Genomic DNA, 134,077 nt, shown 5'->3' with positions numbered 1-134,077 from the left:
CCTGTCACGTCCAGGTTTCCCACAGCCCCCAGTGTGATGCCTCGCGTGGAACAGGCAGGGAGTCAAGGTGGAGAAGGATGGGGTAAAGACAGGACCTGGGACACCAATAGCCCAAGAGGTGGAGGCATAACGGCAACTTGTGGGCTGGAGGCCAAGGTCTGGGGGGCTGGTGGGCTAGCAGGGTTGGGGGGGCTGGCAGGGTCTGGGGGGGGCAGTGGGCTAGCAGGGTCTGGGGGGACAGTGGGCCAGCAGGGCTGGAGGGGGGCTGGCAGGGTCTGGGGGGGGGGCAGTGGGGTAGCAGGGTCGGGGGAGCAGTGGGCTAGCAGGGTCGGGGGGACTGGCAGGGTCTGGGGGTGGCTGGCAGGGTCTGGGGGGGCGGTGGGCTAGCAGGGTCGGGGGGCTGGCAGGGTCGGCGGGGCTGGCAGGGTCTGGGGGGGCAGTGGGCTAGCAGGGTCGGGGGGCTGGCAGGGTCGGCGGGGCTGGCAGGGTCTGGGGAGGCAGTGGGCTAGCAGGGTCGGGGGACTGGCAGGGTCTGGGGGGGCTAGCAGGGTCTGGGGGTGGCTGGCAGGGTCTGGGGGTGGCTGGCAGGGTCGGGGGGCTGGCAGGGTCTGGGGGGCTGGCAGGGTCTGGGGGTGGCTGGCAGGGTCAGGGGGCTGGCAGGGTCTGGGGGGCTGGCAGGGTCTGGGGGGCTGGCAGGGTCTGGGGGTGGCTGGCAGGGTCAGGGGGCTGGCAGGGTCTGGGGTGGCTGGCAGGGTCTGGGGGGGCAGTGGGCTAGCAGGGTCTGGGCTAGCAGGGTCAGGGGGCTGGCAGGGTCTGGGGGGCTGGCAGGGTCTGGGGGGGCTAGCAGGGTCAGGGGGCTGGCAGGGTCGGGGGGCTAGCAGGGTCTGGGGGTGGCTAATAGGGTATGGGGGGCTAGCACGGTCTCAGGGGGCTGGCAGGGTCTGGGGGGGGCTGGCAGGGGCTGGGGGTGGCTGGCAGGGTCGAGAGGCTGACAGAGTCTGGGGGGCTGGCAGGGTCTGGGGGGGCAGTGGGCTAGCAGGGTCGGGGGGCCGGCAGGGTCGGCGGGGCTGGCAGGGTCTGGGGGGTGGCTGGCAGGGTCGGGGGGCTGGCAGGGTCTGGGGGGCTAGCAGGGTCAGGGGGCTGGCAGGGTCTGGGGGGCTGGCAGGGTCTGGGGGGCTGGCAGGGTCGAGGGGCTGACAGGGTCTGGGGGGGCTGGCAGGGTCTGGGGGTGGCTGGCAGGGTCGAGGGGCTGACAGGGTCTGGGGGGGCTGGCAGGGTCGGGGGGGGCTAGCAGGGGGAAGGACAGATAAGAGGCCCAGTCAAGGTCAAGGAGGAGGAGGAGGCTCACCATAGATGACGTCCTGCTGTTTCATCACCTCCTTCTTCTGCTGCTGCAAGAAGCTGCTGTCCACGGCTAGGCTCCAGGAGTCGGCCGCAAAGTCCCTCTCGTCCGTCTCAAAATCACTCATCAGCTCACTGTAGATCACCTCTGCCCCTGGATGCCAGCGGGGCCCGCGACTCAGAGCCTGACGCTCCTCGCCGGGTCCGGGCCCGAGACCCTTCCCGCCCGGCCACCCGCAGGCCTCCCGGGCCAAGCGCTCGCTCACCTTCATCGATGAGGGACTCCACGGACAGGGCTCTGTTCCGCATGTTGAGGGAGTCTGTGGACTGGGACAGGATTCGGCGCAGCCCCAGGGGGGACTCGTCACTGAAGTGTCTGACGGAAGAGGGTCTGTGTCACCTAGACTCGGGCAAGAGAGCCCTCCCCAGGTGGGGAACTGAGGCTGGGGTCTGAGGGGCACTCACCCTGAGTCCTCCTCCTTCCCTGTCCATCTACAGTTCCGAACCCAGGGCGGGAAGGGCCCCGCAGGCTTCCTGCTCCCCACTGCCACTCTCTGCCCGCCTGGCTGTCCCCTCCCCGAGCAGAGGCTCACCCAGCGATGTTGGTGGTGGAGACGCTCTTGGCTAAAGACAGGGAGGAGCGGCCGCGGCGAGAGCCGAGCAGAGACTGCCGGAAGCTGTCGGAGGGGTAGATGGCGGAGCTCGGCCGCTCCCGGGGGGCGGCTGGAGGGGAGACCGAGCAGGTGTCAAAGCTGCAGCTTCCCCGGGCCCAGGCCTCCCAGGCTCCTCTCCCACCCTCAGCCCTGCCCCCAGTCAAGGAAGGATCACAGTGCTTACACGTGTGCAGTAACATCTGTCTTGTCTCATTTCTTCCCCCAAACAAGCCTATGAGCAAACTGAAGCTCAGAAAGGTGAACAGACTTGTCCAGGGCGACTCGGCTGGTGGCCGAGTGGGGACTCAGACTCTGGTGTTTCTGACTAAGCACCTGCTCCTTCTGTTACACCAGAGCCGTCCGAACCGGCTCGTGACAGCTGCCTTCGACACCCCCAGGGCAGCGTCCATGCTCGAGAGACCAGCCAACCCGGGGCCCTCACCCCCATCTAAATTCTGCCCCGACAGCCCCAGCATCCACTTCCAATCAAGGGGGCAGCAGAGCCGGGGTACTCTGGGGAGGGGCCGCCTGCGTGCCCTCACGACTCACTCTTACTGCGCAGTGAAACAGACTGGAGGGCAGTGCTGTTCTTTAGTAAGGCAGCTTTCTGTTGCTGTGGGACAGAGCAAAAGAGAGACACCGAGGACAGCCGTCACCAAGGGTCACCCCCGCAGGCACGGGCAGGCGCTGGGCGGCTGGCCCCCTGGGAGAAGGCCGGCAGCACGGTCAAGGGCACAGGGCGGCTGAGCCCAGCACTAGGGGACCGTGCCCAGAGCAGGAGGCTGGCCGCACGGGGCCCGAGGCCTGGGGCTCACGGTGTGGACTGCCCCACGGCGAGGAGAGGGGTGGAGGAACACAGGGTAAGGAATGAAGGAAGAGGCACACTCACTACCCTCTCCCCCAGCCCGCTGCCCTCCCGGCCGTCTCACCTTCTGCTTGACCTTGGTGCAGTTGGCGAGGGTGTCTTTACAGCGGTTGTGGATAGTCACATTGCAGGCTGGGGGGGTGGGGTGGGGTAGAGAGGGTGAAGGGAGGGCCGGGTGGTACGGGAGGGGACGCACCCACACGCAGACACCCGTCTCCCCCTGGCCACGCACTCTGAGACTCCCCTCGTCCCCGACCTCTCAGCCACTACCGCACCCGTCCCTCCTCTCCCCTCCCCTCCGCCTCCCCCTTCCTTCCAGCAGGAAATCGGGTGAGGGGGCGGAGGGGGCCACCACAACTAAGCAATCCCAACTCAAAGGTGATCTGAGGGGTGGACCAGAGGGAAGGAGGGGTCATGGCTGCCAGAGCTGAGCTCAAGGAGCACAGGGGTGGTTGAGAGTGGCAGATGGCAGAGGACGCCCACGGGACAGGAGAAGGCACGGAGCAGCTGGGTGGGGGCCAGGGGCAGGGGGGTGGCCAGCGTCCCCGGAGCGCCCAGCATGTGGTCCGCATTTACTTGATCCTAACAACCCTTTGGGGCAGATTCAATTATCCTCATTTTATAGACGAGGAGCCTGCCTCCCGCAGAGGTCAAATCGCCTGCCAGAGGTCAGCCCCCCAGTGGCAGAGCCGGGATTGAAACCCTGGTCGTGTTCTTTCCGTTGAACCACATGTTCACCCACCAACTGTAGCCAGGCCTAAGCACTTCGCAGGCGAGTAGAGCCGGTGCTGGACCGGGGACAGGCCCTGCCCGGTCCCTCTCCAAAGCCCATCGGCCCTCCCCACCGCTCGGCTCTGACTCCTGCCTGCCCCTTCCAGGCCCAGGGCCTGCCCCCACCCAGGGCAGACCCACAGCCCCCACACTCCACCTGCTCCTCTCCCATCACCCACCCTGCCATGGGGTAAAAGAGGAGGAAAGGAAAGGAAGAGTGGCCAGGCCTTGGCAGTGAGGCTGTCCCTGTCCCCAACACGCCTCAGCCCTCTGCCCTCTCCCGCTTCCCCCGCCTCCTCGTCCAACACAGGAAACTCTGCCGACTCCTTCAGACAATACCCAGCCCCAGGCTCACTTCCACAAATACAAGGCCAGCAGGGTGGGGTGGAAGGGAGGGCGGGAGGGGGCTGGGGCTGCCCCACTCCCCCGTAGCTCCCTTCTTCTACCCCCAGCACCCAGTGTCTCTGGATCAAACCTCCGCTTTCCACCTGCTCTCAAAATAGCACTTGCTGCCTGCCTCCCCGGTTCCCCTGGCAACAAGCTTCCCGATGGGGACCTCTGTCAGGCCTCTGCGGGGTCTAGACTGGGGTTCCCTCCTCGCCCTCCTCACTCTAAGTCGGGGACGGAGGAAGCGAGGAGGCCTCACTGGTTCTTCCAGGGGCTCCTGCCCCCATTCCACGGGGGCTGAGAGGCTAGAGCCCCGGTCCTGCCGTGGCAGCAGGCGAAGATCTCAGAGGCGCTGCAGCCAGAGGCCGCTCTGCTATACACTGGGGGGAGCAGGAGCCTTCTGGGCGGGTGCGCAGGCGTGCGGGGAAGGACAGCACCCGCCTTATACCTCCTGCTTGCAGGGCAACCCTCAGATGCAGGCGAAGGTCAGGAGTTCCGACCTCTACCCCCCCACACACGTCCCTGCTCTTCTCCCTCTTTCTATCAGTCACACTAGAAATTTGAGACGGATGGTCCTGATCCTGTCCTCTGCTTCAAACTGCAGAGGCTAAAAAATTTCAGGCTCCACCCAGTCGATAGAAAGGGAGGAGCAAAAAGGGACCCTGACGCCCCGAATGTCCAGTCCTGCCCAGGAAGACCGGCAGGACCAGGTGCAAGGCCCAGCCGGCCACCCGGCTCCCCTCACCGCCCCCCGCCCCCAGGACATTCCTGATCCTTCTCCAAGTAGTCCCTCTAACCCTCAGCAGCTGCTTGGGGAGCCAGGGGACACCCAGCGGACAACAGCTGCAAGGGGAGCCACCGGCCCCCCCCCCCCCCCCCCCCCCCCCCCCCCCCCCCCCCCCCCCCCCCCCCCCCCCCCCCCCCCCCCCGTGCCCCCAGCCACCATCCCTCGCAGGGAGGGAAGGGAAGCAAGGGAAGCGCTGGGCCCGGCTGGGACTCCGGGAGAGTGACCCTGTGCATCCGGGGCAGAAAGGACGGAGGGCAAGGCTGGGGTCAGAGCGACATCCAGGGTGCAAACGACTCACTTGGACAGATGAGGGCTTCCTTGGCCGTGATGCTTTTGTTGCAGGCATAGCACATGGTCATGCCCGACACGGAGATGGTGGTGAAGAGGTGCCCGTTGGTGTAGCGGGCGTCCTTGACTTCCTTCATCTTCTCCTTCTCGCGGGTCTGCGGAAGGGGCGAGAGACGGGAAGTGAGGCCGGGAGACAGCCGGCACCCGAGGCGTCCAGAGACAGGCAGGTCGAGGGAGCAGAGCCCGCGTGGGGCTGCCGGAGACATAGCGCTTCCCACGGGGAGGGTCCGCCGCGGGGTCAGCGGCAGCCGTCGGGAGCGACCGGCCTCGACCTCGCCGGCCCCCCGGCCTACCTGGCCCCTGCGGCTGGGCTGCCTCCGGTGGCCGCTCATCTGGCCGCTCATCTCCCCGGCTCCAGCCCCTGCGTCCTCAGCGCACCTCCCAGCCCTGCTGCACTCGCCCCCAGGCTGCTGTGCGCTCTCCTGCGAGCGGGGAAGATGCGCAGAGGAGGGAGAGCAGGCGAAGCAGAGGGTGCCAGCTCACCAGCGCGTTCCAATCCATGGGAGTTAGCTGCTCTGATAACCATGACAACGGGTGTCGCGGGCTAGGCAGTCACGGTGGGGGGCAGGAGAGCCCCTTCTCAGATTGGCTGGAGGGCAGAATGCCTCCACTGTCGCCCCCACCCAGAGGTCAGGACCCCACTCGAGGGTCCCCGTGGGAGGCCAGAGCCTGGCCACTCCTCCTCCCTGGGCTCTTTGAGGAAGGAAACTCAGCCCATGGGTCTCCTTCCTCCCGGCAGGAAGCCGGACTTTTATTCCTCATGCTGCCCTCCAAAACCTAGGCTAGTGCCCGCGGCCACCGCCCACTCCCATCCCGAGCCCCTTCTGGCTCTACCCTCCACCCTCCGGCCGCGACACCGGTCTTCCGGCTCCGGCAACACGGGGCACAGAGTACCTTCCTTGGGGTCCCGGAGGCTGGCATCCCTGTCCCGGCCTTCCCTCCTCCTGCAGCCCCAACCTCTGCAGGTCAAGTCTCCTCTCCTCTGCCCCTCAAGTCCCTAAGCTTCCCCAAGAGCCCGAGACGGTGGGAAAATGGGCTGCCTTTCTTCCTGCCTATTCCAGGACCTTCCTCAGTGGTCACCTCAGACCCCTGGAGTCCCTCTACAGAGAGGGTAGCACACAGGACAGGGGCTGGCCGAGACCCGCCCCACCCGCCCCCGCCAGATTTCCAAGCTCTCAGGAACCAGAGTGGGGCTCAGATTGCTGAAGCTGAGGGCAGGCGACCTAAAGTGGAGGACACTGCCCAGGGCCTTGGGACAGAGGATGTAAAGCCAGGGGACAGCCCTTGGCCTGGGCCCTCTCGGCCCCTGCACACAGCAGCTGGGAGGCTGAGGGGAACCACACTGCGCTGGTGCGGGGCTGGTGCTCCGGGCTCGGGACAGAAAAGGGAAGTATGTAGGAGCTGAGTCAACAGCACAGTGGCCACAGTGCCTAAGGCCTCTGGGGTCCAGGGTCCTCCCCTCACCCCCGACTCAGAAGCTCCAGGTCTGTCAGCCAACAAGCACAGCCTGGGGGTCTCAGGGTCTGTTCCCCACTTCCGATCACCCACTTTCCCCCCTCCTCCTCCTCTTCCCATTTCCTCGTCTCCTCCCTCCTCCGGGTCATCTCCCCACCCCCAGCCTTCCCCTTCTCACCCGCTCCCCCCCACCCGCCCTGCTCCCAGTCCTGGTTAGGGAAGCTGACTCCTGTGGTCCTGGCCTCCAGTGTTCCAGGCCTCCAATTTTCTACGCTGGTACCTACCCATCTGGACCTCTAGAAAATTCTCCCTTTGGGCTAACTTCACCTGTCTTGCCCCAAATTATAGCTCCTTAGAAGATCAAATCCTCCTCGGAATCACAACCTTGTAGGACCTCGAAGACCAAGCGCCTGTATCTCTCCCCTTGCCGCACACCCTCTCTCCCCTGCACTCCTGGCCTCCTCTAGGACACCGATGAGAAGTCTGAACACTCACTGGGCTTGAACTGAAAGCAGCAAACCAGCAAACATGAAAATCACACGGGAAAAACCACATCTGGAAGGGGTAGCGGTGCGGGTCCACCCCGTGCAAGTCCCCTCCCCACCCCCTGCGCCCTCCGCCACCTGGAGGCTCCCCCTGTACAGAGGCAGGGGAGGGAGGGCGAGGACGCGCAGCCAGAGCACAGGGCTTCTGGGCCCTTCCCTGCCTGCCATCGACGCCCCACAGAGGACCCAGCCCCTCCGCTCCCCACACTCACCCTCTCTCCGAGGGGCCCCCTCTGTAGGTGAGCCAGCAGCGGGCAGCAGCCACAGCAGCACATCCCACCTCGGGCAGCTAGCGGCCCTGGCACCGCCTAGTGCTATTGTCCTGTGGCAGCCTGTGCCCGCCCCAGGGCTCGGCCAGGGGGACGGAAGGACCCAGGACCCACCACTGGGGGGAGGCTGTCCCTGAGACACAGTGAGTGGTGCCCGCCTCTCCATCCTACTCTTTTCCAGGTATTCTGAGGACGGTCCCGCTCGGCTCCGACCCACCCGCAGGACAGCCTGTGGGGCGAGCACTGGGCCACGACCCCTGATCTACACTGGCCGTGCCGAACGTGCAGAAGCCCCTGCTTCGGGGCTCAGTCCTCCGACTGGTCAGCCCTGCTCATCCGCCCCACGGAAGCCTGGCGTCGGGAGGCAGGGAGGAAGGCGCACTGGGTCGGTCCCCTGGCTCGGCGGCCTGTCCAACAGGCACTGGGTGCACATTTGCAAGGGAAGGGAGGACGACTGTGAGGAGGGACGGCGGACACTGAGGCCCGGGGTCCAGCAGCACCCTCGCCCCGCTCCGGGGACCCCTCAGTCCTCACTGGAGCACCCCCCCTTCTTTCCACTCCACTTCCTTTGAGCCTAGACCCTGAGGGTTTCCTCTGGGGGCCCGGAGAGGCCGACCCAAAGCTCCCCTCCGTTGTCCCTCCAGATCGTGGTCACTTGGGGGCAAGAAAGGCGAGGGGACGAGGGCAGTGTCCCCGTCTTCCCCCTTCTCCGCACTTGTGCCTCCCTCGGCGGCAAAATGAGCAAAATGGTGCTGTGTGTGAGGAAGGCACTGCCAGAGCTGGGCTCCCTGGTGGGCAGCAGTGGGTGGCAGAGCCCCCCAGGCAGGTGGGCGCCTCTCCCAGCAAGGCCCCGGTGCTCATTCTTCCACCGGGCGTCCACGCCACGACCTCCGGGGCAGTCATGTGGTGCTCAGAGCCACAGCCCCTTCCTCAAGATGGTGAGGCCCCTGCAGGGTGACCAGAAGGCACCCGAGGGTCCCGCTGGGATCCAAGTCACCTGCGGCTCAGCGCCTGACCAGCCGGGGCGCAGAGTCATAGGCTGTGGAGTGCACGGGGTCGTGGGGATGGGGGCTTAGGGCTGGGAAAGGAGCAGACAGAGGGTTCCTGGCCACAGGACTGAGAGGAAGGCCAGGCTCTGCTCCTTTGTGAGCTTCCCGGCGACAAGATAAAGGCAGCAGCCCGAGGAGAAGGTGGCCAAAGCCGGAAACGTAACACAGAAAGACATCACCGGACACACAAAGGCACTTAATAAATGCTTGCTCGATGAATGAGAATGACACGCCAGACAACGGGGGCGGAGGGGGCACACTGGTGGAGCAGCAGAGGGGCGCTAAGGGCCATGGGGAATAAAATCAGGCCGGGGACCCTGAAACTCAGGCCTCCTGGACCCCAGCCTGCCCCCTGCCCGGCCACACCTGTCGGGTCAGGAGACAGACAGCAGAGGGGAGGGCGGGGGGGGGGGGGAGAGGCAAACAGACGGGCATTTGTGCAGGCGAACAATAGCCGTGCCAGGACTCCCTGCCCTCCTGGCACAGGGCAGGCCGGCTGGGCTGGGAGGGGGCAGCTGCTGCCTGCACCCCCTCCCCCAAGACACACAAACAAACCCAGGAGGGTCCAGCCAGCTTCCCTCAGCCGTATCTCTCACCAGCGCCAGGAGCCCTGGCCAATCTGCTCACTCGGGCTACTAGACGGCCCTCAAACCAGAGACGGAAGCTAAAAATGGAACTACTTCCAGAAAGCTCAAGCCCCCTAATCTGGTGACCGCGGCTCAAGACAGTAACCCAAAGCATCTGGGGACAGACAGCCACACACACACACACACACACACACACACACACACACTCGACACAGGTCACACGCTTGCATGGGATTCACACATTCAGATCTGTCCCCTCCAGGATCCAAGGTCGGTTCCAGGGAAGCCAGGACTGAGCTCAGGCCCCTCTCTCTGTCCTTTGCTGAGCCCAGCCGGCCCTTCCCCAAGGCACCAGCAACCCCTGCAGCAGTGACTTCCCTTCCTCGGCTCGGTCCTGAACCTCCATGACCCTAGAACCTCTTCCTGTGCCCCTAAAAGCTTCAACCTCCCCGGGACCCTCAGTTCCTGCAAAACTTCCTTACAAAACTGCCAGCCAGCCGGGTCAGCCCCTCCCTGCTCACCCAGCCCTCCTCCCCGGGCCCAGCTCCTCTCCCAGTCCATCCTGCACACAAAGCCAGCCACCTCTCCTTACCCAGAACAAAGAAATCGCCTCTCCCTCTCTCCCACTCCACCTGCCCCACACACGCCAATGCTGGGGGCCTGGAGACTCCAAGGGGACCCCAGCCTCCAGGGCCGTCCTGGAGGCCCCTGCTGGCCCCTAGACAGGAAAGGACCCTTTGTTCTGACACGCGAAGGTTAGGATTTGGGTGGGGGAAGAGCAGGGGGCCAGAGGGAAAGGGGCCTGTGGGGTCTGGAGCCAGGGAAGGTAGGAAGCAGAAAGAATGGGGAGTGGAGAGAAAGGGGTGCCGGGAACAGACACGTGGGGAGGGGCTGCAGTCAGCCTCTGTGAAGCTGGGAAGAACGGGGTATTCTCCCTCACAGTTTCTCCTTCTCTGAGAAGTCCTGGGTGTCAGGCAGGGAAGCGGGCAGGGGTGTGGGCTCAGGGCTTGGTCTGACCCATCCCTCCAAATAGGTAGCAGGGGAGACCATCTTCCTCAAATAATCTCATTTCCAGCAGGGCCCCTCTACTTCCCACCACAGTATAAAAAGAAAGGAGACAGCTGGTGCGCTGGGGGAGGGGGAAGAGGGGATCCAGGGTTTGTTGGCCAAGCACCAACTCCCCCCTTCTGTAACCACAGCTTTCCGGAGGCGGCCCTCCCCTTCCGACCAACCCAAACCGACAACCACCCTCCTCCTGCGGCGCTCTGCCCTCAGATCCACCCACTCAGTCCCCCCCCAAGCCCCCACTCCCCAAACCACAGCAGGCCCCAGGACAGAAGGCGCCCCAGTCCCCCCGCTACTAGAAAGACCAAGGCATGAGGACCCAGGTATCTGGCCCCCCAGCTCTTTCCGATGAAGAAGGACCCCAGTATCTACCCTCCCAGAGGCCCTGTCTACACCCCTCTCCAGGTCTGCCCCCCACGGCTCCCTCTTGGCTTTCCTTTTTAGGGTGGAACCAAATTTCCGTGGTTTCAAAAAAACCTCTCCGCCCCCCTTTGGCTCTACTCCAGGGTCTCAGCTCAAACGGTTGAAAAATAAACAGACTCTCAGGGCTGGGGCCTGGCCGGGCCGGGGTTGAGCAGAGCCCGTCTGCCACCCCACGGCTCCAGCACACTTCCTGTCTTAGGCTCTGCTCAAATCCCCAGTTGCCTTCCTGTTGGCAGAATCTCATCCCGGCCCCCGAAGGGAAAGTTCCAGGATGGAACCTCTCCCAACTTAGCCTGGAGACAGGTAGCCAGGCTAGGAGTTAGGAGGAGTGTGGGAGGGCTTTCCACCATTTTCCAGGGCTCCCAGAGGGCACTGCCCCCTTGCTGCAAGCACCGTGGGGGTGATGGGCACTGGGGCAGAGGGAAGGGCACTGGGGGCAGGGCACTGGCGGCAGAGGGAAGCCAGAGATTAAACCAGCTATTGGTGGGGTCCTGGCCCTCCTGATAATGGGTACAGTGCGGGCGACCTGGCTGCTGGGAGGCGCTGTCTGCATGCCACCGGCTGCCAGCTCTAACGGACACCTCATTTCCCGGGGTCTGGGGTGTGCAGAGGTCATGGCCTTGAAGAGTGGGCCTGGCTACAAAGACAGGGATAAAGGATACTTGGGAAGGAGGAGGGCCAAGGATAATTATACCCCAGACTCTGGAAATGGAAGGTGAATGGGTCCCAGGATGAAGAGTGAAGGAAGGGCTAGGGAGAGGAGGGAGGAGGGGCGACAGGGGCACAGAGCCGGCCAGCGGGTCACCCTCGGGGTTTCACGCAGGGAGAACAGGGGGCTTGGAAGCTGGCGGGTCACACAGGGACGGCGACCCGAGGCCCTGTGTTCCAGAAACAGGTGTGCCCAGGGCCCCGGAGGACGGAGGAAAGGATCCCAACTACACAAAGACCTCTGCTCCCGGCGCCTGAGGGTGATGGCTCCTGGGGGGAAGTACGCCGTCCCGACCCCAGCCACCCGCCTACCAGAGGGGAGAAGTGAATCACAGCTGGAAAGTCCATCTGCGGGGGGAGGAGGGGCTGACTTTTGTCTGGGGGGTGGGGGGCGGCGGCGGCGGTGCCGGCGGGAGGAACCGGGAAACCACCCCTCCAGGCCCCTGCGCCGGATGGCGGGGACAAAGGGGGATGAGCACGCCGGCGACCGCGGGGCGCAGGGGCCCCCGGGCCGAGGGGAGCCCCGCCGACACGCGCACCTCCCTCCTCCCGCGCGGTCCCTTCCCGGAGCAACTTTCTTCCGGGCGGCCGGGCCGGGAGGGGGTGGGGGTGGGGGGCGGCGCGGGACGCCCCCCGGGGGCCCGGCGCTCCCTCCCGGCCCCGCCGCCCCGCGCCCCCAGAGCCCACCTTGCTCGCCAGCTCCCGGCTCCGCTCGGTCCGCGCGCGCGTGAGCGACTCGATCCGAGACATGGTCGGGGCGGCGGCGGCGGCGGCGGCGGCGGGCGGTCCCGGGACAGGAAGGCGGCTCGCGCGCGCGGCCCCGCGCAGTTCCTCAAACGCGAGCCTCCCCGCGGGCCGGGGGCGGGGGCCGCCGGGCCGGGCCCGGGGCGCTGGCCGCCGCTCGCCCCGCCGGCCCTGCGCGCCCTGCCCGCGCCCTGCCCGCGCCGACCTCTACCCGGGAGCCCCGCGGCCCCCCGCCCCGCGCGCTCTGCAGGGAGCCCCGCCGCCCGCGCCGCCAGGCCCCGCGCGCCGCTGGGGGCAGGGCAGGGGGAGGGCGGGGGAAGCGAGGGGAAGCGAGAGGCCGGTCTTTACCGGGCGTGGAGGCGAGGGTGCGCGCCCGAGGACTCTCCCGCGAGCCCCCCGCCCCGCCCCGAGCGGCGGCCGCCCCCGGCCCCGCCCCCGGCCGAGCCCCGCCCCCGGCCCGCCCCCGGCCCGGGCGCGGGCTCCGCCCCCTCTCGGGAGGCCGGGGAAGTCCTTCCTGGTGTCTAACCCCGCTTCCCTCCGTTGGCTGTTAGGCCGGAGCCGAAAGACTGGACACCGGCCCGCCCCCGCTCCGGGGGGCACTCAGGGCCTGGCCGGTCTCCCCACAAGCGGCGGCGTGCAGTGGGGCATTGTTTCGGGGCCCTCTGCCGCAGCCTGAGCCACCCTCCACCTTTGCCGAGTTTCCTGCTGCTGCAAACTTCCTCCCCCAATCTAACTATAATCCTTCACACTGCAGTTCATTTCTGCCTCTCAGGCTCTCGCATTTCTCTGCAGAGCCTTGGGGCAGAGCATCCTGGGTCTGCACGGTCCTGCCTGACTCTGGTCCCAAAAAGTGTAGGGGAAGGAGGGAGAGGAGGCCCAACCCGGATGCCGCAACTCCCGGCGCCCGGCTCAGAGGCAGCTCCAGCCAGTGTTTCCAGCCCAGCTCAGCACTCCCCTTAGGTGCCAATTTTAGCCTCTGCCACTATTTTGGGCTTCGCTGCCTCACCACTGGCTGAGCCCGTTGGGCTCCTCACCCCCAGCACCACCTCCACACTGCTCCCCTAGCCTCCCTCCTAACAACTCTTTCATCACCTCCTTCCTCACCCATTCCACTGTTTAAGAATCCATGTACCGCAAAGACCAGAAAACAGGAGAGGGGATAAGCCCGTTTCAGGCCGGATGGAAATTAGAAAGCAAAAAGGACTTTCCCAGGGCCAGGAGGCAGGCTGGTTCCCCCAGGCTTGCACCTGCGGGGAAGACCTTATGGGAAGGCCCTAGGAACTCCCCCAAACCAGAGATCCTGGCCCAGAACCCCAGACTTGACCTCCCCGCAGTGAGCAGGCAGGGCTGAGGAATGTACTAAATTTAAAAACGGAACAGACAACCAGAAGCCAGAATCTTGGCCTGGTGGATCCACCCACTGGGGGCCCAGAGACCAGGGGTGGGCCAGGACCCGAACTTTTCTCCCAGGCCTAGGGTGGGACAGTGCCACAAGCTAAGGATGGAATCTTAAAGGGCCACATTGTAGTGTGGGCACCCAGTGGGTGGAGCCATGAGGCCAGGACCTGAATCGCAGGGTTTGAGGGAACTCTCAGGCGGGCCTCAGACTCCGGTCTCTGTGAAGGAAGCAGACCTCAGGCTCCAACCCTTTTCTGCCTCCACCCCCATCTTCAGTGAGCTCTGTGTCCCAGCCTGGCCCTCGCTCAATGCCCACCTCTTCCGCTTAGGAGATGAGTGGCCAGGAAGGGGGTTTGGGAGTGGGTAGAGGAAACCCGTCTACCTTGAGGAACAGCTGGGCTTTTAGAGAGCTAAGCCTGCTGCCTGACTTAATTTTCATCTTATGCATCCCGGGAACACTTCCAAAACCAAACCCTTGCGTCGTCATCTCGCTATCCCCGCCCCACTCCTATCCACTGATACTTCCCGTTATTTTCAGAAATTATTTTTTCGATGCCCCATAACAAAAGGCAACCCGAATTTCTGCCAGAACCTAAAAGTAGCCACCACCAGAGCCCGAAACTCTTGACCTCGGGATCGTGAGTTCAAGCCCCACATTTGGCTTAAAATAAGAATCGTCAGGGGTGGCTCAGTCGGTTAAGCATCCAACTTCGGCTCAGGTCACGACCTCACAGTTCGTGGGTTCCGGCCCCGTGTCAGGCTCTGTGCCGACAGCTCAGAGCCTGGAGCCTGCTTTGGATTCTGTGTCTCCCTCTCTCTCTGCCCCTCCCCCACTCACACTCTGTCTCTTCTGTCGCTCTCAACATTAAAAAACAATTTTTTAATAAAATAAAAGAGAATGAAAATCTTTTTACAAAGCAACAACAAGAAAGCTTTGGGTCTGCAATACCGCCCTGCCTCCTGGTAACTGTAGGATCTCAGGCAAGTAATGGAGCCGCTGCGTTCGTTGTCTTGTCTACCAAATGGAGATTAAAATACTTATCTCTGTCAGAGTGTTATGAAAATGAAATGGATGGCCTCTGGAAAAGTGTTTTGTCCACCTCGATGCCTCTAGTCAAATAGGAAGGAATAAGCCACTTCCTCTCTCCAGCCCCGCCCCCTGATGTTGACCTGCCAGGCGCAGTCGCGAGCTGGGAGGAGGGGAAGGGGTTTAGTGAGGCAGGCACACGCACTCGTGAGTGTGGAATGAACGGCACTGGGCCGGAGACCCTGGTGGGGAAGGGCGAGTCTGGCCAGACGCTGACTGGCTCGGGCTCTTTCCCGCTGCCTATCCGGGTCCCACGCTGCCCACACCCCCCTTCACCTGGTTACTTTACTTCTCACCGAACTTGGGCCAAGGGTGGGCAAACGCAGAAGAGCCCTGGGGATCGGGATGCCCCCCACCCCGGGCAGCACAGACGCCCCCTGCGGGGAAAGAAGGCAGCTCCCCTGGCACACTCTCCTACCCTGAGCTAAGAGAGCTCCTGAGGACGCTGGCCGGAGACCCCAGGTCCCTGGAGAGCTGAGTCCCCCGTGGGAGAAAAGAAGCCTCACTGCCCCACTGCTCTCCCCACCCCCGGCTTTAAGATTCCAGCCGCTCCTGCTCAGACTGGCTGGTCCCCTGCCTCAACCCGCCCCCCCCCACCCCCTCCGGCCTGTGGTGAGAAGGTGCTAACCAGCGGGTTTCTCCTCTGCCTGTGCTAACCAGCGGGTTTCTCCTCTGCCTGACCCGGAGGAAGGCCAAAAGGCCGGCGGGGGGAGCAAGCCCGGCCCGGCCCCGGGGGCGAGGGGTGAGAATCCCGGGGCTCTTCCAGGTGAATATGGAGGTTTTCTCTGCAGTCCTTCTCCACGCTCAGCAGCCGCCCCAGGTTGGAAGGTGCATGCACACTTGGGGAGGCCCCGGGAGGAAAAGGGGGGTGCTCATTCTGCCAGGAAATGGAGAACGTGGAAAGGCATTGGAGCAGCAGCCAGAGCTCCTGGTCTCGCAGCGCCGGGGTCGGTAATAAGGGACCCGGGAGGATAGTCTCACCTTCCCGGGGTCAGAACTGGACGTGGCCCTACACGCGTGGCTGTGCGCGCGTTTCCACAACGTCGCACTTTCCTGGTTCCCACGCTGCCTGGGGTCTAATTGCAACTCCGGCAGCTGCTGCACCCACCCATACAGTTCCGAGCGGAAAGGCACTTTGCAAACCCTTATAGACGCTCCGAAGAAGTAAAAAGTAGTGCCGTAATTATGATCATTATCCTTCTTCCCCAATGGCTCCGATCTCTGCTGCCCACCTCTTAGCCACGTGAGGCCAGAAGAGAGGTAGGGCTCAGCCACCCTTCCCCTCTCCCAGCTGTCCACAGCTGGCTGCGGAGCTGGAGGCAGGGGGGCGCACAGGAAAGGTGACCCTCCCCCCATGCAGGGAGGGAGTCTGGGAGAAATACCACGTGCTTCCTCCAAGCCTGAACCATTGCCCTGGGTGTCTGTCTCCCGGGGAAGCTGGGGACAGAGCAGAAGGTGGGGTGCAGAGGAAGGGAACTGAGGAGGGCAGGGGGGCCAGGCCTCCTGCTTCCCCGCTGACTCCTACCTTGGCCTTTCCGGTCATGCCCAGGAGGAAACTGAGGGTCCGGCGCAGGGGGGAGTCCGCCCAGGTACCTGAGCCCCCTTCCAGTTGGCTACAGCTGCAGAGAGAAAAAGAAGAGGTGAAGGGCTGGAGGCTGAGCTGGAAAAGAAAAGCGAGATGTTCCCGGAGAGATGGTGGACGAAGGCGCCATGCCCGGAGGGGAGAAAGGAGGTCGGAGAAAGGACTGAGAAAGCCCCTCGCCCCACCCCCACCTCCCGGATGTGCACGGCTGCTGCCCAGGCACCTCAGTGTGTGAGGAAAACTCCAGGCTCCTCCCAGATAAGTGCAGACCCTCCCCCTTCCTACCTAACTCAGGCCCGGCCTCTGCCGGCACTGCTTCCCGACCAAAGATGCGGGGTGAGGGCCCCCCAGTGGGGCATGTTCCCCTCAAAACACAAGAGCCCTGTGTACGACCCTCTCTGCTGTGTGGAAAGGGCCTCTGGGCCCAAAGCCAATAAGGAGTGGATTTCCTGGGATTTCATCAGCCCCATCCCATGAGCTAATCCCAAACCCAGAGCCAGGAGGATGTGTCAGCTAGAGATTTTCAGGGTCACAAATCAGAGCTTGGCATCTTAAAGGGCCCTGGCTAGCTCATCCAGCCGCACTGTCTGGGAGGGCCCGGCCGCTCTAACCAGGCTTCAGCTGCAGGGGCCAAATAAACAGGTGCCGATTTTGTGTGCTGAGTTTTCTGGGCACCGAAATCTCCCAGGCTCCCGCAGCTCCAGGGCTGGGCCTCAGCCCCTGCCCTCCCACCCTGGGCTCCACAGCCCCTGCCCAGCTCTCCATTGAGCCACTCCCCTTTGGTTATGATCTGAACCTCCAAGTCCGATGCATGGGGTCCTTAGTCACCGTGTCTCCTTAAGACTGTCCAGTAGCTGATCTGCCCACCCCCCTTCCTGGCCTTGACAACTCCCTCTCTCCTCTTCATCTGACCGCTGGGGTCTGGATACTACTTTCCTTTCCCTAATTGCTTCACTCTCCCATGAGGCTACGGGGAGCCCTGTAACCCTCCCTGGCCACTGAATGAGGAGAGGGTGAATTCTGTAAAGCTCGGGGACAGGGCCTTTTGGAGGCCTAGGATCGGAAATGTCAAAGGGAGCGATGTTTCAGGAAGCAGAGACCCTTGGTGCTGCAGGATCCGTGGACCAGTCCCACTGCCCCTCTTCCATCCGGGCCTCTGAAGGGCTCTGGGTCTCCCAGACTCACCTTCGGCTGAGGTCAGTGGCGGAGGGCTGGCATAAATTCCCTGCCAACACAAAAGGAGACGAGAAGTGTCCAGCTAAAGCCAGACAAAGACGCCCGGGGCTGCCTCCCCCACCCCCTCCACCTGGATCAGGTTCCCATGCTGCAGGTGCATGTGACTGGCACTGGAGTGTGTGTGTGGGGCGGGGGGGGGGGGGGGGGGGGGGTCTGAGCGGCGCAGAGCTGAAGAACTGAGAGGCCAGGGAGCAGAGCACGGGACCCTGTAGAGCAGGGGGTGGGCGCCTGAGTCTCAGCTCCGTCTCTGCAGAACCGAAGGGAGACAGCAGAGGTCTCGCACTGAGCCTCCAGTGCCTCATCTTGAGGACAAGGTACCTGGCAGGAAACTGTCCTTCATCTCCTGTGACGGGGAGGGGGGGCAGGGGAGGGGGACTGGAGAGCCACACTCTGTCCTATGTCCTCCTTCATTGGAAGGAGAGTTCTGAATTCAGACCTCTCGTTTGAATAGAGGCATGTTGGTGTTTCCAAGGGTGTGTGGTTAAGCAGAACCCAGGACACCCAGACTCTAAACAGCTGGCGGTGGGCGGTGAGGGACGGTGGTGAGATAGACAGGGGAAGGGGCCACCACTGCCTTGCCTCCCACCTCCACTCACCAGCCGGGTCGGAACAGCCCAAGAGGCAACTGATGCCACTCATGGACACAGACTTGGAAAGCGTGCCAGTGGCCGAGCGGTCCAAAGGGCCAACGGACGGATGACAGCAGCTCTGACCCTAGAATCACATCAAGAACCCTCACTCGAAGTCAGGCCTCACCCCTCCTGCTCCCTGTGCTCTTCGTCCCCGTCCTCCACACCTGCCACATTCCACCTGAAATCCTTGGGAAGTTAATCCCACTGTTTGGCGTTCAGCACTCTGCTGCAATTCGAGCCCAAAGCAGGAAACATCTTAGAAAAAATTTACACTGAAGGGTTTCCAGAGATGACAGACTCAAACTACGGAGGCCAGGCAGGTAATAAAAACAAACAAACAAAATGAAATGAGACAACAGAGACAGTCTGGATTTAAGACAAAAGGGAGTAGGAACATTCATGAACCACACACCCAACCATTAGGAAATAAATATTTTTCTCAAGCCTACACGAAGCACTTCAAAAACTGGCCACATATCAGGCCAGAAGGCAAATTAGTTTTTATTTTTTTAATGTTTATTTATTTTTGAGAGAGAAAGAAACAGAGCGTGTGTGGGGGAGGGGCAGAGAGAGAGGGAGACCCAAAATCCGAAACAGGCTCCAGGCTCTGAGTTGTCAGCACAGAGCCTGACGCGGGGCCCGAACCCATGAACCCTGAGATCACGACCTGAGCCAAAGTCGGACACTTAACTGGCTGAGCCACCCAGGCGCCCCAGAAGGCAAGTTTTAACACATTTCAAATAATCTGTATCATAGAGATCATAGGAAACAAGCCAGAAATCCCCTTCCAGTGGATCGGATGAGGGATCTGAGATGTATTCACATATCAAAATACTAACCAAAAGTGAAAATGGGGGCGCCTGGGTGGCACAGTCAGTTGAGCGTCCGGCTTCGGCTCAGGTCATGGTCTCGCAGTTCCTGAGTTCGAGCCCCACGTTGGGCTCTGTGCTAACAAAGAGCTCAGAGCCTGGAGCCTGCTTCAGATTCTGTGTCTCTCTCTCTCTCCCCCTCCCCTGCTCATGCTCTGCCTCTCTCTGTCTCTCAAAAATAAATGAATGTTAAAAAAAAATTTTTAATAAATAAAATTAAAAAAAAATGAAAATGAACAAACCACAGCCCACCTTACAATATGGATGAATCTCACAAACATAATATTGAGTGAAAGAATCAAGAACACAAAATGTATATGCTGTATGGTTATACTCATAAAGTTTAAAATAAGCAAAACTAATTAATATTGTTTAGACTTGCATATAAACGGGGTAAATCTATTAGGAAAATTGAGCTTAAAAGTAAAGTGGGGTGCCTGGCTGGCTCATTTGGTGGAGTGTGGGACTGTTGATCTTGAGGTCATGAGTTCGAGCCCCACGTTGGGTGCAGAGATTACTTAAACATAAAATCTTAAAAAAAAGAGTCAAGAAAGTGGTCATCTCTGACGGGAAAAAGAGGGGTATGGATGCAGAGGGACACAAGGACCATGTAGGTTTTAGTGACACTCTAGTGTTTCTTGTGTAAGCTGGGTGGTTACGTGGCTATTTGCTTCCTAATGGTTCATTACATTCTACGGGTAAGTTTTATTTTTTATTTTTGCTATATATTTGTTCTGTCTCAAAAATGTTTTCAGTTTTAAAAAGTCTCTATAGATTTACAAAATTTAAAACACTTCTTCTAAATAGACTTACTGGACAAACAAGAAAGAGATCATAATGGAAATTTAAAGATAGTTTATGACATGCTATATTTAATGAAAATACTATAGAACTACAGCACAAAACTTGTGGGAGATGGCCAAGGTGGTATTTCAAGGATAATTTATAGCCTTATTTGAAAAAAAGTTGTAAAATAAATGAACTATGCCCACTTTAAAAAAAAAATTTTTTTTTTAACGTTTATTTATTTTTGAGACAGAGAGAGACAGAGCATGAACGGGGGAGGGGCAGAGAGAGAGGGAGACACAGAATCGGAAGCAGGCTCCAGGCTCTGAGCCATCGGCCCAGAGCCCAACGCGGGGCTCGAACCCACGGACCGCGAGATCGTGACCTGAGCTGAAGTCGGACGCTTAACCGACCGAGCCACCCAGGCGCCCCAAACTATGCCCACTTTAAAATTGGAAAAGGAACAACAGAACAAACTCAAAGAAAACAGGAAAGATATGATAAAGATAAAACAGACATCAGGGCCCCTGGCTGACCTAGTCAGTAGAGCATATGACTCAGGATCTTGGGGTGGTAAGTTTGAGCCTCAGGCGGGATGGACAGATTAGTTTAAAAATTTAAAAATTAAGGGGCACCTGGGTGGTTCAGTTGGTTAAGCGTCTGACTTCAGCTCAGGTCACGATCTCACGGTTGGTGGGTTTGAGCCCCATGTCGGGCTCTGTGTTGACAGCTCAGAGCCTGGAGCCTGCTTGGGATTCTGTGTTTCCCTCTCTCTGTGCCTCTTCCTTGCTAGTCCTCTGTTTCTCTCTCTCAAAAATAAATAAGAACATTAAAGTAAATAAATAACTAATTAATTAAAAAATAAAAATAAAAATCAGAAATCACTGGAGCACTAAACATAAAATAGGATCAATAAAAGCCAAGAGTTGTTTTTAGGAACAGGTAAATAAAACAGACAAGGCTGCAGAAGAGTGATGGACAGAGGGCAGGCATGAATTGAGGGAGAACAGGAGGTGGACCTAGCGATGGCAGTGTGGTGACTGGAAAGGCAGAAGACTGCCCACGACTCGCTGGCAGCAATTTGGAAAATGCAAGCAAGACGGGAGAATTCCTTTTAAAAAAATGTGTGTGTTTGTATCTATATCTATATCCATATAACTCACCAAAACTGAATCTAGAAGAAATAGAAAGTCTGAATAGTCCTATTAAAGAAATGGAACTGGTAGTCAATCTTTCTCTAAGCAAAACACACTGAGCCAAACAGTTTTATAGGCAAGGGACGGGTGTCTCAAGGAATAGGTCACTGAAATCTTATGCAATCTTCCAAAGAATAGAAATGAAAACCCTCCAACTCTTTCTCTAATGCAAATATAACCTTAATTCTTAAACTGCACACAGGCAGTCTGACAAAGGAAGATTTGGGGCCAATCTCTCTTATCAACATAAGTACAAAAATCCCAAACAAAATATTAGCAAACTGAAGTCGATTTTAAATGGGTACAAATTGTGGGGTACCTGGGTGGCTCAGTTGGTTAAGCGTCCAACTTCAGTTCAAGTCATGATCTCACAGTTCATGGGTTCGAGCCCCACATGGGGCTCTGCATTGACAGCTTGGAGCCTGGAGACTTCTTTGGATTCTGCGTCTCCCTCTCTCTCTGCCCCTCCCCTCCTCATGTTCTGTCTCTCTCTCAAAAAAAATAAACATTAAAATAAATAAATAAATAAATAAATAAATAAATATACAAACAAACAAATAAACAAACATTTTTTAAAAAGGAATAGGAGGGGTGCCTGGGTGGCTTAGTCAGTTAATCATGCAACTCTTGATTTCAGCTCAGCATGATCTCACTGTTCATGAATTTGAGCCCCACATCAGACTCTGTGCTGACAGCTTGGAGCCTGGAGCTTTGGATTCTGTGTCTCCCTCTCTTTTTGCCCCTCCCCTGCTCACACTCTTTCTCTCTCTCTCAAAAATAAATAAAACATTAAAAAATATTTTTAAAGAATGAGATACCTCTAAGAGACCCACCAGAATGACTAAAATTTGAAACTTGAAAAAAGAAGTATAATATACCTAAGAATAAACCTATATCCACAAGATCTACACAGAAAAAAATGATATTGCAGAGGTGTACTATTTTCATGGATAGGAAGAAGCAATTTTGTACAGATGTCAACTTTTCCTACTCTCTAGATTCATTGCAACTCCAATTAAAATCTTAAACACTTTTTTAAATGTTCATTTATTTTTGAGAGAGAGAGAGAGAGAGAGAGAAAGAGCATGAGCAAGGGAAGGTCAGAGAGAGAGAGGGAGACAGAGGATCCGAAATGGGTTCTACTCTGAGAGTGGAAAGCCTGATGTGGGGTTCCAACTCATGAACCGTGAGATCATGACCTGAGCTGTAGTCAGAAGCTTAACCAAGTGAGCCACCCAGGCACCCATTAAACATGTTTTAATGCATGTTTTGCATACATGTTATGCTTCAATAATTTTTTTTTTTTTTAATTAAGAAATTTGGGGCAGGGGCACCTGGATGGTTCAGTTGATTAAGTGTCTGACTCTTGATTTCAGCTCAGGTCATGATCCCACAGTTCATGAGTTTGAGCCCTGCATTGGGCTCTACTCTGACAGTGTGGAGCCTGCTTGGGATTCTCTCTCTCTCTCTCTCTCTCTCTCTCTCTCTGCCCCTCTCTGCCTCTCTCTCTTTCAAAATAAATAAATAAACTTTTTAAAAAATTTAAAAAGCAAACACAAGAAATTCAGGAGTGCCTGGCTGTCTCTTTCTGTGGAATGTGTGACTCTTGATCTCAGGCCTGTAAGTTCGAGCCCCATGTTGCGTATGGAGATTACTTAAAAATACAGTCTTTAAAAAATGAATAAATAAAAAATAAAAATTAAGAAATTCTGTTTATGTAAAGTCACCATGGGAGAAGGAAAAGACAAACCACTTTTCTCCATTTTGTGAAAAGTTCATTGTAACACATATCACCACAAAGGATAGACAAAAGACAGGGGAGGAATTTGGGCAAAAGACAGGAAGAGGAATTTCACAGAAGAGGAAAGACAACAGTCATGCATACATATGAAAAGATGCTCAATCGCATTTGTAATAAAGATAATTCAAATGAATACCTCAATGAGATTTGTAACCACTAGACTGGCAAAATTGAGAAGTCTGATGACTCCGAATGTTGGAAGTGATTTGGTTCAACAGGAACTCTCCTTTACTGCTGATGGAGGTGGTAACGGTCTGCTAGGACCTCGTAAGAATGGACAGGCACTCTGTGACCTAACAACTCCACTCCAAGGTCTATACCCTGGAGAAGCTCTTACAAATGTGCACCGAAGAGAGATAAAAGGATGTTCATAGCGACACTCTTCATGGTAGCAAAGAATGGACATGATCTGAACGTTCATCAACAGAAGAATGGGATGGCAGAGCTCTAACCATCCGCAGCACATACGTAAAAATTAGAAACAGAATGTTGCATGAACGTGCAAGTTATAGGCAACTGTGTACAATATGACATCATTGTTTTTAAACTCAGTCACAAAAGACATATTATCTAGGTAATGTATATATTTGTATTAAAACTGTAAAAATGTAAATGAGTGACAAAAGTCAAGACAGTGATTATCTCTGGGGGTGGGGCAGGCAAGGGAGTAATAGGAGAGGAGAGAACTACACGGTGGTGAAGACACCCCGGGCTTTGGTGGTGTAATAAGCTAGGTCGTGAGATGGGTAGCTGATTTATTGGGCATTCAATTTCACACATCATATTTAAAAGGCCAAGGCGGAGGGGGGGCGCCTGGCTGGCTCACTTAGTGGAGATACAGCCCTTGATCTCAGGGTTGCAAGTTCAAGTACCACACTGAGCATGGAGTGCATTAAAAAAAAAAAAAAATCCGGATCTTAAACTGTTGGCTCTGTGATGGCCAAACAGAGTAAGTTCCGGAGCTGGACTGGGCTCACACGCCATCGGTCTACACCCTGAGGGCCGGCCTGATGAGTCTCAGGCCTTTTTTGGCTGTGGACCTTGGTGGAGTTTATACTCACTTGTTCTGGAGGGAGAAACAGGCCAACGTGTAGACAGGGAGAGATTTAGGAGAGTGCTTAAAGATGAGGAGAGAGAGGAAGCAGAGCAGGAAGGAAGGAAGGAGAAAACACAGCAGAGAAAGGGGGGAGGGAACGCCTCACGGGAAGGGGCAGGAGCAGGAGAGAAGCAGGGGCAGGGAGGGAGAGGAAGGGAAAGAAACCATGGTCTCCAGTGCTCAGCCAGTGTGCCAGCACAGTCCTGGGCACCTTAACAGCATTTTTCCCCCGAAATAATCACAACTTTAAAAGACAGGTTTTAGGGGCACCTGGTGGCCCGGTCGGTTAAGCGTCTGACTCTTGATTCCTACTCAGGTCATGATCTCATGGTCTGTGAGTTCGAGCCCCGCTTCGGGCTCCACACTGACAGTGCAGAGTCTGCTTAAGATTCTTTCTTTCCCTCCCCTCGCCTCTCAAAATAAATAAACATTAGAAACATAGTTTTTATTATCCTGATTTTCAGAGAGATGAAATAAATCGCTCGCTCGGCCAGTAAATGAAGGATCTGGGAGTCGGTCTGATTCCCCAGTCCCGGTCTTCCTGTGGCATCACCGTGCTGGGATGGTGGGGGGCGGGGGGAGGGGGCAGCAGGGATGCTGGTGGGAGGGGCTGGCGGGATGAGATGGGCCCAGCCTGGCTGCTGCCTGCAGGCCACAGCAGCCGGCTTCCCTCAACCTCTCTTCCAAACCGCAGGCTGGGCCGAGGAGGCCGGTGTCGGTGGCCCCGGCCAGTTAGAGGATCAGTTGCCCAGTGCGACGTAGCAGACCCAGGGGTACCTCTAAAGCCCCTGTGTACCCTCCAGGTCCCTAGGTCCTGGCTGGAGACCCCCCACACATGCTCCCTTAAGCCAGAAGGCCGGGCACACTCTATACACTTTCTCGTTCCATAATTCTATGATTATCTTGTGAGAGAACCGCTGTCTTCGTTTCTTCCCACAAATTATAAGTTCGGCTCCCAAACTGAGAAATGTGGGGTCCACAGAAAGAAGCAGTTATCACAGTTAGGGGAACAGGGGCCTTTTGATGAGAGGAACAGAGATGCCCACATCAACGCAGAGCTCAGACACAGAAAGGGGAGACAGAGAGTCTTAGAGAAAGAGGCAGGACACCGAGCGTGGGGGACAGGGCACACAGACACAGAGGCAAACTGAGGGCGTACAGCCCACAGACACAGCCTCGGTCAGACGGAGTCAGAGCGACGCCTGGGCGGACAGACCCAGCAGCTGGCAGGACAGAAGAGGCACAGAGTGGGGCAGCACAGCGGGAGGGAGGAGCTGGCCTCCGGGGGGACTCTTGTCCATACCACGCGGGAGGGCCGGCCACCTTGGTGCTGCCATTCCAGGAAGGCATCCAGCTCCTCTCGGCTCCGCAGTAAGGGGGGCTCCTGAGGGCACGTGCATCCCGATGTCTGCAGTTTGCTCCTGAAACACACGTAGCCACCACTGCCCTCTGTGGCTGGTGGCCAGTGACGGGCACCAGGGAGGAACCCGGCCCCAGTCCTTCCTGTAGGCACACCTGCAGCCCAGACCCAAACGACCCGCCTTCGGGAGCCGTGCTTTGGCAGAGCAGCGGACAAGGGCGGCCCCTGCCGGCCACTGGGCGGTCCTGTCCCCCGGAAGGAAGCCAGCACTCGGGAGAGGCCAAGGGCGAGTGGCAAGCTCACCCCTTGCCTGGTTCCCGAGGCCAAGCTCTGCCCCTCCTCAGCCCAGGGCTGCCAAGGGGCAGAGCTAGTGCCTGATGGTGAGAGGCGACCCCTCGGAGACTCTGAGGTGAAGCCGGCACCACGCGAGGGGCGCCCAGGGCGTCTCTGCCTCCAACTGGGTGCTCTTGGGAAGGTGGCAGGAGCCCCGCGGGCAGGGCTTCCCACCGGAGTTGCCACCCAAGCCGGGCCAGGGACGCAGCACAGCGTCCTCTCCTTTCAGCCAGCTCAGCCAGCTGTGCCCAGGAGCTAGAGATGGGCCCGCTCACCGAGCCGAGGGAACCTGTCCGTGGGGACCGCTGCCAGAGCAGTGCCCTTCCGTGGCTGGCAGGTTCCCACGATGACCACTCCAGCCTGATGACCACGATGAGCTCTCCAGCCTGACCCCTGGGCCTTCTCTTTTGACCTCCTGTCCTTGGGGACTTTCCAGGGGACGGGGAGAGACAGGTCCCCGACTTCCCACAAGCACAGACTTCTGAGCAGGAGCGGCTACCCGCCCCCCCCCCCACCTCCCCCGCAGGGCGGTGCTGTGATGTCCAAATACCTGGGTCCGCATCAGCCCGGAGCCAGCAGGTGGGCATTGCCCACCCCCCAGAACACTTCCCGAGGAACCTGGGCCACAGGATCCCCAAGTCCCTTCCAGCTCTGACATCCTTGCGTGAAACCCAAAGCAGGAGGTGTTGGCAGTACGGGTCCCTGCTCTGTGCCTCCCCCTCCCGCCTCCCCCCAGCCCCTGAGACTAGCTGGGGAGGAGCCGGGACCACTAGGAAGAAAGGCAGGGTCCCTCCTCCCCAAAGGCCTGAGGGAGGCTGGGTTCGGACTCTCCAGGGAATGCCCAGGACGCAGGTGTCCTGGGCCCCCGTCATCCTCCCCAACTACTCTCTCCTAGGTCTAGCTAGGACTTGAGGGAAGGAGGGGCAGGAGGTCCCCTGGGGGTTACCTGCTCAGTGGGTCCTGGAGGTCCCTGTCTGGCCCCCAACTATGTCTTTTGAAGGGGTGGTGGCTGTGGGCACGGAAAGCCCCCGACCTTCGGAGGGGCACAGCGTGGAAGCCATCTCCCTCCTTCTTTTTCCCCTCCTGCTCCTGCTCCTCCTCCTCCTCCTCCTCCTCCTCCTCCTCCTCCTCCTCCTCCAGCTGGGCTCTGGACTCGTCCACAGACAGGCAGCGGCGACTGTGGCCTCGCGGCACCAGGTCTCCACCTGCGAGGAACTCCTTCGGGAAGTCTCCGCTCATGGGAGGCACGCGCAGGCCGGTCTGCGTCAAGAAGACAGCAGGGTGAGCAGAGTTCTAGAATCCTGGAACCTCGGAGCTGGGAGGGCATCACAGTCAGCCGGGCCCCCCTCCCTTCACGGGGGCGCGGAAGTGCGGAGCGGCCGGCTTGGGACGACCAGGAATGACTGCAGGACCACATCCGGGACCCGGGCCTTCTGACTGTCATCTGGTCCTCTCTCTGGGGGATAGGACACCCTCGCTCACTTGTGATTACACCATTTCCCGAGCACCAGTATGGCAGAAAACCCAGCCAAGCAGAGAGAAACAGATACCTGTCCTTCGAGGGACTCACAGCGTGTGTGCGTGTGTGTGCACAGACAGAAGCCCAGATCACAAACGACTCAGTGGCCAGAGTGCCGAACGCCATGGAGAAGACGCAGCGAAACGCTTTGTAGCTGCTTGGAAAGCTCGGTGAAGAGAGGAAGTGGGTGGGCCTTGAGGGGGTCTGCAGGGGTGAGGAGTTAGGGTCTGGCCAAGTTGGGGAGGGAGGAGTCTAGGCAGGTAGAGCAGCAGGGAGGAAAGTTCATAAGAAAGTATTCTGGGGGCGCCTGGGGGGCCTGAGTGTCAGACTTCAGCTTGGGTCATGATCTCGTGGTTCGTGAGTTTGAGCCCCACATCGGGCCCTGTGCTGACAGCTCAGAGCCTGGAGCCTGTTTTGGACTCTGTGTCTCCCTCTCTCTCTGCCCCTCCCCTGCTCACACTCTGTCTGTCTGTCTGTCTCTCTCAAATAAATAAACATTAAAAAAAGAAAGTATTCTGCTTTGTCCTTCCAAGGCCGGTCAATGGGAAGTCACAGAGCCCTATGACGTCTCCCCAGTGACAGAGGGAGAGGCACCCACACCAGCCGCGTGGCGTGGAAACCCCTTCGCCCCCCCTATGTGAGCATCGTTCCTGCCCCACGTGTCTTGGGGTTAGGAACACCGTCGAGCTCCAGAGCTGAGCCCCAGCCCGGGAGGAAGTACCAGGACGGGCTGCGACCTTCCCTTCACTGCAGGCCCTGCCTCCGCACGAGTCTCCGAGGCTCCCCTTCTCCCGGGGCCACCCCCAGCCACGATGTGTTGAGAGGACCCGGGAGGACCAGGAAGCCATGAGCCAGAGTCCTCCCCCTCCTCCCCAGGTTATCTCACTCTCCCGTGCACACACCAAAAGTCCAGGTTGTTGGAAAGTTGTTCCTTCAAGCTACTGTTCCTCTGTCACCGCACCCCGTCCACAGCCCCTGCTCCACCCAGGCCCGCTGCCTGAGGCCTGTCCCCGCAGGGAAGGAAGGGGTGAGCGCGGGGCCAACGCAGAGGGCACCCTGCGGCCCCGCCAGTGGCTCCGAGGACAGAAAAGGAGAGGCCTGGAGACTGATCCCTGCTCATCACACCCGGAAGCCAGGACAGGCCCTCTCTCTCTCTCAAGCGCGGCCCTGCGCCCCGTGCCCTCCTCTGCGCTGCCTAGAAGTGGGAGGGGCAGCCCCACAGGGAGCGCGACTCAGTCCAAGCTGCCTGCCAACCAGTGGTCTCCCAAGCTGGGCTTCGGGGGCAGGGAGGGGGCGTTGTGAGCCGGGTGGGAGGAAGAGAAGGAGTCGGGGCGCCCGGGGTGCTCGCTAACAAGACAGGCCAGAGACCTCACCAAAGAGGCCGGCGTTGTGGAGTTACCCGCCTCCAGCTTCTAGCTTCCTGCCCCAGCTGGGCCCGTGCGGCTGGGCCCGTGGGGCTGGGTGAGATGCGTGAACGGGAGCCTCTCCCTCTTCTCCATCCCCGGGGACGCCACCGGCCGGAGACAGTACTTGCTGCCCTGGCCTGGTAGACAGACATCTCTGATCCCCAAACCTCACCCTTCTGTCTCCAGCTCAGACCAACTAGCACCTGGCCTCTTCTGGGACGCCTACCCTTTCCTAGCGCCTCTGTCGTCCATCCCGGCCTCCGCCCTCTGTGCAGACCCCGCCCATGGGGCTCCTTCTCCCCTCATGGCTTCATCCACCTGTCTCCACTTTTCCTGTTTCCTAACCCCACCCCTCCGTGCTGCAGGGCCGCTAATTTCTATTATGTCCTTGGAAGAGAGGAGGCTTCCTCAGCTCCTCCCAGACTCGCCCGCCCGCCATCCTGACGTACAGGCTGGCCCCACGGTCGTGTCCACCCCCTGGCTTCTCCTCCGCCGGCTCCCGTCGGGGCCCCCCCGTCTCCCCCAGCCTCCTGAGCTCAGGAAACGGCGCAGGGCAGGGGTCAGGGCTGGCTCTCACACAATGGGTTTATTTAGCCCCCAAATGAGATTCAATCATGTCACATCAGTGCTTCCGCTGAGCAGAGATCGGAGATTCTGAAACAGGTCTGGGGTCAGAGGCCCGAGCTGAACGCACGGGAGGAAAGCAGAAAGGGGCTCTAAGGAGTCATTTTATCTGGACCGCATGGTTTTCCCACCAACACACACCATCGGCGTCTCCTGCCCCTGCGCTGGTCATCGGTGATGCGCTAGGCACGCCTGGGTACCGAGGCGGGAGCACTACTTGTCCGGGACAGAGGGACACCTGCTATTCAAAAGTCTGAGACCACGGTTTCCTCCGGGTGCGACGCTGGCCCTGAAGCCGGTCCTACCTGCGAGCTCCAGCCCTCTGGCCGCATGACCCTGGGAGCTGGCTCCCCGGTTCTGAGCTTCAGAGCCATCTGTGCAGTGGGGACCTTGCAGCCCTCCCTTTCAGGGCTGCTGAGAGACAGGGTGACAACGTCGTACATCACGTGCCCAACACTGTGCTCGGCACGGCCGAGGTACTTAACAACTGCTGTTTTAATTTAGAGGCAGAGTGGAGGCCAGGCCTGCAGGATCGGAGAGCTGGGGACAGGAAGGCCCGGGACAAGAGCAGAAATAGACATTGTGTGGCGGCTGCCCCACGCCTCTCTCTCAGGAAAAGGACAGCAGGAAGAACACAACTGCGATGGCACTCGTGGCTGCGAACAAGCTCCAGTGGGGACGACAGCAACATAGCAAAGCACGAAGGGCCCGAACCCGTCGTCCTGAAGAGAAGAGGGGGGCACTGGTCGTTTAAGGCGGCCCAAATCTGTCCTGCTATCGTTTATAAATGGTTGGGGGGCGGGAATCAAAAGAAGAACACTACTGGGGCGCCTGGGTGGTTCAGTCAGTTGAGCGCACGACTTCGGCTCAGGTCATGATCTCATGGTCCGTGGGTTCAAGCCCTGCGTCGGGCTCTGTGCTGACCGCTCAGAGCCTGCAACCTGCTTTGGATTCTGGGTCTCCCTCTCTCCCTGCCTCTCCCCTGCTTGTGCTCTGTCTCTGTCTCTCTCCCTCCCTCCCTCAAAAATAAATTTTTCAAAAAAACATAAAAAAAAAGAACACTACTTTGTGACACAGAAAAATCATATGAAATTCAAATTTCAGTGTTCATAAATAAAGGTTATTTTGGAACCCGGCCATGCCTGTTCACTTACACATGGTCTGTGGCTGTTTCTGCATTACGTCAGCAAAGTTGTAACTGCGACAGAGACCATATGGCCCACAGAGCCTAAAATATTTATTATCTGGGTCTTTGCAGAAAAAGTTTGCAGATTCCTGATTTAGAGCAACCGGGTCTCAAAATCTGAGGAAGGATGAAAAAGAGACCAAAGAGAGATGTTAAGTCTCAGTGCATTACCAGGCAGGCGTTCACAACCAGCCTGGGGTCGGGGTGCTGAGATCCCAACATGCCAATTTCATAAGCAGCATCTGGAGCCCACAGGGGAAGAGTTAGCCCATAATGAGTGCCTACGCTATCTTTTTTTAAACGTTTTTATTTATTTTGAGAGAGCACAGGGCAGGGGCAGAGAGACAGACGGAGAGAGAACCCCGCGATGAGAGCGCAGAGCCTGATGCACGGCTTGATTCCACGACCTGTGAGATAATGACCTGAGCCAAAATCGAGAGTCGGACCCTCAGACAACCGAGCCACGCAGGCGCCCCAAGGGCCTACGTTATGTAGTGGGATCCTCACAGCCATCTCGAGAAACGCATTATCCCCATTTTACACATGAAGAAACAGGCAGCACAGAGAGGTGAGGTCACTTGCTCAAGGTCACAGGGCTGTAGGAAGGCCGAGCTGAGTTTTCGTAGCAGACCCAGCACACTGCAGAGACCAGTTCTCCTCTCCCCTGGAAAACAAGCTCCCAAAGAGAGCGAGTGGCCGGCTTTGAGAGAAATCAGGCGATACTGCCATTCACCACCCCCAGGTCTGTCCCTTCACCAACCCAGCCAAAGAAAGGGAGCAGTTAGATGGGAGTCCCAGAGAAGTCGCATTCGCCCTTTCTACTCGTCCCTCCGGCTGTGCTCTTAGAGATCTGAGTGAGGGGTGGGGGCAGGCGGGGCCCTGCTAATGTGCTAAGGCAAGCACAGGGGGAGGACCCGCTGAGGGTAACCACCCCACCAGGGATAGCGACCCTACGCGATGCTGGCGGGCCCCGTCACAGCCCGGGGGCGCTTCCTGGGCCTGGCTCTGGGGTCCAAACTCTCCCGAAGGGGGGCATTCGCGAGGAAGATCCTAAAAGAACCAGACGATAAAGAATGGGAAGGAAGGGAGAGCCAGATGTCACTGTCTGGGGGCTCCTCCCAGCCCTGCGGGGACAGGGTCACGGAAAACCCTTTGATGGTTCAAAATTTAATCTGCCCGCTTCTTCTCCACTAGAGAGTAAACCATTAATCCAACGGTTGTCCTGCAGATAGGGCTAGAGTGGGGCTTCTGTTAGCCTGGGATCGAGAAGGCCCTCGTCACACCCCGCCTCCGGCAGGCCGTGCCCCGCCCCCCCCCCCCCCCACTCCGACTCTTCTGTGGCTGCTTGGTTCCTCAGTGTGAGGCACGCGAGACTTCGCCCCGTGCTGAACACCCGTGTCCTGAAACTCACTGTCCTCCCCTGACTTTCCCGTCGACTGCCGGGGAGGAGGGTCACGATCCAGAGAAAAGCCAAGGGTACACACAGAGGGTTTTCATTCGTTCAGCAGACATCGCTTTAGCAGCCACCGGGTGCCAGGCACGGAGAAGAGGACCCAGAAGGCTCTACGCACACATACAATGACAGGATGCGGCCACCCCTTAGTGGGCCAGGGGCCTGCACGGACGAAAGCCACCTATGTGCCCACATCAGCTTCCAGGTTGACTTCTGAGAGGCACCCACCAGCCTACAGGAGTCACAGGGCAGCATTATCGATTTTACTGTTCGCGCTTCATTCCGGAAGTCCAAAGCCAGCCAGGCTTCCCACCCCCCCCCCCCCCCCCCCCCGGCTTCTAATGTAACCACCACACCTCCTTCTACTTAAGACAGTGGTCAGGCGTCCATCTCCAACCCCCACCCTAAGTCGCCCCCTCCTCTTCGCTAGGCCGGGCTCACAAATCAGTCAGGAATTGTGCTAGGCTCCCGCGTGTGCCGACTTTTTTTGTTTCACTGGTTTGCGGACTGAAGCTAGGGGCAGCTCCCTCTTCCTTCCCACTGGGCCCCGGGGAAGCTCATCCCGCCAGGGGCTGGTCTGGCTCCAGCGTCCGCGGGACAGCGCCCAGCAGCCCTCTTCCGCCTCCTGCCCGGCTGCTTGTTGGCCTCCATTCAGGGGTTCAGGGCGCCTGCCAGCGGGCGGGGCAGGAGAGGGTCTGAGGTTCAGAGGGACACACCTGAGAAGACTTTGGCCACTCAAAGCGTCCCGGGGAATTAACCCATCAAGTCTCAGGGACGGCCGAGCGTGGTAGGTAGAACAGGGAAGCCTTCGGCTGGCGGATGGAGTGGTCTGGAATCTGGGCGTCCCTCGCTCTCAGCCGTGAACTGGTGGCCCCTTAAATCTCACAAGTACTTCCCAAGGACAAAGGGAACCGGGTGAGGCCCTAGAGGAAGGAGGCTCTAAATGAATGGGGGTCTCAAGGTTTTAGACTCACAGAGCCATCCTGCCTCCCATACCTCCTGAGTAGGAACAAGATAACACGATGACGTAATGGACTTTGGGGTCAGATGGACTGGAGTCTGAACCCCCTGCGCTACAATTTACTTAATTGTCTGGGGTTAGTTATTTAACTTCTCCGAACCTCATCCTTAACATAGGGATTATGGTATGTCAACCCCATACGATCGTAAGGATTAGGAACGTATATAGAGGGTTTAGTATCCTCTGTCCCACGAGTGGGGTAAATTACTCTTGGCCGCGCTTGTGATTCCCAATTTACACGCTGGCACCCTCCCCGAATGCTCTCCAATTAAAAACGGGAGCTGGCTGCAGCAGGCTGGTGGGGAAGCTGCGAAGGGTTCTGCGCCTTCCTGGGTGAGGACGGTTCTCGAGGAGCTCTGCTTCCAGGGGGACGCCCACTCGTGGGGGTGAGGACCCCGGGGAGGGAGGGGGGAACTCACCAGACCTGGGAGATTTCCCAAAGACCGGGCCCTGCTCCTGCTCCCGGCTGGTGACTTCAGTACAGGGAAGAGCCCCTCCTCAGGGAGCCCCTCTAAGAACCCAGTCTAGCACCTCAGTGGGGGCGCCTCTCTTGGTCCTTTTAAGGGCACTGCTCATGGTCCAGAAGTTTGCATAGGAGACAGGGGGCCCTCCAGTCCAGTCCAGACCAGCCGCCTCTTCAACTGCCCCAGCCCTTCCCTTCCCCGCCCTACTTCAAACACCCTAGACCTTGCTGTGCCCAGACCTGTTTAACCCCTTGGGTGCCATCGTGGGTCTGGGGGTCCTCAGCACTTCCAGAACAAAGCACGGTCGCTGGACTGGGGCTCGGGTGGAAACGGGTACAAGGGGCCGAGTTGGGGTCCCCCTGAAGGGGCACTACGTGGGAGCCCCAGGTCCCGGGAACCTTCACCCTCTCTCAGATGGGGCAGGGTGTGAGAGGGTGTGAGCTGAGGAGGGGAGAACGAGGGCATCCCAGGGAAGTCGGCTGGAAACCTGCTTGACAGTGGGGGCCTCCTGAGGTCAGGGAGGTCCTTTGCCCTCTCTGGAATTTGGCTTCCAAACTGCTGCTGCCGCTGCTGGTGCCTTTAAGAGGCAGGTTACAGCGGGGGAGGGGCGATTACTAGGGCCCGGAGGGCGGGCTTCCCGGGCTACCCGCTGGGCTCCACTCCCCTTCCCCATCCCGGCTTCCCCAGGGCAGGGGACACGCCGAGCTGATGGCCCTCCGGCCCTCCTCCTCGGGGCCCTGTGGCCTGGTGGAAAAGTCTCACCATCGGAGCCTCAGAGCCACCTGTCGGCCTGGAGTCCTCATCTGTACAGTGGGGACCTCAGATGCGCTAGAGGCCTCCTGCGTGGGGCCCGCACTCCGCGTCCCTCCCTGATCTATGAAATGAGGGGATTACTTAGGGGATCCAGTCAGTGGGTCCCAGCTCTAAATTCCTCTAGGTGAGAGGGCGGCCTGTCCTCCGGGCTGGGCCCCAAACCCCGAGAACACAGGGGGACAGGACACTGCCTCATTTTACCGCGTGGGGTCCTCGCAGGTCCTCTAAGTAAACAATCTCGTGACATCCGGAGGACACAGGCTGTCACACAGTAAGTCCCAGAGGGCACGGGGCTGCCGCCTGGCTCCCAGGGGGCGGGGGCGAGGACTCGACCCATCCTGTCGGGGAACAGCTGTTACTCCCAGCTTCTTGGCCATTCTTACACCTGCTCCCCGCGGACTTTCTTCAGCCGGAGTCCCGAGGCCTAGTGTGTAACGTGGGTGGAAATCTGGGCACCTGGCTCCTCCTGGCACCAGGGCGGGGTGTGCGGGTGGGCCTGGGCCAGCCGGAAGTCTGCAGGACGTGGGCGGACAGAGGGCGGGTCTCAGCGGGGTGGAGAGGATCTGGAACACGCTGACAGCTGGGTCACTATCTGTGTTGCCTTTTCGGGAGGAGCCCCTCCGGCTGGTACCCAGTCTTCAGGAAAGACGTGCTTCCTCTCCCTCCCCCTTGCAAGTGCCTGCACTGACTGGGTCGGTCCGTCGGGTCGGGGTCACGCCTCCCCGGGGTGGTCTCCATGGGGTGGAGAAGGGCTGTCTGCTACTCATCTCCCTGTACATTTCCTCAAGCTCAGAGGGCTCAACCCCAAAGCCAGCAGGTCCAGCTAAGTCTCTGTAGGTTTCAGAGGCTCTCGTTTTCTCCAACATTCCACCACTTACAGGAGGCTCACATTCCATCCCGACTCCAGGGAACCTGATCTCTCCAGATGAAGTGTCTGGCTTTGGCCTTCGTTCGAGGTGCCTGTGACACTAACTGCCCTCACAACGCTGCTCTTGTCATCTGCATCAGACCTGGGTCCCCTACCCAGCTCCTCCGTAAGGAGGGCCAAGGGCCCGGGACAGTTCCGCAGAAGAGGGCCCCAGCCTCTGGGAAGGCAGTACCTCCAGGAGTTGGGAGTCCCCTCCTCTGACCCAGAACCGCTCCCCCTACAGGTGGGCTCCTCACTGCCTTCAGCAGAGACCACAGGACAGAAAGCAGTGCTCCCTCCTCAGACTTAACAGTTTGCAGCCCCAGGGAGCAAGACGATGCCTGGCCACCCAGCCCCACTCCCTTCCTACCTGTGTTCTCACCCCAAGCTTCTCCCCTCTCTCCTGAGCAAGTCCCAGGTCTCCCCCGGGGGGACACAAAGAACAAAAGCAAATATAGCCTCCTCGCCCTCTGACCTGGCCAGTCCCGGGGTGTCCGAGCCGCAGCCCCTGCAGGAGGGAGGGGAGCTGCCGGAGGGCTACCCCATCTGGAGCCTCCCGTTGTCTCCACGTCCTTTTCATCCTTCCTGGGGCCCAGAGGCCCCGCACGCACAGGCCTGGGAAAGGTTAAATCGGTTGGGCAGTCCCCCTGCTCCCCACCCTGCAACCCCCAGCAGAATCTAAACTGGGAAACTTCGTGGCGGGAACAAAGCGGGTGTTTGTTGGGTTTCCCTCCTGCCTGGGAGGCTGTTCTCGGACCACGGCATTCCTGGGTTGGCCCCAGTCAGCTCACAGCGGCTTCTCCCTGTGCTGCTGCAGCAGGAACCACAGTCCTTCCACAGGCCGGGCCTCCGGACACCTCAGGGCTGCGGCTCCGCTGACGTTGAAAGGAATTTGAGTGAAGAAAAGCCAGTTCTTGGGGTGCCCGGCTAAGTCGGTGGAACGTGGGACTCTCGACCTCAGGGTCCCGAGTTCAAGCCCCGTGTTGGGTGGAGATTACTTAAATAATTAAACAGAAAAAGCAAGCTAGTTCTTAAACAGAGAAAGGACTAGAACCAGGCATTAAACAAGCTCTTCCAAGACCGGTCAGTGAGTAAATGAGACCAGCATGCCTTCTGGGGCCCGAGAACAGCTGCTGGCACGCAGACCGCCCTTCAGCTCACCCCTCACCCCGTCCTCCGGCCGCGGAGAGGAGCTCACAGGCAAGGAAGCTTATGAGCGGCACGTGGGGCCTGGTGAGAGCAGAGACGGAAGCAAGGGACGAAAGCAAAGGTGTTCAAAGGGGACAGACACCCCTGTGGGAACAGGACCACAGCCCCTCCAGCAAGGAGCAGAGCCCGGCTCACCTACCCAGGAGCGGGGACGCCCCGGGGCCCAAGCTCACCCCGGGGACGGGAAAGCAGACATGCAGTGTGGCATCAGTTTTTATTAGAAAACCCCTTTTGGTCAGAGCTTCCCCGACCCAGAGCAGAGACCGGGCATGCCTTTGAGAGTCCCTCGGCCTTCACGTCGTCTTCCAGCCTCTTCTGGGTGGGCAGCACCAGGCAGTCTCCTGAGCGTCCCTCCTGGACCCCTCGGAGTTCTCCCCGCCCGCCTGCCCGGCTCGGCAGTGGGCACCCGAGGGCCTTTGAGGCTGGAGGCAAAGGAGGCATCCCTGTTGGTACGGCTTCAGGATGGAGGGGAGGCCCCGCCCTTCACTCTGCTTGAGAGCAGACAGGATCCAGGAGAGGGTGGCAGGGGCGAGGGGAGAAGAGACTGCACTCGAGATCCACTTCGGAATCTGGAAAGCACCTGGGTCTCCTGGGGAGGGAGGGTCGTGGCCGCCCCACTCAGTTCTTCTTGGTCTTGGGAGTGTCGTATTTCCTCTTGCTGGAGTACCACAGCAGCAGGGGGATGCCGATGGACGGAAGCGTCATGACTCCAAAGGCTGCCCAGTCCAGCTGTGGAGGACAACACGGGCCTTGCTTACAAGTCTGGATCAGGGCACAGGAGGGCCGGGGAGGGGAGGGGTGGCTAATGACGAGACGGGGAGAGGCAGCAGTCCCGCCCAAACTTTCAGCAGAACCTTAGTGGAAAGGCTCGTCTGACCACAGGACCACCTGTCTTCCGAGCTGTGGAGCCCAAGGCCTCACCTGACCTGACCCAGACCGAAGAGAAGCTTCTCTCTTCCAGACAGTCTCAAGGGGTGACGCCCAGCCCTGCACGGACACTCAAGCCCACACCTCCAGCCCCCTCTTCCACTCCTCTCCCTTGCCTTCTGCTCTCCAGCCTTGCACACCCGCTTGTCAGGCCTTCTTCTTTCCTCTGAGCTACTCCCCCTACACAAGATGCCCGCCCTTCTCTCCCTCCTCTGGCTGGTCGAACACCACCTCCCCCTGAAAGCCCTCCCCGACTCTGGAAGACAAGGTCAGATGCTCCGACACCCTGTCTGCGGTCTCGGTCTCAGCCCGTTTCTCCCGGGACTTGTTCTGAGCCCCCCACGGCCCTCTACCCCCTGGGAAGCGAGCCTGTGTCTCCGTCACCTCCGTCTTCCGAAAGCAAAGCACAGAACTGAGCGCAGAATTAGGAACTTCACGATTATTCACTGAATAAACACACACGTGAATTTCCTCAGTTGGCCTGTCTTCAAAGAACGCTCTCTGAGACCGGACCACAACAGCGCTCCTTGGCCTGCCCAGTGTGCTGCAACTCTCTGAATCTAAGATACTCTCTTAAGCCTCAAAAGAGACCCAGGACTCCAAGAGGGGACTCCACTCGAGGCTGAGTAGAGAAAGAGGGCAATTGCGGTCTCACTGCCGGCACCACGGGGACATAGGACATTTGCTGGCTGGCTGCGTCAGACACCAAAAAACACAGGTATGATGAGAACCCACAGACTACACAAATCTTCTAAGGGGACCAACAGCTCCCAGAACCAGAGGGCGTCCCTGTCCCTGGGGAATGGTACGGGGACTCGGCAGAGCTTACAAAATGGGGGGAGAATCTCCTATCAAACTCCCGCTGAGCCAGGATGCCCCCCTGTCCGGGGGCGCTGGTGAAGCCAACCTGAAAGGAGAAAAGAAGGGCATCAGGGCAGATCCAGTCCTTCTCACGTGAGGGGGGGCAGTCCCGCCCACCCCAATCCTCAGCGGAGAGACTCTCGGGGCGCGGAGGCTCAAGACAGCTTCAAGAAGACGCGGAAAAGCTTCCGGACTGGACAGAGTCAGAGGATTCTTAGTGTGTCGCAAAGAGGAGTAAATCAGGAGCCAGGAGACACCCGAGGGGCCTTTTCTAAACAGGGGCCAGCTGTGCGGCCGCGATCGGAGCCAGTCCTCCCTCCTCAGGCGTCTCCAACTCGGAAAGAGAGGCCCACCGGCCCCCTGCAGGGCGAGGCGGGTGATGGAAGGGCTTGCCCTTGGCAACCGCTCCCCCGTTCCTCAAGTGGAAATACGTTTCCATACTCACAAGTGATACGAGGCTCAAACGAAATAACGAGAAGGACTCTGAAAAGCACGAGGCCCCACCCAAGGGCACGCTGGGAGGGGGGCTGGGGCTGCCCGCATTCCTGCCTGGAAAGCAGGCCGAGCCCTGCAAACAAGCTCGCTCTACAGGGGCAGCCGAGCCTTTGATCTTGTGTCTTTTAACCTATCAAGTACCAGGTAGAACCACAGTCCCACAGTAGGTTCTGAAAACAGAAAGGACACAAGATGTGAGAGCCGAGCCATGGTTACGAGGGCCTGGTTCCACGTGGTTTATTAAAAAAATTCAAAAAAGTGCAGCGGGGCTCAGAGAATCTTAGGTTTTATTCCACGGCTGACTCCGTGAAGTCTCCGCCCTACCGTGCAGTCACCACGTAGCCTACGGGCCGCTTGTACGGTCTTGCCAGAGGCCTTCATAAATTCAAGGCCTGAGCATTCTGAGGACCAGGACAGTGTCCCAGTCTTCTCGGTGTCCCCAGGTCTTAGCACACCACCAGGGCACAATAAACGTCTGCTGACCTTTTCATCAACCCATCGAAGGAATGTTTACTACTGATTTCCTATTACGTGGGAGAAACGGAGAGACATCTGAGACGAGGTCCGTGGCCCGCAAGGGGCCGCTGAGTAAGCTGGGGGTGGGGCATGGCTTCAGACCAACAAGTAAGAAGTACTGGAATGGCACAGATAGACGTTCCTTCCGGTGGCCCAGACTGTGCGAGCTACTGAAGTTTACACGCGGTCGGCAAACGTCTGCTCAAAGAGCGAGGAGGAAAAAAGCACGAGGCGTAAAAGCAGGAGACAGACACCAGGGCTGCGGCCCACGGCTGGGCCTGGGGAGGGTGGATACTGAAGTGGGGGAGGGGGGACACTTCAAACAGAAAGAATGAGAGAGGGCAGGGAGGGCGGGGAGGAGCGTGGTCTCATTAGGGCGAAGCGTCTGTGGGCAGAACGTGCCAGAAGGAAAGCCGGAGGCAGAGAGCATCTAGCTACACCACCAGGGCGCATGCGGCAGGCATCTTCCAAGCAAGGGAAAGGGCCGGCAACGGCAGAGACCAGGAATGATCTGCCGGTGCCCTAGGACCCAGATGGGAAGGACGAAGACGACGATAAACTGGGCGTCAAATGACATGTCCCAGGTTAAAGCCAAGCAGTAGGCGTGGAGCGGAGGGAAGGCTACGGGCCTCCCCTCCCACCATTTCAACCACTCTATTCTGGATCTTTATAACTTGAAACACATTCCTTCCTAAGGACAACATGCCCAGCTTCTGGTCCTTCTTCTTCTTTTTTTTTTTTTTTTCTTTTTTAATGAACTTATTTTTGAGAGAGAGAGAGAGAGAGACAGAGTGCAAGCAGGGGAGGGGCAGAGAGAGAGGGAGACACAGAATCCCAAGCAGGCTCCAGGCTCTGAGCTGTCAGCACAGAGCCCGACGCGGGGCTCATACCCATGAACCGTGAGATCATGAGGACGCTCAACCGACTGAGCCACCCAGGCGCCCCAGCTTCTGGTCCTTCTCACCTTCCTCAGAATTTAGTGAGGAAACGCCCTGGAGGTTTCCTGCAAGAGTTTTCAAAGGGAAGCAGACCTAGGCCGCATCAGCTAAGGTCCGGGCCACTCACCACGACAGGCCCGTCCTCCTGGGCCAGGTAAGTAACGGTTGCCGAGGTGAAGTTGAAGTAGCCGGCCTTGAGAGGACGCAGGACCACCGTGTGGGAGACGTTGCTAGCGCTGGGCGGACAGTTAAGGAAGGAAGAAAATGAGGCTGGTGTCGTAACATCCTTTCTGCCTGCGGACTAAATGCACCCTTCACAAGGGAGCGGTCAACACACGGCGATTTCCGCCCGCAATACCCCGCGATGACGCTTATGCAGACCTCTTCCTAAGCCCGAAACGTGTGGGGTCATACGGGTCCCTGGCACACTCAACATCCAGCTTCTTCACGAGTACCCAGCACAGAGGTTTCTGAAGGAGTATGTACTACGGATGGGACACCAGCCACTCTCACAGAAACTGCCAGTGACTAACCGAAGGAAGGCTGAAGGCACAGAGTAAGAACAAGAAAACCCCAAGGAGAACACTCACCCTCACCAGAAAATCTAAGTGTCTACGCCTTCCCGTATCGTATGTCATAGGGCCTCATAACCTAAACTTTAGGAAGCTCCTTTCTCAAGTCCACACTAACTCACGCTCAGTTTCCTCTCGTCCCATCCTATCCAGAGAGGTGATGGAGAATGGCCACGCACAGCCAGACCGTTTGAAGGGACCTCACTGCGGCAATGTGTTCGTGTCATCCCCAACACCCGCAGCCCCCACCCCCGCCCCCAGCCTTTGTCACCCGGCGTCAAGAGGATACGGGGCAATCCGGTCCCATTTGACATTGAGCATTCCAGAGACAATGCCAAAGTCCTCCGGAGGGAAGGAGTCGTCGGATAACTCCACATCTAATGCAGCGCTGTAAATGGAGGCACAAAAGTGGTTAGTATGTAACAGATACAAAGTTAATCAATAATTAGGGTGCTTGGCTGGCTCAGTTGGTAGAGCCTGAGACTCCTGATCTTAGGGTTGTGAGTTCGAACCTCCATGTTGGGTGGAGAGATTACTTAAAAACAAAACCTTAAAGGCAAACCATAAGAGACTCTTAAATACTGAGAATACACTGAGGATTGATGGGGGGGTGGGGGGAGGGGAAAGTGGGTAATGGGCACTGAGGAGGGCACCTGTTGGGATGAGCACCGGGTGTTGTATGGAAACCAATTTGACAATAAATTTCATATTAAAAAAAAAAACCACCGTAAAAAAAAAAAAAGGAGCAATCAGGGGTGCCTGGGTGGCTCAGTTGGTTAAGCGTCTGACTCTTGGGTTTCGGCTCAGGTCAGGATCTCACAGTGGGTGGCATGGAGCCTGAGTCTCTGCACTGACAGCAGGGAGCCTGCTTGGGATTCTCTCTCCGCCTCTCTTGCTGCCCCTCCCCCGATGGCGCTCCGTCTCCCTCTCTCAAAATGAATAAAAAAACGTAAAAAACAAAATCTTTAACCAAAAAAGTGATCAGCAATTAAATCTGCCTGCTTGTCCTAAAATATCAGAAATACAGAGGACAGATGGGAATCACACCGAAACTTGGCTTTGTCGCACTAAAGAATCTCCATCAAGGACTGGATTCTACCGCTAAGAAGCACCAAATATCCGGGAAGGCACAGGCCTAACTTCATTCTTGCCCCAATTTCCGTGTGTCTGTGTGTATGTACACAGGGGAAGAAGGCTAAGGCTCGTGTGGAAGAAAAAACCACAGCGAATAAAGTTAAAGAAAGGGAGCAACGTGCTGAACCCTGAACGCCCCCAAGGTAACAAAGGATCATGTGGGTTCGTTCTGCCTTCGCATCTTCCTCTCCTGGTTTGACCCTAATTCTTGCTCCTCCCCACTCAGAAATTCTCCCGACTCAACAAAGTGGCCGATGGCCCCGGTACCTAACGTGAAAGCGGGTCCAGAACATCCGCTCGCTGTGCTGGTCTCTGGTCCCAGCCGTGAAACCTGAGAACCCCGAGAAGTCCCCCCCATGCGCCCCGGGCCGCCTCACCTCGAGCCAACATTGTAGATGTTGTACTGTAAGGTCAGGTCTCGCCCCTCCACGGCGTATCTGTTCAGCAGCGATTTGGAGGCCAGCAGCCGGGCTCCTTCCTCCGCCCGACTGACCGCAAGCAGAGCCAACAGCACGGCCGCCAGCAGCCTCATCTGCGGAGAGAAACGCCGAGCGGGGCGGGCGACCCACGCACGTAAGGGCGCCACGATCTTCCCGGCAGAAGTCCCTCGGCAAGTCCAGCTCGCCGGGGCCGCAGCCCCTTCCCCATCAGCCACCAGCGCGGACCCCGCCGCCAGGCTGCCTGTCCGCCCCGGAGACCCCGCCGCCCCCTCCTCCGCCCGGGCCCACGGGTTTCCGCGCACGCTCGAGGGGTCCTCCCTACAGCCCTCCCCGGGGCCCCGCTCCTCCTGGCCCACATCCCTTTCGGGGTCCCTCCGGCCCGGCCCGCTCGGTGCGCCCCCTGTCGCCAGGAAGCCACGTCTCCCGCCGGCGCGCCTCTCCCGTGCCCGCCGTGACCGAGCGCCCGGCCGCCGCCACCCACGCCTCCGCGCGCCCCAGGGCTCGGCGCTCACCGTGCGCACCCCACGGGCCTCTCGGGGGGCCACCAAGACCGGAAGAGAGAGTCAGCAGCCCGGAGGCCGGAAGTGAGCTCAGCCGAAAACGGCGGTGTTCCGCGCGATGCCCCCTGGGAATTGTAGTTCGCGGCCAGGCCCCGCCCCCGGCTCTGCGGCGCCCGCGCGCGCCCGGAACGCGAGCGGGGCTGCGGTACCTCCAGGGGCCGCGGCGGCCACTGCCTTGCGGACCCCGCAGTGCTGGAGGCGGGGTTGGCGCACCAGCGAGCTAGGAACCTGGGGAAAGCTCTTTCTCTCAGGACTACCGGCATCCTTTCTACTTCCAGGAGACACACGAGGTCCTGCATCCAGGAAGTCGCCAAGCCCCGAGCTTCGAGGTGCCAGAACAGCAATCCTTTCTTCGCCGGAGCCACCGCGACCGCTTCGGCTAGTGCGCCTTACTGTTCGCTGTGTCCTTGCGGTGGCCGCCCTGTCTCGGGTCTCTCCCTGCACTTTTCCATCAGCTGCCAGACAGACGCCCCCAAACAGCGTTCTGGACAAGGCAGCCTGTGGGGTTCTGCAGTCGTGAATTCGGTGGCTGCCACTCACGGGCTACGTAACCTGGAGGCAGGCGTCATTTCTGTAAAGCCTTGGTTCTCAGATCTGTAAAATGAGATAATTCCAGCACTCTCCAAATGCTGGAGGTCCAATAAGATTATGTATCTGAGCACGTTTTCTAGCACAAGTATGTGCTTAATAAATGGTAACTGTCAACATTACTATTATTCTGTGTCTCCACGGCAGCATTTCTTCATTCAGCATGCATTTATTGAGCCCCAGATTCGTGCCTGCACTGTTCTCGGTACCGAGGATACAGTGACAAACAGGACTGAGATTTCTACTTTCTGGGACTTAACACTCTTGTGGAATAATACACATTTCCTGTGTTTGTTCTAGCCTCCCCTCCACTTCCACCTCCCACGCTAGAGCTCCTTGAGGACAGGTTTCTGTTTTCCACTGCTTAGCGTGATGCCTGAGCACAGGGGGGACTCCAGGAATGAATGACAACTTCTCTACACACACCCTCCAACCTGCTCTTTGTTGTTGTTGTTTCACTTTTATTTCATGATCATAAACTTCACTCTGCAATCCAGCTAGTCGGGGGAGGGGGGGGGCAAGGAAAACCCGGGACCCGGGAACTGCAGGGGGAGCACAAAGATTATATATGCAATATGCAAGCAGATGGGGGCAGAGGAGTGCTCTCCAGAGCTACACAAGGAATGTTCGTGTAGTTAAGACCAAATCCAAGTCAAATGTATGCGATTTGTCCACAGTCAGCACTGGTCATCTTCTTGCAGCTCCTGGACCCAAAGCACTCATGGCTTCCACGACGTTCATGCCCTCGGTCACATTGCCAAACACGATGTGCTTGCCGTCCAACCACTCGGACTTGGCGGTGCGGGTGAAGGATGGATCCGTTCGTGTTGGGTCCAGCATTTGCCACGGACAGGATGCCAGGACCTGTGTGCTTCGGGATGAAATTCTCATCATCAAATTTCTCCCCACAGATGGACTGGCCGCCAGTGCCATTATGACGTGTGACGTCACCACCCTGGCACATAAATCCCAGAATAATCCTGTGACAGCAGGAAGCTCTGAAACCAAATCCCTTCTCCCTGGTGCTCAGAGCATGGAAGTTCTCTGCTGTTTTGGGAAATTTGTCTGCAAACAGCTCCAAGGAGACACGGCCCAAGGGCTCGCCGTCCATGGCGATGTTGAAGAACAAGGTGGCGTTGACCGTGGCCGGGGGGGGGGGGGGGGGGGGGGCATGGGGGGGGGGGGCATGGGCGGTTCCCGGGCGGTGTTGTCTGTAAGGCCAATCCGCTCTTGTCTTATCCATATCCAACCTATCGGTCAGGGCCATGTTCCAGTCCCCGCCCCCCCGCCCCCCTCACCCTCCCATTCCCCCCCCCTCCCAGGAGCCTCCCTTGACTTTGCCAGACTACACTGCTTTTTCACAGTACCCCAGTTTAATGTTTCCCCCCAATTGTTTCCGGCCCGGAAAAGCTGCCTTAGTCGTAGGTGCTATTTCCCCGGGGTACACTTATCCAAAGGTCCTGCAGCGACGCAGAGCACAAAGGAGGTGCCGATTGCTGTTTGCGGGAATTCTTATTCCTTCCCAGAGCATTTTTCCAGGATTGGAGTGATGGGAAGTGTGGGTGCTTTTGTTTCTCAGACTCAGCTGCACACAGAAGGAGTGTATCTTCCCCATGCGCAGTCTAGATACCCTGCCGAAGAGCCGCTCTGGGTTCAGAAGAGAAAAGGGGCGCCTGGGTGGCGCAGTCGGTTAAGCGTCCGACTTCAGCCAGGTCACGATCTCGCGGTCTGTGAGTTCGAGCCCCGCGTCAGGCTCTGGGCTGATGGCTCGGAGCCTGGAGCCTGTTTCCGATTCTGTGTCTCCCTCTCTCTCTCTCTGCCCCCTCCCCCATTCATGCTCTGTCTCTCTCTCTGTCCCCAAAATAAATAAAAAACGTTGAAAAAAAAAATTAAAAAAAAAAAAAAAAAAGAAGAGAAAAGGCTCCATGTTTATATGTGGCCCCTTCGGCCTCTGCCCCTCCAGCTGAGCCACTGGTTCCTTCACCCATATACCGGGCACTCATTTACTGAGCACCTGTCATAGGTCAGTCAAGCACTGTGACGGCCATGGTGGGAAGTACAGAGTTAGGGCCTGGTGTCTGCCCCCAAAGAGGTTGGAACGTAGCTATGGGGTGAAATAGACTCAAGGCTGGAATGAGACGGCAAATTCAATGTCAAGCACCCAAACGAAAGAGTAAACAAACAAAACAACAAATCAGCGGCTTCCCATTGTCCGTGGAATTAAATTCCCTTGTCTGACAGTCAAGACCTTTCACTGTCGCCACTACCCACTACCCTTTCTTCTTTAGCCACACAGACCGCTCTCACTTATCCACTTTCTCACTTTCAGGCTTTTGATCAGTGCAAGTTTTTGGCCCCCCCCCCAAAAAAAAAATCACTTTTATTGACCACTTACGATCACCAGCCCTATGCGAGTTTCTGGGTGAACAAACATGTATAAGACACAAGGCACACTTGATGTGGAAGAGTTTGAAACTGCAGGGGGTTGGCGGGGAGGAGGACAGGTTCGTGGCGCTGTCCTCGGTGCTCTGAAAGAGGTTAGCGTGGGACTTCCCGGTCCTTGGTTTGTCTTTTCATTCTCTTCATTGTGTCTTTTTTTGGGGGGGGGTGGGGCGGGGTTATTTTTGAGAGAGAGAGATGGGGGGAGGGCGGGGAGGGGGAGAGAGAGAGGGAGACACAGAGTCCGAAGCAGGCTCCAGGCTCCCAGCTGTCAGCACAGAGCCCGACGCGGGGCTCGAACCCATGAACCGTGAGATCATGACCTGACCTGAGGTCGGACGCTTAACCGACTGAGCCACCCAGGTGCCCCTCACTGCGTCTTTTTGATGAATACGTTGCTTTGTTTTAATTCTAATGTTCTCTAAAAAGGCAGTTGACTCTGCCTCAGAAATCCGGCCTCTTGGTGCTTTGGGCTGTGGACATTTGAGAAGGAAATAGACACCCGACTTGTGACAGAATAGGATACTCCCATCCACTGGTTACCACAGGGACCTACGTCCAGTCACTCTGCTTCGCAACCCCCTTGGAATTGCACACCCCATGTCCTTTCTTTCTCTAGGACCAGAGAAAACCTGGGAAATTGTGTGAACAGACCATTTCACCCCCCGGGACCCTGACACATCCCACTGTGGATGGAAAGTCTCAAGACAAGGCGTGGGTTGGTGAAGACACATCATCCCTGTCTATTCTCCCCATTAGAATCTATTCTGACTAGAAGACTCTGGCAATCAGTTGCTGAGGGAAACGTTTCTGTTGAAAGACTTCCGGAAGAATACAGTTGCTGCCTGCCCTCCTCGAAGGAAGACCAAACCAACGTAGAGCCTTGTTAGACGTGCAGGGACCCGGGTGCCCAGAACGGAGAGGCTTGCAGAGCCCACGTGAGGCTGCCTGGGTGTCTCCTCTGGGTCACGGGTTTCATGCTCTGTTTCCCGATGTGCAAGACAGAGCCCAAGCTGCCCACCGACCTCTCTTTTGGGATCTGTAACAAGAGGGCGACCAAGGTAGTGTGTGGAGAAGCTGAGGAGGAAGTGGCAAGCTGCTTTTTGGCTGGTGGCCAGGCAGGTGTCCAGAAATAGAGCCTCGCTGCCCAACCCGGGAGCTCATAAACTGGCGGGAGGGGCCTTCTGTGAGCGAGCCATGCCAGTTTTCAAGAAGCATCCAGAATCACAGCTAGGACCGTAATTCTGCAACATTTCTTTTTCCGGGTTCATTTTTTATTGCGGTAAATATATATCCAACATGGAACTTGCCGTTTTTAACCACTTAAAGTGTACAGTTCACTAGCGTTAAACACATTCACGTTGTTATGTGACCACATCACCATCCGTCTCCAGACATTTTTCAACGTCTCGAACTGAAATCTGTACCCATTGAACAATAATGCCCATTCCTGTCTCCCGCCAGCCCCTGGCAACCGCCACTCTGCTTTCTGTTTCCATGAATCCGACTACTCTATGTACCCCGTCTAAATGGAATCGTGAGATAAATTCATATTTTTGATGTTTATTTATTTTGAGAGAGAGAGACAGAGTGTGAGCAGGGGAGGTGCAGAGAGAGAGGGAGACACAGAACCCGAAGCAGGCTCCAGGCTCTGAGCTGTCAGCACAGAGTCCGACGTGGGGCTCGAACTCATGAGCCATGAGACCATGCCCTGAGCCCAAGTCAACCGACTGAGCCACCCAGGTGCCCCAATAAACTCATTTTTAGTTTACATAAGTAATACATGTTTATATTCTCATAGAAAAAAAAATCAAATTCTGAAATAACGAGTATAAATGTCAGGATAAATACTGAGATGTCCAAGAAATGTTAACTACCTTATTTTTCTGTAATCAAACCTAGTTTCTATTTCCAGTCCTTTTTTCTACACGGTAGCAGGCGCTTAATCTCTGTTAGTGTAGGGGCTCCCCAGCCATTGTCTCCAGAGGTGTCTCTAATTTTCTAGAGGTCTCCTGTTGTGCCAGAGGCACGGTGCTTGGGTATCAATACTCTTCCTCCTTGGCATCCACTAAGACATTCGATGCTCTCTCAGGCTGTAGGTTCCTAGAAGCATAGCCACACCCCTAGCAAGGCCACACCCTCAGTCTTACCCAGAGGCTCCTCCCTCCCCCCCCATAGTGCCCCTCCCCCTTTCCCTCCCTCTACTTTCCCGCCTCTGGAGCCACAGGGGACTTGGCTGGGCTCTGCGAGGCCAATCACTTCTTCCTAGCTACTCAACGTCAGTTCTTGGTTCTGCAAGCCAGGTTGGCACTGGGTGAGCAGAAATCCTGAAGGGTGTCTTAGACCTCCTCTCTGAGCACACCCCAGTGCCCGCCAAGAACAAGAACATTGTCTTCCATAACCGCAGTAACATTATCACGCCCACGAAGTTTGACATTGACGTAATATACTATTTTCTGATGCGGAGTCCGTAATCCGTTTTCTCCAAAATGCCCTGTATGACTTTCGGAAGAATCTAGGACCCTACGAACACCAAGGGGCCCTTCTAAGTCCTTGGATCCCTTGGAAGTCTCAGATGCACCCGGCCACCGAAGTTTTGGGTGGACTATTTCCTGCCTCTTGTTAAAGTTCTCTCCAGCAAAGGCGGAGTCCAGGGTGGATTCCAGAGTCTACATGAGCCGCGTCTTGATGCCCTTTGAGGTTCTATCCTATTTTCAGTTTTCGACTGCGGTCTCCCTCCCTAAGGCCAGTCCTCCTCCTGCTCACCGTGGTGGGGGTTGGGGAGTGAGGCCTGCAGCCCCCTCCCGCTGAGAAGTGAAGTAGGGGTCTGTGTGTGTGCAAGGGTGCTGTCTCAGCACCTCACAGGAGCCCTCCCGGGACCCCCAGGGGCCTGGACCCCACCCTCCCATTGCCGTGACAACCACTTCTGTGAGGACATGAACACTAAAGAATTGTGGGTGTGTGTGGGGGGGGGGGCGGACACGCCAGAGCCTCATCACATCAGTGATCGCAGAACTTTATGATCATGAAGAAGAAAGAACACGTGTCCTTATCTTCCAACCCCAAAGTAAGGGGCAGGCTGGGACAGAGGCAGGAGCCAGGACGGCTGATCCTGGCAGTCCTGCCTGCTGTGAGCTACTCCCTCTTTTTTATAAAAAAAAAAAAGAAAAAAAGAAAAACAAAGGTGGGGGGCAGAGAGAGAGAGAGAGAATCCCATTCAGGCTCTGAGCCGTCAGCACAGAGCCAGACTCGGGGCTCAAACTCACCAACCGTGAGATCACGACCTTAGCGGAAACCAAGAGGTGGACGCTTAACCGACTGAGCCCCCCAGGCGCCCCGAGAGCTTCTGCCTCCTAACTGGCTTCTCCTTCTCTCCTCAGGAGACCAGAGAAGCTTGGGGAGCTGCAGGGGCAGAAGATCCCTCCTTAAGCACCTTTGATGTATCCTTGACATCCATCTACAACCTCACAGATGATGTGGGCTACCAAGGGAGCCAGGAGCTGACCAGCGTGAGTGCCCCACCCCGGGCCCCCCTCCCCTGGGGTCCCGCACCCCTTGCCCCGCTACCACACGGGCAATTTACCTCACTGGCCTCCTCTAGGAGGTCTTGCGGCAACCTTCCATATCTTCTCGACACCCTTCCGATTCACATCTTTACTAAACACGGCTCAGATTTACTCCTTCCAGAACAAAACACCAACACTGAGAGTAACCGCAGCTTCCACTTACTGAGAACTTCCCGCTGCCTCCCTATCAGGTAGATATTATTATTACCCCTATTTTTCAGACGAGGAAACTGAGGCCAAGTCAAGTTAAGTGACCCTCCCAAGATCGGATAAGTAGGAGGCAGAGACGCTAGAGTCTGAGCTGTGTCTGAGCCGAGGTATCACACAGAACCGCCTCCCCCGCTGGCGGCCAACATTTACGTGCCGCGCAACGCGCTCGGTATAGGAACTTAGCTCTTGGTTTATTGGAGAGAGGCTTTAAATGCTAGTTTCTGTTAGCAGTGACTGATACAATACATCGCTCGTATTTAAATGTTAAATTTTAAGAGAGAGAGTGGGGAGAGGGGCAGAGACGGAGAGAATCCCAAGCAGGCTGTCAGCGCAGAGCCCACGTGGGGCTTGATCTCACTAACCCTGAGACCATGACCTGAGCCGCAATCAAGAGTGGGACGCTTCACCGACCGAACCACCCAGGCGCCCCAAGCTGCTCACATTGAAAGTGCACCGTTTGGTGTGCGGGCGTGTATGATGGCCACAATCAAGATAATAGACGTATCCGTCCCCCCCCCCCCCAACTGTGAGCCAGGGGTTCCAGAGCAGAGTCCTTAGACGGCTGGTATCTGCCTTCCATAGTGGGTCTGTATGTAACGAAAGCACCTGCCCTGGGACCCTTGGAAAGAGGCCAGCTGTCCACCGCGCGCTGGGATAAGCCTGCGGTGAGGCCCGGGAGCGTCCACCGGGGGGCAGGCTTCCGCCGACGCCCGCGGCCCAGGCTCGCCTCTGACCTCAGGGCTTCTCTGCCTCCCTTCCCCCCTCAGACACGAAGCCCCGTATGTAACGGGACGGGTCAGTGGAGAGCGCGCTTCATCCCCTGCTCTCGGATTCCCCAAGGAGGAAGACCCCGGCCTCGCTCGGTCCAAGAGGCGGAAGCGCAGCAAGGTCGCCACCGTCCGGCCGAGGAGGGACAAGGCGAAGGACGAGGACGCGGACGAGGAGGACGAGGACGCCGAGAACGAGGGGCCGCCCCGGGCCGCGCGGTCCCCGAGGGTGCGGCGGAAGCGCCACCCGTCCTCGCGGACGCGCCCGCTGCGGCAGGAGCACCGGGGCAGCTCGGAAAGCAGCCCGAGCACGCTCACGTCCAAGACCAAGTCGTCCCGCTGGAGCCTGGCCGGCTTCCGCCGGTATCTGTGCAGCTGCTGCGACCGGCGGCGGCGGCGGTAGGGGGCGGGCGCCGAGGCCGAGACGGCGGGGGAGGCCGGGGGCGCGGGCGAACCCCCCCGGGGAGGGCTCGGCCCGGCCCCGCCAGCGAGCACCGCACGCAAGAGGCTCCCGGGGGCGCGCCCAGGGACCAGGAGGACGGACAGGATCATCCGGCTCCCATGTAAATAAAGCAGAGTTTATTTTGGGGCCCGGAAGGTCCTAGCCTGATGATTGCAGGTTTGTCTCTAGATGGACTGCATGATGGATGGACGGACGGACGGACGCATGGATGGACGGATTGGGGAGAACGCGCATCCTCTTTCTTCCTCCCCACCTCCCCCCCCAACCCCCGCGTCTCTGAACACTTTCTCACCCTTTCCAGCTCCGTCTGAATTTCTGTCTCTAATGCAGAGGCCTCGGGAGAGGTGACGAGGCCTTTGAAACCCTGGAAGGACTGGAGCTCCAAGAAGGAGGACAGCAAGGGGCCGGAGGCCTGAGGGGACTGACCTGGAGTCCTCTTGCTACAGGGTTTCCCCTCCAGAGTTCTGCTTTTCTTCTGGTGACTCTCAGCTCAAAGCAACGCTTTGGGCTTTGCATTTCGCAAACAAGACTACCTTAACGACAGCCGTCTGCTAAACAAGCCTGGCCTCTCAGGCTTCCTTCCTCCCCCGAGTAACAGGAGAGGGGCTCTGGAGGGCCAGGCCCACCTTGCCCCTGCCCTGCAGGCTGAGGGTCCAGAGGGCATGTCTGCGGTGGGGGAGACACCGCCCGCCTCGGTTAAGTTCCCTAGAAGCGGAGGCCGTGAGGAAGCAGGACGGGGCAGGAAGAGGGCCGAGCAGGGCTATGGCCTTCTCAGTCTTCCTCGCCGCCCGCCGGGGTCTAGGGAGCTGTGGCGCGAGAGTCAGCCCACAAGATTGGCAGCACTTTTGAGCCATGTCAGCACTGCGGGCTGCCCGAGGTTGGGGGGCGTGGGTACCTCCCCCAGCAAGGCAGCTCCAGGTTGATGCAGGGTCACTGGCTGCGAGCTGTGAGCAGGCAGCCCCGAAGGAGCCGGGAGTGGGTGCTGGCCGGCCGCGGGATCTGCCCGGGGACCAGACGGCGACCTCTAGCAATCACTGAGCTCTGTGGTATTTCCCAGTACAGATTTACCTTCAGTAAGTGCCGCACGCGTGCATTACAGCAAAGTGCATTATGGCGAAGTGCATAAAATAAAAACACAAATAAGGGAGAAAGGACGGCCCTTCCGTCCAGAAAAACTGCAACCAACCAACCAACCAACCAAGGAACAAGTCGGAAACGGGCGCTCAAACCAGAGCGATCACTGCTGCAGCGGGACCGGCAATCGAGGTGAAATTATGGATGAAAATTTGAGGAGAAACGGGAAATTTGCATAGTTTCCAAGTCTCTCCCTCACAATAGTTATTTTTTTATTTTTTATTTAAAAAATTTGAATATTTATTTCTGTGAGAGACAGAGACAATGCGAGGGGGTTAGGGGCAGAGAGAGAGGGAGACGCAGAATCCGAAGCAGGCTCCAGGCTCCCAGCTGTCAGCACAGAGCCCGACGTGGGGCTCGAACCCACAGACCGTAAGATCATGACCTGAAGTGAAGTCGTACGCTCAACCGACTGAGCCACCCAGGCACCCCTGCCTCATGATGTTTATTAATTACATGGGTAAAATAGTAACTTTACAGAGGGAAACCCAGCGGGAACCACACCCTTTCAACTAAGTTGTCAAGGCTACCGAGACCGACAGTAAGAAGCTCCGACATCACGCAACCTGCCGTGATGTGCGGAGAAGGCCCGTGGCTTTCGTGGCAGCCTCATCAGAATGCATAACCATCCGGGCACAAGAAACTTCCCACAAACCCGGACTGAGGGACCCTGTCTAAAATAATTGACGAGTAGGGGCGCCTGGAGGCTCAGTCCGTTAAGCGTCTCACTGCAGCTCAGCTCATCATCTCACAGTTCGTGGGTTCGAGCCCCGCGTCGGGCTCTGTGCTGACAGCTCAGAGCCTGGAGCCTGCTTCGGATTCTGTGTGTCCCTCTCTCTCCGCCCCTCCCTTGCTCTCTCTCTTTCAAAATAAATAAATAAACATAAAAGAAAAATACATTCACGTCGTTGTACGACTACCACCCTCCGTCTCCAGAACCCTTCATCCCGCAAAACTGAAACTCTGTCCCCAGCAAACGCTAACTCTCCGGTCCCCTCCTCCCAACCCTGGTGATCACCACCTCCTTTCTGTCTCTGTGATTTTGACCACGCTAAGTATCTCATGTAATCATATAGTATTTGTCTTTGCTGTGACTGGCTTATTTCACTTAGTATGATGTCCTCAGGGCCCACCTGTGTTATAGCACCTTTCCAAAGCTGAGTAACATCCCACTGTGCGTCTATACCACAGCCTGCTTGTCTGTCCACCCATCAGTGGGCGGCTGGGTTGCTCCCATGTTTTAGGTCCCGTGAGTAATGATGCTATGACCATGGGTCTACAAATATCTCCGTAACACCCTGCTTTCAGTCCTTTGAGTCTGTACCCACACGTGGCATTGCTAAATCATGTGACAACTCTATTTTTCATTTTTTCGGAAACTGCCCCCAACCACACTGTTTTCCACAGACGCTCTCCCATTTCACATCTTCACCGATACTTCTTGTTTTCTGGTTTTTTTTTTCCTAATAGTAGCCATTATAATTGGTGTGAGGAAAATCTCGCTGCACGTTCTTTTTTATTATTTTTATTATTTTTATTTTTATTTTTTACAATTTACATCCAAACTAGTTAGCCTATAGCGAAACAATGATTTGAGGAGTAGATTCCTTAGTGCCCCTCCCCCATTTAGCCCATCCCCCCCTCCCACCACCCCTCCCGTAACCCACAGTTTGTTCTCCATATTTAAGAGTCTCTTCTGTTTTGTCCCCCGCCCTGTTTTTATATTATTTTTGTTTTCCTTCCCTTATGTTCATCTGTTTTGGCTCTTAAAGTCCTCCTATGAGTGAAGTCATAGGATTTTTGTCTTTCTCTGACTAATTTCACTTAGCATCATACCCTCCAGTTCCATCCACGTAGCTGCAAATGGCAAGATTTCGTTCTTTTTGATTGCCGAGTAATACTCCCTTGTATATATAGACCACATCTTCTTTTTCCACTCATCCATCGAGGGACATTGGGCTCTTTCCATCCTTTGGCTGTTGTCGACAGCGCTGCTGTAAACGTGGGGGTGCATGTGTCCCTTCGAAACAGCCCACCTATATCCCGTGGTAGTGTAATTGCTGGGTCGTAGGGTAGTTCTGTTTTGAGTTTTTTGAGGAACCTCCATAATGTTTTCCAGAGTGGCTGCACCAGCTTGCATTCCCATGAACGTTCTTTTTTTATTCAGATTTTATTATTTAAGCACCAGCTTGCATTCCCATGAACGTTCTTTTCTTATTCAGATTTTATTATTTAAGCCCTCTCTGCACCTACCGCGGGGCTCGAACTCACAATCTCGAGATCAAGAGTCACATGTTCCGCCCACCCAGCCAGCCAGGTATCCCTCACTGTAGTTTCGATATATATTAACCCCTTATCAGATATATCATTTATTGTTTATTTTTTTATTTCATTAATTTTTGCTCTACTCTTGGTTTTTCTACCCTTCTCCATTCTTTGGGTATATTTTGCTATTCTTTTTTTTTTTTAACTTCTTCAGATGGCTACTTAACTCATTGCTTTTCAATTTTTCTTCTTTTCTAATGTATATATTTAAGGCTATGAACTTTCTTCTACATACCGCTTTAACTGCATTCCATCAGTGTTGATAGGTAACTCTTTGTTATAGTTTGGTTTTAAAATATTTTATAAATTCAAAATGTTGCCTCTCTGTTTTAATCTGAGAGGGAGAGCGAGCGTGCTGTGCATGCGCAAGTTGGGGAGGGGCAGAGAGAGAGAGAGAGAGAATCCTAAGCAGAGCCCGACACGGGGCTGGAACTCACCAACCCTCAGGTCACGACCTGAGCTGAAGTCGGATGCTTAACCAACTGAGCCACCCAGGTGTCCCATGTATCTTATTTTTTGTTAAGATTTTATTTTTGGGTAATCTCTACACCCAATGCGGGGCTCAAATTCACAACCCTGAGATCAGGAGTCACGTGCTCCACTGACTGAGCCAGCCTGGCACCCCCCAAAAAATCTCTATCTTAGAATTAATGATATATGTTGGTCCCTATGGCTATTGTCTCCCTGTAGCCTCCCAATTACAGACAGAGGGGTATTCAAATCTATGACTGAGGGCTTTTCTGATTCTCTTTGTAGCGCTCTCAATTTTTTTTTTCTTTCTATATATTGAGGGCAGGTCATTAGATGCATAAATACTTAGGATTAGTCTGTTTTCCCAGTGAATGTTACCTTTTATCATTATGAATGAACCCCCTTTACCTCTTAGTGTTTCTTTCGGCCTGAAATTCTGTCTGATCTATTATTAGTACAGTCCCCTCGTTTTCTTCTGGCTTGCCTTTGTAGTGTATCTTTTCCCAGACTTTTACTTTCAATCTTTCTGTTTTCTTATGTTCTATAAATGTCTTGTGGTCACCCCCAGCCCCTCCCGCAGGGAATTCAGAATGTTTCACTTAAAAGGGAGTGGTTAAAACCAGCCCCTTGCCATGACTCTCTGGGACACCAGCTTCTCCTGGAGTCTTCGCCCTATCCCTCCTCCCCGACTGCTCTGCAGGCAGGGATGTGGTCCAGGCGGCGGGGAGGCCGATTGTCCCCTCGGGGCAGCTGGCCTGGGAGTCACCAGCACGGCCCCTGGGAGGCCGCTCCCGGCGTGGCTGCTTGCTCACTGTGGGAGCGGGGGGTCTACAGACGAGCAATCTCCGGGCACCAGGGTGCTGGCTGCCACTGGGCGTCATGACCCCTGGGTCCTCTCCACGGACAGCAAGGACACAGGCGTGTGTGCTAACTCACACGCATCTACAAAATACTTTTAGCTGGATCCGTATTAAGCTGAACATGGGTTCGTGTTCTAATCCGTGACCACATGAGTCCTTCCGGCCTCACTCCCCCCGCTCATCTGTCCACTCCCCACCCCAACAGAGAGAAACCGCACCCCCCTGGCCGTCCCCCACTTGCTTACATTGTCAATTGTAGCAGACGTGCACGGTGGTCTCGGAACCGTTAACAGTACATCCGTGGGACGCAGTCAACAAGAACGCGGCGCTATGTTTCTTCTGCCTTGAGTTGTAAAGATTCCGCTAGTTTCCGAGTTACTTCTGTCAGCATCTACCCCCGTCCTGCAAGTGCAGTGATTTCATACATTCAAAACGTAGTTACAGTCTCTGGTCACGTTCCTCATCCCGTCCTGGGGTCCCCTGACCTCCGAGATGACACGTGGTTTTCAGTTTGCCTGCACGAAGGTTCGCTCTGCTCTAAGTGCCACGCGTCCACCATTACAGTGCCACACAGCATCGGTTCACACCCCGAAACGCCTCCTAGGGTAACGTCTTGACCACGTGTCTTCTCTCTTGCCTTGGTTTGGAGTCGTCGCCTTCGTTTCGTTTTGTCCTTCCGGTCACTTGGCAGCTATTACACGGTTTTTCTCTTTGGTGGCTTACAAAACATTTGTCCTTGACTTAGCGGCAGCTACCACGAGCTGGCACCCTGTCCTTTACCAGCACAACGCGAAGGCCGCGCGGTGCAGGCTAACCCCAACCCCACCGTCTCTGACTCTGGAGCCGCCGAGTCACAAGTCCCAATTCCTGTATTTTATTTATTTATTTTTTTTAATTTTTTTAACGTTTTATTCATTTTTGAGACAGGGAGAGACAGAGCATGAACAGGGGAGGGTCAGAGAGAGGGAGACACAGAATCTGAAACAGGCTCCAGGCTCTGAGCCGTCAACACAGAGCCCGACGTGGGGCTCGAACTCACGGACCGCGAGATCGTGACCTGAGCCGAAGTCTTAACCGACTGAGCCACCCAGGTGCCCCATCAATTCCTGTATTTTAAACACCACGAGAAAGAAGCCCCGGGGCGGCTCAGTCGGTTGAGCGTCTGAGTCTTGATTTCAGCTGAGGTCAGGATCCTAGAGTCGTGGGCTCGGGCCCGCCTTGGGCTCTGTGCTGCGTGTGGAGCCCGCTTAAGATTCTCTCCCTCTCCCTCCCTCCGCACCCTTCTCCCCAGCTTGTGTGCTCGCTCGCTCTCTCTAAAACAAAACAGAACACCCCACCATGAGACATCATCACTTTTGTTTTATGGAGTTTACACACACGTTTACCATTGTTCTTTGTTTTTTCTTTTTCTTATGACCCAAGATCACCCCACACGTGAGTCGGCCGGTGGTGGTCTCAATTTGGGTTTGTCTGAAGATACCTTTATCTTACCTTCACGTTGGAAAGACGTTCTCGCCCGGCGCCGCATCCCAGACTGGGGGGAGGCAGCATCCACCCCGTGGGCTTCCGCGTCGCGGGTGGGACGCGGGCGCTGGTCTGCCGCTCCCTCGAGAGCCCGCTGTCTTGATTGTCCGGTTGCTTCCAAACATTTTCTCTTCGCTTGCGCCTTTCTGCAGACTGCTGTTCTCACTCCTGCAGCTCATTCCTGCAGTTTCCACCACTTGCCCCCCACCCCCCCCCCCCCGTGTCCTCCCCTCCCCCCGCCGTGGGAGCTGCCAGCCCGGTGAGTCCGCCCGCGGACACCCTGACGCAGCTCACTCCACTTGGCCCTTTTCCGATCCTGCCAGGTCTGTTTTTGTGGCTTCCAGCGGGAGAACCGGCCAGGCTTAGTCTCGGAGTTCAAGGCTAAACCTCCTGACTTCACTTGCAGAAGGTCTGGATGCAATAGTTTGCTTTGTCTTGGCCTTTTTACCTGAGGTAAGAGTCTTGCCATATCGGCAGAAGAGGGCAGTAATGACCTTCCTATGCCCCGCCTCCCAGCCCTGACGGGGTGGGGGTGGCGGCATCCTTTAACACCTGTGGCAACTGAACCCCCTTCAACGTCCTCGGGTCCCGCTTTATTAAACCCCCTAAAACCGAGTTTTCTTCGGCTGGCCTCCTCTCCCCCAGAAAGCAAACACCAAGACATCCCGACAACAAAGACCACGTCGTTTATTTACAAAGGCCAGTGTGGAGGTTGGGGAGGTCAGGAGGGAGAGCCACACACACCCTCTCCGGATTGCTCAGGTCGCTTTCCCACTCGGGAGACAATTGTGCCCCTCGCGCCTCCATATTCTCAGCCACGGGTCCTCCAAGCAGCTGCGCGAAGCCGCAGAGAGAAGAGGCGACAGGAGCCTCCCCTGCGCTCGACACAGCAACGTCCAATTCCACACCAAAGGCGTCGCCGCTGCCCTCTCCTTCCCTTCCTCAAATAGAACTCTCTGGCCTGGAAGGAAACGGTGAAGGATCCAAAGGCCGGGGCTGCAGGGGTAGAGACCCCTCTACTGTTCCCCGACAGCTCCAGGACCACACTGCCCTTGGGGTGCCCGGTGCCCAGAGGCCCAGGACCTAGCTCCCTGGGCTGTGTGCACTCCTGCCCCGGACCAGCCCTCCTGCCTACCTCTCTGGTGGGAGACAGCTCGGAACCAGAAACCAACAAGGAATCTGCTGTCCTATGCCGCTCAAGTGTGTGTGTGTGTGTGTGTGTGTGTGTGTGTGTGTGTGTGTGTGTGTGTGAGTACCCACCGCATACACACCCGCTGCTGAGACAGACCCCAATCCCTTCGTGTCTCGTGAGGGGGACTGAGACCCTGGTACCTGGGGATGCAGGCGGGTCCTGGAAACGGAGCCGGCAGGAGCCCCCGTGAACCGTGTCGCTTGGCTTCCTGAGCCCTTCCTGCGGCTCAGACCCCGTTAGCATCTCCAGGGCCCTCTGCCAGGCCTGAGCCTGGACCCCGCCTAAGGGAGCTCCGTGGGGCCTCCACTCCCAAAGTGTCCATTCCAAGTTCCAGCCGCTGAGCCTGCGACTCAGTTCGTTTTCCCATCCCCCTCCTCCAGAAAATCTCCTCCCTCCTTTGCACCCAACTCCATCGGGCCGGTCCAGGGCTCGGTTCCTCACACAGAGTGTGGTGTCTGGTCTCCCCCTTCGGACGGGACATCCCAACAAAGCCTGGATGAAGGGACCAGGATGGGGGGGGGCGGGGGGGGGATGGAAAAGAGAGCCTGTCCCCACCCCCCCAACCGCCAGCCCTGCTTCAGTGTGTGGTCCCAGCAGGGGTCAGGCTGCAGGTGGAGAGAGAGAGACAGAGGAGTCGCCACAAGTAACCAGACAACAAGCAGAGCCCTAGAGGCACACACGAAGACCCCGCCCCAGTCCCTCCTCCCACCCAGCATGGCCAGGCCACCGCCACCAGAGGTCTACAGGCTGTGCCAGGAGGCGGTGGGGCCAGGAGCTGGGGCCGACCGGCGACACTGTGAAAACCACTTGAACAGCCCTGCTGGAGCAGGGCCCAGAGCAAAGACTCCATAAGAGATGTACAAGTAAACCCAAAATGCGCAGGGCACTGGGGCGAGGCCCGTGCCCCTAAAGTCACCCTGCTGTCTGGAGAGGACGGGGCGGGGAGATGGGCGGCAGGCAAAGGGCAGGGGCCGACAGAGGAGCCAGGCGCTGGCGCCCAGGGAAGGGAGAGGCAGGAGGCGCGGCCGGGGGGTTAGGAGAGCTGCGAGCCCAGGAGTCTCTCGATGGCTGCGTTGACGTCCCCTCCTGTGGCAATCAGGGCCTGCAGGTTAGCTTCACGGTTGATGAAGCCCATGGAGTTGAGCTGCTCCAGCTGCTGCTGGAACCGTACTTCCGGCGTCGTCTGCACCTGCAGAGGACGGGCCTCGTGAAGGGGGCGCAGGGCCACCCCCTTCTGGCGTCTGCACCTGCAGAGGACGGGCCTCTCTGAGTCCGAGGTTTACGGCGCAGAGCAGATGACCAGTAGGTCTTCTCCAGCATCCTCAGACCCAACCAGCGGGCAGGGAAGGGTGAGCCTCAGGGGTCACGGAGCCTGCACCCCACATCAGTCAACGACTGTGTAACAGAAGGTGGGGGGTGCCTTTCTGAACATTTCGAAGTAACAGACGGGCCTAGAGCAGCCTATATTCCTAACCACTTTCTGTCCCTGGAGAGGTTAATGGCGCTCCAGAAGCCAAATGGTGTGTGCTCGGTAAGACGCACGGTCTGCACAAAGTCCACCCCCAGCCCTGCCCCCGGCAGTCTTCAAGCAGGGAGCCAGGGGAAAGGCCAGGGAAGGGCCCCAGGAAAGAAAGAACCTGTTCGATCACGGTTAGCCAATCAACAAACACCATTATTTACAGAAGAGAAGGCTTTTCGTGTCTGACACTCCTATATACATCTCCTGGAAATGCTTTCCCAAAGGATGTGCAGGAAGCACTAGCCTTGGCCGTGAAGGAGCCCAGCAGTGACAGGCCGCCCAGCCTCTGATAGGGTGAACGCACTGTCCCCAGAAGGAAAGGATGTGCCGAGGGTCACAGAAGCCCCCTAACGTGCAGCACGAGAGCCTTCTCCAGGGTTGGGTGCTGCTTCTCCTCACGGTCCGCAGGATCTAAGCCGGACTGGACCTTCCTTGGTGACTCTTGGTCCAACCCTTCTACAGGGTTCTGTAGAACAGAACCTTCTGCAGAGCTGGGCACACTTAAGTTTCCGTCAAAAGGGTCCTCCCAGACAAGTTAGGGAAGCCAGAGAAAGGTTAAGGGCCTCACCTGAGGTCAACCCTACTCCTCACCCAATCCCCTAGCCTTGACTTTGCAACACAGGGTTCTAGTTACCTCGTCCCCCAGAACCCTCGGCGCTAGTCTTGGAGGAGGAGGCTGATTTAATCACCAAAGGACCCTGTGATAGAAGGAAGCAGCGGTAGGACGTGGTGGTTAAGGTGTGTAAACTCAGGAGCCAGCATACCTTGGCCTCATTACTTACTGGCTGCGTGACTCTGAGCAAGCCACTTACCCTCTCTGGGCCTCAGTTTCCCCCTTTTATAACACAGAGATAGCAGCTTCTTTCCAAGGCCGTTGTGAGGAGTGGAGCGAAGGTGCTCTCGCACACGAGGCATGAGAACGGCCCCCAGAGCCCGGTAAGTTCTATCATTACTCTCGTCTGCATCGCACAGCCGCAAAAGCCAACGTGGAGAAGGCGGCAACCGGCCCAAGGCCAGCAAGGGGCAGACCAAGCCCTGCGGGCGGCGGTCCGGCTGGCTCCAAACCCGCTCTGCCTCTCCAGGCTGCCGCCACCCCCCACACCGCCGGCCCCGCAGCCCCGCGTACCTGGGAGTTCCCGCCCCCTGCCAACAGCTGGACCATCTGCTGCATGAGGTGCTGGGGAGCATTGGGAGCCCCCGCTGGAGAAGGCGTGGCGGGGGGCGCTGGCGAGGAGGTGGGGGCCTCGGGCGCAGACCCAGTGTCGCTGCCTGCCGGGGCCGCCGGGGTCCGGGACATCCCGAAGGAGCCAAGGCTGCAGGCAGGAGAGACCAAGAGGTGGGAGGCAGCCTCTGAGAAAGGGATGGGAACGTGAGGTCCAGAAGGCGGAGCGCACAAGCAGGAGAGCAGACCCTCAGAGCGGCGGGGCGGGGCCTGGCGCGGAGGCGGAGCCAGAGCCTTGTGCCCCTCCCCCCCGCCCCGGCCCCGCCCTCACCTGGGTACCAGCCCAGGGGCCTCGGTCTGCAGGGTCTGCAGGCCCTGCTGGATCTGCAGCAGGGCCTGCATGGCGCGGGGGTTGGTGAGCACGGACAGGGACTCCGGGTTCTGCATCTGGCGGGAAACAGGCAAAGGAAGGCAGTGGTGGCAGGACGCAGGCGGCCACCCGGAGCTCTGCTCTGCCTCCCCCCCACCCCACGCCCCGTGTCCCTGGCCCCGAGAGCCTCACCCACCTGCTGCAGGAAGACGGGGAGCTGGAGGCGGAGCTGCTCCTGCAGCTGGGGGTTCCCCGCAAAGAGCGGCACGTTCACCATCATCTGCGGGGTGAAGGCGGGAGGGAGGCCTGGGCCCACCCGCCCTCAGAATCCCGGCGGCCTGTCTCCCTCGGCACCCCCACCGCCGTGGGGGATCTGGGTCCCCGTGCATCCCGAAGGCCTCCCGGGGGCAGTGAGAGGAGACGGAACCGCCCTCCGGGCCTCGGGCCAGGGCTTGCAGCCCCGCGCCTGGCGTTGACGGTGTCCCCAAGTACAGGGCGCACTGGGCACCACGCCACGTTCCGGGCGCTCTACTCGTATGAGCTCACTGCGCCCCCCGGGACGCCGTGAGGGAGGGGCCACGGCCACGGCCACTACAGGTGAGCAAACTTGGAGGCTCGGGAGGGGTTGAGCTCACGCAGCTGCGGGGGCGGGACCGGAGACAGGAGCCCAGGCCGTCTGGCTCCCGCGGCTCCCGCCCACTGCGCAGGACCTGCCCCCGCACCGCGTACCTGAGCAGCGAAGTCGGGGTTCTGGGCCAGCGTCTGCATCATGCTGCGCATGTAGGGGGCAGAGATAACGTTCTGCATCAGCTGCGGGTTTTCAGAGATCTGCTGGAGGAGAGCCTGCATCTCGGGGCTGTTGAACACTCCTAGCACGAGGAGGAAGACGACAAGGACAAAGGGGTCCAGATGGAAACCAGATGCCTGCCCCTCTTCCATCTCCCTTACTTCCAACGTTGAGCCGTTAGGGAGCTCAGAGGGGCGGCGAAAAGCCGACCCCAGTTCAGGGGCGTGGGCCCCAGCTCTGGCCTTGCTTCCGCCCGGCCCCTCTCCCAGCTGCTCTACGGACAAGCAGGTTGGAAACTGGGTCTCATTCCCCCCCCCCCCCCCACCGGGGCCGTTCCAGGAAAGGGTCTGACAGAGGTCACATAGGCTCGTGGTTGGCAGTCTTTCTTAGTGGCAGAGGCCCTTTCCTCAAACCAGATGTCACTCCGAACCAAGTGTGACAAGGGACTGGCTGGAGCCCCTCCCACTCAGTCCTTTCTCCTTCTGGGGAAAGTCCGGACCCCCGGACTCAGGAGTACAATTTGAAAGCCACGGGTCATAAGGGGACTGGAGCACACAGAGGGGAAGGGACTCTCCTGATCGAGGTGCCCCCCCCCCCGACCAGGGCATCTACCAGAGACGTCCCCGGGGTCACATGTACAGTCCCAGTCCAGATAGTGGGGCCTCCCCAAGGGTTGTGCACAGCCCGCCCCTGTCTGTCCATGGCAAGTCCACACATCCTTCTCCCCCAGCCTCACACCTGCCTGTCCCTGGGAGCGCCCGGTTCCTCCCACACCCACTTGCCCAGGTTGACCCATTTGCCTGGATGGTACCAGCAGTGCTGAGCGCTTCGGAGTGGGGCCTGCTTTACTCTGTGCCGTCACTCAGGCTGCTCCAGGGACGTCAGGACACAGCCCAAACCACCCCTCATCCCAAGGGGGCAGAGCTTCTGCCCCAGGCTGCAGACCCCCCCCTCCAGGGCTTCAGTACAGGCTCACCTGTCTTCAGGAGGCTGCAGCAGTGCGAGCCCCATTCAGTCCTGGGGCAGAGGGACTACCCTGGTGACCCCACTAAGCTCCTTCCAGCCCAGGACATACCTGACCCCAGGCTAGCCGCATTGATCCCAAAGGGGTTGGAGACTGTCGGGTGCACCTGGCTGGTCCCCGATCCTCCGGTGCCCTCCCCCCCGGACCCGGGGGCCTGGGAGGTGGGGGGCGAGGGGCTCCAGGGGTTAGGGAGGGGCTCTCGGTTCTCAGTCCGCAGAGGCTGGGAGGACGAGCTGTCGGAGTTCCCGGCCAGGGAAGAGAAGGGGTTGTTGCCAAACTGGGAGGAGGGAAAGGTTCTGGGTTAAGGACCGAAACAAACCAGGGTGAGGGCTAGGCCCCCCGCGCCTCTCACCTAACAGCCTCCCCTCCCTGGGAGAGGGAGGGGGTGGGAGGTCCCGGAGGCCCTCAGCTCCAGTTCTGGCCTGGAGACGGGCAGCCACACCCTCACCTTGCAGGGTGGGAGGTGGCCAGTGCAGGAGCGGCCAGGGGATGAGGAAACCCCTCAGGTAACTGGAAACTTCCCGCCTTCCCCGAGGGCTCCAAAGACTTGGTCTCTAGTCTCCTTTGTGCCCTGTGGTACTTTACACACACCTCCTCATCACGTAAGGACACATAGGTCTTCCTCAGGTCTTCAGGGGCACAGGCAAGGTCACCTTTGCGCCCCACCCTTCCCCTGACACTAGTAGGTGCTCAATAAATAATTGTTGGCTTGAGGGGAGCTGGCTCTCTGCTTCAGCCCTGGGCTGCCTCTACGCGTCCCCCTGTCCAGCCGTCTTGGTCCAATAGGACCTCCCCAGAAGCCCAGGTCTTCTTCATGGCATTCTGTCCCTCCAAGCACACGCAGGGGAGCCCCTCAGGGGCACTCATCTCCGGCTGAGCGTGCCCTCCTTCCGCTGCTTCCCCCGCACAGCCTTCTCCTCGGCCTCCTTCCTTCAGCTACATAGGCTTCCTCAGCACCAGGCTGCCTGCTGTCCCCCAGGATGGCCTCGGGGTCGGCACCCCATCACATGGTGTGCTGCCCAAGGTGGCAATGGAACTTCCTCTGGATCCCCCGGCACCCAGGCAAGAGCTCTGTCCAGTGCTGTGCTCGCTGAGGGAGTCTGTGCCCTATTTCCCTGCTCCAGCCCCCCCATCCTGAGGTCCTGGGTGGTCCTCAGCTGCACAGCTTCAGCCCCTTGTCACCGCGGGGTCTCCTGCTCATTCAGAGCAGGTCGTGGGGACCAGAGCAGCCAAGGCCCTCCAGCTCTGAGCCGGGCTTCCTCCGCCTTACCAGATGCCTGCTGGGATGACAGCCAGTAGGCCAGGGTCTGTGTACCCCAGCCTCAGGCTTTGTCCCTATTTCACACTTCCTGTTCTGGTAACTCACCTGGCACCCACCACCGCTGAGTTCTGGGCCCCCTAGTTTTCCCCATGCTGTCTATAGACTGAATCTCTTTCTGACCACCCTCGGGCAATCACAGCTGCCATTTATTGAGCACCTACTATGTACCAGGCATGTTTCTTCTAATGTTTACAGTAGCCCTCCAATGTACCAGTTCTCAAAGTGTGGTCCTGGGACCCTTGCAAGGCTTAACCCTGGTTTTAGAATTCTGAGATGCTATTTGCCTTTTTTCACTCTTGTTGTTTTCATGAGTGTTCAGTGGCGTTTTCCAGAGGCTATGTGACATGTGATGCTGCACCAGACCGAGCGCGGAAGCAGAACTGGGTCCCACAGCAAGCCAGATGGCAAGGGAGTCTGCAAAAGTTAGAACAAGGCCGCTCTCCTCTAAAGTTTTGTTTTGGAAAATTAAGTTATTTTTTAAGCGAACGCGCTCTTTATATTAACGTGTAGGGTATTTACTGTCATTTTAAAACGAATTAATCGACCTTCTGTAAGTTTCTCGGTCTTAATTTCAGATACAGTGGCTATCAAGAGACCCAACCCACAAAAAGAAAACCTTTTTGAGGTCCTCAATAATTCTTAAGGGTATAAAGGGGTCCTGAGGCCAAAAGAGTCAAGAATCACGGCTGTATTATATCACTTCCATTTTGAAAACATGGACGCTAAGACTCAGAAAGGTTAAGCAGCTAACTTAAAACTGCACCACCAAAAGTGGTGCATTAGGTATTTGAACCCAGGTTTCCCGACGCCAAAAGTCTGTTCTTTTAGTTATTCCAATGGTTCTTACAATTTGGCCTGCATCAGAGTTAGCCGGAGGGCTTGTTATAAGCCTTTCTCAGCTCCTTGGTTTTTTTTTAACCAGATGCATGCATTACTTGGATATACGTTTTTAATTAAATACTTAAATAAAACTTAAACAAATTCCTTTAAAAACTCATAGTTGATCCCGACGAGCACGTTCTAAGATTTGCAACAGCACTGCCAAGAATAACCAAGAAGACGCAGGAGAGTAAGGTGAGGGGTTTGCTCTACCAGAAGCCCAGGCTTAATTAGGACAATGTGGTATCACTGCAAGGACAGACGGACCGACCAGCGGGCCCGCGCACAGTCAGCTAGACTCACACTTATCTGTGGAGGTTTGGTGTGGGACGGAGGCGGCGTGAACAAGGAAATCTGTTGGGACAGCACCGACCACGCAGGACGTGGTGCTCTCGTCCACAAGAAAAAAGGAACATGAGATCCCACCCTCCCGCCTGGGCCCTGGTTTGGGGTGTGTGTGTGTGTCCCGTTCGCAAAACTCCATCAAGCCGCACGCTTATGACGTGTGTCCCTTTCTGAAGCCATGTTATTCTCCAAGAAAAGTATTCGTAGGAAATGTTTTTAAAAAGCAGGTTAAAATTATATGAACGGCAGCATGCCACTTCTAGGAGGTTTAAAAATATGCAAAACAATACTCTACATTATTTACGGATACAAACATAGGCCATAAAAGAATCAAGGCGGTAAACACCAACTTCTCGGTGGCAGTTAGCTCTGGAGAGGGAAGGAGCTGTAAACTGGGGCAGGGCTGCACGAAGCTACACTTCTTTCTGTAAAGCCTTATTTGCAAGTATAAAATACGCCCAGGAAATTATAAAAAACACTAACAGTAGTCACCTCTGAGGTAGAAAAGAGGTGGCTGGGAGATGGAACCAGAAGGACGGATCCCCTACTGTTTACTTTGTATAACTTCGGAACTTTGAGGTGTGTAAATATTTGTATCACGTATTTAGTGTAAATTAAACTTAAAAAAGAAAAAAAAGAACCCAAAAGGCACTGACACTACATTCAGGGACGTGAAAGGAGGCTGTACTTTTGTGTATACTTCTTACGTATTTGGAAGAATCCCTAAGGTACTTTTCAAAGTGCATGTTCCCAGGGCCTGATTCCAGAGAGTGAGTCAGTAAGAGGCTCGAAGGTGGGAACCAGGAATCTGACGATCGGCGAGCCCCCCAGGGTGATTCTGATGCAGGTGATCCAAGGACCACACTTGAGACACACTGCCGGCCCCACGGCCCCTGAGCCCCCGGGGCAAGAAGTTGTCGGACGCTTTGCACGCTACACCCCGCCCGCCCACTTCCCTGGGGAATTCTGCTACCTTCCACCCTGCTGCCCCGCCCCATGCCAGGCTGGACCACCCCCGCCTGTGCTGTGAGAACCGCTCTCAAGCCAAGGCCCACTGTCGGAGGGCTGCGTAGGCAAAGAGGCTGACTTGGATCCGGGGATAGGGAATCCTGAGCCCAAACAGCCCTCCCACAGCCCAGCCCCTGGTCCCACCTGTTCCCGGGCAGCACTGAACATCGGCTCTTGGATGTCCGTGTACATGCGGCGGAGGGCGTTATACCCTCCGGGGATGCTCTCCAGGTTGCTCAGGGCCCGGTCCTGGTTCCGCATCATTTCTTGCATCATGGCTGGATTTCGAGCAAGCTCCATGGTCTGGTGGAGAAGGGAGAGAGACAGGAAGAACCCCAGAACCCGGGGGGGGGGGGGGGGCACCAGGCTTGGACGGGGGTGGGCCCTGAGGAGGAGGTCTGTCCCAGGACTAGGGTCCAGGGCCCAGGAACTGCCCCACAGCAGCAGGGTGGCAGGTAAATTCCTCCCTCTACTGTCATCTTGGCTCTGTCCCTGCCTGCAAGGGTAGTCTGCCTGGCTTTGTGCTGCGGTACAATGACCCAGGGGTGGGGGGGCGAGGACAGCAGCTTCTCTTCCTCAGGTTCAGGAGGCCCTCGAACCTGAGGCCCTCGGAAGTACAGGGAGCAAAAGGAAACTGGTAGGAAAGGACATGAGGAGGAGGAGGAGGAGGAGGAGGAGGAGGAAGCAGAGGAGAGTAACATCTGAGCACCTATGATACACAGGCACCCAGCTAAGTAATTCACACAACGGAAGTCACGTGCTCCCCATGATAATTGTCCCAAGGAGATATTTCTGTCCCTATTCTGCAGATGAGGAAATAGGCTGAGACTCACTGGGGACACACAGCCGGTTAGTGGTGGGGCCAGGTTTTGAGGCCAGATCACTCTGTCTGTCCAAGACCACACTGCGGTTCCCAGAAGATGACCATAAGTTGGGGAGGGAAAGGATTCACGCTGGGGCGACACGACCAGCACCCTCTAACCCCACCCCCAGGTCTCCGGCCTGGCCAAACCTTGAGAAACCTGTGGACGGGATGGGGGCTCACTCTCAATAAGGGCTGGCCTGTGTCAACCCAGGAGACAGCAGTGCATGACGGGGGACAAAGGGCACCCTGCCTGGGATGCCTTCCCTGTCCCTACTCCCAAGTCCCTCCACAAGTGCTCACTAAAGCACCTTTACGTCTAAGACGGGACCCTGACTCCTTACCCCATAATTCACTCATTCTCTAAGTGTTTCCAGAGTGACTTCCACGCACAGGAGCAATTCTAGGCAGGGAAGAAAACACCCGCAAGTCCTTGCTCTGAAGGCACTTATCTCCAGGGGAACCCAGCACTGGTGCCCACGGCTCCGCTGACGTCATCTCTCCTCTTCCCCCGGGGGACTGGGCCATGAGACAGGGCTCCCGAAGCCTGACACGCCGCCGCTGCCGGGCGTCCTTCGGCCACCAGCCCTGCCCGGCCCAGCCGCGACGCTCCCCGAACACCCTACACCCAGGCCTTTGCACGTGCTGTCCCTCAGGCCTGAACACTCTCCTCTTTTTCTTCCTCCGGCTCATGATTCCTCCTCTGGGTCTCAGCGTGGCTGACACTTCCTCCAGAGCCTCCTCTGAGCGCTCCCCCCCTCCCCGGGGCCAGGAGCCCTTCTCTTAGGGGATCCCGCGACTATGACATCACCAACCACGCCACGTTACTACTGCGCGCTTGCTTGTCCCATTTCCTTTTAAGACCAGAAGTTCCTGGAAAGCTAGGCCTGTGCCTTGTCGTCACTACACCCCCAGTGCTCCAAACAGGGCTGCCGGATGAGTAAGTCACCAAATAAGCCAAGGCAGGGCGAGGTGGGAAAAGTCCCACCGGTGTCTTGCCCGTCCCCACCCCAACCTTCTCTCACACCCACCTGCCTCATGAGCTCCGGGTTGTTGAGCATGTGGCTGATCTCAGGGTTCCGCTCCATCAACTGCTGCATCTGGGGGTTGGCCATGATCATGTGGCGCATCAGGTCGGGGTTAGACATCATGTCCTGGACCAGGGGGTTCTCCATGATCTGCGACAGCATCTCGGGGTTGGACATCAGCTGTCTCTGCATTTGCTGCTGCAGCTCCATGAAGTTGGCGGAGCCCAGGCCCAGGCTGCCCAGGCCCAGGAGGCCCCCAAAGCCAGCTGCGGGGAGGGGCCAGGGTCACGGCCGGCCGCAAAACCCTGCCCCCACCTGGCCACAGCCGCCGAATGCAGGCCTCCGCGACGGGCCCGGTCTGCTTCTGGCATCGCCCCTTTCCAACCCTTCCCCGGGCCCAAGCCCTGGCCCGCTGCCGGCAGAGACGGGAGCCTAGCAGACCGAGATCTCTCCGGAAGCCGAGGCCGAGAGCCGGAGCCGGGCACGGCACTGAGCAAAGAGACGGCGACCAGCGATGGCCTGCTGAATGAGCCTAGACACTCCCCAGCTGGCTGCTGCTGGACCCACTCTGTCCCCAAACTCCAATATCCTCGCCCCGCATTCCCCACGTCCGCAACCTCATTTCTCCCGTCCCCTTAACGTTCACCCATGCTCCCCTCCTCCGGGAGGCCCTCATAGACGGATGTCCTCCCCTGCTCCGCTCAAGCAGCAATGTCTGGAACCCTATGTCCAGGGGTTCCCTGTCCCCATCAGACCAGGAGCAGGGACCATGTTTCTGCCTCCTCTTGGCTCTCCCCCGCGCCCTAGCCCAAAGCAGGACTGTGACCTCCTCCCTCAGGGCTTACAGAGTATGGAGGCAGTAGCGCTGGGGGGTCCCTCTCCAGCCCCTGGGGAGGGCCCCCCCCCACTGCTCCTCCGGCTTCCGCTGCCAGCATCCGAAGTGGCGCTGCCAGAGGTGGAGGGCTGGGCAGGGGCGGCGGGTGAAGCAGGCGTGGTGGAGGGTGCCGAGGCAGGGTCTGGAGTGGACGGGGAGGAAGCAGTGGTGGCAGCTGGGTCTGGAGCCCTGAGGACAGAGAAGTGAAGTCCCAGCTGAGGTGATCTCAGAGGAGGACTTTCGGTGCTCTACTACCCTATCACAAGCCACCTCCTGAGCAGCCCTCGGGCGGGGGTGCAGTAACCCTGGGGGCAGTTAGTAATTCAGGCCGAGGGAGAAGCTAGCACCATCTGCCTCCGGGGCATTCTGGGAGAGGTGAGTCCCGGACCTTGCAGGGCCCTCCAGGTACAGGTGAGTGACGGGGGGGGGGGGGGGGGGGGGGGGGGGGGGGGGGAGGCCTGATCGGAAGTTGGATGTGCTCCTCTCCTGGACTTACTTCTGAGGGGTCTTGATGACCAGATGGACAGTGAGCCCATCCTTGATCCCATGCTGGTTCAGGGTGTCCCCATCCTTGAGGATCTTGCCTGCGAAGATCAGGACCAGCTGATCCTGCTGAGCCTTAAACCTCCTGGAGATCTCCTCTTTGAACTGTGGTCAGGAGGCAGAAGTCACTGCGGAGGCTCCTGGGCTCCACCCCCCAGGGACCCTGCCTCTAGCCCCCCCCCCCCCCCCCCCCCCCCCCCCCCGGGGCAAGTCCCTTCTGTAGTCTCAACTCCATCCAGCCTGCTGCGATAAGCAGGCCCCTTTGTTAACCAAAGAGAAGGACCGGTGACGTCCCCTCTCAGCTCAACCCCTGGGGTCTCCCACCCCATAAGGCCCTTGCTGCTTCCTGCCACCCCCTCCGCAGTCCCTCTGCCCAGCTCCCTGTGAGGGCCCTGCCCTGCTGGCCCCTGCCCATCCCAACTCCTGCAACAGCCTTCCACCCAGGCCCTGTCCACCCCACCCCACCCCGCCCCGCCTCCGTTCTCAGACCCCAACTTTCCTCACGCCCAGCCATCTTGCAACAACTAGGACAAGCATCCCAGCAGTGACTCCTCAGGAGTTAAGAGTCTCAGTCCCATGAGATACGTATGAGTCATTATCTCCATTTTAAAGGTGAGAAAACTGAGGCTCAGAGCAGTTACATAACTGCACTGAAACGCAGGACTTGACCCCAAAGCCCCAGCTCTTGACCAAACACACTGTCTCTCAATTCAAGCTGACTTCAAATTCAACTTTGCAGGGCAGAGAATGTAAGTTCTGGAATGCAGTCACTTTACAAGGGGGGAGAGGGAGCAGTGATGGCACTAAAGACTGGGTTGGAAGAGCGAGACTCCCCAAAACTATCAGCTCTCCCCTCCAAAACAAACTTAAACCAAAACAGACACTCTCAGTAAAGAGTGCACTTGCTAAGCAAACGCAGCTTCCAGAGCCTTTCCTTCCAACCAGATGGCCTGTGTTAAGCCCCGCCTGCGTGAAATTGTGGAGCAGCCACAGGAGGTGCGAACACAGGAAAAGCTCCCTCATTCACTCATTCAACACACTTTTATTGAGCACCTACTGCACACCGTAAGTCCCAGAGAGGCCGAGGGCCCACCGTAACCCCCTCGATCTGGGAGCGTCGGAAGGATCCGGGCCCGGGGAAATGCTCCCCCGGCGCCCCGCGTCCCAGAACCCGGAGGCGCCCCCCGCCCGCTCTCCTGGCGCAGCGCCGTGCCCGGAGCCCTCCCGGCCTCGGCGCCCCGGCTCCCCGGCCATTCCCCGCGGCGCACGCTGCCCTCAAGGCCCTGGTCCTTCCCCTGCGCGGTGCCAGGTGCCCCCCTCCCCACTCTCCGCCACGCCCCCAGCCCAGGCCACAAGGCGCGCCCCGGCCTCGCGTCCGCCGCACGCGCCGCGCTCGCCGGCTCCCTCTCGCCGGACGCCCCCAGCCCCGCTCCGCGCCTCCCGCCCCTCCGAGAGCCTGCGGGGCCCCCGCCCGCCGCCCCAGCGCCTCGGGGCCACCCCTCTCTTCGCAGACCCCTCCTCCGCGACCCTCGCCGCGCGTACTACCTCCTTGACGGAGGCTCGATCGCAGATCACGATTTCCTCCTTGTCCTTGGGGGTCTTGACGGTGACCCGAATGGGGGGCCTGGCCTCGGCCCCGCTCGGCTCCGCCATGCCGCCGCCGCCACCCGGCCGCCCGCCAGCCCGCCCCGGCTCCTCCTCCTCCTCCTCCTCCTCCTCCTCCCCGCCCGGCCGGCCGGCTCGACTCCGGCCTCCGCCCCTCCGCACCCCCCCCTGCCCTGCCCTCCCCTCCCCGCGGCCGCACCGCCCTCCGGACCAGCGGCGCCCACAGCGCCCCGGGCGGCCTGGGGGGGGCACTGCAGCCGGGGCCGCGCCGCCGCACCGGGCCTCACGGGGCGGGGCGGGCTCCCCACGACAGCCGGCAGCCAGCCCAGGTCGGCCGCCTCCGCGGGCACTCCCGCTCGCGGACAAAACGCTGTCCCCGTCACCGCGTTGGCTCCGTTCCCGGGCCCCTCCCGCCTCGGAGGCTGAGTTCGCCCACTTCTGGACGTCCACCCAAGATCTCATCTCTAGGACTGACTATGCCCCCGAAGGTCGTGGCCTGCACGACGTTACTAAGTACGGCTCCGGGAGCCTGGGTTCGGCAGGCGCGGCCTTTCTGAGCCTTTCTCATCCCACAGGGCCGTGCATAACGTAGGAAACTGCTTTCAAAAGTAACAAACGTGTGCCTGACAAATACGGGGATTGCTGTTTTCAGTTACTGGTCGTGGATTGTCAAGCGGGCATGATGACGCTTCTGTCCCCGGGGAGGGGTTAAACGTCCTTTCAGTACTGCCACTGTCCTTTTCGCTCCCGCTCTTTCCGCCCCCCTCCACCGCGTGGTCCCCGGGGAAAGGCGAACTACAGTTCCCAGGGTGCGCCGCAAGGCCGCACGGAACTACAACTCCCGGCGCCCCCTGCGGCGGGGGCGGTGTTGCGTCGTCACCGCGGAGCGCGGCCGGGACCTCCGGGTCGCGCGGCGTTCCGGAGCGGCCCGGAGCTCGGGGAGGTGCCCGCGGAGGCCCGCGGGAGACGGCTCGGGGGCTGGCGCGGAAGCGGGGGCTTGGGAGCCGCAGGCATGCTGCGTCCCAAGGCTTTGACCCAGGTGTTAAGCCAGGCCAACACCGGCGGTGTCCAGAGCACGCTGTGAGTGCGGACGGAGCGGGCGAGCGGCGAGCCCGGGGCGCGCTGGGGAAGGGTCTCGGGGAGGGGAGGAAGGCGGGGCGGCCGCGGCCGGAGGGGTGGGGGTGGGGGGAGACCGGAGCGTGGATCCCGGGGCACGTTCTGGACAGGCTCTGCCCAGACCCCTGCTTTCTGCAAGCGCCCCGGCGGGAGCTGGGACGTTTTTGTCGCCGCCGCGGGCACGTCCGAACCCCTTGCCGCCACTCGCCAGGCTGCTGAATAACGAGGGCTCTCTGCTGGCTTACTCCGGTTACGGGGATACGGACGCCCGGGTCACCGCGGCCATCGCCAGCAACATCTGGGCCGCCTACGACCGGAACGGGAACCAAGCGTTTAATGAAGACAATCTCAAATTCATCCTCATGGACTGCATGGTATGGAGAGGAGAGCCACTTCCTCTGTCCCCCAAGGGGATCCCCATGGGGCGACCTGGACCCCATCCTGGATGGTTGGAGGGGCAGGGACAGGATCTCTGAGGGCTAAGAGTTGGTCTGCTGCTGCATTATGGTAGGGCAGGACCCTGTGCCTCAAGTGGTGGTGAGGAAGGAGCCAGGGACCCAGGGTCTGACTGGGCGTCTGGTGTCAGCCAGCCACCTGTCGTTTGTGGAACCTCGGGTAAGTCACTCAACCTCTCTAAGCTTCCCTAGCACATCTCTAAGGTGGAAGCGGTAATCCGTCCGAACACGCGTGCGTGCACACATGCACACAGGTTGTCGTGAAGACCAAAAGAAAGGACGTAAGCTGTGCAGTGTTGTCACCCCAGATTCGCAGACTCACAGCAGAGTCTCCAGACCCTGGGCCTGTTCCTTCCGTTTACAGAAAACAGAGCTGCAGTCTAGAAAGGGGAAGTAGCCATTAGACGGCGAATTTCCGGGAGACAGAAACTGTTTCGCTCACCTTTGTGTTTGTTGGGCCAACAAATGTTTAGGTCCCTGCAGTGTTCTAAGGACTAGGGAAAAAGTAGCAAAGGAACGAAAAACTGCAGCTCTAACTCCTCACAGAAGCTCACGGTTTTGTGTGTGCTGTAAAACGCGTCTAAGTTGAAAAACTAGGATGTTAGGTATTGAAAATGCGATGGGAAAGGAAGTGAGGTGGGGCATATGTCAGGGACCATCTCACTGGAAAAGTGACATTTCATTAGAGATCTGAAGGAAGTCGGCAAGCCCTGTGGCTGTCTGGGGGAAGAACATTTTTGACAAAGGCAAGCGCAAAGGCCCTGAGGCAGAGTAGCATCTGGTCAAGGATGGACAAGGTTGATGTAGCTGGTACAGCATGGGAGTGGGGGAGGTGAGTAGAGGTGAGGCCAGAGAGGCAGGGGGTGAAGCGCCTGGCTCCCAGCACACAGCAGATGGCCAGGGAAAGTTCGCGAACCAAACTGAAAAGGCCCAAGAGTGAAGTCTCCCCAAAGGGTTTGGGCTGTAACCCACTGTAACCGGGCTCTCTGCCTCATCCTCGCCCCATGCCCAACCAAGGACGCCATTTCAGTTCAGCTGATGACTCCTTCTTCGTGCCTAACCTGGGGTTGGTGCTGTCGAGCAGTGGTTTTCCAACATCTTGTCCACACCCCAGCTGTAAGAAATGCCTTTTAAGTCAGAGCCCAATGCACGCCCCCCCCCCCCACTAAAACAAAAGTTTCACGAAACGGTACTTCCCTCACCGCATGCAACGTACTCCATTTCTCTTCTTTTAAATGCTAATCCACCTCCTTAACTGATCTAACGCTAGAGTCAGACCTGCTATTTGAGAAACATTACCACGGGAAAAGAGAACTCTACCTTAGGCTACTGCTCCCTAGCTCCTCGCAGTGTCTTTGGTTGGGGTGAACCCACAGTAAAAACATCACCCATGTGGACAGCCCTTTGCAGATTCAAAACCCCCTCCTGTGTACCCTTACCAGCTGGGATGAGGTGGGGGGGTCGCAGAAAGAGAAACCAAGCGGCTGGGAGATTGAGTTTCCCATAGTAAGTCGTAGAGGGCTGTGCTGAAGCTGGAATCTGAACTCAGGATCCCACGTCCAGGGCTGTGGCCAGAGCCCTTGGTCTGGAGCTCCTGCCATGCCCAGGGCATGGAAGGAAGATAACCTTTCTGAAGAGGAGCCCTTGGGGAAAGGGCTAAAGGTGCCAGGCAGAACATTACATCCCGTGATCTCGCCCCACCAGGAGGGCCGTGTAGCCATCACGCGGGTGGCCAACCTCCTGCTGTGTATGTACGCCAAGGAGACCGTGGGCTTCGGGATGCTCAAGGCCAAGGTGTGTACGTGCCCCTCTGTCTGCAGCCCTGGGCCCAGGCCTGGGCTTTTCGCTGTCCGCTCCCACCCCATCGCCTTCCCGGAGTCCTCCTGTCACCCAGCCTGTGTGTGGTGGGGGCGGGGCGCCCAGCGGAGGAGCACACGTACACTGGGACCCCTCTGGTGGCAGACCTGTGTGGGCCTGATCACTCCTCCCCTCCTGCAGGCCCAGGCTTTGGTGCAGTACCTGGAGGAGCCCCTTACCCAAGTGGCGGCATCATAGCCTCGCTTGGAGCTGGGGTCAGAAAGGATCAGTGATCGTTTGGAGGGGCGGGGCTCCCTGGGGAAACCTTTCAGGACGGTTCCGGAGGCTGAGACTTTTTTCCAAGAATAAACTTGAACTCCTATCTATCTTGCGTGATGGCTGCTTTCTTGAATGGGCGGAGTCCAAAGAGGCGGGAAGGAGCACGCAGTGCTCTGGAGACCCCTGAGGGCCTGTGACTCCTGCCGGCCCCTCACCTGGCCCCTCACTTGCAGCCAAGTGGCTCCCGCAGTGATGCCTTAGCTGCCTTGGCCTTTCCAGCAACAGGACGTATCATCGGCCCTGCCGCTGGGAGTGAGTTTACCCATCCGACTGTCACACCGTTGCAAGTGATCTTGGAGGCGCGGGGCGCCGGTGGGGGTCTTGTCTGCAAGATTATGGGGCTCTGCGAATCCAGTGTCCTCCAGTCCCACCTTGGCGGTGGGGGGTGGGGGGTGGAGTGCCTTTTCTGCTCTTGGAGTTGGAAGAGTGCTTGCTAGCCACCTGCAAGGGCTCGCACAGACCCTCCAGACATCAGGGCCCTTTGCAGACGGCGTGGCTTCCTTGCGAGGCCTGAGATCCCGGGGCGGGAGTATAAGCAATCCAGAAGCTCTCAAAGCCCTTCATCTCCAGGTCCTGCCTGGCACTCAAACTCCTCGCTCCATGTACTTCTCCGGGTCTCCCCCCTACCCTGGGTCTCCAGAGCAGGCGTGGACAGGGAACCACCAGCCCCTAGCCCAGGGCCTTAGGAAGGGACTCATCCCAGGGGAGAGGTAGGTGGTGAGTTTCAGCTCCACCCAGGGTGGGGAACACCGCCCATCCCAGGCCCTGGGCCTTCGGGAGGAGCAGCTGCCAGAACTCTGGGAGCGATGGGCACCCGTCAGCCCCAGCCCCTCGCCCCAACAGCCCTTCCCCTCGTCCCCCCAGTTACCCCTCCCGGAAGGTCCGAAGGAAATGCAGGAGGCCAATAGGTTTCCGTTCCCTGAGAGGCTATTTCTCACTCATTGGTGGCCACCCAAGTGGGTCCCCGGTCCCAGGAGCCTAGCAGCATGGCTCTCTGCAGGTGCCGTGCGGGCCCCAGCTTCCCCTCCCCCAACCCCAGCCCCCCCCACACACCCCCTGCCGGCCCGCCCCGCTGCGGGAGCCCAGGCTGGGAGCAGACACCCAACCTGCCTAACCTGTCTGACGTCATCGTCTCTCCACCCACCTGGGCCCCAGGTCTCCTGCCGCCTGCTCTTCCTGTTCTCAGCTTCCGTCCCCTTGGCTTCCTCGCAGCACCCCACCTGCCAGCGCTGAGCCTCCAGGGCCCTGCCCAGCCTGAAGTCGCCCTCAGTCCCTCTGCCTGCAGAAGTTTCTTCACCCCCAATGAGAGGAGGCGCGGACCCAGGTCTCTGGAGAGCTGAGGGTTGAGGGCACTGCGCCAACGCATAGTCCCGTCACCTCTGTCCCTGAAGACACTCGTACCCTCCATGTGGAGCCAAGATGGGGAACAGAACCGAGGAAGATTATAACTTTGTCTTCAAGGGTGAGTTGGGGTCTATAAAAAAAGAGACCAGCAGAGCCTGAAAGCGCCCGCCCGTTCTGTTGTTTTTGTTTTTGTTTTTAATCTCTCACCTGGACCCCTGAGGGCTTCTCATTCGGTTTGGATTAGAAAGAAAGCTGCAGGGAGTTGGGGAGGGTCCAGTTACTAGGGCAAAAGTCCTGGGGCTGCGGGAAGGCTCTGCTGCTGTAAATAAGGATGTTGAGGAAGCCTGCATAGGGCCGAGTTAGGCCCCTCTGCTCCTTTGGTAGAGGAAGCCCACATCCCTAAGAGTCGTCAGCCACCACAGCGTAGGAGGTGGAGGTCAGATTTCAGGGAGGACTTCCCTCCTGAGAAAGAGGAAACAACCTCCAGAGGAAGAAAGTCCTGTCTCTGGGTGCATGTGCAGGAAAGAAAAGAAAAGGAGAGCTTTGTCCATTTTGGGGTGAAAACAGGGAAGATCTCATAAATTGAGAGCAGGGTCTAATAGAACCTGGAAGACTGAGGGCTGGGGCCCCGTCGGCCGTCCCTCGGCAGGCGCCTGGGTTCAACCTGGCTGGCCCTGGGAGCGTGACCTTTCCCGCTCCTTTACCTCAGCCCCTACGTTGGACCCTCTGGTGTCCCCAGCCCCCACGCACCCCTCCTCCAGGGCGGGGTTCACTGGCAGAGCCGTCGTTCCCGGCCCAGCCACCCCACCCCGCCGCCTCTCCCGGCCTCAGCCCCACCCTCGCTCAAGCTGGGACTCGGGCTGCTGGGGCCGGGGGACCCATGCTGTCCCGGCCTCTCTCCCAGGAAGGGGAGGCTGGGACAAACGGTGCTACTAGAAACTGCCCTTTACTGAGCCCTCAGCGTGTGCCCGCTCTGGCTCGTTGGCCACCGTAACAACCCCAAAATGCATCTCTCTTTCTGAAAGCGGTCAGGGGCCAGATCGACTGTGAGAGGGCAGCTCTGTCGGTCACTAGTTAGTGCGGGTTGGGGTCTCCGGAAGCTGACTCTAAGAAGTCTGGGGTATAAGACGTCTATTGTGGATCAACACCGGTGCAAGGAAGGGAGAGGAAGCAAGACCGAGCAGCAGGGAGAAGCTCTGTGCGGCCCAGGGTCACAAAGCCTTGGCCAAGGGCGGGGAGCGCTGTGCCCCCGGCCTTGCCCGGACGCTGGGTGCAGGCGGCCCAGGACCGCCAGGGCCCCAAGCGAGGCCAACCAGCGCCCCCCGCAGTGCACCTCTGCGTTTGCCACACCAGTGGTGACATCTGGTGCCAGCCACCGAAGCCCAAGTGCCTCCGTTTCCTCGTCTGTAAACATGGGGTGATAATAATACTGGGCTTGCCTCGTGGCACCAACGCGAGAATTATACGAGTTAACGTGTGTAAAGCTTTTAGGGTGGGGTCCGGCACGTAGTAGGCACTCTGTCGGTGTGAACAGCCAGCGTCTCCGTTTCACAGCCGAGGACGAGACAAATGGTCTCCCAGCCCGTACTCGAAGCCGGGTCTGTCGGACCCCAAAGCCCTTGCCCTGAGCACCTTTTGGGCCTGAGGACAGGACTGAGCCCCTCCCACTGGGAGGGGGGAGATGGGGAGGAGGCAGGGACCCACCCCCACCCTGCTCCCAGCTCTTTCCTGCCCTGCCCAAGTCTGAGGGGCTTTGACCCATTTTATAAACAAGGAAACTGAAAGCCAGAAAAACTGAGCCACCCGTTCGAGGTCACTAGCTAGTGAGAGGCCGAGTGGGGAGCAGCGCCCAGAGCGTGTGGCTCCCAAGGCGCCAGCCTGCTTTTCCAGAACCTGGGGGGCCTCCTGTCACCCTGGATGCGTGCTCAGTGTTGCGCAATTAGCGGGTCATGCTTGCATCGGCCCCCTCGCCCTCCTCCAGCCCCTCGCTCACCCGCGGTGGGTAAACCTGGGCCCTGGATGCTGTCCGCCGGCCCCGAGGCTCTTTGTGGCCCCACCGGTGGATCCTGGGCCCTGGAAACCTGACGGTGATAACACTGGCCTGCCGACAACGATCACGATGGTGATGGGTTTTTGCACACTCACTCCAGCCTAGGCAATATCTCACTTATGTCTTGCAACAACCGGTAAAATAGTATCACTATTCCCAGTTGTCATACGACAGAGGTCAGGGTGGGCCGGTCCAACACCCAGCCCCATGTCCTTACCCGTGTCCCTCCGTGAGGCTCACCCGCCGAACATTCTTCTCCCCACATTTCCGTTCACAGGACGGCTCCCCACACGCGTGTGCGCACGTGCACGCCCAGCCTCCTCCTCGTCCTCACAGCTCACACGCAGACACAGGCACGGCGCTGTCACGCTCCCCAGACTGCCTACGTCTCTGTCCGCATTCACACACCCTGCCAGCCTCACGGCCCCTGAACACTGACCCCCACAGACAGACGGCACCCCATCACAGAAATGGGGGCTGACCGTGCGGTCGTGTCTCCACGGGCCAGGCCAAGAAGCCTTACGGGCCCGCAGCCCATTTCAGACTCTCGGCCCTTCACCCGGGGAGGATGGGTCCCCCTCAGTTTGGACTGCAGAGTTGCAGTCCCCGGTCTCTGCCAGGAGGCCTGGGTCCCCCTCAGTTTCCCGAGCTCAGCCCCCTTTCCGGATGGACAGACCCCCGAGCTCAGCCCTTGTCTCTCTGCCCCCTCAGTGGTGCTGATCGGTGAGTCAGGCGTGGGGAAGACCAATCTGCTGTCCCGATTCACACGGAATGAGTTCAGCCACGACAGCCGCACCACCATCGGGGTTGAGTTCTCCACCCGCACGGTCATGCTGGGCACCGCTGCCATTAAGGCTCAGATCTGGGACACGGCCGGCCTGGAGCGGTACCGGGCCATCACCTCCGCGTGAGCCTGGGGGCTGGGGTGGGGTGGGGGGGCGCTGGGGAAGTCAGGGAGGGCCTGTGGAGCAGAGGCCACGGGCCCCGTGCGCACCGAGGGGGATCCCGGGACGCCGTGGCCCCGGCGAGACACGGGTGGATGCCGTGAGCCACGCAGCCGGGGGCAGGACGCAGTGACCCCGGCTGCTAGTGGCAGGGGAAGCAGCCGCCCCTGAGCTCTTCCTGACTCCCTTCTGCTTCACACTCAGCAACCGCTGCCGTTTCATCACAGACCCGAAGGGCTGGACCCTTCAGCTGCATTTTACAAACACTCGGGATACGGAGGACCTTCCGCCTCCGGACGCCCCTGCAGGACATTTGCCAGTGTCCGGCTGGACGTGAGGGGGGTGGTCTGTGGGTGTGACAGAGGACGGCACCTGCCAAGAGGCAGGAAGCAGGAGTCCAGGGCTTCGGTCACACGCACGCTCGCCACTCCTGGGCTGGTCCCCTGGCCTCTCCTGAGCCTCGGTTGACACATGAGTAAAACGGAAGAATCAGGTATCACAGGCTGAAAAAGCCCCATCTCACCCCAGGAGTGAGGCTGGCTGCCTGCAGGGGTGCCTCAGATGGTCACCTCAGGGACTGCTGCAGGGGGTGGGCTTGTAGCCGGTCCTAGAAAGGTGGCCGCGAGCGAGAAGAGGACGGTGCGGGTGCAGGAGCCATGTGAGGAACGTGCCCACCGAAAGGGGCATCCAGGAGGCCGAGTGGGGCGCAGGTGCTCTTTGGTGGCCATCCAGGGCTAACATCAGAACGAAGGACCCCAGGGGCGCCTGGGTGGCTCAGGTCATGATCTCACAATTTGTAAGTTCGAGCTTACGCGGGGCTCCGTCCTGATCGTGCCGAGCCTTCTTGGGATTCTCGGTCTCCCTCTCTCTCCCTGCCCCTCCCCCCCCAAATAGATAAATAAACTTTTAAAAAAGAACAGAGGACCCAAGGAAACAGTGGGCTAGAAAGAGCGGGAGGAAGGAAGGAAGGTGACTCTGGAGGCTGCAATACTGGTGACCCGGAGGGCTCTCGGCATCAGACACAGGACCCTGGAGTTGCCCTGTCTAGGTTTGGGTCCCTGGACCTCAGCTTTCATATGACCCCACCTCTGGTCTCGTCTCTGACCTTTCGGCTTGAGGGCTGTGCTCTGACCTTGCCTCTGTCGCTCCTGCCGCCCCCCACGCAGGTACTATCGAGGTGCGGTGGGGGCCCTACTGGTGTTTGACCTGACCAAGCACCAGACCTATGCCGTGGTGGAGCGCTGGCTGAAGGAGCTCTATGACCACGCCGAGGCCACCATCGTCGTCATGCTCGTGGGCAACAAGAGTGACCTCAGCCAGGCCCGGGAGGTGCCCACTGAAGAGGCCCGAATGTTCGCCGGTGAGAGCCCTCCACCACCCAGTCCGGCCCCCCCAGCCTGGCCCGTGCCATCCAGCTCCTGCCTCCCGGCCCCTGCTCCCACCCTAGGGCCCCAGCCTGGACTTCCTCCGTGGGCTCCCCTACCTCCATCACCTCTCTCCCAGTCTCTCAGCACTCCCCTTCTCTGGACCCTGCGTCCGTCATTATGCTTCACCGCTTGCCCCAACGTTGTCTTTATTTACTTATTTATTTATTTATTTTTTGAGAGAGAGACAGACAGGACACAAGTGGGGGAGGGGCAGAGAGAGCGAGGGAGACACAGAATCCGAAGCAGGCTCCAGGCTCCGAGCCGTCAGCACAGAGCCTGACTCTGGGCTCGGACACGAACCATGAGTTGGATGCTTAACCAACTGAGCTCCCCATGAGCCCGCCCCCGCCCCCAAGATTGTCTTTATGGGCAATAATTTTGTCATTGGTGTTAAAGGCCAGGCCACTCAGGGATCCACAGTGTGTGGCAGGTGAGATCTCCATGACCATCTCCAGTCACGCCCTCCCCAGGAGTCTTATGGGGTCAGAGGCAGCAGGACGCAGCGGTTAAGGGTGCAGGCTCTGGCGTCCCATGGCCCAGCCTCACTAGATAGGGGACAGTGAGCAAGTCCTTTGTTGACGCTCTCGGTGTTTCTGGTCTTCCGTCCTCTTCTGTAAAAAAGGGATGATATTCAAACCCACCTCACAGGTTGTTTTAAGTGTTAAATGAGCAACACGTGCCAAGGGTTTAGCACATTGCGAATGTACATAGTAAACATTAAGTAAATATTATTATTATTGTGTTTCTTTTCCTGCCAGAAAACAATGGACTGCTATTCCTGGAGACCTCAGCCCTGGACTCCACCAATGTTGAGCTGGCATTTGAGACTGTCCTCAAAGGTTAGAGCCCCTGCCTGCATTTGGCAACGCCCCCCCCCCCCAATCCCGTCCCTGAGGCTCCTGTGGGCACGAGTGGGAATGCAGACACCCAGCCCTTGCCCACCCCAGATGACCCCTCAGCCCCTCTGGGGGCCCCCCAGCCTCCTCAGAGCCTCCCTAGTGCCCTCTCCTCTCCAAGCCTGAGGCTTGGGGAAGGAACCAGAACGCTACACTTCACAGGGAGCTAAGCATTAGCCCTTCACCCAGGTAAGTAGAAGGGACCCAGCTGCCCAAACTCCATTTCCTTCCAGCAAAACCTCCTTGTATGGCCACACCCAGTGCTCAGTAAGGCCAGTGCGGAGTGTGTGTGTGTGTGTGTGTGTGTGTGTAGCATGGGTTCTCAGTCTTCTGACCCGATCACTGCCCTCTGCCCCCTCAGAGATCTTCGCAAAAGTGTCCAAGCAGAGGCAGAACAGCGCCCGGACCAACGCCATCACCCTGGGCGGTGCCCAGGCTGGGCAGGAGCCGGGCCCTGGTGAGAAGAGGGCCTGCTGCATTAGCCTCTGACCTGGGCTCACACCAACCCTGCCCCCAAGGCTTACCCCACCGCCACCCGGCTCCGGGACCTGCCCCTGCCCCGTGGTGGTTCCAGATGTCAGAGCGGATGCTTCCCTGCTCCCAGCCCCACAGACCACAGGGCCCTGAGGTCAGCACGGTCCCCCCACCTGCCATGTCTCCATTGCCTGCTCCCCTGCCACACACACTCAGTCTTCCAATAAAGCTGTGTTTTGTACCAACGTCTGGCCATCCTGCTGCTCCCATCCCTGCCTCCCCTTCACCTCTGTCCCCTCTGGGCTTCCCTCCCCCTCCTTCCCCTCCCCACCACACCCACTGCCCCCCCCCCCCCCCAGCCCAGGGGCCAGCTGCCTCTAGAGTCCTGTGGTCTGGGGACAGTGCCAAGGGGGCGGGAGGTGCCCAGCCTTCCCTGTGCCAACCCCCAGGGCAGGTGGGGGAGGGAGGACAGCAGGGCCAAGATGGGGTATCTGGAAGGAGAGACAAAGGAAATCACCGGCAGGTACCATCTGGTGCCCAGGGCCCTGATGCCAAGAACTGAGGTCGCTCCAATGCCAGGGGTGAGGGGAGGAGGCAGGGGAGGGGTTGGAGGGAAGGGAGAGGCAGGGCCAGCCTGCGTGTGCTGGGCAAGATTGAAGCCTGGGAGGTGGAAGGTCCAAGGCTCACATCCAGGTTGCCGCCTGACCGCCCCCCCAGACCTGCAGAGGAAAGGGGGTGTCCAACCTGGCAGGGTGGGAGGGGGAGTCCAAGCTGTCCAAGCAGGGTCTCTGTCACCCAGCCTCACCTTCCCGTTCTGCAGGACAGGGTGCACGCACCCCCCCTACCCCCCCCCCCCCCCAGGAGGGGATTGAGCACCTGGAGACTCAAGCAGGGAGCTGTGGACAGCAGTGGGAGCTGTCCCTCCCCTGCACTGCACGGCGGGGGGGGGGGGGGGGGGGAAGGGCACCCAGTCACCCCTGAGAAAACCCTCTCACCCAGCCCACAGTGGGTCAGACTCTGATGCAGAGAAAGAGGCCAGAGCCTTAATTAATAATACTTTTAATAAAATTAAGTTCTTAATAGCACATTTAATACATTAACCCTCCCCCTTCTTGGTTTCTCTGCATTTTGTGCAACATTACTTTGACTTGATTATTCATGGGTCCGTTTCATTTCCCGCCTTTATTTTGCTTTTGAAATCTTTTTCCTCGGTGGGTTTGTATGTGTCTTCGCTAGATGCCTCAAATTAAGTCTGACCACAATCCTACGCTACTTTCTACAGTGGAGAGACCGTCCCCCTGCCCCAGGGCCGTCTCCCCCCCCACCCTACCCCACCCGCACCCTCCAGTGGGAAGGGGAAGCCCTCCCCACCCCAGACTACCTTCCCGAACTAGCGGGGTTTCTAGGACAAAAAGAGCAGGGGGGGGATCTCCCTAGGTGGGGTGAGAAGAGTAAATTGGGGAGAGGGAGATGTGATGGGGGGGGCCTAGGGCCAGGGAGGGGCATGACGGAGTCACTGATGTCAAGGAGCAGCCTCCATGTGCCCAAAGCAGAGCTGAGGGGCCCCCGCCCCCCCTCGGACAGGAGGGCCCACCCTGAGCTGGGGCCGCTAGAAGGCAAGTGCTAAGAAAGATTCGCGGATTTCTTACATGCAAAAGCCAAGCTCCCCAGTCTTCTGTGGGGAGGGTGCTGTCCCCCAGGCCAGGGCTCGGCGGGTGGCCTCTACCTGACCGCTCACAGCTGGGGGTGGGCTGAAACACAGGGGTAGGGGCAGGGTCCCCGGAAGTCCCTGCTGCCCTCCCCCTGCCTTCATACCCCTGGGAGCCCTGTTCTCCCAGGCCTTCAAGGACAGCATCTCCCCTGTACCCCAGGGGTGGGAAGTCCTTCTTGGAGTCTAACTTCTTTGAGACAATACAGCAAACCTGTGGAGAAAAGGGGCACAGTGCAGCTGTAAAGAACCATTACCGAGATTGTGACCTCCACCACCGCCTCGGAGGCCAAAAGCTACGTGGAATATTGGATAGGAATGAGGACGGGGGTGCCGACCCCCTCAGTCCTCTCGGAGCTCTACGACTGTGGGAAGCGTGTGCGAATCTGTTTCTAGAATGACCTACCAGGCTCTTGAATCAATCCGTAGCGGGGTGGATGGAGGCTACTCTTCAAGAAGGACTTCCTTGGGCCTGGGAGAAGCAGGCTCCACCCTCCCTGAGACCCCGAGAGGACACCCCACTTTGGAGTAAGGACTGCTCTGCAGAGACCAGGGATGCGCCTGATGGCGGGCCCCCAGGTGCAAGGGCACAGAGCAGGAGAAATGTGCTCACCTTCTCTGCCGCCCCGCCCAGCTCCCATGCGGTTGAAATGATCAATGCCATCTTTCAAAGACCCTGGGGACCGAGCCCCTCATCTATTTGTCCTACAATTTAAAAATCCAAGGATTCTCAGAATCAACCCCAGCAGACTGGAAGCTCCCCACCTGAACTAGCAACCTGCTCGCACCCGGATACCTGGACATGGGCGAGTTCTCACATGCAGGGTGGAATTGACCGCTTCCCTCACCTACTTTCCTTTTTCGTTACAACTTTTATACATTCTACTGGACCCAGGGGCCCTCAATGCTACTAAACTTTAAGCTATCTGAATATTGTCTACTAAGTAACTAGTAATTCTTTCTTTTTCTCTAGGATTATATGAAATAAATTTGAATTATTATTATTAATAATTATTATTTTGTAGTATTCTTTTCTTTTAAACCCCTCGGTTTCTTTCTTTTTCTTCTCTCTCTCTCTCTCTCTCATTTTTGGTTAAACAAAACAAAACAAAACTATTTCTCTTAAATCTTGTACCTCTCTGAGGGTTCCCGCAGGCCTGCAAGGCCTCAGCTCTGGACTTCCCCCTCCTCACTCGCCCCTGGGACAGGGCAGGGGGGGGGGGGGGGGCAGCCCAGGATCCTCAGCCCTAGTGCGCCTTCCTTTCTTGTTAATCCCTTTCTTTGTTTGGCTCTGCCGGCTCCCCCGAGGGGGAGGGGAGCGGGGAGGGGGCCCATGGAGTGAAATCCAATCTACTTGTGGGGCCCCAGAAGGACCAGGTTCCCCCAGCCCCTGTCTCCGCCACACATCCCAGGATGCTCCCCACGAAAAGCAAATGACATTCCTCCCCAAAAAAAAGTGGGGGAAAAAAGGAACGTAAACCCGAACATATATTAAAAACACTTTTTTTTTTTAAGATTTAACTCTGAATACAAATGTATTTTTTTTCTTCTTCTCTCCCTACATATATTCTAAACCTTCTAAAGTTTTTTTATTTTTTTTAAGGATCACTTTATCATAAAATAAAATATCCTTTTCATATAATAAATTACCTAATAAAAAGTCTTTTTTTTTTTCATATTAGCCCAGGTTCTTTGCTACATTTATACGGTAATAAACGCCTTTATTAAAATAGAATATTAAATTATAAAGAACTGCTTTTTTTTTTTTTTTTTTTTTGCTATTTTTGTTTTCTCTCCTTTGCGTTGGTCGCCTATCTCGCTCCCTCTCACGCTTTCTCTCCTCTGTTTTGTCTCTCACTATGTGTTTTTGCGTTGGTTTCTAGGTTTGGCTCAATTAGTAAGGGTGGGATTGAATTTTCCGAGCCCCCTAGAGTAACAGTCTTCTGCCTTTGTGGGTAAGAGGTGGAGAGGGGGAGGGGGATCGACAGACAGACATCCCTTCTTCCCACCCCCCTCCCCACCCCCCCTCGGCGACCGGGGGTGCCCATTTGGTTTGGTTTCTATTGTACAGACATCTCAGGATGGCTCACGTTGGCGGGAAGGAGGGAAGTTGTCAGCGGCCAGTTTTCCTGACTGTGACCTCCTTCCTCTCCCCTCCCTGGCTGGTGGTCTGGAGGGGTAGGCCGAGGAGAGGTGAGTTAATTCACAACAGGAGGAAGGAGAGGAGGAAATCCCCCCTGTACCTCCATCCCTGCACTCCCTCTCCATCAGATAGAACGGGGTTCCTGAGCTAAGTGCTCAGAGATCATTTGGAAGAGTCCCACCCCACTATATACAAGAATCTCCTGGGACTCCCATCCCCCACCCTCTCCTGGCCCGGCCAGCGGAACCAGGAGGGTGGCAGGTTGGTGGCAGCCCCAAGTGAGCCTCAGGGAAGCAGTGGAGGGGGGATGCAAGGCCTGTTAGCAATATGGGGCCCTGCGGCACCACAATCCCGACCGGCCTGGGACTGAGCTCTCTCTGAAGACCCAGCCTCTCTCCTCAGCCACAATGGGTGGGACAGAGACTTCATGATTTGCCCGCTGATAGGGGTTCGGGTAAGGCCCAGAGAGGGGCACAGGGGTGGGAGCTGCAGGGGGAGGGGGGGCCCTTCCATCCACCAGCCTCAGGCTCCTTCCTGTCCCCTTGAACAGCAGACACACACACGACCCTGGCTCTCCACGACTGCCGGCTGCTAGAAAATCCAGCCCGAGAACTGCTCCCCAAATGCAATGCCCAAAGACGGTAGAGGCGGAGGTTCGACCCTTGATGTACCCCAGTATTCGTTCCCTCCTCAAATTGTCACTGAGAATGGGGATACATTCCATCAAGAATTAGAGGTGTTTCTTTGGAGTGGGGAGGGCCTCCGAATGCCAGAAGAGGAATTAAATGGGGGGGGGGGGGGTCCATCCAAATGCTCTTCTCCCCTATTTCTCCCCAGGGGAGATGGTGAACCCAAAGCTGGACTAGAAGGGGCAGGAGGGAGGGGGAGAAGGGAAGAGAGGGGAGGAGGACAGGGCTGGGAAGGGCAGCCATCAAGGGGAAGCAAAGAGGAGAGCCGGTGGAAACAGTAAAGGGAAGGGAGAGCCCAATGGAGGGAAGATGGGGGCGGGGAGCCGGAGGGGCAGAGAGGAGCTCTCTCTCCAGACCCCTGCACCCAGCTCTGTCGGGGAGATGAGCTCTGAGCCCTTTCTAGATTGACATGCTTCCCCCCACCCCCCGCCCGGAATATCTGTGCAGACTTCTGAAAGGGCCCCAACCCCCTTGTACCATCGGAAACCCAGGAACAGATTCCCAAACAGGATATGGCAGTGGAGGGTCTAGAGGGTCATGTTGGGAGGTCAAAGGTCAGGGCCAGAGAGGGCTTGAGGATTGGAAAGAGCACCTCTAGATACAGATGGAACCTGTCCCCCTCCCTTTCCCCATCCCCTCCGCAGAGGGAGGGGCAGTGTGATGCAGATGGGGAGGTGGACAGAGGGGGTCAGGGTGCCTTAACGGTCACCTCTGGCAAAACAAAAGTTTCTCTTAGCTGCTTCCAGATTGAAGGGTGTGTTGAGGTATCAGAGTTGTAACTCTAGTAAAATCTCCTGCCTGGCCCCCTCCCCACCATTCCAGGACTGGGGTGACCAGAGGCTCTGAAAGTGGCCTACCCCTCCTCAGCCACCATCGCCTCCCCTCCCCCTCCCCACGGAGCGAGTATCTCTAAGCACCTTGCCCCTCAGACCACTGATTTCCAAAAGGCCCCGGTGGAAAACAGATCCAGGGCGGGCCCCTGGGGAGGGACGCAGGAGGCCTGGGGCAGGGGGCTTAGGAGAATATTCGGATGGCTTGCGTGGCCGTGATGTGGCAGACGGGACACTCCGGGTCCGTCCTCTCGCAGATGCGTACTGCACACTCCATGCAGAACAGGTTGTGTCCGCAGGGCACGAGGGCGGCAGTCACCTCGCTCTCGAAGCACACCATGCAGTCCCGCCCGCCGCCGGGGCTCCGCAGGCCGCCCCCCAGTTTGGAGAAGCCCTGCAGCGGCTCTCCCGGCGGGCGTCTGGGCAGTCCGGCCAGCTCGGGCCCCGCGGAGGAGGCGGCGGGCGAGCGGTGCGCCCCCGGCGGCGCGGCGCGGGCCTTGGCGGACGACGACGACGACGAGGAGGCGGAGGAGAAGAGCACCGAGGTGGGCGTGGCGTTCTCCTGGCCCGCCCAGAGCGGGGGGCTGGTCTCGGCCACGCCGTAGTACACGTCCTGCTTGCCCACGCCGTAGCCCGGGAACAGGTAGCCGCCGTAGCCGAAGTCCCCGCCCTGCTCGCCCAGGCGCGGGGCCTCGAAGCCGGAGTCCACCGCGCACTCGCCGATGCAGCCCAGGCTGTTCTGGCGGAAGGTGGAGAGCGGCTTGCAGCCGGGCGGGTGCACCCGCCAGGCCTCGGAGTAGCGGCTGTCCAGGCCGGCGTCGGGGCTCCCCGCCAGGAAGTCGTTCTCGTTGTTGTACTCGAGGATCTTGCCCGTGCGCACCGCGATGTGCGTCTCGATCTCCTCGCGCGCGCGCTCCACGTTCCCCGGGGCGCCCGTGATCTCGAACACCGGGTCGCGGTCGCGGCTCGGCGTGATGATGTACGTGTTGGTCTGCTGCTGGATGCGCTTGATGGTTGCCCCCTTGGGGCCCACCACCAGCCCCACCACGCGGTAGGGCACCCGCACGCGAATGGTCACCTGGCCCGGCAGGGCCGGCGCCACGCCGAAGGCGGCGCCCGACTTGTTGCGGGAGGCGCGGATCATGGAGAAGTGCTCGGCCGCCGAGATGATTTCCCGTCGGGCTGTGGCCACGTCCTCCCGCCGCCCGGTCACCATGAACACGGGCTCTTCGCCGCGCACCGGGGTCTTGATGTACGTGTTGGTCTTGGCCCTCAGAGCCTTAATCTTGCAGCCTGGGATGGGGGGTGGGGGGGGAGGGGAGAGAGAAGGAAACTCACAGGGCAAGAAGGTCTGCGCTGGGGCCAGTGGGCTCCTGATCTTTACTCAGACCCAGGCCCCCAGGTGCGAATGCCCCCTGCCTTCCACCGTCCCCCGTCTCGGGTCTCCCCAACGCCTCTATCAACCACAGATTTCAAAACGTACCAACTTCCGCTCGGATTCCAGCCAGGACCCTCCAAATTCAATCACTTCTTGAAACCGGGAGATAATCACGGACCCTCCGGGACAAGCTGCTAACCTCAAATCTGCTAACTCCGCCCAACCACGTACTGTTCCCTCCACGTCTCCACTGATTCCTGACTGCTCACAAACTTCCAGGTCACTTAATCACACCGCCGCCCCCCCCCCCCCCCCAAGGCTGACACTGACCTTGTAGGGCCCCGAAGTGCTCAGTAACCCCACAATCTCCTGACTTGACCTCCATTCATTAAACGTGTCCTCCAGTCTACTCAGGGACCACTGACACCCATTTGCTCTGTGATCTATGATCACCCCCCCCCCCCCCGCCCCGACCTTGCCTTCCACCCATTAGTGCGTCTCACAGGGTCCCAAATTCATAGCACGTCTGCAGCAACCAGTGGAGTGTGGGAGACTGGGAAGGGTCTGAGAATCAGTTTCAAGAGGGAAAGAAGTATGAAGATAAAAATAATGACGTGTGAGGGACAGCACCCGAGCCCGTGGACACTCCAGCCACACTGTCCCCTGGGGGCAGGAGCGCTGAGATGGGCTGGGCGCTGAGGAGGTGACAGACAAGGTATTCTGCACCCACACTGACGCTCTGAAGTAGAGGGGGTTAAAGCTGGGAGATTGGGGGGAGAGGCAGGAAGAGAAAGAGGAGAGCCGAGACAAAGAGAGACAAAGACAGCGAAGGGGAAGAGAAGGGTCCAGGAGGCTGGCGTGGACACAGCATCTCTGAAGGCCGCAGCCCCCTGATGGCTGACAGGCCAAGCCTGTCTCCTCTTTCCCAAGTTCTGTCTCTCTGCCCCCTGGCTTCACACGCAGCCGGGCTCACGTGCTTTCTCGAAGCACACATGCCACACGCGTGTGAGTCTGCACACGCATGGACCTAAGAGCCGTGATGCACCGTGTGCCTTTATCTAAACACGACTCGTGGTGCAAACGCAGTGCACACTCACACTCACACACGGACTGCTTGTGTCTGAACCTCTCGCACACCCTGCTCTCCCATCTCCATCACCCGCAGCCCTCAAACAGCACATTCCTCTGCACGCCCACAACTTTTGCCCCCCGCGCACGTGGAGACACGTTCCCACCGCTCTGCAGGTACACGCTGCTCTTTCTTCTAGCCCCCACCGCGTGACCTATTCCCCCCAAAACCCATGCCAGCGGTCCTAGCTCTCCCATTGGGCCCCAGCCCTCCAGCCACGGGCCTGAGGGCAGCTGGGGCGGGGGGCTTCTCTCCTTCCTTCTCTCCAGGTGGCTTCTCCTCCAGCCCCACCAGATTGGGCAGGGGGGAGGATGGGGTGCGTTGAGGGCAGTGCTCCTCACCTTCAAGAGACCTCAGGAAGGAGAACTGGCTCCTCCCTTCTTGTCTTCAGGCCTCTTGGCAGTTGAGAAGTCCTACCTGTTGTCAAGCCCACATCCTTGCTGCTCTAATATCGGTAAATGCTGGTCCTCCTTTCTGTGAGGCCTGGAGGTGCGAGGAGCAGTGACTCCCTCTCCTACAACTTCCGCTCACATGGCGTCTGCTGGGCACCCGGGGGCTCTAAGTTCTAGGTCCATTAGCTGAAGCAAGAGCGGGGTATCTTTGGGGGTGGGGGGTGGGGGTGGGGCAGACAGGCCAGGGCAGGAGAGTAAGAAGAAAAGCTGGGGGCCCGGAGGTGCGGAGCTGGTGGACGGGATCCTGGGTTTTGGAACACCGAAGAAGCCATCTCTGGAAGGGAAGACCATGGGGCTTCACCTTTCTAGAGGTCAAAAAGAGGAGTCCTGGCGCTGCGGCCCAGGGAGGGGGGCTAGACAAGAGCGAGGACTTCCACGTGCTTCAGGGGTGAGGGGGGCTTCTCCTCCCCGAATAGGAGAGATCCCCCTACTTTTCTGAGAGACAGATCCATCCGTCTGCTGCAGAGGCAGATGACTCCATGAAATCCTGGGCCCTCCCAAGACCACCCCCGCATCCAGGGAGAGCTATCAGTGTCCCCACCCAATTCCAGGGCTCGGGGTCCCTAGTTTCTGGCAACAAGAGGAAATCCAACTTTTTGAACCAGGAATCTCGAGATGGAGCGCCCCAGGGGGGGTGAGGGCTGTGCAGGGGAGTGGCATCTTCCCTCCTCCATTCTGGATCGCCCTGCAAAATGCCCCCAACCCCAAGCAGTTCGGGTGGATGAGGTGGGGTGTACGGTAGGCACCCCCCCCCCCAGGCTGGTCTCCCCTCCTCCCCTGCCCGCAGCCGGCCTCCTCCCTCACTCCCAGCCGGAAAGCAGCTCCTCTATTGTTCCCCACTGTGGGACAGCTCCTCCCCTGCTCCTCCCCCACCCCTACCTCCCAGCCCAGCCCCCTTGCAATTTCCAAATCCCGCCCCCCCCCCCACTCCCCTTTGGGAAACCGGGAGAGGGAAGGGTCCCCAAGATCCCGTCTGCTCAGTCTGGACCCTCACCAACACTCCCACCCCCACCCGCCCAGGGATGCTGGAGCTGAGGAGGGTGTGGTATCAGACACACCACACTGGATTAATTCTACACCCCCCACCCCAACAACACACCCAGGCGCACGCCCTCCAGCCGAACCTCCGCCCGAAGGTTTCTCACCACCCCCCCTGCAGGCCCCCTCCTGCCCTGTCCTACTCTCACACTACCAGAGACCCCTCTCCAGGCCTCTGGCCCCTGGCCGTGGCCAGCCCAGAACAAAAGCCTGAGAGGGATGAGGACAGGTCCACGCCAGGACGTGGCACTTCGTCGGAGGCGCCCCTTCCAAAACCCCACAGATCCTTCAACTCTGGTGTGTGGGTGACCACAGGACTCCCTCCTCCCAGCAGCCCCCCTCCCCACTTCTCCCCTGGGCTGGGACCCTCCCATGAGCCACACCCCCTTCCATTCCTGCACTCAGCCCAACAAAGAGACAGATACTCAGTCTGGCTTCCCGGGCCAGGTCTCCCCCAAAGTCTGTAACTCCAGCTGTAGGGGGTCCCAGGGGTGCCCCCTCCCCAGCCCACGAGCAGATTCCCGGAGCAGGGGCTTCTGAGCAACTCTTTGCGCATTCCTCCAGTTTTTCTGGCTAGGAGTGGACATCCCCTCCGGACAGCCTCCCAGGATTGGGAGACCGATCCCCCTCCCTTTTCCCTCTCTCTGTGAGAGGCTATTTCTTTGTCTAAAGGCAGAGCCCTGGGGAAGGAAGGAGCCGAAGAACAGTCCCGACTGGGGGTGGCAGGGAACTTTGTGGCACTTGGAAATCGGGGTAGGGGGCGGGTCCCCCTTTGTGGGGAAGGGACAGAGCCAGAGGCGGGCAAGGAGAGAGGAAATGAACTTTCCGTGCCGGGATGGGGTGCCCCCCACTCCAGTCCGTCTCCGCGGTCCCGGCGCCCGCTTACCTTGCCTGCCCACGATCTCGGCCACGTGCTCGGAGGTGGGCACGGGGACACACTCGGTGGTGTTGCTGCTGCCCTTCAGGCGCAGCTCGGCCTCTTTGTAGAGAGCGCAGAGCTTGGCGTCGCTGGCCCCTTTGGGGGCGGTGGGGGGCTGGGGCGTCTGCGCCGCGGGGGCCGCCGGCGGGGCGGCCGGGGGCGCCGCGGGCGGCGGCGGCGGGGCCGGCTGCGGGGGGGCGGCCGGCTGCGCGGGGGCGCCGCCCCCCCCACCTCCCCCGTCCTCGCCCGCCGTGGGGGCGGGGGGCTCCCCCAAACCCAGGAGGCAGAGTTGATCGAGAGCCAGCTGAAGGGCGCGCTCGTCTTCCAGCAGCCCTCGGTCCTTAGCGCTTCCCCCGAAACATCCTAGTTCTCCAAAGCCCCCATTTCTTTCCATTATTCCAGATACCACTAGACTAGGCATGGCGAAACAAAAGCTGGGGGAGAGAGGGAGAGAGGTGGTGGAAGGGAAAAGAGGAGAGAGGAGGGGAGGGGAGAGGAGGGGGGCGTGTGGGGAGGGGGGAACAAAGAACTGGGGAGGGGGGAAGAAAGCGAGATAGAAAGATAGACCCTCCCCCTAAGCCCCCCTCCCCAAACACCCTGTAACCCGACTCCCCTCGCCCCAGCCCCCGGGGTGGGGGTGGGGGGAAAGAGAAGCAAAACCGAGGAAGCCGCTCTCGTCTCCGCTCCGGGGGTGACGGGGGGCGGGGGGCTGCGGGATCTCTGCCCCCACCCCTCCCGCCTCCGACCCGGGCGGCTCTAGACCCCGCCGTCCAGACGCCCCCCTTAGGCTCCCGCACCGAGCCCCGGTCCGGGAGCGGCGCCCAGTGGCCCCCAGTCGAGCCCAGCCCCTTCCAGCGCTCAAACTCTTTTGTTTTAAATGAACTGGATGGAGCAGCATGGAACTGCGGGGGGGCGCGGGGGCGCCCGGGGCATGCCGGGAGTTGTAGTTTCCCGCCCTCGGGGGCGCGGGCTCGGGCTCCTCGCCCCGCGGAGGATGGGGACGTGCCTCCGGTCTCCAGCCCGGCTCCGGGGCGCAGCGGGGTGGGGGCTGGGGGTGGTGGAAGTCGAGGTCCCCGGTTTCCCCGAGGGAGGGGCGGGCGCGGGGGACGGAACCGGAGCGGGTCGGAAAAGGCTGACGGAGCGCCCCCTCCCCAGACGGGCTCGCCACCCGCCCCCGCCTCGTCCGGGCCGGCCGGGGGGGGGGGGTGTCCCCCTTTCTTATGGTAATGAGGGGGCGAGGGGGCGGGAGCGGCCCGGCCGGGTCGCCGCGGCCCCCTCCCTGGCCGCGCCCCCTCCCCGCGCGCTGCCTCGGCGCCCCTCCCTCCCGCGGAGTCGTCCCGGCTGCGGGCCGCGGGGACAGCCTCTCCGCAGAGCAGACAAAGCCCGCAGCGCGATGCGGGCGCCGCCGGGCCGTGCGCGCCGAGGAGGCCGGGATGGGCCGGAGGGCGGGACCCCCTGGCCAAAGCCGGGGTCCGCTCACCGCCCCCCCCCCCCGCCCCGCCGACTGGCCAGCCACCACACCACCCCCCCCCCGTGCCCTCCCCCCCCCCCCCCCCCCCCCCCCCCCCCCCCCCCCCCCCCCCGGCTCGGAGATCTGAGCGGCGGCGACTGGGAGGTGAGTTAGTTCTGGTCCTTCCGAGCGGCGGCGGGGCGCGGGGCGGGAGAGGGGGGGCGGAGGGCAGCGAGCGGGGAGGCAGGCGAAGGCTTGGACGCGAGATGTGACTTAACAGTTTCGGGGGAGAGCCCCGGGCTTCGGGCGCGACCCAAGGAGGGAGGAGAGACGGGGTGCGCTCGGGACCCGAACTTCCTTCGGGCCCGGGCCCCGCAGACGCCTTGGGGGTGATCTGTTCTCGGGCCTCCACCGTCATTGCACTTGCCCCCACCCCCACCCCCGAGCCCGTTAATTCGGCTCCTTGCACCCTGGACGTTCGGTGGAAGTAAAAATAAGTTTTTAAGGCGTGAATTGGACAGCTGGGTACTTGTAGAGGGAGTTGGGGCAAGTCGGGGTGTACTGCGACCTTTTCCCTCCCTACGCCGCCTCTCCAGCATTTCTTTTGTCTCCCTTCTTATGCCTGGGCCCTTCCCAAGGGGAGAGAGGGTGCACTGCGGCCCGAGGGCTTGAGGTTGGACTTTCAGAAGAACTTCCCAAAATCGGTTCGTGAGAATGGGTGGGGGTGAGCTACAGTGGGAAGGTGTCCTTTTCTGCAGGGCCTTGGAAACCCAAACTCTGAACTGGGTTGTGAGGTAAAGTCCTGCCTGGAGGCGGGGAACAGAACGATGAGGTGACCTCACAGAGCTGCCACTGTGAGGCCTTGAGGGCCGGGCGGTGAAGCCCAGTTCTCTCAGCTGGTTCTTGGAAAGAGGAGATTTGAACAGCAGGAGGCTGGGGGCCAGAGTGCAGGATCCCAGGAGGGGCAGGGCTCTTGCTCCTGATCAGCAGAAGAGCAAAGGGAGGGGAACCATGGCCAGGCACCCCTGGAGGGCCCCCAGAGTTGGTGCCCCCTGCACTGGGGATTTGAGCAAACATTAACAGCAAGCTTTAGGGCTTGAGCGGCAGAGGGAGTGGAGAGGTAGGTAGGCTCTTGTCCCCTCTCCTTCTGCCCCAGGAACGTGGATTGGGCCACCTGTGCTCCTGGGGGCCCGTGGGGCCCTCTCGTGGGGGGAGGCTCCTGCTCTGTGGACCAGGTGACTGTTTTTCACATTAATAGAAATAGCACACACTTGTATAGGACTTATTGTGTGCCAGGCATTTTTGTCACCAGCTGCTCCGAGCCTTCCTGTCCCCACCGAAATGAGATTCCCCCTTGACACCCACCCCTGAATTTGCTCTGCTTCCCCGCTAAGCTAATTAAAGCAGGAGGTTAATGACCAAAGAAGCCCCGGGGATTTGGCCCGGGTGGAAAACAAAGGACAGAAACAAGTGTGTGTGTGCGGGGAGGGGGCAGCCGCTGAACAGGAAGGGTAGAGTAAGGAGTGGGGCAGGGGAGGCGGAGGCCCCTGCTGGACCCACCTCACTGAGCCGACAAAGACAAGTCAGCTTCCCCCTCCCCCCGGCCGCCCTGGGTGTGTTAATGCGCCACGTGTCGCCCTCAGGGTCCCACTGAGACTCCAGACAGAAAACAGAAAACCGAGGCAGGAGAAGCCAACGTGACCGCGTGCCCCCGGAGGGCAGGGTGCGTGCGTGCGTGGCACTTGGGTCACGCGCAGGAGCGTGTGCCTGCAGATGGTCTGGGGTATGTCCACCCACAGTGGGGACCACCAGACTGCCCAGGTGACAGAGTTTTCATGGGGCGGGGTTTTGCTGAGTCCTTCTCTTGCTCCCAGAGGCTCATGGCCTCCTTTGTTCAGGGGACTCCCCTCTTCCACTGACACTTGTATTGGACAAGCTAGGTTTCTGTCCAGGGCCCTTCTCTTCCTCTTTCCGCCTGCCTGCCAGCTCCAAAATTCAGGCCGAAGGCCTTAACTTAAACAGTTTTGCTTGGAAATAGACGACCGTGCCGACCCCACCCCACCCCTCACTGTCTGCCTATGACCAGAAAGGTGTGTGCATGGCGTATCTCTCCACTCCAAGGCCTTAAAGGACAGCGCTGTCTTTCCTCTTTGTCATTGTCCCCCTCCCTGGCCCCCCAGTGCCCAGCACGCAGCCCTGCCCAGAGCAGAAGCTCAGGAAGAGGGTGTCCAGTTAGCTGCATATTCGAAGTTTCATGGCGTGAGAGGAAGGAGCAATCCTCTGGAGGCAGACGTGCTTCCTGAGTAGTCGGGTGCCGCCGAGCCTTGGTTTCCTCGTCTCGGAAATGGACAAACAAGCCCCCAGCACAGTGCCTGACTCAAGATAAGTGTTCGGTCGATGTTAGCGCTCCGGCCCTGTTGTTCTCTCCTCGCAGTGGACTTTGGCTAGATTGCGCTCTTCGTTAATTAATTTTCATTCATTCCTTCTTTCAGCTAACTGCTTCCTTTTGAGCTCTTAGGATGTGCCAGGCCCTGGAGGAGATCCTGACCCACTGTGAGTCACTCAAAGCCCGTTCTAGATCTGGCCTCGTAGAAAAAAAGATTATCCCAAACAACCAGCAGATAATTCCAAAAATAATTCCTGTCGAGTGCTGGGATGCAAGCAAATTCTGTGTCCGTGGCCGGCACGGGCAGGCTTCTAGCCCCGGGCCTGAGGAACAAAGGCCTCCGTGGAGCCGTTGAGTTGGCTGGGTGTGCAGTGCGTGGCTCAGTCCAGGTGTATCTGTGTGCGTCTCCCTGTGTGCACACAGGCCTGGCTACGAAACACGGCAGGACAGCAGAGCGGCCCAGGGTTTGTGTGGCGGCTCAGGACAGCAGTGGGGTAGGGTGATCCAGACCGTGCTTGTCTGTGTGTGGAGCTCTGTCCCTTCTCTTCTCTTTTCTCTCTCTCTCTCTCTTTTTTTTTTTTTTATAAGTGTATTTATTTATTTTGAGAGAGAGATAGAGAGTGCCAGTGGGGCTGGGGTGGCAGAGAGAGAGGGAGAGAGAGAGAATCCCAAGCAGGCTCTGCACTGTCAGTGTGGAGCCTGCTGTGGAGCTCGAACTCACGAACCATGAGATCGTGACCTGAGCTGAAATCAAGAGTCGGACGCTTAACTAACCGAGCCACCCAGGCACCTCCCTTCTCTTTTCTGGGCAAACGTGGGCACCCTTTGTCACCACCTGTCCAAGTACCAAGGGATGGGGCACATACCTAGCTCTTGTGCACCCCCCCACCCCATGCCCTAGTCCCGGAGCCCCAGGGAGGCTGCCCCACCAGGTTGGCTGGCCCTCATGGAGGTCCTCTTAGCCATCTCCCCCGTCCTCTCCATCTGTCCTCATCAGAGGAGCCTCCTCTCCTATGTGTTACGGGGTCTCCATTTTCTTTTCCTAACACCCCTCCTCCTGGGAACCTATCTAAACACCGTGTTTCCTGCTGACAGTGCAGCCAGTTTTCCCTCTGTTGCTGGAACAATGAATTAATTTCCCTCAGTGAGAATGTATTAAGTAAAATTCTGTAGGACACACAAAAGAAATACCAGATTTGATCTCTGCTCTCAGCAAGACATAGAAACTAGCCTATGTGACTCAGAGAACATGGTCAAACAGGATTGCATGTGAGGGCAGAACGGTCTTTGGGCCTTGGAGGGGTATGGGGATGGAGAAGAGAGGAGGCCACTACAGGTCCGTCCGCTGTCGTGGACCCGTCTCCACGGGCTCTGACGCCCAGCTTGAGGTTTGGCCTGGACAGAGGCCCCTGCCCTTCCCCAGCGCCCACTCCAGCACCCCCCACCAGGTCCCCTGCACTCTCTGATTTCCCTAGGGAGAGCAACTCAGAGGGGCTGGGGTGGAGCCAGGGTCCCCCAGGACAGCTGGCTGACAGGGCCCCTTTGGGACTCAGGGCTGGACCCCGGCGTCCGGGAGGCGGGTGACACCGGAGCTGTGACAGTTGGTCCCCAGATTCCTCACCCAGTGGCGCCAGCTCTGGTTTCGGGCTGGGGAGAGGGAGGGGGAGGGGCGCCTGGTGCCAGGCTGGGCTGATTGCTCTCTTGGGGCCGGGTGGCGGGGGGGGGGGGGGGGGGGGCGACAGCAAGCATGCCCTTGGTAGGTTATCGAGGAAGGACTTTTCCAGTGCCCTCTCCATGCCGGGAACTGTGCTAGATACTAACAGGGGACACTGGAGCATTAGACACAGCTTGGCACGGATGAATGAATGGACATAAAAGGCATACTCATCCTGTAGAATGTCACAGGTGGAATGGAAGTGGAATGAATGAATGAATCAATCAATCAATCAGTATTCGAATAGATTCATCAATTATCCGATGGCCTCATTTTACAGAGAAGGAGAACCCAGGTCCTATGACTGTCTTGTGCCTTCTGTCCTGTCATGCTCTCTTTTTTAGGAAAGGGAAGAGGAAGTCAGAGAGAGGGGTGGGAATGGACTTGCCCTTTGCTGACTGCCTGTTTACTGCTGGGCCCTCTTTTTGGCCTTTGCAGACTTGATCTCGTTCAACCCTCTTCACGGCTCTGTGAGGCTGGGAACACACCTCTGCCTAACATTAGGACCTAAGGCTCAGAGAGGTCAAATAATTTGCTCAGGTCACACAGCTGGTAAGTGGACCCTCCGGTGTTCAGAGCTACATCTATCTGACCCCAGAGCTTAGGACCCCAGGAGTAAGATGGTGACACCCAGTGAGCGTCTGGAGACTGAGCAGGGAGTGATCACTGAAGCTGGAGAAGTTTGGAGAGGCTTCCTGGATGAACAGGATCCGGAGTCCCAGAGGGATGAGGGAGGTTAATCTGAAGGGAGAGGACTGGAGGGATTCCCGGAGGTTGGTGCCGGAGGTGCCCAGGGAGGCCTGCTGGTTGGGCAGGTGGCCAGCTTGGCCTGGGTCTTGAGTGGGGCACGCAGGTGGAGGAGACGCGTCTTTGAACCTTGACCACGAGGTGGCGCTGCAGGCCGACTGCTGGGAGCCGCTCCGGCCTGGACTTGGACACGGGGCCCAGATGTTTCTTCCCTGCCCGCTGGGGCCCGGCGCCCAGCCCCGCCTCCTCAGGTGTCACCTGGGGCTTCCACTCTGCCCTTTTCTGGCGGGGCATCCAGCACAGGGGAGACCAGTCTGTTCCCGACTCAAGGTGAAAACCCAGGTGGCTGAGGCCGGTCAGACCAGCTCCTCAGGTTGTCCTGACCCCCATCCAGCTGCTTATAAAACTGGCCTCGTGTCCACCTGCCCTCCTGAGTCCCTGGGAGACACGGTTCAAGGAACAGGCCAAGGAAACCGACATTTGACTCCAACTGGCCTCGCTCCGAAGGGGAAAAATGATAATAATATGTACCTAATAAGGAGGTTTTCTTTCTTTCTTCTTAAGTTGATATACTTATTTTTGAGAGAGAGAGCATGAGGGAGGGACAGAGAGAGAGGGAGAGAAGGAGAGAATCCCAAGCAGGCTCCGCACTGTCAGCACAGAACCCGACGCGGGGCTCGAACCCACGACCGTGAGATCGTGACCTGAGCTGAAATCAAGAGTCAGACGCCTAAATGATTGAGCCACCAAGGAGTTAATTATTATTTTTTTGAATCCAGTTTATATATACCGGACACTGGCTGTGTCAGGCACTGTTCTGGGCACTGGAGATACAGCGCTGAGCAAGACAGCCCAGAAGCAGACTGGCCTTGCTTCTGCTGGTCAGCCAGCCTGTGCTGAGCCATCTATGATCCCCTCGCCCTTCGCAGCCCTAATGCTGGCTCATCTTGCAGGACTGGAATGCAGTGTCACTTTCCCTGGGGAATCTCCCTCGGGGCCCTTTGGGGCTCCCTCACCTGTCACACACTATTATAATGGCTCCCAGCCCACTGGGCGCTCACTGAGGACAGGGACTGCATCTAGCCCACTCCTGTTTCCCAGCTCCGGCCCCAGTGCCTGGCACACAGTAGGTTCTCAATGCCTGCTGTTTGGAAGCTGGGCATGCTCATTCACACGCCCCTCCACCCCCACCAAAGATTCGACCTGTCTCCGTCTTTTCCGTCTTACCTGTCACCCTCCATACCCGGCTCTACCCCCGCCCCCGCACCGCCACACACACTGGGGCCCTCACAGCCCTCCCTCATCTGATCTCCAAGGGGGTGCTGTCTACACGGGCTTTGGGATGTGCCTTCACCGGTCTGCCCTCTGGCACCTAGCCTGGAGCTCACACACGGCAGGAGCTCAGTCATGGCACTGACCCACCAGTGTGGCTTCAGACGCTGGCTCAGAATGGACCTCTGATCACGTAACCCCCTCGGTCACCGCTGGTAAAAGGCGTCTCGCACAGTAGGCTGTGAGAGTGCCAGGTATGCGTGGGTCGTATCCTCCTGCCAGGCTCCTGTCCTCCCCCGAGGCCTCTGTGGCTGCTGCTCCCTCTGCCTGGGGCCCCCTCTCCCCCACTCCCTGCGGCCATCTCCCACTCATCCTTCAGAGCTGAGCAGAGGCGTTGTGCCCCGGTCAGCCTTCCCGACCACGCTGACCGCTTCGCCGTTCCTCCAGAGTCAGCTGTGCGCCCAGGACTTACTCCTTCCTTAGCGCTTAGTTAACGTAGCGCACGTAGAGCATGTTCTGGAGTCTGCCCGGACGGAAAGCACCACCCCCCACCCCCAGGATGGGACGCGTCTCTCCAAAGCCTAGTGTGGGGCGGGGGGTGGGGGAGCGCCCAGTAAAGATCTGTTGAGCGAATGACTGAGCGAATAAAAGGAAGAACGTTACTTTATGCTACTGAACAAGCCAGTCTCCATCTTTGGGCCTCAGTTCCGTTTTCTGTAAAGTGGGGGCGAGAGAGCGTAGAACGAGGGAACAAGGACGTGCCTGCACGTGTTTAACAACCAAGGGGAGAAAGAGCCTGTGTTTGTGGCAACTGCCAATTCCCATGGTGTAAATTGTGTCGCCGTGGCCGACTGCGGTGTGAACAACGGGCTCTCACTAGCAGGTGCAAGCCGCGTCTGGCTCACCACTGCAGGCCGACCTGGAAGGGCCCGAGCCTCCACGGCGCTCACTGGGTCCGCGTCCTTGCACGAGGGCCCCTGTGGGGAGCCTGGGGGGAGGGGGGTCAGGCTGCTCCCCGCCCTCGTCGCCACCCCCAGCACCCCCAATTATCTCTTAGATCCAGTCCCGGGATCCGGACGCTTGCACCCGGGCCGCCCGGTGCCCTTGTTGCCAGTATCCTAGGGCACTTCCGTGCCCTCCGGGCGGACAGCTCTCTGTGACTCTCCCCAGCAGCCTTTGCAGATGATTTAAGGCCGGTTGCTTGGCCCAGGCCCTGACATCAGACTGTGCCGCGTCCCCGTGTTTGTGTGCCCCACTTTCCCGACGGCGCTGACCTGACCCAGGCTGCCTGGAAGCAGGGGCTGTGTCCAGGCTCAGTTTTGCTCTTGCTTGACCTCTAACCCCTGACCCTGCTGGTCCCACCCTCCTCCTCCAAACTCTTTATTCCCTCCCCCCGCCACTGGGTGCCCCTTTCCCGTCTCCTCTGCCCACCTCTCCTCCTGTGTCACCGGCCGGTGGATCCCCTGCCTGCAGTCGCTTCCTCTGTCATCCGGCTCCCTTTCTGCCCAGCTGTCCCAGCGGAAGCCCTGGGCGTGGCTGTCCCCGAGCCGGGCTCTAGGTGCCTACTGCCTGCGGGCCCCCTGCAAATTCCTTCTCTCTCTCTCAACCTGTTTCCCCATCTATAAAATGAAGATAATAGCAGCAGTTACCTCCCGGGGTTGTTGCGTGGTCGGTGGGAGGAGGCATGTAAACTCCCATGGCGTCTAGTGCACAGAACGTGCTTCCTAAATGCTCAGGGCTCACCTTAGTCATCCCTTCCTCCCGAATGCAGCCTGGGGGGAGGGGGGGCCTGGCTCGGGGCGCTCACTGCACGTGCGTGGTCCCGAGGGCACGAGCCCGCCGGGGCACAGGTGGTAACAGGTGGTAACGCCGGTGAAGGAGCGAGGGAGGGAGTGGACACCGGCTGCCCGGAGGACGCGGCGCACCAGTCGGGGAGGCCAGCAGGTGGCGCCAGCGCCCGCGGGGCTCTGCCCGGGGCCACCTCCCTGCCCTTGCTGAGGAGCCCCGGCTGGCGGGCTCAGGGACAGACATTTCCGTCGGGGTGTCCAGCCTCACTTGGCGGGGGGGGGGGGGGGGGGGGGGGGGGCGGGGAAGGGGGGGGATGCTGGGGAAAGGGGCCTGGCTGAGGGGTTCAGGGCACAGACCGTGCGGTGGGGACGTGAAATGAGAGACCATTCAGTCGGTGAGTCAAAAGCTGAGATCCAGGAACCAGACACAGCTTGGGGGACGATGTGGTGAAATCAATCAGTGAGAGGAAGGGGAGGCCCGGTTTCTACGGCAACGGTAGTGTTTGTGGCAAGCCGGGGACGCCCGGGTCCCCAGGCTTGTGAGCAGTGATTCAGTACAGGAAAGGGAAGGTTTCGGAGGGACTGGGTGCTGCCGCCCCCGGATGCCCTGTGGCTTCTTCTCGGTGCTCAGCGCACGCACCCGAGCGCGGCCCCAGGACCTGGGCTCTGGAAGATGCCAGGTGGGGAACTGAGCCCCTGCTCCTCACTGCACTTGCACAGCTCACTGATGGTCACAGCGGCCCTCTGGAATTGTCACTCCATTTAAAAAAATTTTTTTTAAATCTTTATTTATTTTTGAGAGAGAGACAGCATGTGAGCAGGGGAGGAGCAGAGAGACAGGGAGAGACAGGGAGAGACAGAATCCGAAGCAGGTTCCAGGCTCGGAGCTGTCAGCACAGAGCCTGACACGGGGCTCGAACTCACGAACTGTGAGATCATGACCTGAGCCAAAGTCGGATGCTTAACTGACTGAGCCACCCAGGTGCCCCTATTGTTACCCCATTTTAGAGAAAAGGAAGCAGTCACCTTGGCCAGGATGACGTGGGTGGGACATGAGGATTAGAACCCAGACTAGTGTCACCCTGACCGTGCTTGTGACGACCCAGAAAGCAGAAAACGAGGAACAGAGGCATGGGAGATAGAGTGTGGCTAAGACCCAGGACGAGACGGGAGAGAGGGCCCTTCAGCTCCCTTGGCCTTCCTGCCTGCCCTGCCCTGTGTGAGCCCAACACTGATAGGGAGGGAGGCTGGCACAGTGCTTGGCTGGATGTGGGCCAGAGACTGGGCATCCTGCCTCCCTCCCTCTCCTCCAAGCCCAAGAAAGCAGTGCCCAGGTCTGGTCGAGCCAGCGTCCCCCATCACTTTCCCTGTTCCCTGGTTCTGGGGACAAGAGGGACAGTTGGGAGGGCATCATATCTGTCCCCTATTCTACCCTCCGGGCCCCTGCTACCGCCTGGGAGTTCCCGGCCTCTCTGTTGCTGGCAGGACAGTTTCATTCTTGTTAAGCCACGGGGGCCCCCACAATTTCAGTACGAAAGGGGTATCCTCTCCTGCCCTCAGGCCCTGATGGCACGCAAGAGGGAAGCCCAGCCAGTCCCCATCTCTCCACCTGCAGTGGGAGGGACAGAGGTTGTTAGGGCCTTGGGCCTCTTCCATTCCAGGCCTCCTCTTGTCTTGCAGAAGAGAAAACGGAGGCCCATAGAAGGAAAGCGGTTCTTCCGAGGTCACGGAGTGAATCCCTGGAAGAGAAAACTAGATCCCCTAATTCCTGACACTACATTCTGTGATCCCAGGAAGAATATTCTTGAACATGGCACTGGGGTCTCAGAACGGAGTCAGGCGGATGGATGAACAGAGGGAGAGAGGGCAGATTAGTTGGCATAACCTAGCCCCAGCTCTCTACCTTGTTACCTCGGGATGACGGAGGGGAGACCACCGCGTGCACGTCAGGGGTGTCAGTGTCGGGGAGCTAAGTTGACTGTGTGACCTTGGGCCCCAGGCCTAACCCACCTCCAGGGTTGCAGGGAGGGTGGATGAGGTGGCAGGGGAGCACGTAGGAATTACGGGGTGCCTTGAATGTTCTTGGTCGTCAGGAAAGGCAAGTCATGTCCTGCGGGACCGGGAGACAGAGCCGCCCTGCAGGGCCGAGGCTGGGGACGAGCAAGGTGCCTGCCCCCTGCCCCTCAGGAGAGCAAGGAGGGCGTATGAATTTTTGCTGTGTTCTATAGGAGCAGCAGTCTCCTCCCCTGGGGGTGGGGGTGGGTAGCAGGTTCCCCAGACCCGGGGAGGTACCCAGAGGCTGTGGGAAGCTGAGCACTAATTAGCTCTCCCTCCCTAATTGGACTTAATTGCCTCCTTGTGCTCAGCATTTAAGACACTGCATCACTTAGCGGGGGGGGGGGGGAAGGGTGACAACTCAGCGGGGGGTGGTCAGGGCTCCCCTTGGGGAAGGGAGGGAGGCAGGCGGCCCGTGGGTGGGCCCGTGCCCAGCCTTTCTGCTCCTGTGGGGGAGGGGGCCGGGAGCCTCTCGGCCTCCCATCTGGTGCCTCTGGCCTCAGTTTCCCCACTCTTGGGGGCTTTCTCATTTTTCTGCCCAGAGGAGATGTGGAATCTGGGCCTGGACCCACCCCTGGCTCCTCTGTGGTGGGGTCACGGTTCAGAGTGTGGGCTTCACCTGGGTCTCTGGGGTCTGAATTCCAGCTGCACCGCTTAACTGGTTATGTGACCTTGAACCCGTGGGGCTTTGTTTGCTCATCTTTAAAACGGAGCTGATAATAACAACCCCTCACTCAGCCCGCTCTGCGGAGGGCCAGGTAAATAAGGCACCTGTGCTACTTAGAACAGGGCCCAGCCGCGAAAGCACTGTCAGCCGCTGGCACAGTCCCCGTCCCCAACCTCGGCTTCCTCATCTGTAAAATGACAGACTGAAGCGGTGTTTCCTGAGACGTGCCCCCAGGTCCCACCCCAGACCATTCCCAGAGTGTGGAATCAAAACATCTGAGACGTCGGGTGCTGGCAGTCTTGTGATTCTGACGCCCAGTGAGGGTTGAGAGCACTGGATGGAAGGTTCCCCCGCAGCCCTGACCCCTGAACACTCGCTCTCAAGTAATGCACCCCCCCACCCCCCGCCCGCCGCCCTGCACAGCAGCAACGCAGGCCCCAGGACGTGCACCTGTGCACACCGGAAGCAGGTCCCTCCCCGCTCACTTGGACAGAGTCCTCCTCTATAAAATGAGAATAGTAACCTGCTGTGTTCACCTCCCTGGAGATAACGTCACTAGTGATAGAGCCTGGTCGAAAGGTGGGCAATTATACTGTTCCTCCTGCTCTAGGCGTTTACTGAGCACCTAGCATGTACCCCATCTCCTTTATACACAGTGACTACTGAGTCCTAAGCTCCCAGAGCGACTGGTCCTGACCCATCGGACAAGTCAGGGTCTCGGGCTAATGTCTTTCGTTAGCTCTCGCTTGGAATCAAATTAGCCAATGAACAGAAAGAACCTAGAACAGGCCCGGACGCAGGGAGTGCTCTATAAACAGTGACACCCGCCAGGCTGGGGGTGGGGAGGCGCCTCGCTGCAGGGCATGCGGTAAAGAGGGGGGTGTGCAGGTTCAGGAAGGAGTATGGTGACATGCTGGGCTCAAGTGTGGGTAGAGCATGCGTCAGCCACTGTGCCAGGGCCTGAGGGTACGGGGGGGGGGGGCAGGACCCCTCCAGCCCTCCCCTCGAGGAATTCCCCTCATTGGGGGATAAACAGAGGCATCCACAGTGTCACTATGTGTGACAAGAGATGCTGGGGGCTTAGCAGGGACAACTAACCCGGCCTCAGTGGCACTTTCAGCTGAGCCTAGAGGGTGAGGAGGAGTTGGTCAGAGGGCAAAGCCTGTGCCAAGTTCAGGCAGGTTAGCCTAGAAGCAGCAGAGAGGTCAGGATTGTTAGAATCTAGAGGGCAAGTGAGGAGGCTCTGGGGACCCAGGGCGTTAATGAGCCAGCTCAAGGAATTTGGACTTTCTCCCTGATACATTGGGTGCACTGTAACTTGAAGTTTTGTGGAAACATGCCAAGGTTTACATTTTCGGAAGATGGCTGTGGTGTGGGGAGGAGAAAGTGTCGTGTAGAGGCAGGGGTGGAGGCAGGGAGACTGGCCCGGGGGCTCCAGCAGTTACCTAGAATGGGGAGCGATTCTAGAGGCAGGGTCCACAGGACGTGGGGGCTCGGTGGCCAAGGGAGATGCAAAGAAGTCCATCTGGTACATGCAGGGGGTGGGGGGATGGCCAGTACGGAGGCTCGGGTCACTCCCGGGGGGGGGGGGGGGATGCTTGCAGGGAAGGGCTTTTCCCTGGCCTTCCCGGGACAGGCTGGGAATCCCTGGCCCAGAGACACCCTGTTGGGGCAGGCCTATCTGGATCCTCCCCAGCCCACAGGGCAGGATGTGCGGGGTGCCTGCTCTGGGAATGCGTGTTTCGGACCCAAAAGAGGTGCGGGCAGGGGAGTTCCCAGGAGCTCCACTCCCACCTTCCGGCCTCTGGCCCTGGGGAACTCAGTTGTGGCCCTGGGGAACAGGTTGCAAAGGGGAGGCCAGAAGGCAAGCTCTCTGGGCCGAAGGGCAGTTCGATGGTGGAAACGTGAATGTTCCCACTTGCATTTGAGTTCTGCCCCAGTCCGGGGGTCTGCAGCGGCCGGTCACTGTGTCCTTGTCTGCCCCAGCCCTGGCCACTCCCTTTCCAGGCTCCTCCTGCACGCCTCTCTGCTTCCTCAGCCCGCTCTGTGCCCTCCCTCGTGAAACTTGGTTTCTGGGAGAATGTGATTTGAATTAACTCCTGGGAGAAAAATCACAGAAACCAGGAAAGGGGGGCCTGGGCAGGGGGCAGTGAGTCATGTTTCCATGTGTATTTTTCAAACTTTCCGATGGGGGTTTGGGAAACAACAGCCTTTTGGTTGCCAACTTAGACCTGGCTCTCCAGGGGTTCCTGGTTCTGTGTCTGTAGGTTTCACCTTGACCGCCACTGCACCCAGGCCAGTCCTTCGGGTCTGCTTCATCTCCGGGGATCCCTTCCCTCTCTCCCTCCGGGCCCATGCTATCCCTGTTGGAGGGGCCCAGAGCAGTCTCTCCTGGGGCGACTTCAGTCTGTCCTCTGCTGCCATTGCACAGTAACAGCCTTCCATCTACCCCATTTCAGGGCGGACCCATGGGGCCTGCAGTCACTCTGGCCAGCCCTGCGACCCTTGGGAGCCACCATCAGCACCAGGGAGCGTGGGCTCCAGGAACCTCCTCTCTGCCCCAGCGGCTTCCTGTCGGTGCCCTCCCCTCCCACTTCCGTACCCCAGTTTCCACGGGCCTGTGGCTGGGGGTAAGAACCCACCGACTCCCAGGGAGAAGCCTGCAGACCAGAGACCTCACCCCAAGGAGGTGGGTAAGAAAGAACGTGCTCCTTGTCTGTCCTGTGCACAGCACACGTCTTGTGCCCTGGGAAGGGGTGTCAATTCCTGTCCTGCACAGACTCCTAAACTCAGCCATGACAGTGGGTGGGAGCCCTGAGGGTGGTGGACAGAGGGATGAGGAGGGCGGCCCTGCCCTGCCAGTGCCTCCTCGAAGGTTCTGAGCCCTCCTGCTCTTCCTGAAAGTGCCCGTCTGCTTCACGGGGGTCTGGGACTAGCTGTCCCCCTCCCTTCTCCCTCCCGGCGTCTGACTAATCTTTCCTGGCAGGGCAGCACATCCTGCCCCCCTGTGCCCATGCCAGCAACAGCCCACATCACATGGGCCACATCTGGCTCCCTTTGAGCACATCCTCCCCGCCTTTGTCCCTCCCCCTTCTCTGCCTGGGGGCCTGAGCAGGGAGTGCCCCTGAGGACCCCTCTTTGCTGTCCTGCCCCCTCACAGTGGCAGACTGGCTCCTTCCCCTCCTTTCCACCTCCTCAGTCCTGGACATCTGGACTCCATCCTTCAGTGACCCCTCTCTCACCATATCCTGACTCCTTGGATCACCCCCCTTTCCAGCTCCTACTGAACAGCCCATTGGGAACGGGGCCTTTTGCAAGGTTTGAGCCCCCAGGACTGTCCTAGGGTGGGGGAAAGCCTGGCAGCCGAGGGATTAAATCCCTTGAGCCCAGCCCCCTGGCCTGTGGCCAGCCTGGGGTGGGGGTGGATAGAGGTGACCCCAAGATCTGCGTGCATGGAGGAGTAGGAGTGAGCCTGGGCGGGAGGAGGGAGGGCTGAGGGGAGCGGTTTGGCTCCCCCTCTCCCTGCAGTCTTTTGTGAGGGATAGGGAGGAGCCTGGAAGGCCCTCCAGCTACTGGCCTCCCTCCTCCTTCCTCCGTGCTTAGCAACCGTTGTTGCTGGGTAAATATTTGCCCCACCAGGATCTGGGGCTGGAGCGTGGGTGTCAGCCTAGGCAGCGGCCCCTCTCCTCAATTCCTGGGCCTCTCCTCTGTCCAGCTCTCCTTTCCAAAGCCCTCTGGCCTGGATTCAAGACGTGACCCCCACTGCCTTGTCCCAAAGCTCCATTCCTCCTCCCCCCTCACAGTAGACCTCTTCCCAGGCTCCTCCCTTCACCCTCTCTGATCTCTCCCTTCATTCCCACTTTCCGTCTGTGCTCACCTCTCTGAATCCACCTTCTGCCCCTGATCCACAAAGGTACCTGGGGGAGACCTCACCCCTGAGCTGGATAGGTCCCTGCCACATCCCACTGGGAGCCCAGCCTGGCTTTCCCTTCTGCTAGATCTTGGTGCTGAGTCCCAGGACCTCACCTCTCGGCTTCAACAGGAATATGCCCCCATGCCTTAAGCCTTAGCTCAGCTCCCCAAGGCTCCAGGGGGAGAGAGAAGGGATGCGGGATGTTTTGATGGATACCTGTCCATCCTCCACCCACCATCCCCAGGAAGCTCTGCTTCAGGAAGCCAGCACCATTTTCACCTCCTCTGGGGACAGAGTTGAGGGAAAACCATGGCCAAGAGGAAACAGATGCCCCCTCAGCCCCTCCCTGGGCAGCGTGACAGTGCTCCAGCCTGAGCCCTTGCATCCTGTCCCAGCCGGCCCCCTGCTGCCCTACCCCCTCCTCCAGTGGTTTCCCCATTACCTGTCCCTGTGATGAAGAGCCCCTGGGGGGAGGGTCCAGGGCCAAAATGAGGTGGGCTCTCAGGGTGCCCTGAAATCTGTGGACTTACTGGGTATAGAGGCCCGTACTGCGCTGCGCGGCAGGCCCGTGGGCTAGCTTAGGGAGAGCGCCATGGGGGAATCTGGGCACTTGGACCGAGGCAGGGCTAGAAAAGAGGGGTTGGCCTGGATGATGCCCTAAGACTCCTCCCAGCTCTGAAGTTCTGGCTTCTAGGCCGTGAGTGGGGAAGCACGGGCCCAAGACAGTCCATTCCCAATCCCTAGGGGCCTCCCTCCTGGAGCTCCTGGTCTCCGCCCGGTTCACCTGCCCCACCTGCAGCCCCACCACTTCTGCAGCGAGTGCCCCTTGCTCTGCCCCACCCATAAGGAAATCTGCACTTTAACCAACATCCTCCCTGCCACAGTTCACTTGACCAGTAGACCCCCCCCCACCCCTCCCCCGCTTAAAGGGCCCTGGGGAGCCTTCCGAGGGGACCCGGAGGGGCTTGGGGGCTGGGACTGGCAGGAAGGTGGAGCTTCCAAGACGCTTGGAGGGGCCTGCCCAGGTGGTCACATAGTCGCGGACAATCTGTAAAAGGTATTTTCACACTTTTCAAAATAGGGCCTCCCCGCAACAACAAGAGGAGCATGTAGGGAGACCGACTGCCCGGTCGGCCTGCTGCTAGCACCGAGAGCCCCCCGCCCCAGTCACTGCTGCCGGCCGCTGACCCCCCAGTTTCGGGCCCCAGCAGCGATTGGCCGGCTGCGGGGCGAGGGGCGGGTGAGAGGGAATCCTCTTCTGCCTCACTTCCCGGAAGCGTGTAGCGGTACGGGGCCTGGGGACCCTGTGCTCCAGCCCCGGCCCCGGGCTTGTGGCGCTTGTTTGTTTCCTTGGCAACAGGGAGAGGAAACCCCCGCTCGCGAGCCCGGGGAGGCCCCGGCAACCGCGCCCACAGACGCACACAGCCTCACGCGCAGCCGCCCACGCGCAGGCCCTGCGTCAGCACAGCCCGCCGGCCGCGCCTCGGGGCTGGGGGCGGGGCCGGGCGCGGCCGGGGGGCGGGGCCGGAGGCGCCCGGGCCAATTGCAGCCCCATCCCCGTCCCGGGGCCCGCCCCTCTCCGCCCACCCGCCTCCCCCACCTCCAGCAGGGGCGGGGCCCGGGGCCCGGGGCTGTGTGGGGAGGAGGGAGGGAGAGGGCGGTGTGGGACTTTTGTTGGACTGGCTCTGGTCTGGTGTGCGTGTGGCTGTAAGGTGCACTGCCGCGTGTATTTTGACGGTTCCGGGAGCCTGAGACTCGAGGGTGGGACGACTACCTGGGCCCAGTTTGCTGGGGGTGGGGGGAAGGGAGTGGTTTGGAATGTTGGGGAGGAGCTCCGGGGCGGTTCCGGGATCTTGCTTTTGGATTGGTCTTCTTGGGGTCCAGTAGGATGTAGTTAACCTGGAGGCAGACACCTGGGGTTTGGGGCCTGCCTCTGTCACCTTTCAGCTATGGAGCCTTGAACAAGTCAGTTAACCCGCCCAAACCTCAGTCTCCTCATCTGTATGGTGGGGATCATGGTGCTTGCTCTGTGCACCTCCGGGAGATGTGGAGGGTTACGATAGCCATCTTCGTTGTGAAAGGCTCGTCACCCCAGAGACATCGCTTGGGTGTGAGAGTGAGGGGTTGGCTCTCTACTCATTTACCCGCCACCCCCCTGGCCTGGCTGGAGCGGTGAGGGAGGATGGCTGACCCCTGGCCCCACTCCTCCTAAAGCTGAGCTGAAGATTAAATGGGACCCCCTCCACTCAGCCCCTAGTCCAGCGCCTGGAGTCCTTCCAGTCTCAAGGTTACATTGATCACCTGTGCACGATTGATTCAGCACTTCAACGGGGGTTGAGTACCAGCCCCTGTGAGCCAAGGTTGCAGGACCCCAGCCTTCCATGAAGACCTCACTAAAGGATTCCCAGACCATGGCCTTGAATCTCCAAATCATTCCCCCACCCTTCGCCACTCCCTAGCTTTTCAGATTTTAACCTGTGTTAAAATTCCAGTCGTGCTACTAAGCACATGACCTTAGACAAGTAGTTCTCAACTGGGGGAGATTTTGCCTCACGGGGAACATTTGGCAACGTCAAAGACATTTTTGCTTGTCACAGCTGGCAGTGGAGATGCCCCTGGCATTTAGTGGGTAGAGGCCAGACACCCCACAGGGCACAGAACCCCACCCAAGACAGAGAAATAACTGGCCCCAAATGCCAACGGTGCCACGGTTCAGAGACCCTGCCTTAAGTGAATAATTTTACCTTCCAGGGCCTCAGTTTCCTCATCTGTAAAACAGGCTAATGATAGCCCTTATAGAGCTATTGTGGTGGTTCAACAAGGTAGCGCGGATGCTCAGTGCCTCATAATAGCAAGTACTCCATAAACATCCCCACCCCGCTCATTATTGAATGCCTCCGGAATCCCTCCTGGCTTCATGCTTCTGAGCCCACTCCCTCTGGCTTACCTGGTGTCGAGGCCGGGGCCACCACCTCTTTCCTCCCTCGCCGGGCTCAGTGCCTCCCTGCTGTCCCTCTCGACCCCAGCCTTATTCCCACAGCAGGCCCCTGCCTCCGTGCCCCTCTCGGCCCACCCTTTCCCACTTTGCATCCGGTGGCCCTGCTCGGGCCAGCGGGCCAGGCTGCAACCCTCCTCTGCTCTTTCGTACTCCAGCACCCCTGCACACACTTCCTCTCGGGCACCAGGCCACGGCGTACCTCCCACGCGTCCCGTCAAAGCGGCATAAGAGAGTGAAGCATGTCCTGGCTGCTTGGTCCAATCCTGAGCTCAGCCTATTACTATCTAGTTTGGGGGAAGCCAGTCTCACCTGTAAAACAGGGAAATAATCTTCCAGCTGTGAGGTGGTTCTCTGGACCAAGCTGAGAAGGTGTGTGAAAACGCACAGCTATGAAATCGTGGGGAAACATAGAAGCGATTCACTGTGGAGCGTTGCCTCTCTTTATAACTTTATTTCCATAGCGCTTACCATCTTCTAGCAAACCATAATTTTCTCTTTTGTTTATTAACTGTCTCCCTCCACTAGAATGTCAGCTTCGTAAGGGCTGGGATTTTTGTCTGTTTTATTCACTGCTGTATCCCTAGTGTCTACAGCAGTGCCTGGCCCGTCGTAGTTGTCCACTAAATATTTATTGGGTGAGTGACTTCACTATTTATGTAGAGGGTATTTCTCTAAAGCTCCTAAATCTACCTCCTTCAAAAAGCCTCCCTTCAAATGCATAGATTTTTTTTTTTTTTTAAGTTCATTTATTTATGACAGAGAGTGCACGGGGCAGAAAGAAAAGAAAGAGAGAATCCCAGGCAGGCTCCACACTGTCAGCACAGAGCCTGACACAGGGCTCAATCTCACGAACTATGAGACCATGGCCTGAGCCAGAAGCAAGAGTCAGACACTTAACCAACTGAGCCACCCAGGCGCCCCAGATTTTTTTTAAAGTAAGTCCTACGCCAACATGGGGCTCAAACTCAGGGCCCCGAGAGCAAGTCACGTGCTCCGCCGACTGAGCCAGCCCAGTGCACCCACGTGCATATTACTTAATCACCGCAGCACCCTTATTTTATAGCTAAGGAAACTGAGGCACTTGCCCGGGTCACTCCCCTGAAAAGTGGCAGGGCCAGATGCATTTGTTAGGGACACAGATGACCGAGACCTGGTCCCTCCTGTCTCTCACAGCGCTTTTGGGAGGAAGGGTCATGGAGGCAGGCCCAGGATGCTTTGCGTCCCCCTCTGGGGTCATTAGTCATCAAGGCAAGTGGCACTTCCACTGTCCAAACCAACCCTCGGACTGAACCCCTATATTCTGATATGACTCATTCATGCTCCAGCTCTCGGGCCTCTGGATTCCATCTGGAACTCATTATCCAGTCCAGAGTCCTGTGCTGCTCTTCAGCCGCTGTGCTTGGCTTTGCCTCTCCCTATGTGTCCCTACAGTGGGCAAGTCCCCTGTGGGCAGGCACGGTGGCTCAGTCCTGTGCCTCTTCTAGGCATTCTACCCATGTTATAGATGAGGAACGGAGGCCCAGGGCCTTCAGGAGCAGATCTGTCATCACACTGCAAGGGAGAGGCAGGACTGGAACCTGGTCACCAGCCAGCTACCTCCGGCCACAACCCCAGCAGGCTCCCTCCTCTGGACCTGGCTTCCTCTGCTTTCTCCAGCTTCTTCTGGGCCTGGGGATCTATGCCCTGGCAGGGGAAGAGCAGACCGATGGCATTTGGAGTCCAGAGTGAGGATGGAATATTGAGGATACAGGCCCACTTTGAAGTTCAGATTTAGGATTGAGGCCTTTGAGGGTGGTGGTGCAGGTTGGGGGGGCTTTGGAAAGAGCCTAGAGTGAAATTTGTGGTTAAGTTCCCCCCCTCCCTTCTCCTGCCTCTTTTCTGCAGAGATGGGGAGGTCTGGGATAGGAAGAGTTAAGTGTGGTTTTGCTTCCCCAGCCAGGAAGGGAAGCCGGGGCCTGTCTGGGACCGGGTGGGGCAGTGCCGGGGGGGGGGGTGGGGGTGGGGGTGGGGGGGGGGTGGGGGGGTGGGGGGGGTGGGGGGGGGTTGCCGAGGCAGTGGGAACAGCATGAGCCCTGTCCCTCACGTTTCAGGGTAACCCACCCCGCCTCTGCTCTAGTTTGGGAAGCAGAAGCAGAACAAGACTTTTTGTTTTGTCTGAAAAGCGGAGAGTGGGCACCACGCCCTGGGGGAGAGGGCTGCAGGGAGGGGAGGCCATACCATGGGTCCCTCACCTGGGTGCATGTGGATTCTCACCACAATGCCCAGCCACCCTCCTAGACCCAGGGCCCTGAGCATCCCCCCTCCACGGTTCCCCTCCATAAACACTCCGAGTCCTTGTCTTAACCCCAGTCCAACCCCTGAGGACTCAGGCCTGGCACAGGACCTGTCCAGCCAGGCTTCCCTTTCGCATTACAGAAACCCTGATGTCCTGGGGCTGCGGGAGTTAGCAACGTAATTTAGTCTTCTGGGTTCTCCACCAGAGAATCCACTGTGGGAGGCACAGGGGCAGGGCAGGGAGGCGCACGGGTTCTGGAGCCTCAGCAGGGCCACCTAAGTCTTAGAGAGGATGAGGTGGCCGGTGGGGCCAGGGCCAGGATTAGGGGAGGGGAGCAGAAGACTGATCAGAGGGGTGGTTGGTGAGACCTGGCGTGGGGGGCCTGGGTGGTCCTGCTTTGCGAGCCTGAGCCCATGGGGGAGCAGACCCGGTCAGAGAGGGATGGAACGGTAAGTGTGGTGCACCAGGAAGGTGGTGGGGTCTTTGCTGTCCTGCCCCCCATCACCTGCTTTCTGGCTCAAACCAGGATGGAGAGCCACCACTGGCTGTCTGGCTCCCTGCCCTGCTCCCCCTTTCAGGCCCCTCTGGGAACCACAAAAATCTGGGACCTGGTGTCCTGGCAACGTGATGAATGCACAGCTCTGGTATCTGTTTTAAATTATCCGTTAAAATAAGTACAGTCCTGGAAAAAAAAATAAGTACAGTCTTGGAGTTGGCGGGGTGGGATAGAAGGAGTAGAAAGGGACTGAAGTGGTGGTGGGGGGGCGGGGCGCTAGGCAGTCTCTTTTTCCAGTTTCCAATTGCTTGGGTCCGAAGGAAGGGGGCAGGGGATGGGGGTAGTGCCTGGGTCCTCCTCTGACTTTCTGAGGGGGCCAGTGGCTTGGTGCTTGGGTCTAAGACCCAATGCTTGATTTTGAAGGGAGAGGTTGGGGCACAGATAGGAAAAGAGGGACCCCAAAGTTGAGAGTTAAAGGCTCTCAGGATCCAGAACTTCCCTGCAGCCCAGCTCCCTGGGGAACCCAGGCATTCCTTCCCCACCCCACCCTGGCATACAGAAATGCAGCTTTGAATGGGCTGCCCACGTGTGGAGGGGGGGGGGTTGGGGTGACTCACTATTACTATGGGGAGGAGAGGGGGAGCCACTTGTGGAAGAAGAGTGAGTCACCCTAATGGGCACCAGCCTCAGCACCCCCCCCCCCCACCCCCCACTTTCCTGGATCTGCCTGCCTGGTTCCTTCCCCTGCTTTACACCCGCTTTCCCTCCCCCCCGGCTCTTTGCCCACCCACTCTCGCCCTTTGGCTCTGCCTCCTACCCACGAAGGCCCGAGACGGCGGGGTGGGGGCAAGCTTGAAGCCGAGAGCCCTGAGCAGGCAGAATCAAGACGGGAGGAGCCCCAGGCCCACCGGGTGCGCGGGACAGGGTGGAGCCCCGCTCGGCCACCGCCCGGCGGCCCTCGCCCCTCCGCGCCGCCCCCTCACCTCCCGCTGCGGGTGTGCGGCGGCCCCTTTAAGAGCGGCGGCCCCTCCTCCCACTCCCTAGACCTATTAGAGCCTCGGCCCGGCGTCGGTGACTCAGAGTGTCCGCGGGAGCGCCGCAGCCACAGCCGCGCACCCGAATTCCGAGGTCCGACAGCACCGGCCCAGACCCCACGCCTGCCAGGAGCGAGCCAGCCGGCCGGCGCGCTCCGACCCCAGCAGTCTCTGCCCTTCGGCCCGAGCCCCGCGCCCTTCCCGGGACCTCTGCCCCGCGGGCAGCGTTGCCACCCTGCCGGCCATGGAGACCCCGTCCCAGCGGCGCGCCACCCGCAGCGGGGCGCAGGCCAGCTCCACCCCGCTGTCGCCTACGCGCATCACCCGGCTGCAGGAGAAGGAGGACCTGCAGGAGCTCAATGACCGCCTGGCGGTCTACATCGACCGTGTGCGCTCGCTGGAGACGGAGAACGCGGGGCTGCGCCTCCGCATCACCGAGTCCGAGGAGGTGGTCAGCCGCGAGGTGTCCGGCATCAAGGCCGCCTACGAGGCCGAGCTCGGGGATGCCCGCAAGACCCTCGACTCGGTGGCCAAGGAGCGCGCCCGCCTGCAGCTGGAGCTGAGCAAAGTGCGCGAGGAGTTCAAGGAGCTCAAAGCGCGGTGAGTGCGCCCAGGTGGCGGCGCGCGGGCGGGAGCCGAGGGGGCGGGCGGCTGGTAACTAGGCTGTACCGCCCCCTCCGTCCCCGGAACTGCCCCAGCGGTGACTGGCAGTGCCGAGGGAAACCGTCGGGACCGGACAGAGAAGGGAGGGGTCTCGGGGAGAGGGTGGCGTGCGTAGGGAATGGCGGGGGCGTCAGGGCCGAGGAAAGGCGGGCGGCAGGCCCACGTTCAGTCCGGTTGGGGGTTGCCGGCCGTTTGGAGCCAGGGGCCGGGGCTTGGGCAAAGGACAGCTGGCCCTGCTGGTCTAAGAAATCGGGCTCCTCAGGACACACCGGAGTGGGTGAAAGGGTCCTGTTAGAACTTTCTTGATGGGCTTGGCACTGTGCCAACTCTGCCCAGACCGGCTCTGGACACATGATGCCCACTAAGACCGAGCACCCGTGCTGGCAGATATCCAGTGGTGCTGGAGAGAGGTTACCAAGTCAGGGACACGGAGGTGACCCCCCGGGCACAGCTCTTTGCGGCATTGTCTCTAAGAGTCGGGAAGCTCTCCCCTCGCCGCCTCGCGTCTGGGACCTTCTCTGGGCCCTGACAGGCCTACGGAACAGCTCCAGGAGCTCAGCTCCCCCGCAGCCCTTGGCCTGCTTGGCCGGGAATGCAAGAGAGGGAGGGAGACGGAGGACAGGGGCCCCCGGCGCGGGCTCAGGAGGTCGTGCTATGCCCAGGTCGGCCGCACCCGCCTCGGCCCTCTGCCTGGGGTCCCGGAGGTTCCGGGCTCTGCCCCTCCCTGCCTCCCTGCTTGGGGTGAGCCGCTTTCATTTCCCGGCCAAGCCCAGTAGTCTTTGCTCTGGCCTATCCGCTGGGCCACTGACGTTTTCTTGATCTTTGCCTTATGAAACTGCTGGAGTACGGTGACATTTTTGAAATCCAGCCGTTGGAAGCTGCAGGCCACTCCTACCGCACCCATCACTGCCCCACCCTACCCCACCCTACTTGACTCCACCCTCCTGTCTAAAAAGGCCTTTGGAGCCTGGGAGTGTAGGCCCTCTTTCCCTAGCCCCTGAGAACTTGCTTTCCTCCTCTTTCCTCCCCTTTTCTCCGAGGACCCCCGAGCCAAAGGGCCCTAAAGGTGCTTGAGGTCCCTGGGCCGGGGGCCCCTGGCTTGACTTCCTCTCTTTACCTCCCTTTTGATCCTATTCTCCGAACAACCGCTCTCTTCAGAGCCTCTCTGTATCCCGTGCTCGTTCTGCTGTGCCCCGGTGAAGGGTGACTGGAAACTACAGAGACAGGTTGACTTCTGGGGGAGACTGTTGACAGAGGTCATTCCTGGTGATATGACCGACTTAGCTAGCCAGACAGACAGGCAAGCTGGGGGGGGGGCCAGAGAACGAAACTAGTCCACTCAGCAAAGCCCCCCTTATGGATTCTTGCGCAGGCGTTCTCAGCAGGCCTTTCTGTGGGGAAGACATTGATCGGGAATCAGGATGAGCAGAGTCTGTGATCCCTTACTAACCCAGCCACGCCAGTCTGTCTCCTCTGCCTCCTGGTGCAGCTGTCCGGGCCTGGGACACCAGGCGGGTGTGCGCACACGTGGGGCAGGGGCGGGGGTGGTGTGTGTACTTGTTATATTTAGCCACCTGCCTCTCTTTCTCCCCCACTGATCCTGGCTGGGGAGGCTGGGCTTCCGGAAAAGGGGGGTGGGCTTGCACACCTGGATCTCAGGCTGATGGGAGGCAGGCTGGAGTCAGAGGGGGCTCAGGCTGGGCTGTCTGTCCCCTTCCGTGTCCCCAGCCGGAGGACCCGGGATTTGTGGCTTCTTTTTGTGTCTGCTGTGCTCAGGGTGAAGTGGAGGAGAGTAGAATGAGGAATTCGGGAGAGGAAGAAAGGCACTGTCCTAACTCCTCCCCACTAAAGCCGAGAGAGAAGGTGTTGTCTGGATTAATGTTTAATTAGAGCTCAGAGTTCAGGGCCAGGCTTCCGGTTGGGATGCAAAGCTGTCTGTAAGATCCTGTGGCAATCCCTGGCCCAGCCTGGTACCTTGACCACACCCAGGGGCTTGGGGTGCCCTCTCACTGGGCTGGGTTATAGGCTCCAAGCAAAAACAACACCCCCAAGTCCCCCCCCCCCCCACACACACACACTCTGTCTATTCTGGAGTCTGAAACATTTGGACACCTAAGTGTGGCAAGAATGAGGAGCTGAGCACCAGGCAGGGCCCCACTGGGGTCCAGGCTTGGAGCTGGGCCCCATCCCAGGCATGACAGCTGGGGAGATGACTCAGATGCTGCCCCCTCCCTTCTACCCTGGTGGCTTTATGAGAGCCAGCAGGAGACAGGGTGGAGACGGCAGATGTCTTAAAGGGAGGGATGGGGGCCTGAATATCTGCATCCTCTGCCCCTGCTTCCCAGTGCATCCTGGGAGCCTTTCCCGCCTCCCTCCTTGGGACCTCCGGTGGTGGTCTGGAGCAGGGACCCGCGTGGCCAGTATGTAGCAGGTGGTTCTAGAGCAGAGTCCAGTTACGGGGCTGCAGCATAGGACCGAGGTCTGTGTCTTCCCATGTGGAACTGGTGGAGGAAGCCTGAGTCAGAAGTGGGGAGATCCTGGGCCCACAAAGCAGAAGCACTTCTTCCCCCCCGGACGAGGCTGGGTGCTTGACGACTTCCTGTATTGTCTGCCTTGCGCAGCCCCAGTGGGGAAGGACAGGGAAGTGCGGGCCCAGGCTTATCCCAGCTCTCACTGAGACAGGAACAGCCAAGGCCAGAGAGGCGCAAAGCCTTGTCCTGTGTCACACAGCGAGAGAGCGACAGGTCAGGACTTGAGCACGGGCCTTCTGACTTCCAGTTGTGTGCCTGTATCATTAAGCCTTACTTCTTTAGCTTAGAGGACAGGTTGGAGGGCCCTGAGGGTAGGATGGGGTAGCCGAGGCTCCTGCAGCCTGAAGATTCTGGTCTGAGACCAGTGGGACCAGTGATACCCGAACGGCCTGCTGTCCTGTTAATACCCATCCTTTGTCCTACCCTGTCCCTGGAAAGACCCAAGACCCTGCCAAGACATGGGTCGTGAGACACAGCTCTGGGAGGCTGGGGATTCCTGTCTTGAGACTGTCTTGACACCTGTCGTGGGAAGTGTCTACCTGGCTCCGACGAAGGCTGTGCCCTTCGGCAGACACCTGGGGATGACGGGGATGGAGCCTTTGAGGGTACCCAGGCTCGTGGCCTCACCTGAGGGAGCCCCTGGGTTGTCTGTCCCCGCCACGGCCCCCCCGGCCCTGAAGTCTACATTCTGATCCAAAGGGAAAGAAGGTGCAGCTAAACTCGGGGACTGAGCACCGCTTAGGGAGCCCGAGAGAAAACAGAAGAGACGGTAATTCCTACTCAGCCCCTGACTGCTTTCCTGTGATCGAGGCCCCTGGCTGGCACTTCCCCTGGCCTCCATTCTGAGATTTACTCTTGCACAGGATAGGCCCATGCCTCAGTCCTACCCCCCAGGGATTCAGTAGTTCAGTGTCAGGGCTGAAGCCAGGGACAGCTGGGGGAACAACTGGGAGGGGACGCCTTCACCCACCAGCTGTGCCTCCGCTCCCCTCCCCCAGCCTGCCTCCCCGCACCCCCCAACCAGGTCGGCTCAGAGGCCTGGCCCCAGCAACTTCACCCCATTCCCACCTCCTGGAGCCCCAGTGCCCCTGAAGGTGATGCAGGCCAACCTCTCATGTTCTTAGAAATGTCTGGAGAGAGGTCGCAGGTCTCCTGTCCCTTAACAAGACACGAGGTGGTCCACTAGCCAAGCGACAGGTTGCATGAGGTAGTGGAAACAGTCCTGGCCCTCGGTGTCCTAGGCTGGGTCCTGCCACTAAATGGCTGTGTGACCCTGAACAAGCCACGTCCCCTCTCTGGATTTCCCTAGCTGTGAAATAAAGCGGTTAGAGCAGAAGGTCTGCAGAGAGCCCTCACGAAGTAGAACCGTGACCCACGGCGTGAGACGTCAGTCCTCCACAATACCCAGCTATAACGTGAGAAACAAATATACTTAACGTGAATATAATTAGTAGCCAGTGCTATGCTCAATAGAAATCTGCCACAAGCCGTGGAGTTAAACGTGCGGACACGCTTCTCTCTTTCTCAAAGAAAGTTAGGAGCAGGTAATTATGACAATACGCTCTTGGCCTCTGCTGTTTTTATTGCTAGTAAGAAAGGACACTTTGTTGGGACGCCTCCCCTTTGAGGACAGTGGCGAGGGCTGTGTTGGGGAGAAGGCCTGTGCTGGGGGCGCGGGGAGGCCCTGGGAAAGACAGGGCTGTTACCTCAGAGTTGGCCAAGGCCTGACACACGTGTTTGCAGCCGGAGGGAGGCGCACGCTGACCTTGGGTGGCCTACCCGTTTCCCTTCCTGCACCCTTCGGGCTCCCCCAACCTGGGGCCGGGCTGTGAGGGGGTCTTGCAAGAGGACAGAGTTTGGGAAGGAGGAGCCGGGCGGGGAAGGGGTGCTCCCTGTCCCTTGGCGGGAGAGGAAGCCGGGATTAATTCTGGCTGGGATCCCAGGCCCGACAGAGGAGCTGAGTCACGGCAGAGGGCGGAGTGCAGAGTGGACGGGAGACCCTGAGCTGTTCCGTCAGACAAGAGATGGCTCCGGGTGGCCCCTGCATGGGGGACAAAGGGAGGGGCAGAGCACGTGTGTCCGTTTAGGGCTGGATCGGGGAGCTAGAGACCCTCCTATCAAGGAGCCCGGTTTCTGGGCAGCTGAGGGGAGACGGATCGCCAAGGCCCCCCTGGTGCCGAGGCTCTAAGGCTGCACCTTCCCAGGCTGGGGCTGGAATGCGGCGGGACTAGAACTCCTAGGCCCTCCCACTTCCTTTGCCGAGCTTGGGGTGCGGCTCCCACCCCCTCTTGCCATCATCAAGGTTGATAATCCAGATAGAGGGTTAATGCATCCCAAAGAAGGAACTCCTGAGTCAGCTTCTTGTGGGGATCCCCTAAATGTCCCTACTCTGGCCGGCGCCTCCCTCTCTCTCCCCTCAGGACAGTCTGCCTCTTCCTAGGCTGTGACCCAGGCCCCTCCTTCTTTTGGTCTGTCCCCAGGCCTCAGCGCTTCATTGTTGCACAGAAGTCAAGAGTGACTTCTTGAGAGTCAGGCCAAGAAGAAGGAAAGCGGAGTTGGCAGGGACCGTAAGAGAGCAGTTGGTCAGGAAGCCGGCTGCCTGTCGTCCAGGACCCCGGGCCCGGCTCCTAGCCGTAGGCTCCTCCTGCCTGCGAACAACGCCACGTTGATACACCCGGCAGCTGTGACTCAGGCCTGGCCCCCTGCCAGCCCCAGCGCCTCTGCGGGAGTTGAGTCTGAACATGTCCACAGGCCTCCCGTCCCCTTCTCGGCCCCGGCCCCTCTCCTCCAGCCCTCCCTCTGTCTACAGTTGCCACCTGGCTTTGTCTAGGGGGCGGACAGCTGGGGCCGAGCGCCTCTGGACGGGGATCTGAGGGCCCCGGACCCCAGGCGTGTGCGGCAGGTGGAAGCAGGGCCAGGCCTGTGTGGGGAGGTCGGGGTGGGGTCCACCCCGAGGGGCCTACCTGCGCTTTCCAGCTGTAAGACCCTCAGAACGTCAGCGGGTGGGATTCGAAGAAAGCTGTTCCCCCTCAGTTCCTCCGTTGAAGGTCTCTTTTCCAGACGGGGCTGGTGCCTGGAGCGCCAGATGTCCCCGCCTTCCCACATCCTGCCCTTACCAGAAGGTGTTGGTCGACCCACAGACCAGCCAAGAGACCAAGCAGTGGTTCCCTTTCGGGGTGGGGGGTGTCCAACCCGCTTCACCCCCAGCTGTGGGAGTGTGTGCGTTTGGGCCGCATCACTCTTGGACTGGGAGCGGGAGGTCGAGGCCTCTCCCAGGCTGTCTTCCTGGGTGCCTGGGTGCCACCCTCCTCGCACCTCCCCTCCCCCCACCCTGCCGTGCACCCTGCCATTCTCAGTGCCCTGTCCCTGTCTGCCGTGAGTGTCCTCAGGTGACCCGGCGGGCAGGTTTTCAGTGCCTGAGCCTTTTCCTGTCTAGGCCTTGGTTTCCCCACCAGTAAAGGTGCAGAGGCTGGCCGGGGAGGAGGCCCCCTGGAAGCCAGGATTGTGTGGACTCCTAGCCCCCAGGCATTCCGGGCACAGACTGGAAAAGCCCCAGACATTAGTGGACAGATAATAAACTGGCAGATGAAAACAACAGCTGAGCACATGTCAGGGGTGGGGACAAGAGCTGCAGGGCTGAGGGCCCCGCAGCCCAGGGAGGTGGAGGCAGATAGATTGCAGGGGGAGGAGCTGCAGGAACAAAGGGAAGGGTGGCCAACAGGAGCCGCCCCTCGCTGGCAGGAAGTAGGCTTGGGCCGAGTTCTGCAGTCCAGGGAAAAGAGGGGACAGTCCTGGCGCTGGTGCCTACCCGCCCGCCCATCCTGACACTGGGACGCCCCGCCCTGCACGGCCCTGTCCTGCCACAAGGGGCGCCTGCCCTGCACGGCCCTGTCCTGCCACAGGGGGCGCCCCGCCCCGCCACAGGGGGCGCCCTTCCCTGCGGGCCCTCGGAGACTCGCTCTCTCCACCCCCCCCCCCCCCCCCCCCCCCCCCCGCCCACCCTCACCCCTCTCTCCGGTCCTGGGGTCTCGCCATGGGGAACTCTGTGTGCCGGTGAGGCTGAGGGGCTGAGGGCTGGAGGGGACTGGGGCGGGAGCCCCTGCAGGGCTGGGCCAGCTCCTAGAAGCCCCGTGGCCATCTTCCCCTCCCCCTCGTATGTTCAGCCCCGGGTCTCTGTCCCCGTATCTCTTCCTCAGCCCAGTGGGAGAGGAAACGAGGGCCTTGCAAGTTGTCCCCAGCAACGGGCCCAAACAGGCCTGGGCTGCCTGGCTTGCATATCTGGCATCCGAGCAGGGCTGAGGTGGGGGTGACTCAGCGAGCGGGCCAGCTCCTGGCCCCGTGCCCAGCCGACCCCTTTGCTGCCCCGAGGCCCGGCAGACCCCCCGGCCCCGCCCTGGGCCCGGGTTCTCCGCACCCTGCCCTCCCCGCCCCCTGCCCCCTCCCCCCTCCCGAGATGGGAGCTGCCCGCCGTGGGAAGAGGCAGAAACAGGATGCCCAGCCCTCCTCGCCCCACGAGGCCCCTGGGATGGAGGAGCCTGGACGTGAGGGCTGGGGCAGGACAGGGGCAGAGTCAGGGTCTCCCCTGTGAGCGCTAGAGGATTTCCTGACCCCGCCGGGGTATTTTCTGCCCCAGGATGAGTCACCTGCCGCCCAGCTCCGCGGCCCAACCCCACCCGCCGCCCCAGTGGCCCTGGCACCTGACGCGCTGACCGCCTGGCCAGGCTCTGCTTGCGGTCCCTGCTGGCGCAGGGAGGTGGGGGACGGGGGAGGCGCCGGGCCCTGCACCCTCTCTTGGGGTGTGCGTGTGGCTCCCCGGCCACAACTCCTGAGGGCTGAGTCATGAGCCTGTGGGTGATAGTGGCTTCTTCCCCACAGATGGGAGCTCCCCAGCCTGACTGAGAAAACCGCGGGGGCCCCCCCTCCCTCCCCGGGTGCTGGCGGTTTCCCCCTGCGGGCAAAGCCAGTCCAGCCTCCAGGACGGATAGGCAACTAGACCCTTGCTGCTCGGGAGGCCGCCCTGGTGGCGGGGCCGAGGGCTCCGCAGCCCCCTGGCTGCTGGGCTACCGACTTGCTGCGGGCCCCCGGACGTGCTCTGTGCCTCAGTGTCCCTGGTCACACGGTGATGGCCCGACTTGTAGGCAGCTGTGCAGACCGAGCGCTAACGTTGAGAGCGGTGCCTGCTCCGTGACCAGCCCCGCCGGGGCGTTTGCTGCCGTCGTGTTGTTAGGATTACTGCCGTTGTACCCCACGGCCCGAGGCTGAGGGTGGTTGGCCGACTGAGCCTGGCAGAGGGCCGGCACCCGCTCCTCTGTTCTCGAGGTCTGGGAAGGCGTGTCCTCAGAGATGCCACCTGAAGCCTCGGGAGCGGGGGGGGGGGGGGGGGGGGGGGGGGGGGGGGGGGGGGGGGGCTCCTTCCCGCCTCCCCCCGCCCAGGCCACCCCTCTTCCTCCTGTGGCCAAGGAGGGCGGTGCGGCGGAGGGGAGGAGCCCCCAGCGGCAGCGTGGACTGTGACCCTGTCCCTGCTGCCACCGTGTGCGGCACTGCACACGGGCCTCAGTTTCCTCATCTGTTCAAGGAGGGCTTGAGCTGGCCCCATCCTGAGCTCCCTGCAGCTCTCCCAGGTGCTGAGAGCCCGCCGTGGCCGTGGCCGTGGCCGTGGCCATCAGCCTGCAGGCAGAGGAGGCCTCTGTGGGGCAGGCCCTGCACCTGGAGCCGGCCCAAGGAGCGGGAGCCTGCGGCCGTCGCGGAGCTTCACTTTACCAGCGGTTTCTTCTTTTTCATCCCCCCCCCACCCCCCCCTGCAGCTGGCTCAGCTTCGGAAAAGTTCTGAAGTCATGGAAAGTTGGGGCTGTGCTCCCAGCCAGGGGCTGGGCCGGATGGCAGCCAAAACCTGAGCTGGGTTTTGACTTTATTTTTAGCTTTTCTGGCTGAGACGGAGGAGGGGAGACATCCTCCAGTTCTGGAAGGGCCTCTTTTCACGGGAGACAGACACTGTTGCTTGTTCCGAGGTGTGGCCAGAGGCCGGGAGCAGCAAGATTGTGGGGGAGGTGAGGGCCCCCTCCAGGTCTTCCCATCTTCCCCCCACCTCCGAGCGTGTCTCTGTGTCCCCCTCCTGGTGGAGCCTGTTTGAAAAGTCCTGAGCTGGTGGCAGGAGAGTGCTGCCTGTCCAGGCCCCTCCCTGCAGAGCCTCCTCAAGGCTGGCCTCTGCCACTGCACCTTGTCACCATCACCCGTGTCACCGTCACCGCTGGGCCCCTGGGAGCTTAGGGCTTTTGCAGAGGCGAAAAATGCTGGCACGGTCACTTTGCTTCTTCCCAGGACGGAAATGTCCCCTCCTGCCCACATTTGGTTCCTTTTTTCCCTTCTGCCACGTGGGCCCACGCTTACGACTCAGGAGTTACGGATGGCAGCCGGGGCCGGGCCCCCTGGGTCTTTCCTGCACTCCCGGGTCTCCTGCTTTCTCTCACCAGATGCTGGTGAGGTGATAATAACATCTGGAAAGTTCTTGGGTTCCCCAGAAGTTTGGACCCCTCTCCTTCTCCAGTTCGGTATCTTTGGGGCCCAGAAAACGGAAGGAAATGGCAGAGGCATCCCCTGTTTATGTGTTTATTTGGCTAAAGCTTCACCCACTTTCAGGGCTGGGGCCCAGATGGGCCTGGAGGCTCAGGGGCCACATCTGGAGCCAGATGCTGAGGCTTGTGGCCGAAGGGTAGGGTTTAGTGTTCTCTCAAGCTCTGTAAGGCCTGGGAGGAAGGCAGCTGGACCCCCGTGCTTGGCCCTGGTCAGGGGACTCAGCCTGGGTCTGGAAAGGGAAGGGCCAGTACCGAGCCTAGTTGTCCTTATCCCTGACTTTTAACCGGACTTTCCCTCTGCACAGTCTCCGTGTGTAAAAGGGGCCAGGAGAGGTGACCAGTACCTTGGGGGCCCAAACTGAGAAGCTATAGGGATGCATGGACCCCAACACTGGGAGCCTGGTTGTCTGGGTCCCTGCAGGGAGGGAGGCCTGGCCCAATGGGAGGGGGGTGGAGTCAGGGAGGAGGAGGTTAAGGCCCTGTGTGGGAAGGGGCAGGAGACAAAGGTGGCCCTGTCTCTTTGGGAAGGAATGGGAGGAGAGGGAGGGAAAGCATTGATCTCACGGGATTGCGCTTTCCCCTTGGCCCCGGGCACGTTCCTGAGCACTGAGTCATGGGAAGGGTGGAGAAGCAGGAAGGGGGTTTTGGGGACCTTGGGGGAAGTGGGAGTCCAGTCCCAGAGGCGGGCAGATGCTAACAAACCACAAGCAAGGATGCCCTCTCCTGGCAGTTTGAGGGACAGCCAAGCCAGGCCCCGGCTGGGCTGGCCGCCTAGGAGGTGGCTTCTGTCTCTCTGTGGGGGACCCGGCTCTCTCTAGGGATTCTAAAGCTACTCTTCCTTTGCTTCCTTAGCAATACCAAGAAGGAGGGCGACTTGATGGCCGCCCAGGCCCGCCTCAAGGACCTGGAGGCCCTGCTCAACTCCAAGGAGGCCGCCCTGAGCACCGCGCTCAGCGAGAAGCGCACCCTGGAGGGCGAGCTCCATGACCTGCGGGGCCAGGTGGCCAAGGTGAGGCCACCTGCCAGGGCCCGCCATGACCCCTCCTCCCCCAGAGAAGTGCAGGCTCGCCCTACCCACCCTTTCACCCTACTTGCTCTCCGAGGCACCTGTCTGTCCCGTTACACGGACAGGGCATCACAGCCATCTGCCCGCCCTGGTGCCATTTCACCCGTCCCCACCTCGCTGCGTCCTGCCCGTGCATCTGGCACAGCGGGTTTACGGTCGTCCACAGCTGGGGCGCCTGGCTGGGAGAACGTGCGACTCTTGATCTCGGAGTCACGAGTCAGAGCCTCATGTTAGGCATCCAGCTTACGTTAATAAATAAAGTAGTACGCAGACGTTTGCACGTAAGTCTGCAACAAACCGTGCCTGGCCCTGGATCCCTCCTGGTGTGGCTGTCCTGTAAGAGAGCGGAGGTCTCTGGAAGACCGAGCCAGCCTGAAGTCGGCAGTGGATGGTCTATCACAGACGGGACGGGTGTTCTTGATGCTTGGCATGTATATGGCTGTCTTTCCTTCCAAGGCACGTTGCTGTCTGTCCTGGGCTCTCGTCTCTCACATCGCAAGCTCAGAACAGAATCAAAGAAGCCGACTGGCTCCCGGTTCTGCCGCCTCACTGCTCAGAGCAGGGCCAGGACCAGGGTCAGGGGCCAGGCTCTCTGGGCTCGGCCCTCTCCCAGGCCCCGCCACCAGAGTGCGCCCAGCACACGGGAGACGCCAGTGGGTTGAGCACTAAGGCTGGGCTGGAGCCTTCTCCTCCAGGCCTCCTGCCGGCCCCTGCGCTGGCCAGCGGGCCTCTCGGAGACCAGAATCTGGGAGGGGTTCTCTGCCACTCAAACTTCAGAGATCTTTCTGTGGCAGAGAAGGGGGCATCTCTTCACGGTCCAGCCCCTGCCTTCCCGCGCAGCCGCTGTCCATGTCGCCACCCCTGAGCCCTGCCGGCTCTGGCGGAACCGGGGACCCCGAAGCTCGCTGTGCCTCTGCGCCTCCAGGCCTTTACACGGGCCTTTGCTCCTGTGCTCAGGCAGTGTCCCCCTCTGCCCTGGGCACGTCCCAAGAGCCTGTCCTGCAGGCCTCAGCCCCCCGGAGGCCTTCCCAGACCCCCTCTACCACCCCAGGCGGACTGTGGTTCCAGCGTACTCTGGACTTGCTGTGTGTGGTGCCTCCTCTCGTTTCTTAGCGGGCGGGTAAGGGGACAGCGGAGGCTGTCCGTCCCCCGGGCCTGTCCCTCACCTCTGCCTCCCCCTCCCAGCTCGAGGCCGCCCTGGGTGAGGCCAAGAAACAGCTCCAGGACGAGATGCTGCGGCGGGTGGACGCGGAGAACAGGCTGCAGACCCTGAAGGAGGAGCTGGACTTCCAGAAGAACATCTACAGCGAGGTGGGGACCGTGCCCCGCCCGCCGGAGGGGCAGGGGGGCAGGGCTGGGGGCGGCTGTGGGCGGAGCTCGCCCCGCCTGCCTCGTGCCGCCGGACCGGACGGGGAGAGCGGGGTGTCTGGCGCCCGGCCCCCAGGTTACGGCGGGGTGACGGTGGCCCCATCGGGGGTAGGACGGGACGGGGACGGGGACGGGGACGGGGTGGGCCGGCCACCCGGGCCGCCTCATCCTCCGAGGACGAGCTCTGATCTTGGTTCCCCGTCCCCCCCGCTCCCAGGAGCTGCGAGAGACCAAGCGCCGCCACGAGACCCGGCTGGTGGAGATCGACAACGGCAAGCAGCGTGAGTTCGAGAGCCGGCTGGCGGACGCCCTGCAGGAGCTGCGGGCCCAGCACGAGGACCAGGTGGAGCAGTACAAGAAGGAGCTGGAGAAGACCTATTCTGCCAAGGTGCCTGCCCGCCCCCGGAGCGCCCGCCCTGCGCCCCCTGGGTCCCTCTCGGGTCCCCGCGGCCCTAACCCTGCGTCCTCCCCCCGAAGCTGGATAACGCCAGGCAGTCGGCCGAGAGGAACAGCAACCTGGTGGGGGCCGCGCACGAGGAGCTGCAGCAGTCTCGCATCCGCATCGACAGCCTGTCGGCCCAGCTCAGCCAGCTGCAGAAGCAGGTGCCGCCCGCCTCGCCTCTCCACCCCCTCACCTCTGCCCGCCTCACTTCTATACCGCCTCGCCTCTCTCCTGCCTCGACCCGCCTCGCCTCGACCCCGCCTCGCCTCTATCCCTCCTCGCCTCTACCTCACCTCGCTTCTACTTGCCTCACCTCTGTATTGCCTCGCCTCTCTCCTGCCTCTACCCCACCTTGCCTCTACCCCGCCTCGCCTCTACCCCGCCTCGCCTCTACCCCGCCTCGCCTCTACCCCACTTCGCCTGTCTCCTGCCTCCACCCCGCCTCACCTCTATCCCTCCTTGCCTCTACCTCGCCTCGCTTCTACTTGCCTCACCTCTGTACCGCCTCGCCTCTCTCCTGCCTCGACCCCGCCTCGCCTCTATCCCTCCTCGCCTCTACCTCGCCTCCCTTCTACTTGCCTCACCTCTGTACCGCCTCGCCTCTCTCCTGCCTCGACCCCGCCTCACCTCTATCCCTCCTTGCCTCTACCTCACCTCGCTTCTACTTGCCTCACCTCTGTACCGCCTCGCCTCTCTCCTGCCTCGACCCCGCCTCGCCTCTACCCCGCCTCGCCTCTACCCCACTTCGCCTGTCTCCTGCCTCTACCCCGCCTCACCTCTATCCCTCCTTGCCTCTACCTCACCTCGCTTCTACTTGCCTCACCTCTGTATTGCCTCGCCTCTCTCCTGCCTCTACCCCACCTTGCCTCTACCCCGCCTCGCCTCTACCCCGCCTCGCCTCTACCCCGCCTCGCCTCTACCCCACTTCGCCTCTCTCCTGCCTCGCCTCTACCCCGCTCCGCCTCACCTCTGTCCCATCTCACCTCTATCCTGCCGCCGGGAGCCAGTGGCAGTGGTCGGGCGGGATGTAGGGCCCGGAGGAGGGGAGGGTAGAGGCGAGGGACAGAATGTGCCCCCAGGACCACGGACTGAGACGACCTGGCTGCTCCTCCAGGCCTCTTACATCCCCGTGTGACCCTCACTCCCGAGAGCCTTGGTTTTCCGTTTGAAAACGGGGGCTTTATTTGCCCTGCACGAGGCTCAGTGTGCGGTCAAGCATCCGCCTCCTCCCGGCCCGGCCGTGCGTGTGGCCACGGGAGACGGGTTCCGGGCTCGGCACAGGGGTTTCGCTTTGATGCGATGCGGGGAAGGGCTTCCCGGCCACCAGCCGCGCCACGTGACAGCCCCCTGCGGGCTCCGGTGCCTCGAGAACCTGGGGAGGGGGGCGGGGCCCGGGGGGCCGCGGGCGCTCACCAGACCCCGGCTCCCTCGCCCAGCTGGCCGCCAAGGAGGCGAAGCTGCGGGACCTGGAAGACTCGCTGGCCCGGGAGCGCGACACCAGCCGGCGGCTGCTGGCGGAGAAGGAGCGGGAGATGGCGGAGATGCGGGCGAGGATGCAGCAGCAGCTGGACGAGTACCAGGAGCTGCTGGACATCAAGCTGGCCCTGGACATGGAGATCCACGCCTACCGCAAGCTCCTGGAGGGCGAGGAGGAGAGGTGGGGCCGGGAGGGGCGGGGCGGGGGCGGGGCTGGCGGAGGAGCGCCCCGCCCACCAGCCGCCCGCCTTGCCTTGACCGGGCCCCTCTGTCCCCCTCGCCAGGCTGCGCCTGTCCCCCAGCCCCACCTCGCAGCGCAGCCGCGGCCGCGCCTCCTCCCACTCCTCCCAGACGCAGGGCTCGGGCAGCGTCACCAAGAAGCGCAAGCTGGAGGCCGCCGAGAGCAGGAGCAGCTTCTCACAGCACGCTCGCACCAGCGGGCGCGTGGCCGTGGAGGAGGTGGACGAGGAGGGCAAGTTCGTGCGGCTGCGCAACAAGTCCAGTGAGGTAGGTGCCCCCCCCCCCCCACCTCCCCGTCACCCCCCCAGCCCCAGGCCCAGGGGCTCCAGCTCCGGGAGGGAGCAGACCCCGAGAAAGAGAGTGGCGCCCCTCCCAGAGGCACTCAGGGGCGGGTGTGTCCCTCCACCTTGGGGAGCGGGTCCGGACTCGCCCCTGGCGGCCAGGCCCCCGTGAGCTATCTGACCCCTCTGAGCGCCCGAGATGAATAACAGCCCCTCGGTCTTTGAGTTGCTGGAAGTTGAGTGTCCAGCGTGCGCGGTCCCGCCTGGGCGTCCGCAGACCTCGGCTGTTTTCCGCGACGGGGCCCTGCCTGGGCCCTTGAGCAAGACGGACCAGGAGTGTGAATGAGCCTCCCCCCGCCTCCCCCTTCCCTTCCTTCCTGGCAGGACCAATCCATGGGCAATTGGCAGATCAAGCGCCAGAATGGAGATGACCCCTTACTGACCTACCGCTTCCCACCAAAGTTCACCCTGAAGGCCGGGCAGGTGGTGACGGTGAGTGGCAGGCGTTTGGGACCCTGGGGCAGGTTGGGTGGGGGAGGGGTAGGCCTGAGGACGGGCACGCCAGACTGAGCACCTTCTCTAACCCTGCCCCGCTCCAGATCTGGGCTGCAGGAGCCGGGGCCACCCACAGCCCCCCTACCGACCTGGTGTGGAAGGCACAGAACACCTGGGGCTGCGGGAACAGCCTGCGCACGGCTCTCATCAACTCCACCGGGGAGGTGAGTGTGCCGCGGGCCGGCACAGGGCTGCACAGGGCCCCCCCCTTGGTGGGCAGTACTGGAGCCGGGGGCACCCAACCCCAGGGAGCCAGTTCAAGGCCACTTTGCCCTAAGTCTCTCTCCGCTGCAACCCCAGGCGCCAAACTCTCCACCCAGTGCTCACACCCGAAGATGCCTCCCCCAGCAGCGCGAGGGAAGGAAGGTGGGCGGCGAGGGTCATCACAGGCAGAAGCACACTCCTACCCAGAGAGCCTGGCAGTGCCCTCTGGGGGAGAATAGCTCCTTGGCTTGCACCCCACAGAGGTCGGCAGCGGGCCGGACAAAGGGCGCACCGTGGGAAAGGCTCTTTGGTGGCCACTGTGAGAGGACACACGACCCCGCTCCTGCCCCGACCCGCTAACCCTGGGGCCTGGCCCCGTGTCCCGCAGGAGGTGGCCATGCGCAAGCTGGTGCGCTCAGTGACCGTGGTCGAGGACGACGAGGACGAGGACGGAGACGATCTGCTCCATCACCACCATGTGAGTGGCAGCCGCCGCTGAGGCCGAGCCCCCGCCGGGGCTCCCAGCCAGGCCTCCCCTTGCCAAAGATCTTTTCATTAAAGAACGTTCTGGAACTTCACGCGCTGCCCTGGCTTTTCTTCTCTCCTCCCTGTTCCTCGAGCAGGGAGCCCAGGTGTCTGGGAGGAGGGACTTCCTGACGCCACGGCGTCTTCCCACGGGAGCAGTGGACGGGGCTGTGGATTTGTCTCCCAGGACGGGGATGGGAGGACAGAAGTGGGGCACCCAGCCTGCCTCTCTCCCCAGCCCCTGCTGCATGCACCTCCTCCCCCACCCCCCCATCCCTGTCCCTCATACCGCGGATTTTCCTGCAGGACCGTCCCCCCCCACCCCATTTATTTTGCATGCCTGCCACCCAACAAGCTTGCTCACTGGCCCTCCCCTGTAAGCTCAGAGAGGCCGGGGCGGAGCCCAGCCAGAACCCCAGTTCCCTGTCCCCACGTCTTCCTGACTCCGTCTCTGCCTTTCCACGCCTTGCCCTCCTCCCAGCCGGGCCCTGCTCCGGGGGGCCCTGAGCACAGAACCCGCCTTCCTGCCTGGTGGCGGTGCCGCAGGAGCGCAGAGCCGGGTGCCGGGCCTGAGCGCTGTCCCAGACCCGCCGTCCCGCCTGAGCCTTGTCTTCCTCCTCAGGGCTCCCACTGCAGCAGCTCGGGGGACCCCGCCGAGTACAACCTGCGCTCACGCACCGTGCTGTGCGGGACGTGCGGGCAGCCTGCGGACAAGGCTTCCGCCAGCGGCTCGGGAGCCCAGGTGGGCGGAACCATCTCCTCTGGCTCTTCCGCCTCCAGTGTCACGGTCACCCGAAGCTACCGCAGTGTGGGGGGCAGTGGGGGGAGCGGCTTCGGGGACAGCCTGGTCACCCGCTCCTACCTCCTGGGCAACTCCAGCCCTCGAACCCAGGTGAGTTTGTCCCTTCGCCTCCACCCCTGCAAGCAGAGGACCCTGGTCCTTGAGGGTTAAGACGAGGGGGCCCTGTGGGGGGGGAGGCCTTCTCTTCCGCAGCCCGGGGGAGCGGGAGCCTCCTCCCCTCAGCCCCAGATCCTAGACAGTCGGCTCCCGCGTCCTGCCCCTCCCGTCTGAGCCCCAGACTGGAGGGCGGGGGCGGGGCCAGGGGCACCGGGAGGGCTTCCGGGGGAGTCCCCCCCCCCACACCGTGGCTCACACCTGTCCCCTCTCTCTTCTCTCTCAGAGCCCCCAGAACTGCAGCATCATGTAATCTGGGACCTGCCAGGCCCGGGTGAGGGTGGAGACCTCCTGAGTCCTCCTCACCTCATGGCCACCCCCCGCCCTGCACCTCAGGGGAGGGGGCTTGAAGCCAAAGAAAATACCCCTTTGGTTTTGTCTTCTATGTTTCGTTTTTTTCTAAGAGAACTTATTTTCTACAGTGGTTTTATACTGAAGGAGAGACACAAGCAAAAAAAAAAAAAAAAAAAGCTCTATCTCCACCCCCGTCCTTTCCCTGCTTCCAGGAAACTCACATCTGCCTTAAAACCAAAGAGGGCTTCCTCCAGAAGCCGAGGGAAAGGGATGCTTTTTACAGAGCCTAGTTTCTGCTTCTGCGCCCTGCTGCTGCCCCCACCCCGGGGACCCCACGAACATGGTGCCTGCGAGGCGGGTGTGGAGCCTTCTGGGCCGGCCTCCAAGGGAGAGGGGGCCGAGCCGGGCCCCTCGGCCAGCCCCCGTCGGTCCACTACACCTGGCTGAGGCTCCTTGCCCGCCCCGTCCCAGTCCCACCCCTGCCCCAGCCCCGGGGGCGACCCATTCTGCCAGGTACCAGCCGCACTTGCTTTTTCTGTATTTTATTTAGACAAGAGATGGGAATGAGGTGGGAAAGAGGGGAAGGAAGGTTCTTTGAGCCTGCCTCACCTGGAAGCCAGAAGGGAGGGCTCTGCCCTGTTACTGGAGGTCAAGGTCAAGTGGGTGCAGGGGAGCAGGGAGAGGGGAGGGTTCGAGGAAGGGTGGGAGCCTGCCGTGGCCCCACCCCGGAGGAGGAAGGTGACAAGCAGTGGAGGATGTGCATCTGTGGTTTTGCAAACACTAAAGAGCCCCTTGCCCCCCCTTTCCCATCTGCACCCTTCTCTCTCCCCAAATCAATACACTAGTTGTTTCTATCCCTGGCTGCTGTGGTATCTGTCTCTGTTGATGGGCGTCACCGAGAGTTTGGAGGGGCAGACACACACGCACACACACATGTCGCGTGGTCACCCGCATCCTCGTGCTCGGGACCGTCCAGCCTCACCCCTGCTCTGGGGGACGCAAGCTGAAGCCCTCAGAGCTTCGGATCCACACCTGGGTCCTCCGGTGCCTGGTGGGGAGAGGCTTTGACATCAGCAGGGCCCTGTCCCCAAGGACAGAGGGGTAGAGCCTGATGGAGGGCCCCACCTTCCTAACCTCCTTCATCTGGTCAGCACCCACCTGAGAGCCTTCTGTCTGCCAGGCCCCGAGCTGCCTCGGGACCTGGGGCAAGGACAAACGGGGGAGGGGTGTAGGAGAGAGTGAGGGCAGCAGGACAGCCTTCGGTCTGACTTTGCAAGCCAGCAGCTGAGGTCCCCTTGTGCTCAGCTTGGGGGCAGGGAGACAGACAGGACCGCACACTCCGCGTCCTCGGAGAAACTCCACCCCAGCCGACGTCCCAGCATGTGCGTGCGGCTGCAGACGAGGGGACTGTTCGGGGCAGCAGGAGCCTCGGAGGGGGAGATGACTTTATAAGCCAGGAGCCAGGGGTCTGGGGCGAGGGGAGGGCCCCACACAGGGAACAGGAGCCACGGAGAGCAACCGCTCCCCTGGCCCTTTCTAGATCCCGAAGCATCTCTGCCCTATTTCATTTGGCCCCCCGTAGTCTTGAGAGGGACCATCCCCTCTGCCCCTGGAAACGGGGGCTCTAAGTGAACTGCCACACGGCCAGTAGGCGCCCCTGCTCCTGTGACATCACTCTCCCCTCTGAAGGGAAAGCAGA

At 59.6% G+C, this 134,077-nt stretch overlaps 7 protein-coding genes, 1 long non-coding RNA gene and 1 pseudogene across 20 annotated transcripts in view; 3 read left to right on the top strand and 6 right to left on the bottom strand.

Annotated features, from left to right (window-relative positions):
• The window catches only part of ARHGEF2 (Rho/Rac guanine nucleotide exchange factor 2), a 39,306-nt gene extending 12,831 nt beyond the window's left edge, over window positions 1-26,475 (bottom strand). For 2 of the 6 annotated variants that reach the window (XM_042926100.1, XM_042926102.1), the window contains exons 1-11: window positions 26,320-26,475; window positions 24,984-25,101; window positions 17,897-18,014; window positions 17,250-17,289; window positions 16,008-16,101; window positions 5,103-5,247; window positions 2,924-2,991; window positions 2,544-2,607; window positions 1,935-2,064; window positions 1,608-1,717; window positions 1,349-1,495 (exon numbers count right to left, since the gene is read on the bottom strand). In XM_042926100.1, the coding sequence (XP_042782034.1) occupies window positions 1,349-1,495; window positions 1,608-1,717; window positions 1,935-2,064; window positions 2,544-2,607; window positions 2,924-2,991; window positions 5,103-5,247; window positions 16,008-16,101; window positions 17,250-17,289; window positions 17,897-17,939 (841 nt within the window). In that variant the 5' untranslated portion in view covers window positions 17,940-18,014; window positions 24,984-25,101; window positions 26,320-26,475. Of the gene's footprint in view, window positions 1-1,348; window positions 1,496-1,607; window positions 1,718-1,934; window positions 2,065-2,543; window positions 2,608-2,923; window positions 2,992-5,102; window positions 5,248-5,445; window positions 6,717-11,940; window positions 12,075-12,345; window positions 12,408-16,007; window positions 16,102-17,249; window positions 17,290-17,896; window positions 18,015-24,983; window positions 25,102-26,319 lie in introns of those variants that run through there. The other 4 variants (XM_042926103.1, XM_042926105.1, XM_042926106.1 and 1 more) reach the window with 3 other exon arrangements.
• Window positions 26,476-36,175: 9,700 nt separating this feature from the next.
• SSR2 (signal sequence receptor subunit 2) lies at window positions 36,176-42,453 on the bottom strand. Of its 2 annotated transcripts, XM_042926191.1 has the most exons (7): window positions 42,371-42,453; window positions 41,796-41,950; window positions 40,574-40,672; window positions 39,840-39,948; window positions 37,732-37,809; window positions 36,556-36,704; window positions 36,176-36,397 (listed from the first exon to the last, which is right to left on the bottom strand). In XM_042926191.1, the coding sequence occupies exons 2-6, from the start codon at window positions 41,948-41,950 to the stop codon at window positions 36,594-36,596; spliced, it is 552 nt and encodes a 183-aa protein (XP_042782125.1). In that variant the 5' UTR covers window positions 42,371-42,453; the 3' UTR covers window positions 36,176-36,397; window positions 36,556-36,593. The 2 variants fall into 2 exon arrangements, with proteins under 2 accessions (XP_042782125.1, XP_042782124.1); XM_042926190.1 differs by having other exon boundaries at window positions 36,176-36,704.
• Window positions 42,454-43,442: 989 nt separating this feature from the next.
• Window positions 43,443-44,156, bottom strand: LOC122211570 (annotated as a pseudogene).
• A 13,276-nt stretch (window positions 44,157-57,432) lies between these two features.
• UBQLN4 (ubiquilin 4) lies at window positions 57,433-71,352 on the bottom strand. Of its 5 annotated transcripts, XR_006199098.1 has the most exons (12): window positions 71,225-71,352; window positions 69,633-69,784; window positions 69,108-69,325; window positions 68,266-68,528; window positions 66,517-66,675; window positions 62,871-63,096; window positions 61,738-61,877; window positions 61,205-61,288; window positions 60,970-61,085; window positions 60,603-60,826; window positions 58,098-59,204; window positions 57,433-57,726 (listed from the first exon to the last, which is right to left on the bottom strand). XR_006199098.1 is itself a non-coding variant. In XM_042926150.1 (11 exons), the coding sequence occupies exons 1-11, from the start codon at window positions 71,330-71,332 to the stop codon at window positions 59,053-59,055; spliced, it is 1,842 nt and encodes a 613-aa protein (XP_042782084.1). In that variant the 5' UTR covers window positions 71,333-71,352; the 3' UTR covers window positions 57,433-59,052. The 5 variants fall into 5 exon arrangements, 4 of the variants coding, with proteins under 4 accessions (XP_042782084.1, XP_042782088.1, XP_042782087.1 ...); XM_042926150.1 differs by having other exon boundaries at window positions 57,433-59,204; XM_042926154.1 differs by having other exon boundaries at window positions 57,433-59,146.
• Window positions 71,353-72,149: 797 nt separating this feature from the next.
• On the top strand, window positions 72,150-75,038 carry LAMTOR2 (late endosomal/lysosomal adaptor, MAPK and MTOR activator 2). The gene is made up of 4 exons (XM_042926194.1): window positions 72,150-72,364; window positions 72,612-72,774; window positions 74,560-74,649; window positions 74,854-75,038. The coding sequence occupies exons 1-4, from the start codon at window positions 72,297-72,299 to the stop codon at window positions 74,908-74,910; spliced, it is 378 nt and encodes a 125-aa protein (XP_042782128.1). The 5' UTR covers window positions 72,150-72,296; the 3' UTR covers window positions 74,911-75,038.
• A 1,103-nt stretch (window positions 75,039-76,141) lies between these two features.
• On the top strand, window positions 76,142-82,414 carry RAB25 (RAB25, member RAS oncogene family). The gene is made up of 5 exons (XM_042926188.1): window positions 76,142-76,453; window positions 79,097-79,292; window positions 80,496-80,689; window positions 81,515-81,595; window positions 82,014-82,414. The coding sequence occupies exons 1-5, from the start codon at window positions 76,411-76,413 to the stop codon at window positions 82,139-82,141; spliced, it is 642 nt and encodes a 213-aa protein (XP_042782122.1). The 5' UTR covers window positions 76,142-76,410; the 3' UTR covers window positions 82,142-82,414.
• Window positions 82,415-87,081: 4,667 nt separating this feature from the next.
• On the bottom strand, window positions 87,082-92,912 carry MEX3A (mex-3 RNA binding family member A). The gene is made up of 2 exons (XM_042926165.1): window positions 92,380-92,912; window positions 87,082-88,789 (listed from the first exon to the last, which is right to left on the bottom strand). Exons 1-2 carry the CDS (start codon window positions 92,831-92,833, stop codon window positions 87,681-87,683), a joined length of 1,563 nt encoding a protein of 520 aa, XP_042782099.1. The 5' UTR covers window positions 92,834-92,912; the 3' UTR covers window positions 87,082-87,680.
• A 1,861-nt stretch (window positions 92,913-94,773) lies between these two features.
• Window positions 94,774-133,232, top strand: LMNA (lamin A/C). Of its 3 annotated transcripts, XM_042924884.1 has the most exons (15): window positions 94,774-94,982; window positions 106,950-107,179; window positions 107,690-107,808; window positions 115,217-115,806; window positions 125,825-125,981; window positions 127,224-127,349; window positions 127,624-127,794; window positions 127,884-128,009; window positions 129,285-129,505; window positions 129,609-129,831; window positions 130,230-130,337; window positions 130,445-130,564; window positions 130,993-131,082; window positions 131,752-132,021; window positions 132,311-133,232. In XM_042924884.1, exons 4-15 carry the CDS (start codon window positions 115,451-115,453, stop codon window positions 132,335-132,337), a joined length of 1,995 nt encoding a protein of 664 aa, XP_042780818.1. In that variant the 5' UTR covers window positions 94,774-94,982; window positions 106,950-107,179; window positions 107,690-107,808; window positions 115,217-115,450; the 3' UTR covers window positions 132,338-133,232. The 3 variants fall into 3 exon arrangements, with proteins under 3 accessions (XP_042780818.1, XP_042780817.1, XP_042780819.1); XM_042924883.1 differs by lacking the exon at window positions 107,690-107,808; XM_042924885.1 differs by lacking the exons at window positions 94,774-94,982; window positions 106,950-107,179; window positions 107,690-107,808; window positions 115,217-115,806 and adding an exon at window positions 122,417-122,453.
• Window positions 119,862-121,497, bottom strand: LOC122211608. Its single transcript, XR_006198738.1, has 3 exons — window positions 121,364-121,497; window positions 120,967-121,048; window positions 119,862-120,441 (listed from the first exon to the last, which is right to left on the bottom strand). It is a non-coding gene; the product is annotated as an uncharacterized LOC122211608 (long non-coding RNA).
• Window positions 133,233-134,077: the final 845 nt, after the last annotated feature.

The sequence above is a fragment of the Panthera leo genome, chromosome F3 (assembly GCF_018350215.1).
Source record: "Panthera leo isolate Ple1 chromosome F3, P.leo_Ple1_pat1.1, whole genome shotgun sequence".
Taxonomy (NCBI): Eukaryota; Metazoa; Chordata; class Mammalia; order Carnivora; family Felidae; genus Panthera; species Panthera leo.
Note: the sequence above shows the minus strand (reverse complement) of the source record. Positions and strands in the feature narration are given on the sequence as shown.

Excerpts from the sequence above, each read along its gene's own strand:
- UBQLN4 (XM_042926150.1), bottom strand. The coding sequence starts at position 71,332 with ATGGCGGAGCCGAGCGGGGCCGAGGCCAGGCCCCCCATTCGGGTCACC. Across the intron at positions 69,785-71,224 it reads ATCGAGCCTCCGTCAAGGAG|TTCAAAGAGGAGATCTCCAG; the intron begins GTAGTACGCGCG and ends TCCTGACCACAG. Across the intron at positions 59,205-60,602 it reads CAGGGGGCGGGAACTCCCAG|GTGCAGACGCCAGAAGGGGG; the intron begins GTACGCGGGGCT and ends CGTCCTCTGCAG.
- LAMTOR2 (XM_042926194.1), top strand. The coding sequence starts at position 72,297 with ATGCTGCGTCCCAAGGCTTTGACCCAGGTGTTAAGCCAGGCCAACACC. Across the intron at positions 72,775-74,559 it reads TCATCCTCATGGACTGCATG|GAGGGCCGTGTAGCCATCAC; the intron begins GTATGGAGAGGA and ends TCGCCCCACCAG. Across the intron at positions 74,650-74,853 it reads TCGGGATGCTCAAGGCCAAG|GCCCAGGCTTTGGTGCAGTA; the intron begins GTGTGTACGTGC and ends CCCCTCCTGCAG.
- MEX3A (XM_042926165.1), bottom strand. The coding sequence starts at position 92,833 with ATGCCTAGTCTAGTGGTATCTGGAATAATGGAAAGAAATGGGGGCTTT. Across the intron at positions 88,790-92,379 it reads CGAGATCGTGGGCAGGCAAG|GCTGCAAGATTAAGGCTCTG; the intron begins GTAAGCGGGCGC and ends CCCCCATCCCAG.
- SSR2 (XM_042926190.1), bottom strand. The coding sequence starts at position 41,950 with ATGAGGCTGCTGGCGGCCGTGCTGTTGGCTCTGCTTGCGGTCAGTCGG. Across the intron at positions 40,673-41,795 it reads ATCTACAATGTTGGCTCGAG|CGCTGCATTAGATGTGGAGT; the intron begins GTGAGGCGGCCC and ends CTCCATTTACAG. Across the intron at positions 36,705-37,731 it reads GGAGATTCTCCCCCCATTTT|CTGGACTGGGCAGCCTTTGG; the intron begins GTAAGCTCTGCC and ends TGTCCTCCACAG.
- LMNA (XM_042924883.1), top strand. The coding sequence starts at position 115,451 with ATGGAGACCCCGTCCCAGCGGCGCGCCACCCGCAGCGGGGCGCAGGCC. Across the intron at positions 130,338-130,444 it reads AGGCCGGGCAGGTGGTGACG|ATCTGGGCTGCAGGAGCCGG; the intron begins GTGAGTGGCAGG and ends GCCCCGCTCCAG. Across the intron at positions 131,083-131,751 it reads ATCTGCTCCATCACCACCAT|GGCTCCCACTGCAGCAGCTC; the intron begins GTGAGTGGCAGC and ends CTTCCTCCTCAG.
- RAB25 (XM_042926188.1), top strand. The coding sequence starts at position 76,411 with ATGGGGAACAGAACCGAGGAAGATTATAACTTTGTCTTCAAGG. Across the intron at positions 79,293-80,495 it reads TACCGGGCCATCACCTCCGC|GTACTATCGAGGTGCGGTGG; the intron begins GTGAGCCTGGGG and ends CCCCCCACGCAG. Across the intron at positions 80,690-81,514 it reads AGAGGCCCGAATGTTCGCCG|AAAACAATGGACTGCTATTC; the intron begins GTGAGAGCCCTC and ends TTTTCCTGCCAG.